At 42.5% G+C, this 144,179-nt stretch overlaps 5 protein-coding genes across 8 annotated transcripts; 2 read left to right on the top strand and 3 right to left on the bottom strand.

Annotated features, from left to right (window-relative positions):
- Positions 1–39,032: 39,032 nt before the first annotated feature.
- znf710a (zinc finger protein 710a) lies at positions 39,033–58,392 on the top strand. Of its 4 annotated transcripts, none has more exons than XM_088920402.1 (5): positions 39,033–39,626; positions 51,675–53,222; positions 54,128–54,319; positions 54,513–54,687; positions 55,138–58,392. In XM_088920402.1, exons 2-5 carry the CDS (start codon positions 51,717–51,719, stop codon positions 55,311–55,313), a joined length of 2,049 nt encoding a protein of 682 aa, XP_088776528.1. In that variant the 5' UTR covers positions 39,033–39,626; positions 51,675–51,716; the 3' UTR covers positions 55,314–58,392. The 4 variants fall into 4 exon arrangements, with proteins under 4 accessions (XP_088776528.1, XP_088776526.1, XP_088776529.1 ...); XM_088920400.1 differs by having other exon boundaries at positions 39,498–39,626; positions 51,675–53,252; XM_088920403.1 differs by having other exon boundaries at positions 39,498–39,626; positions 51,675–53,252; positions 54,513–54,725; positions 55,138–55,198.
- Positions 58,393–58,755: 363 nt separating this feature from the next.
- On the bottom strand, positions 58,756–78,347 carry idh2 (isocitrate dehydrogenase (NADP(+)) 2). The gene is made up of 11 exons (XM_088920404.1): positions 78,071–78,347; positions 68,120–68,211; positions 66,183–66,348; positions 65,414–65,574; positions 64,972–65,115; positions 62,923–63,059; positions 62,087–62,238; positions 61,598–61,710; positions 61,022–61,119; positions 59,903–59,995; positions 58,756–59,171 (listed from the first exon to the last, which is right to left on the bottom strand). Exons 1-11 carry the CDS (start codon positions 78,180–78,182, stop codon positions 59,087–59,089), a joined length of 1,353 nt encoding a protein of 450 aa, XP_088776530.1. The 5' UTR covers positions 78,183–78,347; the 3' UTR covers positions 58,756–59,086.
- Positions 78,348–85,267: 6,920 nt separating this feature from the next.
- tmed3 (transmembrane p24 trafficking protein 3) lies at positions 85,268–88,647 on the bottom strand. The gene is made up of 3 exons (XM_088920406.1): positions 88,298–88,647; positions 87,120–87,365; positions 85,268–86,191 (listed from the first exon to the last, which is right to left on the bottom strand). Exons 1-3 carry the CDS (start codon positions 88,439–88,441, stop codon positions 85,958–85,960), a joined length of 624 nt encoding a protein of 207 aa, XP_088776532.1. The 5' UTR covers positions 88,442–88,647; the 3' UTR covers positions 85,268–85,957.
- Positions 88,648–89,491: 844 nt separating this feature from the next.
- On the top strand, positions 89,492–95,580 carry LOC148831441 (retinol dehydrogenase 12). The gene is made up of 7 exons (XM_088920405.1): positions 89,492–89,767; positions 90,204–90,344; positions 91,800–91,991; positions 92,367–92,528; positions 93,026–93,142; positions 93,447–93,654; positions 94,789–95,580. The coding sequence occupies exons 1-7, from the start codon at positions 89,686–89,688 to the stop codon at positions 94,883–94,885; spliced, it is 999 nt and encodes a 332-aa protein (XP_088776531.1). The 5' UTR covers positions 89,492–89,685; the 3' UTR covers positions 94,886–95,580.
- A 344-nt stretch (positions 95,581–95,924) lies between these two features.
- On the bottom strand, positions 95,925–100,609 carry ankrd34c (ankyrin repeat domain 34C). Its single transcript, XM_088921184.1, has one exon. The coding sequence runs from the start codon at positions 100,607–100,609 to the stop codon at positions 98,999–99,001; it is 1,611 nt and encodes a 536-aa protein (XP_088777310.1). The 3' UTR covers positions 95,925–98,998.
- Positions 100,610–144,179: the final 43,570 nt, after the last annotated feature.

Below are 144,179 nucleotides of genomic sequence, written 5' to 3'. Positions count from 1 at the left end.
CATGACCTTGCATTATCTAATGACAGAGTGCCTAATTGTAGCTGAAGAGTGGAGACGACTAGACTTGCTTGAAATTCAAAACATGGAAAAAACACGCAAACAAAACAACCTCTTAAGTCATGAGGCAGATTCCCCAAAAAAGAACCATCCATGTTCTTACGTTAACCTGGGAGTAGTTAGCCACAGTGATCTAATCTATTCTGGAGTTTGCTTTTGTAGCAGTTATCTCTGGAGCCACTAATGTAGGTGGGGAGGGGTGGTTTAAGCCCCCAAGGCTAATGGCAGAATTACCCCTTACATCTATATAGTTGGCTGTACAACAGACAGTTCATAAGACTCTGCACTTTGTTTTTCTCTCTAAAATTCTCTGCTTTAGAAGTGTCGCAACCTTGCAGCCGGCTTCTTCAGAAGACTGGTTCCCTTCTGCAGGGCAAAGTCCCACAGCAGTCAAATGTAATGACTCTATAGGAGATTCGAGCAGAATCTCTCAATTTGATCGAGGCCACTATAAAAGCACAAGGATGACAAACAAACCCAGCAGCAGCGCATGGCTGACAGCAAAATGAAAATTGACCTTTCATCATTTAGAGATAGTTTAGGGAATCTATTTGGAGTGAGAAAATGCCAGACAATTATTGCACTGGAGCAAAGTACTTTGAACGTTCCCTAAGTTAGTGTGACTCCGCGCTGAACAAGCTTTTTAAAACCAATTAAAAATATACTTGAATTCTCAAGTAATTACTGATAAATGATTATGTGTTTCAGTGAGCTGAACGTAAATAAACCCTAGCAATTAAATATGGCTCTCAATGTACCAGCTATGACTAAGTCAGTGACTTGCTAAGACATAAAAGAAAGTGCTCTTGATATCAGGTACTTAATGCCACAACAAATTTAAATTCGAACCAGGACACGAGTAAGTGTTTTGTTTTCATCTTTGTGAAAGAAATTAAGTGATCTGAGTTATAAATGACATCTCCTGCGGTGCACAAATTAACTTAAACACAGGTTTTCTCTTTGCTTCACGGGGGAATGACGCCTTGGTAATTGTGGACTGCTCTGGATGCTGTCTGTGGAGGACTGTACACAGAGCAGCCTAAATACACTTATCAGGGAGGAAGATTGAAGTGCAGCAGAAACAGAGACAACAGGGGGTGACATCACCCCAGACCACAAGGGAACACTGATTCATCTTCCATTAAAATGTTTATATACTGATTCACAAAACAAATGCAACACTGAGGTCTAATAGGTTAAATTAAATTTTACATTGATAACATGAGAAATCAGAGAAAATGTGAACAAAAATGCAGACCTGAGATTTATGACAAGTTTTCATTAGGAAACAGGACACACTGGGGTAAACAGCCACAAACCCAGTAACAGGTATAACCTCCCTCCACAGTCTCTCTGGCCAGACTGATGCACAGACTCGATCAGTCTTGGGATAGACTGCTGTGGGAGGCTCTGCCACTTTTCTTGTGCTTCTGCAGCCAGCAGGTGGAGATATGCCAATCTCAGATTCTCCTGTCAATGACATGAAGTTAATTCTACAGATATTATGTTGGACACAGATTAGGCTAGAAATCTGGCTATGGGAAGACCTCAAAACTGTCTTCTTGAAGTTGTGTCATTGTCATGCTAGAAACTCACCACTTTCCGGACCGGATAAATAATAATAATAATAATTTATTATTATAATAATAATTGCTTACACTTATATAGCGCTTTTCTGGACACTCCACTCAAAGCGCTTTACAGGTAATGGGGACTCCCCTCCACCACCACCAATGTGCAGCATCCACCTGGATGATGCGATGGCAGCCACAGTGCGCCAGGATGCTCACCACACATCAGCTATCAGTGGGAAAGAGAGCAGAGAGTAATGAAACCAATTCATAGATGGGGATTATTAGGAGGCCATGATTGGTAAGGGCCAATGGGAAATTTGGCCAGGATGCCAGGCTTGCACCCCTACTCTTTACGAGAAACGCCCTGGCATTTTTAATGACCACAGAGAGTCAGGACCTCGGTTTTACGGCCCATCCGAAGGAAAGCGCCTGTTTACAGTATAGTGTCCCCATCACTATACTGGGGCATTAGGACCCACATGGACCGCAGGGTGAGCGCCCCCTGCTGGCCCCACTAACACCTCTTCCAGCAGCAACCTTAGTTTTTTCCAGGAGGTCTCCCATCCAGGTACTGACCAGGCTCACACCTGCTTAGCTTCAGTGGGGTGCCAGTTGTGAGTTGCAGAGTGATATGGCTGCTGGATAAACTAATATAGAAAAAGTGTTGACTCTGTCTATGTATCTCTGAGTAGGAGGCTTGTTCACAGTCTGCACCAAAGAGATTCTTGTGTTACAGGATATCCAGCCCCACACTACATTGCATTTTCCCTTTTCCACCAGCTAGCTTGCACAACACAACATTCACCATGACACTCACCATCTCCACTCAGGTTGTCTTTCACTGGGTCTGTCAAGGGCAAATGTCATTAATCGCTGAATAAAACCCTTCATCACTCTTCCACCACCTCAGTTATTCTCTGATGGGCCTTGTAGAGTCATCAGGACCACTGTAACCATTACCCTTGGACTGCCTCTGAATAAGCTTTTTAATGGAGACAATGAGCTACAGTTATTCTGCTGATACGGGGGTTATTTCTTCCAAAAACGTATTGTATTGTAGCCACTGCATTCTTACAACACTCAAGCAATATACCTCTTATGTAAATGTAATTAACATAATGTAGAGTACGTGTGCAATGAGATACTGTTGTAAAACCTAGACACTTACATTTTCATTATGCACTGCCAAAGGAGAATAAAACATTATTTTCAGAGCACATTCGAGAAGCTGTTAATTCTAAATAACAGATGCTTATATAAAGTCTGTCTGTGTGGTGATCAAACCGATGGCACAATCGCGGCTGGTGGGGTCCAACTGAACAGTGGCCCAGTTCAAGTACCTAGGCTCATGTGTCAACTCCAACTGCACTACCCTCCAAGACGCCAAGACGCAAATCAGCGCCGTTTGGATGAAATGGCGGCGGGTCACTGGAGTACTGTGCGACAAGAAGATCCCTTTGCACCAAAAATCCAAAGCCTACTGCTCAGTGGTGAGAACAGTGGCCCTATACGGAACTGAATGCTGGCCAACGACAAAGAAACATGAACAGGCACTCCATACGATAGAAATGAAGATGCTGCGATGGACCCTCGGCTTGAAAAGACTAGACCATGTCATGAATGATGGGGTGCGAAAAACATTCAAAGTCGCCCCAGCCACTTAGAAAATGAGGGGATCGCGCCTGCGATGGTATGGACACGTGCTCCGCAGCAATGACACATCGATGGCAAAGACCGCCCTCGAATTGAATGTGGATGCCCGCCGGCCCTGTGGACGACCTGTTACGCACTGGCTGGATCGGCTGAAAGACGACGTGCGCCGCGCAAAAGTCACCTGCCGAGACGCCGCAGACCGTAGGAAGTGGAAAAATTGGTGCAAACAAGCAGACCCCACATAAGTGGGAAAATGCGAAGAAGAAGAAGATATAAAGTCTGTCTGTCAGTGAACCACAAATCACAGGCAATCCTACTAGTTCAGCATTTCAATCCTTAAATGCACCGACACAGAACACAGCACACTGGAAAACTCAGGTGCTGCAGCTATTCACTATAACAAACCTTAAATAAAAATGTAAATTATTTTCAGTCCCAATATACTATCTTTACAAACCAGAAAAACAGGTCTGCTTGGTCAATGAAGTTCAACAAGCATATTGCTCACATGCTAGCCTGTAAGGTTAGCACTTTGTCAGCTACCATTTCAAAGTAGAATATTCCATTAAACGTGGACACTTGTTGAATTAACAACACTGCAGATAATTCCTGGTGCAGGGAATGTTTGGTGGATTAAAAAAAGTCTTTACACAGTTCCGACGGTCCTTTTGGTTTCATGATGACATTACTCAACCACCACAAGTGTCTACATTACAAACAACAGCAAAACAAATTGTACTTTAAATCACAGTTGTGGATGTCAATGAGCTTTATAAAAATGTCCCAGCTGATTCAATTATCTTTAATCAAATAATAATAATAATAATATAATCAAAAGGCGTTTCTGTCAAAAATACACATGGCACCCCACTCACAAATCTTAAGTCCTGCTTTACAGATAAGTATGAATACTGGAAAATGGAATTCTCTGGACCCCCTGCTGCCGTAACGGGATGATATACAGTACATTGTTCCATTTATAACCCATATTGGCCAGTTTTCCTTTCAGTAATTGCTTTGACTCCTGTTACCTCTGAACCCTGTGGTTAAATGCCTCATATACAAGCACAACATACAGCACAGACTGCACAAACTACTCTCCCTCAAAACAAAAAATGTTGTTCGCATTGCAGTCTGGCTTGATTTCAGCACAGTGTGACGGACACCTCTTGATCTGAAGCAGGATTATCGTTACCCAGCTGTCTGTTGGTCAGGATCTGGCTGGGAGCCAGGAAAGGTGTTCACAACATGATCTGCTTCTGTGCAGCATGTATCGAATTCTGAAATATATGCGTGCCGCACGAACAGTTACCCTTTTCAGGGAAATTGTGGGTGCACCTTTCCTGTAAATTTCAGCAATGTGGGAGTTTTCTTCACCTACCCTCTGAGCCGTGTGTCGGCAGGAAAAAAGGGCGCTCATGGAACTGAACCTGTGCTTGCCTGACTGCATCTAAAACCCGCCCGATGAGGTCTGCCAGTTGCTTTTGTGTTCTCATCGCAGTTCCCGGAACATTTGAAATAAAACAAGGGCGTAGGCATCACAATGAGAAATCAGAGATGTGGTATTAGATGGCAAGGATACAATATCAGCAGCAGGGTGACAGCTTCCTCTGTAGTGCCAGTGTGTTTGCAGATGGAGTGCCGCCACTCTACCAGCTTTACCCACCTGCTCAACACACGTTTATGCTGTGCTTTCTGCCACCTACTGGTCAGGTTAGATCAATGCTACTGTATGTAGTGGTGTATAGTACCACAGTTCTGTATTGCTGTATTACACTTTGTAATGAACACTATTCAACAAACTCAAAACACTGTAAATATATATATATATTACTCAACGGATACAAAAAATAATGAGGAAACAAATCTCAACAAATTGGCGTTGTAAAAAACGAGAAGTAAAATGAAATTACACGTTCAAAGATTTGGTGAAAAGACAGGTCTTTAGTGATTTTAAAAATGTCGCCATTAGTAGAGTGTGCAATGGCTCCCACGGGTTCTAGGAGATTCAGATTTCCCACAGATTCAGTCAGCCACTGCATCGAGCCTGGCCTTCGGCAGAGAGAGAAGGCTTTAAACAGATTGCCGATTAACTTCTCGATAACACTCATGCAACACCTCCTTAAAAAACATTACTGCTCAACAATGTTCTCAGCTAAGAGATCTGAATTATCCTTTTTGACTTTGCAAACAGGTAGTTCCAAAACCTGTGGAATAATTCAGAAAAGGTGGTTATTTTTTATCATAGTGTTGCTTGAAGTATATACTGCTGGGCAAAAGTTCTAGACATCCTGCACTGTTTTGCTCTTCTTACTCAGTGTTTTTTTTTCTTTACGCAGTAACATGATTCTATGTTTATCTACTGAGATTTTTAAGCCATTTTATTCTAATGTAATATTAAAAGACCTGTATTTTGTAGTATCATAAATAGCCTTTTAGCTTTATATATTTATGTAGACAGGAAGGCTTGATGTTAATGGTGATTAACACTCGACAAGGAATCAGTTAAGTGCATACTGGCAGCAATTATACTGTATTTGTTTTTTAGTACCATCAAACATTTTCCATAAGCTGCTCAACTATGGTTTACCTTGAGTTGTTGCATCCACATTTTAAAGATTCAGTTCTGTTTGAATTAAAGGTTTCCTAAGTGACAAGATTGTTTTTCCCCACACAAAGCTGTATTAAAAACAGGCAAAGCTGTGATATAAGTACAAATCAACAGTGGAGGCTTTAAGTAAATTGTTGATGCTCATAATATACAGCACAGATTGTGATTGTGTCAGTTTTACACACCTCTTAAGTCACTCATGGTTTTTACCTTCCCTGAAAACTTTTTTCTTCATCCATTTTTCTGCTCAGTATTTGTCACTGATTTAATCACGTTTTCTGGCTGCCCTCTCAGTTTCATATTTCAGAGGCAGTCAGGCCTCGTATCCATAATATCTGCACAGCTGCCCAATGCATGAGAATGCTGGTCAGTTTTCAAGAATTGCCCCTCCCAGTCCTGCTTTGTCTCTGCAGGCTCTGTCGTAGTGCTATTCTTGAACATTCCTGCAAGTCTGAAACACACCAAGAGCGTGGTAGATAACTTTGAATGAGTGAGCTGCTCTACTGAACACACTTGTTCTGTCCATCACACAGGCACAGGATAAGAATGCTTCCCTGAGTTGATGGGGATGTGTCCTATATTTAGGACAATCATTTAGTGCCATTCTGTTTTTGGCAGCTATTTATTTGCGTAAGGTGTAAAGTGAGCTGCCTCCTGGTCAAAATGTAAGAAGGGCTACAAAAATGTGGAGACCTGTAGCGATGCGTGATCCAGGACCCGCATCCGGTAGAATCCGGAAGAAAGTGAAACGTTCACGGGGAGGAGACAACAAGGAACTGGGCAGGTTGACAAACTGGGGGGCGTGACGACAGTGAACTGGTGCTCGGAGGTTTGTGGCCATGGCGAACAAGTCCAGAGATGTCCAGGGGGTAATCCAGGGAGAAGTCCAAAAGTCCAGTAGCGGGTGATCCATCCAAGACAAAACAAGACGAGGTTAAAAACCGAAACGGCATCCGGTCCAGGGACGGGGAATAAAGAATGGGGATGAAGGAGCCAGGCGCTCTGAGCCCCGGACTCAGCTGGGTCAGGACGCCTAGAGGAGACCTATGCCCTCGAGCTGGGGATGTAGGGCGGCTTGATGGTAGGCGGGCCTCCGGGCATCCGTCTTCCAATGCAGAGCCACGAATTGCGACAGTGCCAGGCTTAAATAAGGAGGGGTTGGACAGGAGGCAGGTGTACACAATCAACTAAAATGTGGAAGAGCCAGAGCGCTCGAGACAGAGACCATTTAGCTCAATCTACTTGTTTGATTGCTAACTGCAAAAATCTCAACCAGCTACTTCTTGAGGGTTCCTACAGTATCGGCTTCAGCACACTGGCTGGAAATCTGTTCCAGACCCCACCGCTCCTTGTCGAAAGAGGCACCTCCTTGTTTCAGGTCTCAATGCATTACGTGTGAAGAAGACACTGACATCAGGGTTTCTGTCTTGACATCCATGCAGATCTTGGATAGATAGTACAATATAATGTTTCCTTGGTCAAGGGCTTCTGCTAAGCAGATAACAATGATCACAGTAATCATAATTAGGCAAGGCCAAGGTGGTAATAGAGAGGTGATGGGGTCATGAATTATGCTGAGATAAAAGCATTAGATACATTCCTTTTTATTTCCCTTTTCTTTTTAAAGATATTCTGCCCATGGAGGGCTGTCATGACCTGGTTTTGCATTGCACTGTGGAATCTTAATGATTTTAATTGAATGGATCTTCTGCTTAATTAGTCTTTATTACCACCGTTTCCAGGTCTTTTATTCATTTAGGTCTATAAGCTCATAAATCCTGGTGGACTGCAGTCCTTCAGGGCCAGGAGTGGATATCATTGGCTTAGACAGTGAAGATCATATCACTGACTGTGAGCTGGACGCAGGTAGCTGGTCTCGAGTGTTATTGTTACCTTACATGATCTATGAACTCTGTGGTCTTTAGTGCTACTCCAACTTATTTGTTCCACCAATGGGGTTTATTATGTCCCTGTACTTCAACATAGTTGGTAAAATAAATACAATAACAATCCAAAAACTGTGCTTCCTCTAACCAGATTGTCAGTAACGTAACTGTACTGTGCAAACTGGACGCCCTGGAACAGTGGAATTTGGTCCAAACAAGATCAATGGGGAAGATGTTCCAATGGAAAATGACAGAACAATTGAGAGTGTAATTGATCTGGTGACACCTTTGATGTTAAAGCCCTCTGGAGTATATCACCTTTGGCACGGGGATGGGTTTCCAGTGGTACCATTTGTGTGAGCAAACGCTGGACTTTTAATGTGTGCAGTACAATGACGACCTTATTCTCAAGAACTTTCACTGAATCTGTTTTAGCATGAATACATGCAATAGAAACAGACAGCTTAGTGACGCAGGATAGTGAAGTCAGCCAGCGAAGTTATCAGCCCACCACAGCTACAGTTGGCAGACAGCTATACCTAATAGTGTGGAAGGCCTATAGTATGTAATCTTTGACTGTCATTACCACCCTGTGAGCAGTGCCTGAGTAAGGTATATTTTATTCCCATGGCTATTAACCTGCTCAATCTGCACAAGTAATTGATTAACTGTTATATTTTATTTTGATCATACAGTATATGTATCTTAGCTATCTATTGCACTCACTTACAACCCAACTTTTTATTTATTTTGGATGGTGATGATCATTTAAAGCTTTTGATTTGTTTTCAGTCTTTTAGATGTTTGTTTTTTATTTGTCAATAGATTCATGTTGTGTTAAATGTATTATGTATTGTGTATGTCTTAAAATCTACCATCTGTGACAATAAAGAAAACAAGTACACGGTAAGAAAGCAAGTGAATTACTGAATTTCAAAACTTCCTGTTTGGAGTTTAAGGTGGCATGCAGAAATACGATACACAAGTCCATAACAACAGCACGTTTGCAACTTCAAGTCATGTCATAATTAATGCTAGTTGTTAACAGATATTCACATTTCTGTCCATAGAAGATGCAATGAAACTGCAAGCTTGAACACAACAGGCTGATTATTAATCAGATGGTTTTAAGTAAATTAACGGTCATGTATTTGTGCAGTATAAATCATTTGATAATATTGTGACTAGAAAAACAGACCAGAGCGAGTAGACAGTGAGATCATTAGCAGACAAGACTACATCATCAGGGTCTCGTCAACAAAGTCACTGGGTCACTCCTTGGAGACAATTAAAATTGAAGTAAACAGATTTCTAGTGCATGAACACAAGAAAAATCAAAAACATTTTGAAAATAAATAACTGTACAAATGTAAAACTGTAAAAATCAGTATAAATGACAAAAAAGATATGCAATTTGGGCTTTTATAAAAAATAATATCAACTAATTAGCTGAGGCCTTCTGTTTCCTTAAAGATCAACAAAAGCTTATTAGAGTAACTTCATTTGAAATATCTCATTTTTCAAAAACAAAACATTGCAGTCGGGTTGCTTTTCTTTTTTTTCTGTTTACAGATTAATAGAGGTCTTTCAGGACCACTTTTTATTTCCTCTTTTTCAATTTTGATTCACTCTCATGACAAAATCAGTTGTCCACCTATTTGTAAACAATACATTTGACAGTACAAGAAAGCAACAGGGAGGGTCACAGTGTCGAACAGGCCAGTTCTGAAGTTGCAGTGGCATACCGATTCACCACATTGTTAAACATTCTTCAGAAGAATACTTTGAGGATGTTTTTTTTGGGGTTTCCAAAATGGTACCAACAATTTACCCTGACTAAATATGATGTAGCTGGCCTTCTAATTTTCCCTCATCCAACTTCAAAACATCAGAAGAGTGGGCCTCTCCATCCCAATCTAGACAGCGGTGCTCATGGATTTAGTCCCAGAGCTGAGCTGTTTTGTAGGGATATAACGCAGAGCACAGCAGTCGGCTCAAAGTGCACGTCTTTGTCTGCGACCCCCATTCTGAGCACGCGTGAGGCAGCCATCACGCCATGTTGGTAAAGATAAAAAATAAACCGCAGCTTCACACTCATTCTCCCTTCACATGGCCTGCAGACAGACTGTTGGAGTGGAGACATAGGAGCCCCTGCCAGAAAACCTCATGCTACAGTGTCTGAACCAATGCTCAGACCTCACCAGAGCCGAGGCCCTGGCCTTTGAACGCCTCTTCACCTGATTCCCCAAGACCTGCCTGAGTGGTATGAGGGACAAGTCACCGAACTTTAAAATAAGATCACTTTATCGGCCATATACAATTTCTTGCATTAGGAATTTGTCTTTTTGCATACCCCAGCTTGCTCTCCATGAGACACACAGACAGGGAGAGAAGCTTGGGGTCAGAGCACAGGGTCAGCCATTGTACAGCTGGGGTTAAGGGCCTTGCTCAGGGGCCCAACAGAGTAGGATTCCTCTGCCGGCCACAGGATTTAAACTGGCAACCTTCCAGCCACAGCCACAGGCGCAGATCCTAGGCCACAGTGCCACCACTACGCCCCCCTTTATTTTCTGACCAGCCTGCTGCTGAAAAACCCAGCTTTTTAAATGACCTTAATGGTGAGATATGTGTTTGTTTACAACAAACAAATGTACAAAAAGAAACCAATCGGTGACTGATAAAAAACAAACACTGAAATGTCTCCCCCATTAATTTGAATACTATTGTTTAGTGATGAGGAAATGAAATAAATTAAGGTCGCAGTGATTGCTGTATATGCTTTCCTTTCTTCGATGCAAGCACATGCCTCAACCTGGCCTCTGCAGTCCCACTACCTTACACGCTCTGCAGGGAGCTGAGGAGGAGGAATTCCTGGGATATGTTTTTGTATAGTAAATGCTATCAGACGCGTCCCAGAATGTATCCTCTTCTTATCTTCTTGGAAATCAAGGTCATGTTGCAGCACAACTGGAATATTTGCTAAACACACTGAGGAAATTCCAAGTGGGTAGCACAACCCAACTACGAACCTATCCCAAAAATAATTTTCTTATTATTATACTATATGACACACAGTATATTGTACTATCATAATGCTAATATTATTAGCATTATTATAGTGCTGTGTCACATTCGTAAACCCCTCCTCTTAAGGACGCTCCAGCCCTTCCTTGTCATCTCCCGCATCTGCTCCCTGTTCCAGCCCCCTTTTCAGTTCCCCTTATAAGCTAGACGCCTACTCTGTTCCGGGCTGTGTATTGGTTTCCGTACCAGGCCTGGAAGCGCCTGGTCCCGTCAAGCTTTTAAGTTCCTGTTCCTGCCGGTTCCGACCCGGTTCCCGTTTTTATTCTGTTCATCTTGGATGGACCGCCCGGTTTTGGATTTTTACCTTCTCTTGGATTCCCCCTTGGACTTATTTCTGGACTGTTTGCCTCGGCCACACCTTCCCTGAACACCAGCGCACCACGGACACGCCCCCTGTTTTCATTCCCGACTCCCGCATGCTTTTTCCCCATGTTTTCCTCTACCCCGGATCCTGTCGTCTGCATAGGGTCCTGAAGAACGATTCCGTTATATGCCGAATGCTACAAAAGTTATTCTCAAATCCTAAGGAAAAGATTTTTTTTTACCACAACATAAACTTGTCTTCCAATTGCGCTAGCATCAGTGCTGCTTTTTTTAAATTCCTTGTCTTCCAGTGTTTTATCTGATTGAATGAGAGGTTTTAATAAATAGCCAGTTTAGAGATCTGTCTGCCAGCTTGCTGGGATCCCTGAGTCACAGTATCAAACCTCTGTCACAATATAAAGAAATCCTGGAACTGTCTTACAATCAAGCCTCTGTCACAATATTAAGAAATCCTGGAACTGTCTTACAATCAAGCTTCTGTCACAATATTAAGAAATGCAGGAACTGTCTTACATTCTGCAAGTCACCAAGGTCATCTTGTTAATATTTGAACATCATATATTATTTTTTTCTTTTTAATATAAGGCACTTGTACAATTCCTTTCTTTTTTAATATCAAGTTTCTGAATGACAGGTCCTCTTTGAATCCTCACTGAACCACTGAATGTGTTTGTAGCTTCACTGTTCTGGATTATAAACCCAAGCTATAAAGAGCAAACTTAATTACAAAAATGTCATTCTTCCTCTGCTCTTTGTCATCAGATATTTACACTGTGCAGTGGAATAGGATCCGCCTATCGTATTTTCCATGATGACTAATTGTTTCTCTTACTGTATGTCATGGTTATTCTTTATTGTCATTTTCCATACTGGGATAGTAACAACGTTTTTCCAATCTAATAGTAAATCATATCAGACTGTATTTTAAAAACAGCCATCACTATTATCAGTTATAATTATATGAACAATAATAACGATAATTTAAAAAAGAGACTTAAAAGAGGATTTTTGACAACTGGTTGTTAAATATCATGTAATTATATATAGAAGCTACTCTTTGCAAATTATTAAAAAGGCTAACCCATTAAAACAAACTTGGAAGAAAATCCTATTTGAAAGTATATCTGGCTGCTTGCCTGAAATTTCACTGTAATGCTCCTTGGGCATAACTCTGTAAGCTCTGTAAATGTACTTTTAACTGTGTTTCAAAAGCCAGCCATGGATTTAAAAAGGTAATACCTGTAGACCATATTATTTCAGCACATTTTTTTAATTCACTCATTTGGCTCTTTTTTCATTCAGTGCATAGCTGTTCATAGTGATGCTGTCAGACTGTTTCCGTAATGGGAGTCAGAAATACTAAGAGTTCTTTGCACACGCTGAAAACCTGGAAAGCGATTTTAACAAAACGTTATTTAACCAAAGCAACCATGATCCATAAATTGAACCTGGTGTTTATTGCAGACACAGACTGCTGAAAACTGGGTATGTAAGGTGGCCTTTCAGAGCTGTCATGGCCGTCACATCTCCATGGAAACAGGCTCAGGAATTCTACCTCCAACATTTTGATTTATGGTCTCCTGTTCTGTTCTGGGTCTCTCTTGAGCCTGAAGTGCTGTGTTTTTTTCATATTATTTAATCAGAGCATCTCTAAGAGGCTGGGTTTTGGTAGGAATCTTGTCTTTCTACATGGCTATAAACAGGGGAGCACTGTCACAAATTATATGTTTTTCCATTACCACACAAGTACGATATTTCCTTTCTGTTCACTCAAACCAGATCAGCCACGTGATGCATACCAACCTCAGTCAATTTTGGTTTGATCTTTTTTGTCTCTAGGATTCTACGTGAGTTACGTATTTTAAATTTGATCATTTTTAGCAAATGAAAACACTGTGGGAGTCCGTCTATCAGCAATACAGATTAGACAATTGGGTATCTAATGCCGGATGGTGCATGTTTGAACGGAGAGAGGATTAAAACACTACCCTTCGCATCAGACAGTCAGAGAATTTTGGAGGCTTTTGGTGAAGAAACAGGTGCAAGATTAGCCGAGAGACAAGTGAGGTAAAATAGCTGTTGGGGGGAGGGGGAAATGGAAAGATTTCTGAGATTTTGTACTTTAGATTAAATCCAGTCCACTCCAGTCAGCAATGCAGCAGCTGCACAGGCTTAAACATCTATAAATTAAATAATATTGTAACCAGCAAGTCCTCAGAAGATTTCCATATTGTTGATAGCACAAAGATTCTTTCATTTAAAGTTTAAAAGAAGATCACACATATTAATCAGAGCATTCTGTGTGTTTTCTGATATAAGGATTTAGGGTGCCATGAAGCAGATGATACTGTAGAAGAAATGTTTCATTTTCTAGATAAATGACTCTCACTGGAAAAGAAAAGCATGTGGAAGTACTCTTAACATCTTTTAATACAAGAATATCAGAACTGTATGCTACTATCAGATCACCAATGGAGTCTCCATGGATCTGAAAGTTTCCTGGCTCAGGGCCATCTTTAAAGACATTGCTTCAATTTCCTCATTAAATAAACCGAGATGGCATTGTGAACATGTCTTAGAAGTCTGTTGCACTCAGCTTGACAACATTCTGCGTGAAACCGTGTATTCCCAAGAGGTCAAAACAGCTTCTTCAGGTTATCCATGAAGATACAGCTCCTGAATATAAACTGCTTATGCTGCTTTCAGGAAAAAGCAACTCATCAGTGTCGGGAGAGCCTGTTAGCTATCACAAGACCACCTCATCTTAATTTACAGCGCCAATTGCGTAAATACGAAAAGAGCTGAAAGGCAGTTCATCCAAACCGGTGTATTTCTTAAGGGCCAGAAAAACAACAGGTACAAATCAGTATAAATCACTGAGGTGTGTTTAGAGTCAGTGTGGGTGGACTTGCCCTTAACTGTCCACACACGCCCTTGACTCACAAGTAAGACGGGGAATGAAAGAACATCTTAGTGGAATAAGAAGGCAACAAGGTTACACCACAGAAAAAACTTTCTTTAAAAGTGTTATTATGGCCACTATACCAAGTTACTTATGGATTGAAACTTATCCAGTGTAGTGAATCAACATAAGTCACATAATTTTGAACACATTGTTGGGGCCTTTTTATATGGATGGGGAACTCAACACACACAGAAATTCCCAATACTTTTGCCTGTGCTGAACAGCTGTTAGTGGATATAAGTCGACAGGAGTTGACAGCAGAATGAAATAAGAGCTCAGATTAAAAATAAGATCCAGTTTATAAGAAGGTTGTAAAGAGATCAGGAAATTAAATGAAATCAGTTTCTGACTGCCCCCTGCATGTTTTATTTGCAAATGGGAGCTCAATCGGAGATTCTGAGAGAGGCATTTAAAGATGCATTTGTCTTTACAGTTAACATATAATTAGCCTGTATTATAATGAGCACTCAAGACAAAGCTGATGCTATAATTTCTTCCTCCATAATTGTACCTGCTGTTTATTCTCCTTTTACATGAACAGTTAAGTGTCTTTTAGCTTCGTGAAACAAGATTGTTTTTACATGATTGTTTGGTCCATTTAAGTAATTTAAATGGACATTGGCAGCAGCATTTTGTGCAGGGAAATGACCTGAGGGGGAGGTTATAATGTGCCATTAGTGTGCCTGCTGTCTTCAGCCCAGACCTGGAGAACATTCACCTCTAATCTGCTTCCCCATTCGAAGGATTAGATTAAGAGGGAAAGGAATACTTCTAAATGAAACACTCAGCAAGCAGAAATCTACATCCCATCCACTTCAAATTCAGCAAAAAATCAGAGAATTTTTGCTTTTTGACATTTATTTACGTTACCAACGCCTCACATCAGCACTTCAAGATGTTTGTAAAATGCAAAACATATTTCCATCTGGCAAACACAACACTCCAGAGGAATAACCCTTCAAGTATAGGAATTGATCAAATAATTGGCTGTGTTTGGTGCTTTTCCCTGGACTGTGCCAAACTGAAATTGGACTCTGCAGCTGTAGCACAAATGCCATACTGTATGTGGTAGGAGGCCCACTGACAGTGATTAAAACGCATGCAATAACCATCTGATTCCTGAAATATATAGAAAAGTCTAAAAATAAACAACATTGAAAGGCCTGCTCTGATTTGCATGGGGAGTGGGATTTGAAGTTCAGTTTAAAATGGAATCAATCCAGGGTGCGATGTGCTGCCCTTATTGTTTCCCTCATTTTTAAATAACCTCCTTCAGCGCAGCTCGTCTGCATGAAAACATAATCGATTTTATTTCAACACCATGGTGGAGCCAAGTGACCATCCAGACACAAGGGGAATGCATTCACAGCTTGAGGACTGTTGTCCCTGGCTGAAAGGCAGCCTACGAGGATTAACAGAACGTGCAAAGAGAATAAGGATTCACAAACTTTTGACTTGAAACCAGCAGGGAAAAGCAGCTGAAAAAGTCAGGTTTGAGGACAGGTGCTGTTCCGTCCAGTTAGTCCTGGTGCTGGTTCTGAAGCTCACGTGTATACTTAGGCGGCCCGACTTCTAATTTGTGTCTCACTGCACACTCTCCATGAAGACATGACTCCTTTGTCCTATGAGTCAGGTAAGAGAAAAAGGCGGACCTGCAACTAAAATCAATCAAAATCAATCAATCAACATCATCAACCAACTCTTACTAGATTGTGTCTTTATTTTTCTTTCTTAACTAAACACCATAAAGTGCACTGTGACACCCTACTAAGAAAATAAGATGATCATTTTTTGAGCTATGTTCCATTTCTACAGCTTTGATTTCTTCTACACGACTGAGTACTTGGAGATACCAACAGGTATCCTGCTCTGCTACTCTGTCAGTCAATTTTCTCTATTTCGTGTTACCTTTGCCTCTGGGTGTACACACATGCATTTACCTCTATCCACACCGTGAGTGTATACATGTTAAGAAATATTTTTTATTGTGTATATTGCATACTAATACTAGAATAATAGCTTCCAGAATAATCATAAATAATTAAGGTATCTGGTTGAGCCGATAAAACTTGAAGGCAAATCAATCTTTCTTCCACAGTGCAAGCTTACAGAGCAGTAAATCCCACAGCGCTTCAGATACACAAACAGCACAGGCACATCTGTACAGGTTATCTTCTGAGCTGCGAGCCCAGACAGCAAACAGCACTTGTTTAGTTTGCCCCAAGGCTCTTTAATACAAGGCTTACTCACAGGTTCATTAACCACTCTGAAAAATTAATACACAGCAAAATAATTATTTATTAAATAAAATGGTTACGTTAATTGATAACTGATTCTTTAATTATAATAGTAGCACGCCCCCACACACAAATACTCATCTACAATTACAATAAGTGCTGGGCTTCTTTTACTTTTCTATTAAAGCTTGCCAGTGTTAGGAAATGTGACTACAAGGTCGGATTAATGCAAAAGTCAAAGGTGGAATAGTGTAATAGCGCGCAGTACACACAGAATCTTCAGCTGGAAACTACACGTTCATACATGATTAAAGCAAACCTGTGCTATTCCACACTAAGCAGAAGAGTCTGGCAAATATTGAAAGGTGAGCTATGGTGCCTCAAAGGGAGCACCTACAGATGACTCCCAGCAGTCCTGCAGCTCCAGCAGTCAGTGTAAACACCCTCCACTGGCCTGCCAGGGGCAGACAGAGCTCTCGGTGCAGTGCTCAGATGCAGCCCTTGCTGAACAGTGCGCGCTGTTAACAAACACTTCTCTCGTCCAGCTGTCATGCAGGCTGATGACAGCGCTCTGTCCTCGGGCCAGCAGCGTCTCACCTGTGCCTGGACGGACATGGTTTAAACTCCTGCCAGAGCCTCCGTGCTTACTCATGTGGATTTCATTTCCATCTCTCCCATTAATCCCCACCTCCACTTTGAAGATACAGTCTCACCCGGTGTTATTTCCAAAATGGCAGTCAGATGAAACAGTTCATTACTTTCTTGTGCGCCTTGCCTGTTCAAAAACAAACTGCACACTGTAGTGCTTTGAACTGACAAAAAGACACATTAGGGGAGCACTGACAGATGACCCATTGTATTAACTGTTTGATGTGGCAGGAGCTTTGGCAGAGTAGCTAAAGCATCGGGCTTTAATGTATTGTGTTTCATTTATTTAGACATTCCTGGATTGCAAAGGAGAACAGATGGGTGAGGGTTTTCTCCCTGATAATTTTGCATGCCCCGAGCCGGGAGATCCTTTGAATTCTGTAGAAGTAAAACAGATCCTTGTCCTCTGATATGTGTAAACAGAAGACACCATTTAATCCTTCTCAGTTTTCCTCTTTATGAAATCTTAAATTGGCATAATAGCTTTGTGACAATGTTTGTGCAAAGAGAATTGAGGCATTGGGAACAGTAAAGAATTGTTTGTTGCTGCACAGGCCCTGTTTTCTGTAATACAGACCGAATACCTCTGCACTAGGGCCAACCTGCTGATGGAGAAGCTGGTGATGGAGCAATAGACTTTTAGATTTGACTCCACCTGTCACGTTATTGATGGCCTTGAGAGTCAATAAGATAAAGGCAGTTCTGAGCCTGAATAGACTGAGACCCTAACAGTTGACAGAAGGACACTTTTAAAATGTAAAGCTCTTCATTTTGAAAGGGGAGCCAACTAGACAATATTGCTAGGATGATTCCCAGCATCTACAATACAAGAAAAAGGAAATTAAAGGTAACGTATTATTGATAGTGGGCATGCCTGACTTGAAATAGACATACTGTCAACAGCAATAAACAGTAGAATCAGAAAAGTTCAGAGTTCAGAGATGAGCCTGACCAAGACGAAATTTTAAGGGGTTAAAATTATGGAAATAAATGTCTTGAGTCTTTTATGTTTCCTTTGCTGCCACATAAACAACATGGTAAAGACTCTGAGTGGAATTAGCTGGTTGCAGCTGTGGGTCCATAAAGAATCCTATTACAAATATCAGTAAAAGCAATATCTCCATCGGGCTGAACTGCTGTTGTAAGAGGACTTAACTCTCTCTACTTCCGGCAAGTGTGCTAAAGGCATGTCAGCCTTCCTCGACACAACAAAGCTCAGCAAAATGACATCTGCTATTACCAGGTAGCTTACCCCTGTGGTGTAAGGGGTCAAACTTTCTAAACTGACTGGCATACATACAATTGGATGACATTTCCGAATAGGAACATCTTTTTCCTGCAGTAATTTACAGTGGGATCTTCTGCACAGTGAACTTACAGAAGAAATAAACACCTCAAATTAAAGTCACACATACTGTAATAACACTATTATATATCACATTATAAACCAGTATTAAGCATTAATAATAAACTTATTGAATGTCAGTGAGGCATTCCAACTAAAACTACATTTATTTTGCAGACATGACACTGAAAGTTTCCAAACACCTTATATTTTCATACAGTATATTCGGGGTACTGCATACAGTATGTCCTTTTACCATTTGTTTAGGGAGCTGTTAGCAAGCTTTTAGGTGAAAACCCAAATGAAGTTTTACTGAAGGGCACCCCTGGGAGTGTGCCGGTTAATTCATTCAGTCAGACTAAGGGCCCTATTTCTCAGGCCTTAAGCCTTCCCATTTTAATTGTTGTCCTGTAAAATAGACCTCTGTTTTTCATAATAGCCTCTCATTTCAATAACAAGTGAACTTCTCTGTAAGCATTTCCGCACAGAGGAATGAAGGAACAGCCCATTCTGTGCCGATCAGGCTGGGAGATTTGAGTTTTCCTCTTTATTACTTCATGACATCTGCCCAACTCTTCCGTCCTGCGGGTGAAGTTTGAATCCCTCCGAGCTCTCGAAGGGGTCCTGAAAGTCACAAGCGTGCTGTCAGAGCAAACTCTGCCCCCATCCTCTTAGAAGAAATAATGCTCAATGCTACTGAGCAGAATGGAATTTCCTGCTTGGCACAGTCACGACCATAAACAACAGCTTTCCATCATTTTGTAATGTGACAGCTGACTGAACAAGTCCACTACAAGCGAAACCCCTGACCTCTAAATCATACTGACAGAGACAAAGATAATTAATGAACCAAAAGACCCTTTTGGAAGTAGCACACCCAACAAAAACTCCTACAAAACCCATTGTTTCAAAAACACTAGGAAACATCATATGACTTGGTATTGCACACTATGGCAATATTTTGGTGCTAAGTTAGGGGTTTCTGGAGTGGCTCAATCAGTTAAGGGTTGTGGCTGGAACCTTATTTTCCTATGATGACTGGTTTGAAATTGAGCAACACCACCAGCTGACTGTGTGTGGACTCTCTTGTGGGAATGTTTCTGACTGTTTGAACATGGACAGTGCTGGCTAGGCTTGAAATAAGCAAAGCCTGCCCTTCAGCTCACAGGTCTGCAGTGGTCTCTGTGGTCGGCCTGCTATCGATGGGCTCGCAGAAGTTATAATCATACAAGAGCTCCGTCCACAGCCCCAATGCGCTTGTGTGAGGGCTATGGCAGTAAGCTGATTCGAAAATGATAAATACAGAAACAAAACACAAATAAAGAAAAGATTTTCCATTCCATTTTATTGAACAAAAATATTCACGTGGACTTTTTTAAGCAAAGAGCATAATTCACTACTTCACGTTTATGCTTCATGTTGGATCCAGAAGAATATGAGCTATTTCTTCTTCATATCAAGAGTCTCTAATATTTGTAAGTATAGACACCACGTGGTTTAGCATACCAAGTGCCTAAGGCTTGAATTGTGGGTGAATTGAGGAATTCGCCCACATTGTAAAATGAGAACCCTTGATCATTAAACCTGCAGATTCCCACTAAACAGAAATTATCAATCAAATATTTTACCATATGTTAATGACTGGATAAATCAGTATCTTTACCTTATCTTGTTTACTTTGGGATTTGAGATCACAGATTATACGCTTTTATAAATAAAATCCTATAAAATACTGTAAATCCTGGAAAACTTCCAAATAAACAAACAACAACAGGGAAAACTGCCACAATATCCAGCTGCTCTCTGAAAAGGCGAATGCCCTGGAGAGAGATCTCCAGTTTAGAAGCTCAAGACAGAGGTTCCCAGGACACCACCATCATGGGCCATGGAGTTTCGACACCAGACACAAATTGGCAGACATGTTAGTGTAACAGGGCAGCCAAACTGGGAGTGGAAAAACGGGACAGAGCCGCCACAGGGCGATGAGCATGACGAGACACTCCCAGGGGAGGAGAATCTTACATTCTCACAAGGAAATCAAGGCACTGGCTGCACCTGTGAACAACTCAGGGCCACTGCTTCTCTCAATTTATATTGATTTTCCAGCCAATGAGTCAGGTTTGCAACTGAAGAATCAAACTTCCACAACAAGCAGCGGAAACAAAGTGGCAGGGAAAGTCGATAAGATTGGGCAAAAACCAGACAAGCTACTACTAAATTTAGGAATAAGCAAAGGTTTATTCCATGCTGTAAAGAGAAAAGGAAGCACAACGTTTCAGCTGTGTCACACCTGAAGAAGGCTCCACAGCCGAACCACACAGAAAGGTTCCACAGCTGAGTGGTGTGACACCTGAATAAGGTTCCACTGCCCAAACGTTGTGTTTCTTTTCTTTCTCTTTTCAGCATGGAATGAACCTTTACTTGTTCCTTTGCAGCCTATGTATGCTGACGCAGCTCCCTGCTCAAACGACATTTTCTTTAGTCCAGTACAGTTACAGTAGTAGTGGCAGAAACTACAGTACAGAACTATCCAAACTACAAAATGTAAGATGGTAACGGCTAAGCTTGAAAAATATTTTTTTTCATATGTTGACACAGCTGCTCATCTTGACAACGTTGGGAAGAAGAGAATCTTAGGACACATATTTAAAAGTGTAAAATTTAAAACAAAGTATGTCATATTAAAAGAGTAAATTCACTAGTAAGACCTAATTTTGAATACTGTGTCGATTTTGGTCTGCTCATTACAAAAATATATTACTGCTTTGAAAACAGTCCAGAGAAGTGTGATCAGATTTATTCCGAGGACTTTAATGTCCTATGATGACAGACTAAAGGAACTGAATGTTTTCAGCTTTGAACATACAAGACTAATTCACTATTGTCAAAAGTATTGTGAAACTCAACCCAATTCACATTTTGAGAACAGTGAAAAATATATTGGTAATAGAAATGGAAACTAAGGGTTAGTGCTTTTGAAATTGAATGTTGAGGATGTCTGGAGCACTCTACCCATCCATTCTGTTAAAGATGATACCCCAGCATCTTTCAATAAATGGTTGAATGAGATCATAGGATCAGTTAGCTACCTACCAACCTGTTTATATGGGCTGAATAGCCTCCTCTTTTTCATAGACTGTTCCACTGTCTTAACCCAGAAGGTAGGAACAAGCTTGTAATTATTTAAAGAGCCCCAACAATAGGTCTGAGGTCACAGGGATGAGAAAAGCCTGAATCAATTAAATTTAACTCATCTCAGGAGTGAACACAGCTGGAGAGAACAGAACAGTTATCGTCATCTCCAATCTCTTAACCACGACTCCGATTCAAGGCCAATAATTAAATTAAAAGAGAACAAGACACAGATTAATTTCCTCTGCTCTTCCCCTAAAACAGCTTCCACATTATGATTTGGGGAAGCTCTTTGAAAGCAGTCACCACCTGTGATCACGGGAAAGGAACCAAAGAAAATATCAACACCCTCCCAAGTGGGCTCAGAATTCCAGACTGTTTGATTCTAGATTACCAACCATGTTGCCATTCTTTCAGTTCCCAGAAATCCCTGGGCATTGCAAAGACTTCCGCACCTAGCATTTCAACATGACAGTCCATCATTGTGATACCCCATTCAGTTCCCAAACTCAAATGATCCTTTCCCTCTGCAGTACCTGAATCTGATTCAAGATTCCCATCTGAAGCCTCAATATCACAACCTTTGCAATTTTGCCTAGCTGCTTTCAGACAGCAGATTCGCTATCCCCATCTGCACATTACCTTTATGTCTGCAAGAAAAAAAAAGCAGTCGGGAATCACGAAAGATAGCAGCTTACAACAACCACCCATGCTGTATATTTACAATTCTGAATATAGTTTTGGGGCTTTTCTGCTTTGTCGGCTGGCCTGCCAAATACTGTGTATTTTATAATGGAAATGTCTGTGCTTCACAAGCTATCATTATAGCAAAACATAGTTCTATACTAATAAAATGCACAATTTATTCCCCACTGAAACTACAGTGAAGTGTCTAGAAAGAAATGCCGGAGACTAGAAAGTACAGACATTACACGGTTGGTCTCCAGAAGCAGAGCAATTCTGCAAATTCTCAAAATTGCTCTGGAGAGAGCAGTGCGTTGAGCTCATAATTCCACACAGGTTCTGATAATGTTCTTTGCAACATGAACCAGGAATCAAATGTGGATTTCCAGCATAGATTCTCTTTCCATTAGTACAATATGTTGTGGACTCCATTCCTGCTTTGGAGCTAAATTCCCAATGTAGAATGAAACACTTTGTTGTGGTGTTAGCAGGTTCACCAATGGGCCACAACAGAGAAGCAGAAAAAAGGTTTTCTTTGCATTCTTCCAAAGCCCACTGCATATCCTCGGCTATTCACTGACTTCGACGATTACAGGATTCCCAATTGTGGCTCTAAACACAGGCTCAGTATTGAACATGGTTTTGAAAGATTTTGCACACTGCTCTTGGAACAGTCTTTTCTTCCTGTTGTCTTGAACTCACAAAGAGTGTCCATTGACAGAAGCAGTCGGAGAAATGGCTTATGCCACAGTAAGCAGAAAATCTATAAAATAAAACGTTACTGTTAGAAAAAACTATAACACTGGCAGTGAGCTTCAAGATACTGAGTGGCTAAGGCTGACTGAATAGCAGAGGTGCAGTGAAGAAAGCACTGTGTCAAGGTACAGCGTTACCTCATAAATGTATTAACTGTGTATAATGCATGGTGACCAACTGTAAACTTCTGAGTTCCATTCAGACCCCAAAGCCTGCAGATTTAATACACAGGAAAGCCGTTGCAGGGTCAGTGGAAAACCTCTATGGCTGGTATTTAATACACAGTGTCCAAAATCCTTGTCGTCATGGCAACTGGAATCTCCAATTGCTGCTGATGGCACAGCTTACACTCACTGGGAGCAATTGCTGTAGATGTATCTGCACCTGCATGTGCAGAATTCTGACATCTGTTCCTCTGCTTCCTCATTACCTTCTGCCACATACTGTATCTGTATCCCAGGCACTCAAAGACTATTGATAACTCTAATTACGATCTGCTCTCCAGGGTTCAGCAGGCTCTTCTAACAGGAAATGTATATCCGGTTAATGGTGAAAACAGCAGCACACACACATACTGTATATATTCAAGAAGCACAGGACCCCTGCTGATACACAGGGAGAAATGTCCTGCCATGCAGCAATCCAAATGCTCGATACTCCTCTTAGAAACCAAACAGGACCAGACGAGTACAGTACACACCAGAACATGTTATTCTGCTTTGCCAGGATTTTGAGAACAAACAACTTGATTTATCTTTATCTATACACACAAAAAAAACTAAAGGCAGCTAGGGAAGATTTGGCAGTTGTGAAATCACAGACCAGTCTAGAGCTTCGCTTCACATGTTTAACCCCATATGCCAGCCCTGTAATCAAAATATGAGAACTGGGCTGCGAAGCGAGTGTGGCACTGCCTTCCCTTTTATGAGATCTGCACTAAAGAAAGAATATCACTTGCAAGACTAAGGTTCTTTTAAAAAGTCTTTAGAAATTACACACTTGAAACTACAAAAACCTCTAACATATGTTGCTTGCAGTTAATTATGAGGTTGACTTTAAATGTTATATTCTCACAGCCATTGAGTTCTAAAGTATTCTCCAAACTCCAGAGCTGTGGGACAATAAATAAAGGAAAAACAAGTTTTTGCTTTCAATGCCAAAAGCAAGACTACAGATTGAACCCATTTCCCAAATCTGAAAGAGTTTTTTTTTTTTCTGCAGAAATTCAATCAAACTTTTGGTGATTGAATTTCTGGAGCTTTGCAATAATCAGCAATCTGCCTTTTCATGGGGGGAGTAAGGGAGGGTCTGTAAGTACAGCCCACAGTGTCCATGAGCACAGCACAGTGTGCTATTCTTACAGAGACTGAGTGTCTTCAATCTGTTCCCATCAGAACAAGCTGCTCCTCCTCGCTTTAACACAGAGTGACCCCAGATTAAGACCGCTCAACGTGTCTTCTGCTTCCAGTAAAGTGCAAATGAAGCCGAACTTGGAAACAGGATCATTTTTCAGCTGTAGGGCTGCACTGAAATGATGTTTCTTGGCAGCCACACTGTGAGTGCGGGGCTTTGGCAGGGATTTCATCAGTCAGTATTGTGAAAGCTACAAGCACAGCAGCTTCTTTGATACAAGGCTCTGGATTTACAAAATGAACAGAGCTTGACACTATCCCAGAAGTCAAAACAACACACACAGCAACGTTTTTAACAATCATCTTTTAGTTATAAAAATTCACCTTAAAGGATTCATATTCTTACCCTTGTTTTGAGTCCTCTTTAAGGTACTTACTTACAGTACCTTAAGATCCCTGATAGTTTCTTTCTGTTGTTGTTGTTGTTTTCTGCATGGTTTTAAGAAAATGACTGTACAAAAGACAACCAAGCTAATAACACCGCGTTCTTCTAAAAAGTCAAAGAATGGGAGATTACCTCTCTCTCCAATGATCAGTTGAGGATGTTTAAACATACCAATTTTCCTAAGAATTACAAAGGCATAAGACAGCCTTGTGGGCACAGAAGTCAGCAAAACGGTTTCATGCTGCAGCAGAGCTGTGATTAGCCAAGACGCGCGCATCAAGCAACACCACTCCTGCCAACAGCAGTTATCCAGTAGATGTGGACTTTGCCCAGGCCAAGACCTTTGGATTACAGGTTACGGTCGGGTGAATGGGTACTTCAGCCTTGGTAATGACATTGACTGAACATCTGGAATGGAAACAGAACTGACTGCTCTGGCACAGCCTAGGCAAACTCTCTGTCACCCTGACAGTAAACAGTCTCTAACCTGGCTCTTCTTGCATGATGGGAGCAATTCCATCTATCCTTTCAACCACCTGTCAGGGAATGTGGGGGCAGGGCACTAGAATGGAGAGCAGGAATCGAACTCTTGGGAAACAAATTTTGCTTTTCACTATTTTTGGCCATGTGTTTTTGGTCACTTCTGTACCATTACAATATCGCAGCTGTAATCAACTGTAATTCTTAAGCAAACTGGTTAATTTAAACATCTTCAGCTGGTCGCTTGATATAGATATTTAACCCCCTTTCTTTGAGCCTTTAAAAACCTATACCGTTAAATACTTAGTTATCTTTTGTACCACGTTTTGAACAGTCCAACACATGATAAAAAGGCATTTCAGTTCTGGATCTTTTCATGCGATTTTTATCTCACATGTGAACGTGTACACACTCGCTACTGCTACAACGCAATCGCACTTCATACAAACAGAAACACAATGCAAAGCAGAGTCAGTAAGAAGGTGGGAATTTAAAGCATAAAGTAATTGATAAAAAGACTTTCTTTAAAGGGCTCAGTACAATTTCTTATTCTAACACAAATACCACAGAAAGGTCAAGCTAGAAAAAGGGTGGGATTGAAGAGAAACTTTCAAGCAATAACAACCCTTTTAAGGACCAGAGATTTAATAAGACATTAAAAAACCAAGCTGCTGTCCACAACCATGCCCTAAATATTGTGAAAAGGTCAGTGAGTAGAGAATATGCGCAGGAACAAACTGAGCCATCAATTTTAAATTCAAATCTTTACCAATCCTTGGTGGATTTGACATTTTAATAAGATAGTCCACTCTGTTCCTGGAAATGCACTGTTTAGTAAAGCAAAAAAGACTTCCTGAGACGTACTTCCCAGCCACAAGGGGTTCAAAGTGAAGTCTGAAGATCATGGGAGAAGACAAAGAGAAAATGGGCTGTTTCCTGTGGGGGGTCACACTGTGACGACTCACATGGAATTTGTTGTTTACGATAAAATGTAAAAGAAAATAAAATGTAACTGAAAGCTTTTAGCAGGTAGCCTACAGCAAGTGCACCTTCAATCAATGGTGCCTCTGCACATTTCCAAATGGTGATGTAATATAATGCTAAATGTCAAGAAAAGCCTGTGGGTCTGAAATCAGAATTTGCATTTGAAACAGGCTCTTTGGCACAAAGACTGTCAAGGCCAACCAAACCACACAGTTAAAAAATAAAGAAAGAAACCAACAATTCCTTCTGCTAGATACTCAACATATGGAGCTAAATATGCTGAATAAGAAAGACTCAGAGATGAATGCAATTTCAACTCCAGCCAGCAATCAGACCCACAAACAAACGTGTGTGTGGGATTTGGGAAAATAGTTTATCCCACACACACACGCCCCCCCCACCCCAGCCAGGGAACAGTCAGTCAGTAATGACGAAACGAAATAATATTTATTTGTAACCCTTCTAACAGATGTCCACCGTGTGTTAAAGAAAAGAGAACCATGTGAAACATACCATAACCAGAAAACATACATCCGGCATAAGCAGCCTAATTAAAAAACAAATTAAAAAAAAAAGCCCAGCTGATCGAAAACCATTTAAATGGTATTGCTCACATTTGTAAATGAGCTGCACTTTAAAATTAGCATCTAGACACCCCCATTTTCACCTCCGTTTCCAAAAAAAAAATGTTGTATTGAACATTTAAAATGAAAGACTACCGTCCTTTAACAAGCTGTAAATTAGGCTAGTAAGTCTACCTTAACTTTAAATATGTTCAAATTTGTAAGTGTCTAAACTTTTGGTTGCCAAGAACTGAGGTAATTACACCCATTGTGAACTGAATAGGGATAGCTCACCTATTCCTGAGGCAGACTTTAAACACAGTCTAGACAACAGCAGTCTACAGCCCTTGACTGGAGCTGACACACTGACCAGGAATATCAGTGGTCCACAATTACACACCTACAGGCACTGCACTTGTCTACCATTTATTTTTATTACTGTAGAAAAAGCAGACTGTATTAAGCAGAAAAGCTACTTGAAAAGGGCTCTAATGCTATAAATAATACAGAGTGGAGAAGAAATAGAATAAGAGGCACATAATTTACTAGTAATGTCTTAGTTTCTTAGTTTTGTATTTTTTTGTTGGGTGATTTTATTGTTTCAGTAAACAGAACACATGCACAATACAAAGCTAAAGTTAAAAAGCTACAGGAAAAATGAAAAATATGGTATGTCACATACTCTTGGCTTCAAATAATACATGCAATTATTTGTTAGGAGTTAGTGATGAGAAAATAGTGTGTGGCTTATCCAGTTTTAACTAACAATATGGGTTTAATTAAACCAAATTAAAACAATTTCTACATCCTAAATTCCCTGTTAATCCGCAATGATCTAGTAATGACATTTTTTGCAATACTCTCACTTTACTATTGACAAAAAGACTGATATACTGTAATTTCAAAAACAAAAGATATAAGATTTGTTTTGGCTACAGGCTGTTCTTGAGATACTTGCATTGAAGATGAGGAGAATGAATCTGGTGAAAAGTTATTCACCTGCACTTAAATAAACCTCCAAAGTTTATTCTGGTAGCAAAATATAATTATTTACAAATTGATTTTATACGTCCAATCTGAAGATTTACTCTGCAAAAACTGCCTTTAAAACTGACACTACACTGACAAATAAGGACCAACTGGCTAAACCAAAAAAAGCATAAACCTTCCAGGACTTCCATGCAAATCAACCTAAGACTCAGCTCAGTACCCTGCGTGTATGTTTCAAAATTTAACACCTGCTCTTGATCCGCATAAAAATCAAAACCATGTAAGCATAAATCACCGTTTGCCAAAAAGCCTCATGAATATCTGGGCCCAGGCAGTGCAAATAAGCATTGGTCTTCACATCTGTTTCACTCCAGGAGATAAATGAAGCCTTCCCCTTGAAACTTAACTTTGGACTGCCATCAGAGTTCAATTCATTGCCAATCCGGCGGCAGTAGTGGTTGGTTTGGACTCAGAGCTCACCCATAAAAACAGCAAAGACTCTGCTCCCGATGGAAGCTGATTTACAGCCTTCTAAAGTGACTGAGTGTTGTACAAGCCTATCGATTACTCTGAAGAAGCCACAGAGCCAGTCCCTGCAATCACCTAAAAAAAGAACAAGTCTCTAAATTGTGAAAATCAGGTTTTCTTTGGCAGTGTAAGACTGAACACACACCATGTATTAATAACAAGAAAAGACTAAACTAATGCTGCTCACCAACAAGTTCTGGTAACCTAAAATAAATCTCAAGTCATCTAGAGAGACATTTTAGTCGTTCTTCCAGTACTTCTTCCATACAGTATACCTACAGTATTACTGGTATCAGTAGCACCGCTGTTGCCTTTAGCAAGCACCAGATGCAAGTGCCTCTCTGTGAGGTCATAAACATCAGCATGGTACATTCAAGTAAAAGGCCTGATCTGCTGCTACTTTAGTCACCAGACCACAGGACAAAACACATGCTGGATTATTCTCACTATTGTGGACAGGATGAGTCTCTCCTATGGGACATATGATCCTCTATTATTTTTGGAAGGCACAATAATTAAATAATACAAAAGCTTAATTTTTCCTGACAAACTTTGTAGTTATCAATTAAATACTCCTCCATCATTGTTGACTGCTCTCATTCCAGCAGAATCTGCCTGTCCCCAGCACTCTCTGTGTTAACTCCTGCCTGTATGTTTGGAGGAGTGGAAGGTCAGCTTCAATAGACTTCTCAGATGCTCCCTTTTCTCCCAGGACAGCAATGTTTATGTGCTGACGTCTCTTCATAATTAATGTTCTCCACAGTCACCCTGACAGCACAGTGACTCCCAAGGGGAACAGACTGCGACCCCATCTCAATTAAAACACAATTCTGCTGAGTAGGCTGTCAATTACTCTTAATTAGTCCTTAAGCTCACTTCAGTGCCTTGACGCTTTTCATGAAGCTATTGATTTTCTGACACCCCTTCCTCTCCCCCACCAGATTCAAGAGATCAGCCTCTTCTTCATGGGGTATGTTGTACTTTCAGTCTGCAGGTAAAAACTGGGAATTTGATTTTGACGTGAAAAGGCAACACAGTTAAAAACAAAAGCTTGAACTGAGGGCTGGCAAAATAAATTACAACCAAAGATACGCAGTGTGTCTGCGCAGCCTGAATTCCCTTGAAGATATCCTTCTGTCAAAAGGCGCCCCAGGAACTCCAAGCAGCACTTTAAATTCACTGAACAGGTTTGTGCAGATCTTAAAATATTTCTTACAAAAAATATGGCTTGCCCTGCCTGGGTTAACAATCACAACACCATCTGTGCTTTGCCTGATTAAGGGTAATATGGCCAAAAAATCAAAAAGAGTGGATGTTCTTCCCCTGCAAGCAGTTTTCGATTGAGCTTCTCAATCTTTGTTTCATTCGCAATAGGTTCACTGTTTTTAAATCAAGAGGAATCCCATGACTTCAGATATAACAGGAGACGGCTCTCCTACTAGCTATAAAAGAGTCTCCGCACCTTCATGCTCACACACTAAAAAAGGCGTAATCTCTTCTCCTGCCTGCCCCCGGCACTCCGTACACCACCTAATCAACACCCTGACTGACTGGCACACCGCAGTGTGAGCTCCACTGTGCTAATTGCAAGAAACTCCAATGTGCCAAACCCATCAGGAGATGAAGTCAGTCCTGATGGAGGAAGATTTTCTACCTGAATGAGGAGGCAAAAAACAGCAGGAAAATGATAGGTACTCAAAGGCAATGAGGCATGTGCACTAGCAATCCCACTTTCATGAGCCTCCTCTGTCTGTATAAATGTATAATTTATATAATTTCCAGGATAAAAATAATAACTCATTATTATGGACAATTAACCTCAAATAACCTGGTTGTCACAGAACAGGCTGGATTAGATAGATGAGTTACCTTGTAGTGGTTTGGTTTTTAAAACAGCTCTATGTGAGCAAGAAACTGCAAGACGGGCATAGAAAACACATCAAAAGGCTGGTGAGACTTGAAAAGGAACTTCTATAAAGCTGCCACGCCTCAGATGGCATGGGGCTCCTGCTGTATGTGATAACCAGATGTCAGTCAGGCTGATGGCTGCTGCACAGGGCCGTGAGAGAGACCACACAGCCCATGACGTGTCAGTGTTTTCATGTTGGCGTGTCCAATCCAGACCTGCTTCTGAAACCATGACCAGGAGCGCCACAATAAAGGAAACTTCCCACGGTAACGCCGGACAGACAGTGCACCAGGGAGGCCCCTTGCTCTGAGCCAGAGAGCCGGGCTGCTGGAGAATTCCTCACATTGCCGCCATACCAGCAGCTCGGCAGGCCGAGGCCATGGGGGGCCAACTGCTGACGACAGTCAAGACTTCCTGTCCACAGCTGCCCTTCCCATCAGGCCTGTCCACCCCCTGGCCACAGCGCAGACTACTAACAACCCCAGGAGCCCCTTCCAGGCCGCTGTCAGGGCATTTCAAAGAGCAGGAGCTGGGAATGCAAAGCACTGGAAGGAAGTGAGCATCACCAAAATGAAACCTCAAACTAATTAAAAGGCCATTACTGTGACTGATCATCACTGGAGCAACAACCTATAAAGTCTACTCTTGGGCCACAAGCAAGCATTTAAGAGAAATGTGTTTGATGCTTCTGTATAAATTTATAGAGCAATAAAAGTAGCTCTGATTGACTTCTACTCATCCTAAATGCTTAGCTTCTCTGGAGATTAGTTAAGATGATTAAAATTATAGAAAGAATGTTGTTCTCCAATGTACTAATTGACACACAGGTAAGACGCATTATAATTCATAACACACAAACCATATAAAAGCTGATTTTCAGGCAGAGACAGTTCTTCTGATCCCCAATTCCATATTGCAAAGCCAAGAGACACCTGTTACAGCAAATCTGGTATTATTTCAGATGCAGCTCAGGAACAATCAAAGGAACTGCATAAGACCACATTTTAGGAAGACATACCATTGACTTTTCAAAGTCCATTAGAAACTCTTGACAGTCTTACGAGCATTATTGATCACATCTGAGGAACTGGGATTTAACACCATGGCTACAAGAGGAGAGAAGACCATGATGTAAGTCACTGAGTCACATAAACCTTCCTTAATGAATTCCTAAGAAAATGTAAGCCTAGAAGCAAGAGATTCAACAGCTGTCTTAGTAAAAGGATTAGTAATTAAACAATGATTAGGCTGAATCAATTCTCTCCAGACTGCTTTCAGGCAATATAAAGGGTCAGGTGTGGCTCAGCATAGCATCAGCAACAGATTCATGGTCTTCTGTCTACACCCTTTGAGGCAAAAACGGGATTTTATTGTAATGAACTTCTTTTCTCTGATTCTGCCTGCTTCGTTGGAAACGTTTTCCTTAATCCATCTTTTCTAATCCATGCTTTACAGTTTTTTCATCATAAACCTTCAATAAGATTTCATATTTCTGAAATAAATAGACACTAGTCCATCTGAATGACAATGAAATGACTCCTCAGTACAGTGTGCCATATTAGTGCACTGTCCCCTCTCTTCTATTAAACTGAAACTTCAATTAATCTTCATTATGGGAGAACTACGTAAAAATCACAGAAGTCAAGATCTGAAGTGCTGTCTTTATTAAGCACCTTGGATGCCTTTTTGTTTTTGTCTTACCTGCACAAGGCAGCTCCAGTTCCTGCCACCTTCCATTTCTGTCGAGTTTTGTCCCTGTTCTCTGTGCAGAGCAGACACAGGGGTCACTCCCAATTCCACAACCTGCATCACACAAGACATGTAAAGTAGGCACAGAAATCTGGAACGCAGGGAAATACAACTGCTGTATGTCTCTCACTCACGTTAATTTTGGAACTTGTATTGTAGCACTGAACATCCAAACTAAAGCAATATGTTCTAATTTTATGAACACAAATATGTGCAATATGTACAAAAATCATGCTTAAGGATGTGGCTTTGGAAAATGTTTTTTTGTGAAAGTTTCATTCCACCAATCCAGATGATGAGGTCAAGCTCTGAAGAAGGTCAACAAAAGGTAAGAGCACAATGGTGGTAAAGTGTAGGACTTGCAGTATGTCATAATAGAATTACACCATGTACTTGTAGAACCTCATTCAGAATGCTGAGTACAATTTTGCCACATTAAACAATTGACTGACAGCAATCAGTCCAAAGAAGGGCAACATGGTTAATTCCATAAGAAAGCCCTTGTACTGACAACAACACACTGAAGTGGCTGGAGTTTGCCAAACGACATTTGGACTTGGATTGGAACAGGTGGTCAGTTGTGACAAAAATGGAACTCTTTGTCCACTCATACCATCAGTACATGTGGCGTCAGAAGAGGGATGTGTTCAAAGAAAAGAAACTCATACCTGCTGTGAAATATGGCCTAGATCGTTGATGTAGGGCTGTTTTGCTGCCCCTGGCTCTGGGGCTCTTGTTGAGATCAATGGCATCATGAACTCTACAAAGTATCGGGATATTCTGTCCAAAAAGCTGCGGCTTGGCTGCAGGTGAACCTTTCAGTATGACAATGACCCTAAACACACCTAAAAATCAACACAGAAGAGGTCTACTGAAAACAAAATCTATATTTTACAATAGCCATCGCAGTCTCCATACTTAAACCCAATTGAAAACCTGTGGTCTGTGGTCTGCGTAGAGTTAAGAACATCAAGGATCTGCAAAAGATTCTGCATAGACAAATGCTCCAAGATTATCCCAGTGTGTTCTCCAACCTTACTAGACTGTACAGGCAAAGGCTTTGTGCTGTTACCCGTCCAAGGGGGGGTTGCACCAAGTACTAGAAACAAGGTATCCAAAAATTGTGACACCTATGTTCTTGAGAAAAAATATAGTATTACTCATTTGAAAACATTTGTTTTGGAATAATTGTATGACAACAAAATCCTGTCGTTTTCCCAATTTGGGGGCATGCAATAGAGCTCATTATCTGTGCCGTTTATTTTACACAGCTTTTTTGTTCATCTTTATCAAGGGTGCCAATAGTTCCTGAGCCCACTGTATATGGAACGTGTCTTATGAAACAGAACCCCGCTACGTGGTCCAGTTCTCCTGCAGTGTATGCTCGATTACTGGATGGACACGCACCCCTGCAAGCTACCCTTCAGTCCATCACCCTTCCTTCTCCTGCTTTACATACTGCTCGTCCAGGACAGTCTGCACCACATGCTTTCCTCTGGCCTTCCCAGATGTTTATAAGGCAGGCGTGCTCCGTGTGATGCCGGCCAGCATGGAGAAGCCGTGAGCTCCGATGTGCACGTGGAGGGGGTAGCTGTGGGGCCCCTGGCCAAAAGAGCGGAGAAACAGGAGTTTGCTTATCATCTGGCTCGAGCGCAGGGACCCTAACCTTCCATGAGAACATAAACGAGCAGCAGATGAAGATCTCTGTCTCTGGCAGCAGAGCAGGGTTACTGTGGACTAGCAAAACCTTTCGTCACCTTATTCCACTCTAGGTAGTGAAGTCAGTTTCTGCACTAATTTTACACTTCCTATAGCTCACTGAGTGATTACTGAGCATTGTTTCTCCTCTTCTGCCACAGGATTGGGACTGTTACCCTCTTCGCCCTGTGTGCTCTGTGGAGAAATGGGGCAAGCGTTCGGCCCACTAGAAACTTTGACTTAAATCACCGCGACCTCCAAGATCTTGAAAACTGCTGCATGACAGGGATACAAACAGCTGCTGAGCAGCCAAATTAGGAAACTGACTCCCCTCACTCTAGGCCAGCTGTCCCCCTCGTTACCTAGCATGAAGGAGACAGCACTGCCCTTTCTATACAGCGCCAAAACTCACCAGGTCTCGCTAAGTCTCGCTGCAGAGTTCCTGCTCTATAGAACAGCAGTGAGCTGCTGCTGACAGACAAGCCACTGTGCTCTGAATGCCAAAGGATTGAATAGCTGGGAGGAAAAAAAAGTCCCTCTTTGTGACTCTCTGCACAGCTCTCATTAATTGATTTATTCTTTTTCTCAGTCTGCCTGTTGCCTGTTTCACATCACACATTCCTGAGCGAACTAGAACTGGAAAGGGAACTCTAACCGGGCACTGTAATGTCACCGCTGCATTACGAAGTTCATTCAAGCAATCTTCTGCAGCGCGGAGTGTGCTGTGCGATGGGCTCCCTCTGCAGTCCTGCAGAAGCCTCGTTAATTGTGTTGATTACTCTGTAAACAGGAGTGCTGTAGTTCTCCCATACAAGGTTCAGCCCAACACAGGATCTATAGACTGTTGGAAACACGCCACTCAAGGGGAAAGACCTTTAGACTGAAGACTACGAAAACAAACCCTGGGAGTAACAGTAAACATTACAGCACCATCAGCTGCAGTGTTGTGTTCTGCTTACTACCAATGAAATGAGAAAGCAACATAATGTAGTATTTGTTCTGTGTGTGGTGATTAATTCATGGTCCAAGGTATACTATAATAAACTGTAGCATAGTGATATATATACCCTGCATCTCACAACTGGAAGCCCACTGAAGCTAAGCAAGTGTGAACCAGTACCTGTGGCAGCCTGTACCTGGCTCAGAGGCCTCCTGGGAAAGCTAAGGTAGCTGCTGAGAGAGAAATGTTAAAGTACAAGAATAAGGCATCACACAAGGAGCCTTCATCAACATCAACATCAGAGCTTTGCAAGCAAGCTTCAGACAGGCATATACGGGCCCGGCAGGCAATTAACGAATTAGTGTCAGAGCTACTCACATGTCTTGGCACCCACTGGAATACAAGACCCTAGCTGACAGAATTCTGAATCTGCTTCTCAGATTTTCAGTTAACGAGGGTTTGCGTTTTTAAAGAGGCGATCCATTTTCGGGTGGCAATGCAGTCTAACAACTTTCCACGATTCCAGCGCTGTATTGTTCAGACACAAAAGTCACCGACCCGAATTAAAAAGACTTCGAGCGCCCCCTGGTGAACAATGCAGCCATTGCACAAAGCAAAGTTATTTCATTTCGCCCATTCATTTTATATTTTAACAAAATATATTTTCAGTCTGCGACATTTTTTTGTATGTGTTCAGTACTTCATATATGATTTACTCAAAGGTGTGACCTTTTCTGTAATTTTTCACTTTGTAATTTATTTTATTCAACGCATTATTCCGTTATTTTGGTACAACCGGTTGCTGGTACAATGCACGTAGATCCACATATAGATTTTTTTTAATTAAGTTTATTATTTTTATTTATCCCTTATGCAGTTGTCTGCATTTTAAGCGTGGCGGCAATAGACTGTGATTTACTCATTTAAAATTTAGATGTATCTTCTGAAAAACTGATGTTTGCAGAACATTTGTAGATGGTATTGACTACAAGCACTCGGAGTAATAACAATAGCTGCATTACTGTTCTAGTTGTGCCACAAGATGTCGCTTAGTATGCTTTTACTAATGTTGGTTGCCGCTGAGGAACAATGTACTATTTCGATTTTGTATCTATTTGTATGAGAATAATTTATTTTGTCTTCACGGAAAACAAAGCTTTAATTTTTTTTTATTTTGTCCAATATTATCAATAGACATATCACCTTGTAGGCTATACATTTTTTAGTTGAAACCATGTGTTATGCATGAGTAGTGTCATTTCTAATTTTCATTCTCAATTCATGCATAAACAGAAATGATCTCCTAACACATTGTTGATTTTAAATATATACAATGCTTTGCTCCCGGAAGAGGTCTCAGTTGCAGTACCAGTTCTGGGCTCTAGAGGGGGTGACACCGTGGACAAGTGCGACTGGTGACTTCCCGCTCACCGGAAAGAGGTTAAAAAAATCTGATTGGTCTTTTCACTGAAACTGCTTGTTCGTGACTTATCAGTTTAAATATTATGATTCCAAACTAAAGGGAGTTATAATGTCATTCTCTGTCAGTAAGGATTGCAAAAAATATACATGGGTTTCCTCTGGGTGCTCCACAGTCCAAAGACATACTGGCAGGTTAATTGGCTTCTGGGAAAACTGGCCCTGGCATACGTGAGTGTGTGTGATGGACTGGTGTCTCATGCAGGGTGTACCCGGCCTTGTGTCCACTGCCTGCTGGGATAGGATCCGACTCACCCCCCCGACCCCGTACTGGATAAAGCAGTTAGAAGACAGATGGATGTAGTACTGTATATTATGGTACGTGTTATTTTCCAGCAGTCACTCTCAGCCAGGGATGTCAACAGTCCTGAGTTCACTTCATATCTTTAATCTAATATACAGTTAGATATATTGTATATATATATTGTATATATACAATATATTGTATATATATATTGTATATAGCCTTTTAAACAGAGGCTATTTAAAAGTGGTATATTGTTGGGCAACAACTTGAGCAGAGCTTCCACACTGCTTACATTAAGGGTGTGTTGAGACTAGCTGTTAGAATCTCCTCTGACCCCGTACATGTTCTGCATGAAGAATACCAGCTGATGCCTTCAAAGAGATGTTTCAGCGTCCCTCAATACAGATGCAGCAAAATGTGGAATTCCTTTATCCCACGATCAACAAAACTTCTAAACAAAGGAGTTCACGTCAAAGCAGCACTGGCTTATGGGCAAGTGCAATCAGTGGTTGTGTGCTAAAATGAAGGGGTGTTGTGCAATTATAGGGGCTAAGAGTTACTGTAGGAAAGTAAATTTACAGGTTTGGTAACCTGTATGGATTCCTGTAGGAGTGGTGTGTAATGACTTTGTATGGGTGTTATGTTATTTTAATGTAATGCACTTACAGTATGTACTGTTGGTAAGGTTTTGTGTAAAACATAGTAGCTGCTTGGAGGAAGAACATTTCGAAAAATCAGACAATTAACTATTATTGGAATGTATGGTATTGTATGTTGACTTCAAAGTGATTTTGTTGTTTAGAATCAAGGGTTCTTACTGATAGGTTTAATCACTGAGCCGTACCCCTTAATGAAAGACATAAGCTGGAGCACTGAATGTACCCCCTTACTGAAACAGAGAAACTTGACCTCCGAGTTGTACCCCCTTACTAAGAGAGAGAAGATCAACTACTGAGCTGTACTCCCTTACTGAGAGAGAAACCTGAACTCCGAGTTGTACCCTCTTACCGAGAGAGGACCTCTGAGCTGTACCCCCTTACTGAGAGAGAAACCTGACCTCTGAGCTGTACCCCCTTACTGAGAGAGAAGTTCTAAATGAGGTAGTCTAGCTCTTGGTTTGACAGCAGACCACGAGGTTCCAGCTTCAAGTTCATGTGCCCCCTTTAAAAACAGTGTTTTTTTATTATAATGTGCTTGCAAGGAGCTATGGCATGCAAAACACTATATTGTACAAATGCAATTAAAAGGGAAAAGGATCAACCAACAAAGGTTTGGAAATCCCTGTTCTGTGGGTAGGGATTGCCAGAAACCCACAGTGATGCGTCCTGGCATTAAGGAATTCCAGTCTTTCCTGCAGCCTGTCTGGGGCTGTCTCTCTGTTTTCATTTCTGTACAGTTCACCCCCGGAGACCTCCTGCTTTGTCAGAACACAGGCCCTGTCTACACCTCTCAACTTGTCACAGTCACAGTCAGATGGAGGTCTCCTGAGAGCTCCAGCTAGCAGACAAGCATGATGGGTGAAGTGGCCCCTTCTATCACTTGTAACTTCTCTAGTTAACTTGTCCCTTGAATCCCAGTACAGTAGGTCTGTGCACCGAGTCACTAGAGATTAACTGTTGCTTACAAGTTCTTGCGTGTCCTAAAGCGTATCACGAAATTCTGTCATTGGATTGACGAATTTGTGTGGTAACTATACAGTTCGGCACTGGTGTTGACTTTAATGGACTTCTCTTTCCCACGATTTGTTTCCCATGCTTGCGTATGAAATACGAACGAGTGCCTCGCATATTTTGAGAACACCGGTCGAACACTGACTTTCCTCATAATAGTCCAGCCGCCGGGAGGCTCCGGGATGACGTTTATGTTGGGTCAGAAGTGAAAACAGGTACCGCAAACTGGGTAAATAATGAACTACAAAGAGAATATAACGAAACGTCCCCCCTGACGGCAGCCCTGAGACATTGTGTCCTAACCCGCAGATCCCGTTTTTACGCCCGAAGGGGGCCGTCTGGTTGAAAAGAAGGACATAAGGTCAGACGGGGACTGATTATTTAAAAGAGTCTACATTCGCAACACAAAGTTTTGTATGTTTTTTTTTCTTTTTATTTTACCGACGCAGCGTTGTCTTCCCCGTGTGTAGAGTTAACCGGTCCGCGGCACTGTGACCCCATGTATCTTGGGGGTGCTCTTGGGGTGGGAAAGGTAACCGGCCCAGTACAGGAGTGTCCCCGGATTACGTTCACCACACGGCATCTTGAACTTTTCTTATACATAAACCATTTTATCGCATTTGTTCTGTGTTTGTTGACTGAAAGGTAAAAAACAAACCAACTCAAACCACATCTGTGAAACTTACACTAGTTTACGCAGTGTGGTTGAAATTATATATTTGAGAGGGCATGTTGACACGAATGTGCACGTTATTTTGAAGTTTTTTTTCCTTTTAGTGAATCATTTTTATTAGAAACTTTTTTTTGTTCACTCCCCTCCAGCTGTGGGATACCTCCTTATTTCTCCACACAACATTACCCCTGCAAGCACTCTATTGTGTGAAAAACTAAAGCGCGCACACACACACAGGGACAGGACATGCCAATAAAGCTGTCTGAATTTGAATTTGATAGGAGTAACAATAACATTTCGAAGAAAGTTGTGGGTTGCGATTGAAGAAGTGTCGCTTGACGGGAACTGAGAGGGGCCGGACTGCACACCTGACGCGACGTTTACAACGAGACGAAAAGCAAACCCTGACTTGACAAGACGTTTCCTATAAAGCCAGCTTTTCTCTCTGTTCATTTTTTTCCCTGCTGGCGATGAGGAGGAGCTGTTGTTTACTCGTTCACGTCACCCTCTATCTCGTTCCCTTCTTCCTTCCTGCAACAGACGAGAGAGGGGGGACCCAGCGCTGAAGTACGAACAGTTTTCCCTCCCGCGACCGGCCGCTGAGGGGGGAACCTGCCTCACGAACCCCAGGTCTGGGGGAGCGGGGGAGCCCGAGCACCGTGGGCGATTGCCGACTTGCACGGCCAAAAACAACAACAACAACAACAAGATAAAAGATAAAAGATAAAAGATGAACAGACGGAAACAATGAAACGACACAAGCGGGCTGCTCGGATTTATTTTCGGGGCGAAACCGCTTCGGATTCCGTTCATCCCTTCTTCTCCTCTCCAGCGTTTTGAAAAAAAAAGGGGGAGAGCGACCGTTAACGGGCGGCGGAGGTTCCGTCCAGAGTTCGGGGGTCCGTCCGGACTCTGACCTGCGCCTTCCCGTTCCCCTCCACGGCAACGACAAAGACGAATTAGGTCAGTACCTCCGGCCAACATGTCCGTCTCTCTCTTTTTTTTCTTTCTTTCACTTCCACATTCCCTCATGCCACAAACAGATGGCGTCTGAGGTGAGGTGGGGGGGAAAGGAGAGAAACAGCCGCAGAGGCGAGTGCAGCCCCGCAGTCGCCCGGCTCCAGCCACCCGTCAGCGGACTGAGCCCTGAGCCGGCGACCGGTGATCCGAGTCCCAGGCCCGGGCAGAACAGCTCCAGCCGACTGGGGGGACAGGGCGGTAGTTGAGTAGCTCGAAGTTGGCCGCCTTTCACCCCTCCCAAGTTTCGTGCGTGTGCGGCAGGGAAGTACTGAAGAGTCCGGGAGAGTGTGAGAATACATGCTGGCAGCGTGGTGGTACGGCCCTGCATCCGATGTTGCGCTGGGAGAAATGGTCAGGGTTGGAAAAATGGCAGATATGGGCTCATCGGACACCAGCTATCTCACAGGAAGGCGCGGAGTTTCTGCTTGTTCGCCTGCATGTTTAGAGTGATCTAATGGTTCACGTTTACTGTAGTACTATACCAGGGGTTGTCAGTTATTACTTGGGAAGTTAAAAATTTACTTACCCAACAAATTTATCCAAGACTTTCTACTTTAGAAACAATTGCTCATTATTTGGATTCAGTATCATTGCATTGATCTGTCTTGTAGGCACTGAATAAATCCATCATCCTGCCCCTAGCTTAGGTAATCATTGAATTCCCTTTTAAGCATAATTTACCAAGTGTAGAATTAATGAACTCCTTCCTGTTAATAAATAACTACCTTGTCCAGTCTCCCTTACTCCCAGGGTTCAGTTTTTGCGACTGTCCTTGATGTTACTCGATGCAGGGTTTTTTTTCTATAGAATATAATTCAGAAGATGTGATTTAAGGAAGAACTGAAGCAGTGTTGACAATAGCCTGGCTTTGATAGACATGATTCATTCCAAAACCCAAGTCAAATAATACAAACAAAAGGGAAAGGGATCGGTTAAGATACTGTATGTCCATCCACCCATTTCCTAAAGCTTAATCCAACACAGGCTTGCGGGGGAGCCGGAGCTCCCGGTCCGAAACTGCGCTGCGAGGCGGCAGTGCTAACCTGTGTGCCCCTGTGCTGGCCTTGCTTGAGAGGTGGACCTGAGGTAGTTTAAGTCCTACAGTGCTGTGTTGCTTCTTATAGTCCTGAGAGAGAAACACCTTTGGTCTTGACAGAGCCCAGAAGTCACTCTAGGATGCCTCCCACCACAGAGCGCTTTGAGTTCAGTACTATCCTCTTCAGTGATTTAATTTATTTATGGCCTTTTTAAAAAATAAAATACGTCATTGAAGCTCTTATGGTGTAATGAATGTGATTGAATTGTTGAGCGTCCTGTGTTGTTTAACTTCCTGTGAGGCTCTGGGGGACTTCGTCAGTCAGCAGTGTGTGAAACCGCAGGCTCGGTTATCTAGAGGGGTGAAACAGCACAAAAAGGGCCCAAGGGGGTATTCCCAGAGCCGGCCCCACTGCTCCATGCAGGGTAAGCTGGTACCTTTTCCCTGATGCTTAAAGAAATTATACACCTGAAGGTCTGTGAGACTGTGGCGTGTGCATCACTAAGGTTTGGGGTCTGATGCTCTACATTATATATGAGGTTTGCTATTTCTCAAGTGGTAATGTAAAAAAACAAAACAAAAGGTGGGAGATGGTGTGCCAAAAAACCACAGGCCTTTGGAACCGACTTGCTGAGTTGACATCTGTGTTGTCCGACAGACTCCAGTGGTACTTTCTTGCTTCTCACACGCCTACTGTAGTAGGAAGCAGGGGTCCGAGGTTTGGGAGCTGCCGGTTTTGGATGCTGCATGAATTTGAGTGCCACAGTGTCATCAGTCTTTCCAGGGAGCCTGGCTGACCGTCCCTGTGCCCCAGCACTCCGGGGAGGCCTGGCTGAGAGCAGTGGCTCTGACCTACTTCCCTGTGGGTGTTCTGTGGTTTGGAAGCCAGCAGCGATTGAGGTCACTGAGCAGAAGGCAGATCTGTGAGATCAGAGCACTTTTACTGATGGCTCCTGCCCTTCGCTGATCTGACACAGTATTGAAGTCAGGATTGATTTGTTCTCCTTAGATGGGGGAGAAAGATGAGGCTGGGAATGATTAATGCACCAAATTAGGAGCGGCACAGTACTCTTCACTATTTCAGGGTACAGTGGGAAAATTAGGCTTGCATCCTTAGAGTTTTTTAAGTCAAATAAGCGTGACAAAAAGCAGACTGGGACTGGAATCTGATTTTTGATCACTAAAATAAAGATGGGGTCAGACGGAGACTAATTTTGGAAGATTACCAGGCATAAGCTGTAAACTGAGGAGGCTGTTCTTGATGTTTCCAGGCTTTGCCTAGTGATTCCAGCAGTTATTTCCATTATGATCTTGGTCACAAGTGAAACAAGTGGCCTATTCCTTATTGCCTTCCTTCTTGTATAGGAAATCCTGATGTTCACCATTGTTTGCAATGACAGGTGCACAGTAGTTCATCTCCAACAGTTGTGACCAGATTCCTTACTGTGATGTTATTTTTGCCAGCGGGTAAAGCTAGCCTTATTGTGACAGAGACAGTTTGTAGTGTTGTTGCTGCTGCTGTTAGAGATCTGGTGGGGAGTGGTTCTTGGTTTTTTTATAATGCTCTGTGCACTGTGAGAAAAATCATAACAACCAGCAAACATGCAAAACTTACTGCTCCTCTGAAATGACTTGTTTTGAGCAACAGGCGAAAGTCTGTGAGAAAAGCATAATAAATAAAACTGAGGTGTGTGTGTGTCTGGCACAGGCCATGAGATTTACATCTACACCTTTTCTGGTTTAATTCTAAAAAATAATTTTTGCTAGCATGGAAACCCATATCTAATTGGGCATAGTAGTTTTTACTAATTATACGCATTTTCTCCCTTACAGTAGGTAAAATAATTCACACAAAAACAAACTAATGGGCTTATTCTTGCTTTTTCCTGCCTAGTTTTCAGGTATAATGTTCTAAGCTGTCAGCCTCTGGTCTTTAAACACCTCACTATTTCCTTTAAAAGTTATCCTGTAAAAATCTAAAGCATTCAGTTTCTACAGGATCTCAGTCATGCTTATTTTCAGTCTGATTGATGTTACACATCTGTTCTTGACCTCCCTTTTTCACTGCTCTGTCTGGTTTTCTAGATGAGAAATCTCTTTTGTGACCAGAGCTTTTTTAAAAATATTTAGATGAGAAAAACTGAATATTTTCATCACGACTCCCTGGCCAATGTTGTGGGCTTTAATGCAGTAAGGAAACCGAAGAAGTTTGGTATTTGACGGTGGAGAATGTCTCAGGAACCTTGGTCTAGTTAGTCTAGTTAGCTTTCCTCTAGTGTTCTGCAAGTATAAACTGGCTTTTCTTCAGTTTTTTTGTAAAAATGTCTCCCATTCAGAATGCTGTTTTCAAGCTCTGTATTCAAAAGGTGTACTTTTCAGTGCCTCAGTCTTTCTTAGCTGCTCTTTGCTCTCTCTGTGTCTCCTTCTCTCCCTCCTGCGTTTTCTCCCTCCTTTCCTTTCTCTTCAGCTGCTTTTCGGTGCCCCCTTCTCGTCATTGTTTATCATTTTTCTCTTGCTCGAGACTCCCATTTTCTCCTCTTTCCCTATTCAGTGTTTTCTTTCTACTCTATCCTGAATAGTCCTGATACTTCAAGCGCGGAGGGCAAAGGAGGGGGTTAGTTTCAGTCCCAGCTGTGGCAGAAAGTTTCTCTCCTCTTCAAGCAGAGAAACCCCCAGGCATTTCGCCACTGCACCCCTCTCTGGAAGAGCTGGAGCTGCTCTTTCACAGACATACAGATGGTGCCTGATTTTCTTCGGGAAGCGCTGCAGAGTGAATGGATGTTCTACTAGGTGCAGGTTGTATTAGGTCTTCTGCTTTATGAAAGTATTGTTAAAGCAAAGCCCGTTATCTAGTGTGACCGGTACTAGGGGTCCGAGTTTGGCCTCCCGGCTGGGAGCTGTCTTGCAGCAGGATGCCTTTTGAGTTTAAAAGAAGGCACGGATTGTACCCAAGTCTGAAAAAGACTTCAAGAACCTTGTGTTCGGAGTTTGTCGATCAGTGGTGCTAACATTGGGCCATTCCAGTCAGCTCTGTGGCACGGTGTTGCTGTAACCATCAGCTTAATCATTCAGTTGAAAATTAGCAGGACCAATATAGCAGTGAAAGAGCTGGTTGCGTCAAAGTAGTGCAGTGCGATTGGGGGAAAGTTACAAGTCCTGTCAGTGCTGGTTGGGTTCGAGTCCAACGACTCTCTGCAGCAGGCTTGTCCTGGAAATGTCTAGAACGCTTCCGGTCCTCTTTTCTGATCCAGGAACCCAGCCAGCCCTTGAAAGCTTTGACCCTCTCGTTCTCCAGAAGAAGGCTTCTGCTCGCCTGTAGATGGGTTCATCGCAGAAGGCCGTGCAACGGTATATAAAAATGAACAACGAGATTGCAGTAGAGTTTCTGGAGTTCGTGGAGGAAATGGGGGATCGAGCACTTAAAGGGCGACAGACAAAACTTTTTTTTTTATTATTCTCAAGAGCAAGAACCAAAACAATATGATGGAATGGCAGGTTTGAAGGGGGAGAGAAAGGTGAAAGGCAGATGAAAGAGAGGAGAGATAAAAGCGGGAGTGAGGGAGGGTGTGGGACAGTGGAGGAGGAAGGGAGGCAGAGATGAAAGAGAACCCAGAAAGATAAGAATGGAGAGAGAGAGGGAGATGGAAGGAGAGATAGTGTACAGAGCAGAGAGAGACGTAACCATGGAAACAAGAGGCCAGTACAAAGAAGGAGGAGATAAAGGATTCTGATGAAAAAGAATGAAACTTAGGGGAAAGAGAGAGAATCGGGATGAGTGTAGCTGAAATGTGGATGACTGGAGAAAAAATACAAAGAGGGAGAACAATCTGAAGGGACTCCCTTTGCTTCTGCTGTGCCTGCTCATGAGTCAGTGTGAAGCAGATTGCCACAGTGCTGCAGGGTGTTCAGGTGACACCTAGTGGCAACAGGCTGTATTACTCAGGAGGTGGGGGTCCTATTTTCAAAAAGTTGCTTCTACCACAGTGATGTATGGTAACACCTCCTTTGTAAAGAAAAACAGTGTAATAAACCAAAATGAAAATAATTCTGTCTATCAGAGCTCTGGTTTGTAACGGATTTGCATAACCACACCACTCATTCTGTTGTCTCTTTGTGGCACAGCCACACAACCCCAGTACTTCCATCCTTAGTCATATTTGGAGTTTACTGTACAAGTCAGATTAATTACAAGGAAATGCCTTTTAGCTATGAGGAAGCTTTAACTTTGTAAAAACAATTAGTACTTCTGTGTTGGGTGAGAGAGCATAGCATGTACCGAGGGGTGCAGTTAGTGAATGATTTTGCATGCTGGGGGCTTTAGAGGTTAGGAGGATTAGAAACGGTGCTCTCTTGTGGATGCTAGCCTGTCTGTTAATACATACGTGTGTGTGTGTATATATATATGTGTGTTGTAGAGAACGAGTGACAGACAAGTATTTTAGATTTTGTGGTTTAAAATCATTTATGGGCCTCGGTCTCTCCCTTCCCCTTACACTCTGTCTTGTTCTTTCTTGCTACCCTCCATCACTCTCTGTCCCCCTGTCTCTTCTCGTATTCAAAATTAGCGAGCTTCATTGGCATGAATAATGAATTACAGTGTCGCCTAAGCAATTAATAAAAACATTTACAAACGCTTAGAACAGCAGCATGATATTATTTGAGAGACTCAGTTCTCCATTCCTCAGGCTGTGACAAGAGATCACAGAGTGGTAGCTCCTGATTTGTTATTTTAGGGAAGACTGTCTAATCCCAGAGTATTTATCACCGTGCAGCAGAAGGTAAAAGCTCTCTCTTTGCTTCTCCCTATTGGCAGTGGGAGCACAGCCTGTCCTCTCTGGGTTGTCAGGTCTGCGTGAGTCTATGTCCAGTTTTCCCTCTCCTCTCTTCCCCTCCTTGACTCTTCCCTGCTTTCCTCCCTGACTCTCTCCCTGTCTCTTCTCTTCTCTCTCTTCCCCTCCCTGACTCTTCTCTGCTTTCCTCCCTGACTCTCTCCCTGTCTCTTCTCTCTCCCCAGTGTCTCCTCTCTCCCCCCCCCCTTCCACCCTCCCTCTCTCTCTCTGTTCCTTTTTTCTCCTTTTTGCTGAACGCTCTTCTGCTTTCCTACCTCTTCTGTCTTTATATTCTCTCCCCCCTCTTACTTTGTACACTGCAGGCACTTCTTTCCCTGTTTTCTTTCTGTCAGTTTGGGCTTCCTTTCATCTCTCTCTGTCTGTCTGTAACACAAGTATAAAGAAGTCACATACATGGGATTTACTGCACAACACTCCTTTTTTTTTTCTCATGCCTTCACATCTTTGGAAAGTGAATGATTTCTTATTTCTGACCCTTAATTCATCGCATGTCATTAGTCTGTAGATGACCACAGTGAAGTCTCCTTCATAAGCCTTCTGGCTCCTGCTCACACTTATAGTTAAGCTCTCACAGTCTTTGTGGACACTGGCTCCTTGCACACACATACACACACTGACTGTCAGGAGCTGTCTCTCTGAATTCTGATAGAAATGAGAAGTTGCAGTGAGATCTTCCCAAAACCATAAGAAAAGCTCCGGAAGTGCATTTTGGATAGCCCATGTGCTTTCCAGAAACCCCCCAAAAAAGATATCCCAAGTTGAACATTTTTGCTCTGTGCCGTCTTCAGCCTTTTAATTCAAGCTATGCACTTTCTCCGAGTTAACGACCATTTCCTGTTGTGTTTTTTGGCTTAATTAGTCTTCTTACGGTAGCTAATTATCCTGGAGGCAAATTCACATTTCCATTCTCCAGGTCTGGCCAAGGGGCACCCTTGCTTGTTATTATACGCTTCACACTGTCGATGTAAAACGATTGCCTGGCCAGTGAATGGCTCATCTGGCAATATTTTGAAATGTATGATTCAGGTTTGGAGAACTGAAGGAACGCAAATGGGCAATACAAGCATATTGACTGCATTTTCCAAATGTCAAAAAAAGTCCAAAACTGACTTGATATCATGATGCAAATTCCTCTGTTTTTTTTGCTCTAATATTATAAAGTAGTATATAATTCCATATATATATACAGTGCCCTCAGAAAGTATTCACCCCCTTGAATTTTTTCACATTTTGTTCCTGTTACACCTCCAAATTTTAACACTTTTTTTTCTCCCTTCAATAACACAAATTCAACACGTTTCTGAATCAAAGAATATTTTGTATTCATGAACATTCGTTTCTCCTGAATGAAAGACTTACATTTCTCATTTACAAATGTTAACGTATCTGGTGTGATCTCGCAAGATAATTGAATACCTCACCCAATTTAGGTTGTTAAAACAAAGGGGGTGAATACTTGTCAATTAATTTTTCAGATTTTTTTTTAAATATAATTCTGAAGACATCTAAACATTATGGATAATTACTTCTACAGGAGTGGAAAAAACCCATTTAAATATGCTTTAATTTGAATTTGCAACACAACAGAATGAAAAGTAATCAATGCGGAGTGAATACTTTCTGAAGCCACTGTAAATATAAGTACAAGTATATTGGTATATAATTTCAAGAGGTGTTATTTTGCCTTCAGAATAGGTTATTCTGGGGTGATTTAGTAAGTGACTCAGTCCCCCCAGATTATTTGTAGTTTTCTTGAAATGTATATGTCCTGTACTCTTAACATTTTCATGGGTTTTTTACATCCATTAACATATTCAGAATAACGTGGAACTTGATACATATATTATTTCCCAACTAATGTGGCAGCAGAATTACCACCTTGTAGCCTGACTTCATCAGATCTTTAGAGTTAAGCAAGTTTGGCCTGGTCATTACTGGGAGACCTCTTAGGAACACCAGGTTATGTGTGGTGTTGGCAGACCAGTAGGTGGCACTTTTCTGTTTGTGCCACAGTTTCCAAACCAATGCCCAGTATGTTGACCAGTGGGCATTGTGCTGGAGGAGGTGATCCTTCGGGTGAGATCTTAAACCCTTGTCCTGATAACTTAGCCATTAAATATCCCATAACACTTTCTTAAAGAATCAGGGTTTTACCCTCAGTCCTGGCAGAGTTCCCGTTAACTGGCACAATCGGGCCTCCCTGAAGTTTCTCTTTAATCGTGCAGCTGCAGAAGGGCTACATTTCAGTGGTGGATGAAGTGGGTTCCCCTCTATTTGTGAAGCCCTTTGGGATCAAAAGGGCTATGTAGGTAGTTACTATAAATTATCTAGAGAATTTGCTATGCACTCATGTGAATTGAGGCACTTTTCAGCAAATAACATGTATTTTTTGTCAACCTTCAAAGCAAGGTGACCGTGTGTGGTAGGAGAGAAGACACAAGGAGTCTGAGTGGCCTGAGCCTCATTACATCAGTATCTAGGGAGGCTTACTGGGCGACGGGAGAGATTGTTTTGAAGAAGGGAATGTGAGCGCAACCTACTTACAGAAACCACCATTTGGATTAGGAATACACATGCGGGAAATGCTGTTTTTTTTTGTTGCCGTAACGATTACAATCATGTCATCCCATTATCTAAGGATTGACTTTCCTCACCGTTTCCACATCCGCACCCCACTGGCCTGCGGGTGTCCTGGGAGTGGGCACAGACATGCAGGAGTCTGTGGGAGTCTGTGGGGTCGGGCAGCTCCCTGCCTCTCCCTGGGTTCCCCACGGGCACCTGCAGGAGCTGCCAAGCTCCTGTCCCTCTTCCCCACTGCTTCTGCCTTCTGAGTGTCCAGGAGCTCTTTTGGGAGGGTTTTCGGTGTGGAACCGCGCCTGAGTTTGTTTTTTCTTTCCCATTTTCCCAGAGGCAGGTTCTGAGTGTTGTTTTATGTCCATGGCCCTTGTCGTTTCTTCTCTGTTCTTCCTGTGTTTTTGTGTCTCTTTTATCTTTCTCGGTCTTCCTTCACTCCCTCTCCCAGCTGCCGGCTGTCTTTCTTCACCCTGTGATATCCTGTACTTTTCCCAAGGTTCTGTTCTCTCTATCACTTTGCTTTTGAATGTTTTCTCCTCAGTGTCTTTGCAATTGCCCTTTTGTGAGGCCGGTCGGGAGTCTATATAAGAGCCTGAACTGGTTCTTCACTGGCGATTACAAATGGCCCATCTGCCTGTGGGCTGGGCGTTTAGGGGTCGTGTTCCTCCCACACAAGCAACCGGCTTCCCAGTGTCGTCCACGCTTCCTCTTGCAGCGACAACATGGGCAAATCAAAACTAGCCAACACAGCTGTTTCACGACTTGGGAGACTTAAGGAAGATCGGAGGTTAAATAGTTAATTCTTCCCTTACTGTTTGCCGTCTCTCTCTCTCCCCCCCTCCTCTTTCTTGCTCATGGACTCCTCTGTTTCTCTCCCCCCTCTATCCCCCTCTTCCTCTTCCCTCTTTCTCCTCTTTTCTCATTCTCTCTCTCCTCCCTCCCCCTCTGCTCTCTCTCGCCCTCCCTCCCTTCCTTCCATCTCTTCCCATCCCCCTCTCTAGCTCTCTCTCTCGCTCTTTCTATCCCCTCTCTCCCTCCCTCTCTCTCTGACCCCCTCCCTGTTTGTGCTCTCTTGCTCTCCCTCCCCCTTCTCTCCCTCCCTCTCTTCCTTCTTTTTTTTGCTGCATTCTCTCTTCATCCCTCCCCCTCTCCTCTGTCTCTCTCTCTCTCTGTCCTCCTGCTTGGGCTTCTATTTCCCCTCTCTCTCTCCCATGTCCGTCTCACTCCCTCTTCCTCTTTCCAAACTGCCCTCTCTGCCTCCCCCATTCCTTCTACTGGGTATTACGTGTGGGGCTCTTCTAGTTTTTCACATCTTTGTAATTGGAGGAAATTCTTCTTCTTTTCCCGCACTTGGAGGCCGAGGTGAGTGTTTTGAGTGTCACATGCTGAGAGGAGGTAGAGTGCGGCTGTAGGTGCCAGACAGGTTGTCCCCCATTCCAAAGCACGTCAGTCGCCTCACACTTGTGTTGCGCTGTCGGTGTCCCTGTGAGCGCGAGGGGACAGAGTGAGTTTGTCTCGGTGTGCGCAAGAGTTTATTCCCATGTCTGTTCTTTGTGTGTGTGTGTAAGTGTTGGAGAGAGAGTGAGAGAGACTGTGTGCGTGTGTGTGCAGAGGCACAGTCAGCCCTGATAACACCAACAGTAGGAGGAGGATGAACCTCTAGGGCCACCTCCTCTCTCAACAGATATAAATAGGAGCAGGATTTTTTTTCTCCTCATTTGTCTGGAAGGATGAGATCCTTAAAACATCATGCAAGAGACAGCGTGGTAGGTTCCTGTTTTGGCTGAACTGCACAGTATTTACAGTGCTCTTTTGCTGGTAAGATTGGATGGCTACTAATTTTAAAGGGCCAGCACACATGCAGAAATCAGCATGAGGGGTGTAACTGATGAGGACAGCTTCACTCTCGCTCTTCTCCTTCTCCCACCCTGTGTTGTCTTTCACTCCCTCTTTCATTTAGCTTACCTCTGTCCCTCATTTTGCTTGTCTTTCATTTTGTCTGCTTCTTTCATTTTGTCGCTGTTTCTCTCTGCCTCTCCCCCGCCCTCTCCCTCTCTCTTTCTCTCTGTCTGTCCCCCCTCCCTCTTCTCCCTGCTCTCTCACTCACTGTCTCTCTCTCCTACTCCTGCTCTCTCCCTCACTGACTGCTGTAAAACCAGTAATTATAAATGACGTGGAGTACCGGGGCATCCAGGTTTCTTGCCTTCCTTTCTCCAGCAGGCTGCTGAGAGGAGACCGAAGCAGGGAAGGTGGCGGAGCTGTCAGTGTGCCATGTTTTTCATTTTCTGTCCCCTCTGGGCTTGATCAGTTAAAACGGGCGGTGGTGTGGCTTGATCACGGGCTTCCCATCCAATTTGGAGCTGGGCAGCGACCTGGAAGCAGCTGAGCACACTGCTGACCTGTCAGAGTGAGTGAAGGGAGTCAGAAATGAGGACTTGCACCAAGCTTGAATCCGAAGTTTTCTTATCCTGCACAGCATTGTCATATTAAAGTTTAGAAACTGGTAATTTTGTAGTTGGAGGTGGGTGTTAATGTGCAAGATTAAGACGAGCAGCTGCTCTGTGTCTATGCAAGGGGTCTCGCTCTGGGTCTGGAGTGGTGGTACAGCAGGTCATGGCATGAATTACTGAGCTGGGCTTCACGATGTATCTCAAACTGTGGAAATGTACTGGGATGTTGTGCAGATTATGAATGGGATGAACAGCAACAGTGTTAAACTTAAGGGATAACCTTCATGTGTTTTAAAAGCAAAAAGAAAACCTTGCTAGATGTGTTCCTGCTGGTATAGAGTCTGATACTTGCCCTGTGTTTCACTGTGGCATTCCCACCTCACCAGTAGAGGTAATCATTGCCTCTTAAATGACACGGTAGGGAGGCTGTGTGCCTCAGTCTGGCTTGGCTGCCCCTTGCAGTGCAGGAAACTGTAGATTGCCTGAGGAAGTGGGTTTCCTGGTTGGACTCCAGTCCTGTTTGTATTTTTTATGTTCGTAAAGGAAGGAAGCTTGAGCACTAGCTGGGATCTGCCTTATCTCCTCTATCACATTTTCTCTGTTGGTCTCTGAGCAAGAGGCTGGAGTCTTGCAGACTTTGCAGCTTAAAGCTACTGCAGAGCCCTGCTTTATATTGTGGAATCATTTTGATATCTTTGAATTTTGTTTTCTGTGTGCTTTGGATTTTCAGGGTTTTCTCTGAAAGAATGACTAATTAGAACAAGCCCTCAAGAGGGGCCGGGTACGTATCTAATGTCTGAAGAACTGTGAGATGTATAAAAATTGAAAATTGACATTCAGCAGCTTGTGGATATTTAATGACCTGAGACCGTTTTGTTTACAAGACCTGAAACACAGGTGGACAATATATGAACTTCATAACTTTTTGCATTGCAGCTGTCCAACTCTGACTTCCGTTTGAGATGTCTGAGCAGAATTGCTCCTGCAATAATAGATCTGGTTTTACTTAAGCCACTGCAAAGCTGCTGCTCAAATTTAGCTGTGGGATCTGCTCATTCAGTTTCTTTCTGTGGTTTTCCAGGAGGAGGAGAGTGGCAGACTGATTCGATGTTATTCTAAAGTCATGGAGCAGCTGGTGGACGCTGGAACGCAGACCGACCCTGTTGTGGTTCTGTCGCTGGCACAGGCGGCCGTGCTGGGCCTCATCTCGCAGAACGAGGTGTTCGGGGCCACCATCGCGCCCAATGGCTTCTACACTGGCGAGCCCAAGGACGCCCTTCAGCCTGCGCCCGAGGAGGTGGACTACGAGTACGCTGACCAGCTCATCGGGGCCAACGGGGACTACCTCCCTGAGCCCCTGGAGGAGGGAGCGCCCCAGAGCCCCGAGTCGCGGCGGCCCGGCCCGCGGGGCAAGGGGAAGAGAGCCAGGGCAGAGCTGGAGGCAGAGGAGCCCGCCGACGGGACGGCAGAGGCGCAGGTCAGGGGGGAAGCAGGGGCTCTGCCCTTGCCCGCCTGTGCCCACGGGCTGACCTGCCCAGGGGTGAGGCCGGGGGTGCAGCTCGTCGATCCCAGCATGTACCGGGTGACGGGCGTCCAGCGCAAGGAGGAGCACCCCAGCAACTGCTGCCCTGACTGTGAGAGGGAGGTGAAGAGCCAGCAGAGGGAGAAGGAGAAGGCGAACGAAGAGGCAGAGACGGCTCAGAAAGGAGACGAGGCAGGGGAGGGGGAAGAGGAGGATGAGGGGCAGGAAGACGAGGAAGGGGAGAATGGAGAGAATGGGGAGAGCCGTGGCAGGGCTGGTGGGGAAGCAGCCGGAAACAGCCCTGAGCTGAGCCGCTACTTTGAGTCCAGCGAGGTGGGCTATGAGTCAGGGGAAACCGGCGGGCAGGACGGGGTGGACTTCGACGAGAACAGCCAGAACCTTAGCTGGCCCGAACAGGCAGACAGCGAGGGCAGCGGCCAGCAGGGGCGGCGCGTGCAGATCGACCGGCTGGACATCAACGTGCAGATCGACGAATCCTACTGCGTGGACATGGGCGACGGGCTGAAGCGCTGGAAGTGCCGCATGTGCGAGAAGTCCTACACCTCCAAGTACAATCTGGTGACCCACATCCTGGGCCACAACGGCATCAAGCCCCACGAGTGCCCGCACTGTGGCAAGCTCTTCAAGCAGCCCAGCCACCTGCAGACGCACCTCCTCACCCATCAGGGCACGCGGCCGCACAAGTGCGACGTCTGCAAAAAAGCCTTCACCCAGACCAGCCACCTGAAGAGGCACATGCTGCAGCACACGGATGTCAAGCCCTACAGCTGCCGCTTCTGCGGCCGGGGCTTCGCCTACCCCAGCGAGCTCAAAGCCCACGAGACGAAGCACGAGAACGGGCGCTGCCACGTGTGCGTGGAGTGTGGCCTGGAGTTCCCCGCCCTCGGCCAGCTCAAGAGGCACCTGGCCTCCCACCAGGGCCCCACCACGTACCAGTGCTCCGAGTGCAACAAGTCCTTCCACTACCGCAGCCAGCTGCAGAACCACCTCATGAAGCACCAGAACATCCGGCCCTTTGTGTGCTCCGAGTGCGGCATGGAGTTCGCCCAGATCCACCACCTCAAGCAGCACTCGCTCACACACAAGGTACTGACACAGCAGACCCATGCTCACAAGGTACTGAAACCCCATTGCCCGATATTAAATCGGTACCCCCACACCTTCCCTGAGCGGTGTTTCTTTCTCGTAGATCAGCTAGCATTTCATAGACTCACAACTAAGGAGGCCAGGGCATTAGGCTTCTTTAACAGAGGTACCTCAGTCTACTTGAAAAAGGCTGAAATGCTATATAAAGAGCTCTTCTGCCTCCTCCCTCACTAGCCAAATAGTCAAAACTGTGTCCTGTTGTTTGTATATTGTAGGTTTTGCTTTTCTGTGGCATATAGAACAGCTCTGTGCACAAACCTGCAACCAGGATGCCCTGTTGCATTCAGTGTTTTAGTTCTGTTTGCAGTTTCTCTCGTCCTGCTGCAGCAGATTCACATCATCTTACAACCTCCCGTTTTAATTATCGAACCAAAGAAAAGAAATCATAGGAAACTGTGTAGAAAAAGGGAACAGCTCCACTGGGACTTGTTGTAGAAATTTCTCTCTTGGGAACGTTCGTCTTCTGTGGCTGGTTATTCAGCTTTACTCCCCCTGGTGTCTTTCAAGCTCAGTGTAGCTGTTAAACTCTGCTGGAGCCACACCTGCTGTTGGTCAGCACTGGGGTTTCCCATGCTGTCTAGCTGAAGGGCTGGGAATTTCTTGGCTGAAGATTTCATACAGTAAATGATTATGTAGTGGACATTGTTGCTTGTCCTTGTGCTTGCAGCTTGCTAACCATAGACCAGACATTTTACACGTCTGTGAGAAGAAACAATGACATTGCCCTAAGTTAAGAGGTCCAACAGAAAAATGATTGAAACCACTCTTAAACCTTCATAGCTAAGGCTGCACAAAGTAACGCCTGTTGTGCTTTTGTTTGGTTTCTTGCCGACTTTTCTTTGCAGGGAGTGAAAGAATTCAAGTGCGACGTGTGCTCGCGTGAATTCACGCTGTCTGCCAACCTGAAGAGACACATGCTGATCCACGCCAGCATTCGTCCGTACCAGTGCCACGTGTGCTTCAAAACCTTCGTCCAGAAACAGACTCTCAAGACGCACATGATTGTCCACCTGCCTGTCAAGCCCTTCAAGTGCAAGGTGAGCAAGGGGGCGGGGCGCTCCACTTGTCAGTGTAAGAGCACGCTACGACTTTACCTGCAATGTTAAAAATCGATTTAAAGTGTTAAGGCAAAAGAATAAAAGCGGTGGCCAATCCAGTGACTCTACTCTCAGAAGTCCCTATGTCCGTTGGCGCATTTATGAGCTGCCTGTGTGCTGGATGGTTTAACAGGTGTGTGGGAAGTCTTTCAACCGAATGTACAACCTGCTTGGACACATGCACCTGCACGCGGGGAGCAAGCCCTTCAAGTGCCCTTACTGCTCCAGCAAGTTCAACCTGAAGGGAAACCTGAGCAGACACATGAAGGTCAAGCACGGCATCATGGACGTCTCTCTGGACGGTCAAGGTGAGGACAGCGGTCCCCTGCAGCGGTGCTGAAGAGAGGTGGGGTCTGCACACTGTGTCTGAAGAACAGCGTGTCTAGTTTTTATAATTGAATAAAACAAATTGCAGTTTTACAGAAGTAAAGCTCTCTGAAATATGGGTTAATTTCCTGTTTTCCCTTGGGAGTAATTCCAGTACCCCTACCTGCTGTCAATCTTTGCATGATACACAACTAATTCTCCATAACTCGTTGGCTATATACTGCAATGTGTCGATTTTTAATACAGAACTTAAAAGTAGAACTTCAGCTGCGTCTCTGATAGTGCTCTTTCTTGCCGTTTCTAGAAATGCTTATTGGGAAAGGGTTGCAGAGTAATGCGGGCATCAGGCGCTGCTGTATCTGTCAGGAATGCAGGGGGGTGAGGAACGCACGGGGCTAAACGATGCCTTCTGTCCCCCTTCCCTTGTTTAGATGCCCTTCCTGATGTGGAGAGCCAGGAGGACTACGAGGAGGAAAACTTTGACTTCCCGGTCCGAGAAAACCACGAGAACAGCAACGCCACTGCGCAGGACGTTGGTAAACTGTCCGACGAGTCCATGGGCTTTTACAGCTTTGGGAAGGAGGCGGACCGCTATCCTTTGGCTTGAATGAGAGAAAAATTGAAATGATGGAAAGAACGCCAAACAGTGTTTACCACTTTGAAAGCTACAGTGCCCTTTACAGTCATGGGCTGCTACAGCCCCGTCCCAGAGCTGGAGTTCCTCTGTGCTGAAGAGTGGCTATGCTGGAAGAGGGAGCCATTCCAGCTCCTTTTCCTGCTTCTCATACTGGGAGCAGGAAGCCAGTGATTTGGGAAAGCTGACCTTTGACCTATTCCACTCATGTTTGGAAGAAGCTGAATCAAACGCAGATTCTGAAGAGTTCTGTGAATTAAGTCAAGAAAAGGCTGGCTCTTTAGATATGTTTAATCTCATTTAATTGCAGTGATGAAATTGACAAGTTCCAGTTAGATGTGAAAAACAATCAGGATAGTGAATCGGGAGGACAAACCGAATTTACCTGATCCAATCCTGGAATGTTGTAGAAAACACCTGCTGAAGATAACGAGTGGTACAGGTCGTGGTGTACTCCTGTATAGAAGCTCACATTAAACTGATGTACTGTTTTCATAAATCATTAGCATCGCGTTAGATAGGACTGCGTTGCACTACGAGAATGCTAATGGTTCCTGACACAAGATGTTCTTGGAGCAGGCAGTGTAGCCCCAGTGTATCAGCATACCAAAGCTGTTGAAGTTTCTCCAGTTTGGACTGATGTTTGAATGTCTGAAATCTAATTGGAAAATGTGATGGCTGGTGATTTATATCAGTCATGTCTCAAGCAAGGGGTGGCCAACAATACAGAAAGTATTTAACCTGTCAATGTTTTTTCTATATATATATATTTGTATGGTGCCTAGTTTATATAAAATGTATTTTTTTTAAACAAGTTCAGTTGGAAAAAATGCTGCTTCAAATGGCCAAATTTACTGACAGGAAATATTGATCCTTTTTTCCTGCATTTGAATGTGATTGATACCTAGCAAAGATGTTTTGCTTTACTAAAGTGGCGATTGTTTATTTAGCAGTGCAGTTTAAAAGCTGTTCTTTCTGTGTGCAATTCCTGATGCACCAAGCATGTGGACAGAACTTTGTAAGGGGCCAGTAATTAAAGCAGGACTCCCCAAAGCTGTTTCTCAGAGGTGTGAAGTACCAGTAACTAAGTGGCACTAGTTCATCGCTGTATTTTTTATTTGCATTTACATGCATTACACAATCTTCATGGAGTGAGACTGAGAAACCAGTTCGAAGATGTATACAGGAGCCTATAAAAAAAAATTGTAGATCTTTCTAAAAAATTTTTTTGAAAATCATAGTTGACTAGTTCAAAAGGCCCTAAATAGTGTGACACCTGAGAGGTCTCTTAATGCTTCATAATTGAAAAATCGTTCTCTGTGGGTAGTACATACAGTATATCTCACAAGTTCATATTAAAATGGAAGATTAACACTTTGAACTTAGTGTAGTTACTGTGTGCTCTTAAGTATATGTTGCCTCGAGGGAGTAATTCCCAAGGTATCTGAGCAGCGATTCAGCACAGACACTAAGATGTTCTGACAGACCCCACTCTCAGACAAGGTGGTTGCAGGCGTCTGAACACAAGGAATCTCAAGAGGACTGGAGAGAAAAGTGCAGGACCCTTTATAGCAGTTTTTTGTAACGCAGAAAGCACCAGGCTACTATGAAACGCAACCCTGCCTAACGCAGTGAAACCCTTTATATGCTCCAAACATGACTAATATCCGTGTGAGAGTGTGGAATCTAACTCCCACACCAATAATTTAATTACCTAATAAACACCTAATGAGCCTATTTACATCAGAGGCCTTTGGCGGCCTTCCGTTGAAGGGCCACAGCCAGTACAGTCCCTCCAAAGACTGGCCTGCCTGGGTTGTTTAAAAAGTGAGTTCTGGATAGCAGTGATTTAACACTGTACTGTATGTTATTTGTTCATTTTTTGTATCCTAGTATACCTCTGTACCCACCCTCAGGGCCTAACTGACTGTATTGCTCTTTCCTGGGGCCTCCATGGACCAAAGAATCCAACTACTACTGAAAAAACCAAAAACCTGTACAAGCTGAAGTTTGAGCACTACTGACGAGAGACATGCTTCCTGAGCCATGTCTTCCCAGGGAGGTTCCAGTCTATATTATTACTCAGCCAACACATTAACATGTCACTAACTAGCTGTATTGAAAGGGTAGCAGTTATCACAGGGCACTGGCCCTCACTGTCTCGCACTTTTTATTTGTTAGCAAAGTCTGAAATTAGTTTGTTAAAAAATACCCGTTTAATATCTCCAACCAATACATAACCACTGTAGAATTAAGTAAAGGACCCCCTGGCACCACCTACTGTATATCAGTGGTATGACGGGAGCAGAGCAGTGTCTTGTAGTTGATGTTCTTGAGCTCTGACTGCTGTGCAGTCTGGTCAACTGCAGTCAAGGACTTGGAGATGCTTCCAACCTCAGCAGATGCAAGTATATGGCATCTCATGCTTTACAGGCAAAACCCTTTGAAAAGATGCTTTTTCTTCAACACAACTTTGCTGTCTGGTTCCATTTTGAATACTTCCAAATTCTGTGTAATCATTGTAGGTGCATTTATTTTCTTTTTTGGAGGGTTTGAGTTTGAAATGCCCAGGAAATGGACTGACACCAAAGTGTAACAGATCGTCTTCACATCTGCCCCTCACTCGTGGTAGCATGGCAGCTACTTTCTGAGGAGATAGCAGGGCCACAGCTCCCAGTGAACACAGAGACAGGAAGACGATGCACCAATTATTTTACTGCAAAAGTTTGATCTGCTAACAATTAAGATGATGCACCTGTTTAAATCTTTCATTTACAGATCTGATATTTTGGCTTTGGGATTTTTATTCTGTTTTTAAAATGAAAAAGTATATTTAGAAAACATGATTGGGAAGTTAGGTGCTTTGTGAACTCAACCCCTCTCTCTCTTTCCTAGCTGTCACAGCTTTAGTGATGGATTAAAACATTGAAATGGAACTGACCTGTGTTCAGGTGTATTGCATTGGTGTGACTATACTGTGGATAGAATATACTACTTGTAAAATGTTGTGTATCTGACAATATTGTAAATAATAAATTTATTTACCTTTAAATAACAGTGCCTCATAAGATGATTTACTTCATTTCATATAGCAACTCTTGATCATGGGTGGGGAAAGTTTTTCTGTATGAAGACAAACATGGTTCTTGGTTCATCTTCTTTCATGTGTAGAAAAGACAGACCTAGTAAGAACATGGGATCAAATCTTTTTTTCCCCACAGCCAATGAGTCGGAAGGCAAGAAAATAATCCAAGTTTTCCTACAACTGGAAGATGTACAGTTTCCTTCCTAATCTTTTATGTCTTTAAAAATCAGCTGACATATTTCTGCAAAGCTAGTGCTTGGGTTAATTTATATGGTGCTACAGAGTACCAAAAATATTAAGACACTGAACAATACAATTCAAAACCACAAATTTACAACAAGGAGGTTTTATTAGTGATGTCTATTGCTTAAGATGGCCCTATGTCAAGTTCAATCGTTCCACATTATATAAGTTAATTACAGTATCTGAAGTGTACTTCACATTACAGAAACAGGCCCTTGGAGGAGGGGAACGAAGAAAACTGACAACAGCATACTGAGCAGCTGTACGCTTACTGTACAGCTTGTAGACACCTCTATATTGAAAACTACTCTTTTCCCTTCGGGCAAAATGTGTATGGCAATATTCTGATATTTAAGTTAAAAATGAGGTAAAAAAAATAACTTCATTGTCCAGCATGTAGTCCTCTCCTTGCTGTTTCTCACTTGCCCAGGGCCTTGTCCAGGTTTTTCTTGATGGCGTCGAGGAAGTCTGTAGTGTTGACGTAGTGCTCGTTCAGCTTGCAGCTGGGGGACAGAGATGAGCTTGTGTCAGAACACCAGGGAGCACTGCAGATATCCTAACCCACAGGGCAACCTGTCCGCGCTGCCACTGCACAACTGCCAGGCAAGGGTTTGATATAGACGCTAACGTCAGACTAGGGCGACTGAGGACGGAAGCCAGGGAGCGGATGTAGAGAGGAACCTAAACCCTACATGGCAACTGCAACACTATTTTTATATTTTGGGGTTAGAAACTTACTCGTTACCTCTGATTGCAGATCATGTTGGAACATTCCTGCAGAGAAATGTCTGCTGCACAACCTGTACTTATTCGCTCGTACAGCAGTCTTTACAGTGACTAGTGAGCAGGAAGGGCCACATCACGTCACAATTCGTGGGAACTCTCACTCACTCCCATGGCGAGACCAGGGGTTTGTGACAACACGGCGACTTGCAGTACTTACACAAAATTCATGATTTTGTGTTTAATTTTGGAATTTGTACCATTTTTCTATAACATCACTGAATTTATTTTGTTACCGAGATGTAATAACCAGTCTGAGAAATTGGGACTGCAGTTCCCCTTTAAAATAAAAATAAGAAGCATTTTTATTATTGTGCACTTATACCTTCTGCACAACTTCAAGCCACCTCAGAGAGAAATAGTTCTTATTCTGCAGACGAAAGAATTCTTTCTTTAACAGACTGCACTGGAAAGGTGACATTTTGTACAGCAGTGGGTTAGAGAAACTCACTTTGCAAGGCCGTGGATACATCCTGCGAGGTCCTTGGTCATGACTCCGCTCTCCACCGTCTCGACACACACCCTCTCCAGTGTCTGGGAAAACCTGCACATGGGCCGAGAAACACAGAGGGCTTAGCACAACACGCCTCCAAGCCCACGTGAAGCCACGCTGTGTCCGCAGGACAGACAGAGGGCGTGTGCAAGTTCTTGTCGTGCTAATGAAACCAGTGTTCACAGTTCTACCACTCAAACAAGAATGCATGCCCTCCCATGATAACGGAAATCATCCACGTCTATGACAATACAGCTCCCTGATAGCAAGTGAGAGGCATAAAACTGCACGTTTCGAAGAAACATTTAATTGATTCAACACGTTTGGCTGCGAATATAAAATTAAAAGCACTACACCAGAAATGGTCAACTGCATGGCAATAAGCTTGGTGTTACTCACCTTCAATAATCAGATGTAAACTCACAGATTAATAAAGAACTGCAGCATTTTAGTTTATTGTGCCGCTCACTGTGAAAGGATTTCACATTCTAGGACAATAACAGCACATTCCCAAAAATGTACAAATATTTTCTTTGCTTTGATATTTGTATAAAATGAATTTGAGAGGTTTATGTTGTCTAACTGACACACCAAACTAACTGGTATCTAGGCTGGAGATCTAAAATTATTCTCAGAAAGATGCTAATTAACCTGTTCTTTATTTCTCTCATGGGCATCTGAAGCTTCTGACTGGCCATCCAAGCAGTGAAACATCGGTTATCGACACAAGAGGCTGACTTTGATAGATGAAGCTTGACTCTATTAAACAAACCTAACAGTGACATCACATGCTCTGGAACGCAGACGTAGCAGACAGAAGCTCCTGCACTGCTTGGGCAAGAGTATGTGTTGTCCCTTGACGTTTCATCGCAGTGGCTATCAGGCACAAGTGACTACCAGTTTGTTTAATTGTAAAGCGCCTCAGGATAATGTATCGAGAAAGGCAATATATAAAAAATGATCATTAGTAGTATTAGTTGTAGCGTAAATCGTTCGTCCTAGAAGTTAGGCTTCAACCCGATACTACCCCTATCCCTGAGCCCTCTCTGGATCGCAGGCACGGACCCTGGCGCTTACCTAATCAGGTCCTGGTTGCCATCGAGCTTGCCGCGGTGTTCCAGCCCCCTGGTCCAGGCGAAGATGCTGGCAATGGGGTTGGTGCTGGTTGGCCGGCCCTTGGGAGGAAAGGAAAGGAAGAATGAGCTTCAGAGGAGACTGTGGTCTGGTTCACATCACTGGGCAACATGCTACTCCTCTCGCACTGCGTCATGTCTAGTGTTATTTAACAACGGAAAGATCCTCAACTGCACATTATCAGGTGAAACATTAAATCAGTAGAAACAGTAGAAAGGAAAAGAGTCAAATCTCGCCTGTTTTTATAAGCATTTTTCATTCAGCTTTTATTGCTACAGATCGTTTTTAATCAGCTGGAGCTGTACTGCAACTGCACAACTCCCTCACTAGAGGGCAGTGCCTCACAACTACTGCTCAGAGGGTTAGTGTTTTTTTTTCCCCCAGTTTCACCAGAATTTTACAATACAACTGACAAAAGGGAGTTCTTTTTCCCCAATAGAAGACCGTTCCGAGAAGGGTGGCACCCTGGATCCCGATCAGGCAACTTTAGTCATCAACAGAGGCCTGCGTCAGTCTCACCTTCTGGTGCTCGCGGTAGTGCCGGGTGACGGTGCCGTGGGCCGCCTCGGCCTCGATGGTCTTGCCGTCGGGACACACAAGCACCGAGGTCATCAGCCCCAGTGAGCCGAATCCTGTGGGAGAGAGTGTGCGGTCAGCAAAGACAGCCTCCTTCCCGAGCCCAACGCCAGGAATCTCCAGTCACACTCAGGCTGTTAATGCCGCACATGGCGCCCGTTTCTGTTGCGCTGATGTTTTGGGGTGTTACTGAGTCACGGCACTTAGGTGCCCTGGCAGGTTTCTGCCATTCTCCGTCAGTTCTAAGACATGCACGATCAAGCGCAGGCGTCTGCAAAACCCGTCCATCTCAGTCCCTGGTTTTCCGCAGTGTAACGCAGACCTCCTTAAGCCGACTGTCCAAGCCCATTTTTCCTGCATTTTTGCTTGGAGCAGGAGGACACGGGCGAAGAGCAGCCACTACGCAGACCCCCCACCCCCCCCGTCACTCACCCTGCGCCAGGATGTCGGACTGAACGTCCCCGTCGTAGTTCTTGCAGGCCCAGACAAAGCCGCCTGAGGACTTCAGCACCTGGGCCACCATGTCGTCGATGAGCCGGTGCTCGTACCAGATCTTCAGCTTGTCAAACTCCGGCTTGTAGTTCCTGCAGAGTGGAGACACACAGCGCAGCTGAGAGCGCAGCCCGGGCTCGGCGCCCGGAGTGGAACAGTGCTCCGTATCAACTGAGCCAACACGAAATGCTTGGAATGGATCATGGAAGAAAGAAACGAATACATGCTGTGTGCTAATTAAAAACTTGTATACACAAGATATAGCCATTCTTATCTGTTTTTTTATTTACCTAGCAGATTTTCACTCTTAATAGCTGGGCTCTTCTAAAGCACTGTTTAGATACCTCTTTTCTCTCATCTTCACAGTCGAGGAATTAACGTCTCATTTTCATGTTTGTGTGTGTTAAGTGCACATAGTACAGGATAGTACCTAATTTTCAAGCATTTGCTAACAACTGTAACTACTGTACCATAGTTAGGAGTGTTATTGTTTTCCTGCCTGTTGTTTATGCATCAGCTAATGACTTTAAGCACGTTACACCAATAATTAACCAGGAATGTTACTGCTTTCAAACTTAGGTACTGTTCTGTGTTGTATTAAGGTGAGGTTTGGGTGTCTGAGGGAACATCTTTGAGTTGGGGGATTTAATTTCCAGGCTTTTTCACCTCACGAGCAGTTTCCGAAGAACGAATTGAGCTCGTATAAGGAAGGGTTACTGTACACAAAGGCAGACGAGGTGCTGAAGAGCAGAGAGGCAGCCCGCGGGGACTCTTACTTCTCGAAGATGTCCTGGAAGATGTCCTTGAATCTGCCGTCGTATGCCTTCAGGATGGTGTTCTTGGTGCTCATGTACAGGGGCCACTTCTTCTGGATGGCGTACTGGAAGCAGCTGTGGGCGAACCCGGTGATGGACTGCAGGGCGACAGGGGACACAGACGGATCGCGAGGTGAGCGCAGGGCGGAGGGGGCTCCTGCCCGCCGCGCTGCCTTACGGGTCGAGTCGCAGGCGCTGCCCGGGAGGGCGCCACCTCAGCGGGGAGACTGAACCGAAACGGCCGCTCGGAGCAGCTCTCTGGCGCACTCGAGGTGCCCAGTCCCACCAGTGCTTCCTTCAAAACGGGCCTGCTGCTCGTCTCAAAGGAAAAAAAAACCTTTCAAAGTGGAGCTCAGAGCAAATGGCAGGGGAAAGGGTTAACGCCCCCGCGCCAGTGGACCTGCTCGATTCTTCCCTGTGTTTACACGTGCATTTCCTTTCGTCCAAAGTTCAACAGTGTCATCATCTCGCAAAACCACCTCCGATCACTCCGCCCCACAACCCCTGTGATTGACCTCAATTCAGCTGGCGCCTGTGCTGAAGTCTCAAGGTGTCTGCCGTCATTATCTGTGCCAATTACTACGCCCCAGCGGATGCCAAGATGAGGAGGCGCTTGCGTCTGACTGGGAACGAGCTCCTACAGACACCTAGGGATTGTGTGTTACAAGCCCTTAATCTCATTATGCTTCGGAGGCCGGCTGCACTAAGATTCTGACACGTTGTGTAAAGTCCACATTCAAGCCTAGAAGCCCATTAGGCCATCAGGGCTGATCTCACTTTCTGGACAGTAAAGAAGACTGAGAGCATGTGGCTCTTCCCCTGGCAGGCTGGCACGCTACACTACTCCACTGCAGGGTTTACTTATATATGGGTGGCCTAGGTCAGTGTCTCTCAACCCTTCCCATCCCACAGCATACTTACATAAAGACAGGCATTTTGCAGGATTCCTCCTTCAAACAAATACATCACTGGCCTGAGCAAATTATTGTTCATAAGTGTTTAATGTGAGCTGGCCTGAAAATGTACAGTCAACCTTATCCTGGCAGGGACTGAGGACGGTGAAACACAGATCTCTGGCCCAACGGCCCTCAGACATTCTGTTTTTGTGTTCTATGGCCTTCAGACCCTAACTCACGCCACACACGATTCCCATGTGACCAGTCTGAGCGCAGCCCCCCGTCTCCAGGGCGCACACCAAATGTGCAGTGCGACATCTCAGTAACTCCACAAAACCAGTGCAAATGTGATTTTTAATTAGGCAGCACACCAGCTGAGAAATGCTTGCCTGGAGCCACAGAGCAAAGTAACTCGCTCCAGTCCAGAGTCCTGACCACCATACCACACAGCCCCTCAGGTGGCACACAGCACTGTGCCAATGTTTCAGTGAGTGCCGGTACAGATCAGGGATCTCCAACCCAGGTCCTGCACAGTCCCAGTCCCGTTAGTGTTACAGGTCACTGTATCAGTGACAGTATCAGGAATATCTGTAGGTTATTGATCAATTAAGCAAGCAATTTGTTTAAGCAAGGGAGCTGTGCTCCATGATATCTTGATATCAAAGGTCAGATCAGGATTTGTTCCACATGTTATCAGAATGGCTTAATCAAACCAACCCCCAGCTTAAGCGATCAGTTCAGATTACTTCAAATACTCACAAATCGATTTATTGGCGACCTTAAAAAAAAAAAACTGTAGCCACTTCATCTATGTTTTTTTGCTAAAGCTATGAAAGCTTTAAGAAAGGAAGATTCCACCAAAAAATATTGCTTCTTATTACTTATGTAAGAGACAGCATGGTGTGGTCCGTGTGTAGACATATTGGTCTTATAAGGAAGACCTTTCAGGGTAACGGGAATGTGAATATGGATTGGCTCTGGCTGTTTTGCAATGCCAGAAATCAGAAGCATCTAAACAAACTAATAATTCCACTCTGGCGTCGATGCCAAACCCCCTCCTCGGTGTTCTGCCAGCTCCTGGGCAGCCCTGGCTGAGCAGAGGACATGAGCTCACCTCATCCGTGTTGTACATGCCCATCCCACAGCCCCCGCCAGGGAAGTCGAACACCTCCCACTCTTTGGCTGTGCTCCCATCCGTAGGGGTGAACACCATCTTGAACTTCCCAGGTTTGTCCACCACGAAGTCTGTCGCTTTGTACTGGGCAGAGACACGGAACAGACCCAGCTCAGCACAGAAAACATATAGCTTTACTTGTTTTAAAAGTCTAGGGTACCAAAAGTACTAACTTAACTGATGCAGTCTGCCTTGGTTTTACATGTGCAATGGGAGATACACTTTATCCTTTTGGGAAAACTACGTTAGGACTTCAGCAGGGTCTCACACTTCTTTCTTCAGCTGAAAGGTCGAGCTCTTGTGTAAAGCGTGTTTATCAGAAGAACAGGCCTTTTCTCTGTTGTTTCCTTTGCCTGCTGGGATCAGGCACTGCAGAGCCTACCTGGTCACCGTGGGCGTGTCTGCCGATCGTGATGGCCTGTGTCCAACCAGGAACGAGACGGGGAATGTTCTTGCAGATGATTGGCTCACGGAAGACTGTCCCGCCCAAAATGTTCCTGATTGTCCCATTGGGGCTCTTCCACATCTTCTTCAGATTGAACTCTGGAGAGGAATGAACAGCCAACACCGTCAGGAAAGCCTGCAGATGAGGGAGACCCCTCGGGCTCATCACGGACATCTGACTGTTAAGAGTCTTCACAGCACAGTAACAGCAGCTGTCTACAGGTGAGTGGGCTACATGCATTGGACTGTGGTTACATGTGAACAAATGGTTACATGTGGTTACAAGTAGATCTGACATTTAATGTAAAAAGCCAAGAGAAGAGATTAATAAAGAGTGTGTGGTATAGCCTAAGAAGATGCTTGGAACACTTTAATTCTGAAGCTCAATTCAGTTGTTAAGGAAGGAGAAAGGGGAGAAACCAGGCCTAGTTTTCACGTGGCTCTGGATTCTTACCACACACATGCTGGTCTCCAATCACTTTCAATAAAGGGTCTTGATGAAGGGATCAGCAGCTCAAAGAAACACATCTGGGGGACTTACAAACCAATCAAAAAGAGCAGCAAGAGAAGTGGAGACATCCTGCTCCACCCCCACCCGACTAGTCGCGCATTTGAAGCTCCTGCTTGACTGCTACCAGGGCTGGTCTGATCGGGGCACCTTTGTCTCTCCCCCCCCCCCACCCCCGCAGGATCCCACCAGAGCCCACCTTCTACCCGGGCCTCATCGGGAGTGATGGTGGCACACTTCACAGCGACACTGTACTTCTTGGTGGCGAGCGCAGAGTCGATGGTGACCTGGTCGTTGGTCTGGTCCCGGTACGGGAGACCCAGGTCGAAATACTTCAGCTCCACATCCACATTGGTCAGAATGAGCTTTTGAAACGAAAGCAAAAGGAGAGGATCAGCGAGTTTAACCCGCAGCACAGAGGACCGTCGCTGCAAATGGCCAAGAGAGGAACCGAGCTGCAGTCGCTGGACTAATGCGCAGCCTTCTCCAGGAACAACCCAGTGCAAGCGAGACTGGGACAGGGTGTCTACAAATATGACATTGACATTTATTTGGCAGACGCTTTTATCCAAAGCAACTGATATTCACACCCAGTTTATACAGCTGGGTATTTTCCTGGAGCCATGTGGGTGAAGCACAGCAGCTGTGTCCCACCTGGGACTTGATCCCATGATCCTCCATTATCCCACTGCTACAACCAACAGGCAGTGTACCCACTTCTGATTGCGTTTTCTACTGGGAAACTTCAGGAGAGCTGCACACAAATGCCAGATGACTGTAAATGTTAGCTTGTAGTGCCCTTTGCCTATTTAGGGAACAAGAACAGTTACGGATGTGACTCTCCTTTCGTTTCATTCAGTTGGCACCTGTCTCTTGGCAACCTGAACAGTAGCCTTAATGATAATTAACCCACAAAGCCCACAGGCACTAGAAGATATTCAGTAACTCTAGAAGTGCCTTTACAGAAATGTATTTTATCAAGCAATACAATAATCAGAGAGGGGGGAAAAGCTTCTGCTTACCAATGTCAAACAGTAATTATACTTCAGACCTGACATACGTAATTGTGTAGTGAAGTTCGTTTTAGAGTTAGACTCTAGGACTCCTGCAGTGGTTGATAAGGTTGCCAAGAAACAGTCTCCAGCTCTACCGGACATAGGGGTGGCTATGGAGCTAATCTTATTCACTCCTGTGAAACTGAATTCATTTCCGCACACCTCCCCCCTCTGGCTATATGTTCATTTAGCTTGTTACCACTTCACTTGTTACCCGGGGGCAGATTACACCTGACCCAACCATGAGAACTGTAGCTGCCATTAGCACACTCAGGATCCAAGGGCCCAGCACTGTGGGGCAATATTGCTAACCACTGCACCGACATACCACTAGAATCCCATACTTAAACCTGCTAAACACCCAAACAAAGTTTCTTCAAAGGAAAGGGTTACTCCTGCTGGGTATCTCCTTCTCCACAGGTTAGCACCAAGAAGCACACTGACCTATTAATCTTTCCTGTCCTATATCATAAAGTCAGACTCTTGCCTCTCCCGAAAGGTCAGTTTGTTTCGAATAGCTTGTGTTGTGCATCCCCAGCAGAGATACTCATCAGTCACCAGTCCATACTTGCCAGACAGCTTCTGTCAGCCAGGAAGATGTAATTAGGTAAACTGTGCTCGAGTCCAAGACCACACACACAATGGTTTAGAAAAGCTCGTGCATATAAAGAGAAAAGCGCTTAAGAGACTGCACTGCAATCTTGTTAAATTGGTTTTATTTTCCGAGTTACTGGGCTTAAGGCAATCAGTTCTAAGGGCTCAATTCCCCTGTGTTTCTCCCGTCCAAATGTAATTCTACAAAATAGATAGATTATACAACTGGAGTGCAAGGCAGAGGATAATCAACTGCTTGGCAAGACTTGCCGGATTTTAAATGCAGAGTAACTACCTCTTAAGAATTTGAATAAAAGGAGATGGGGCTGTTCGCAGTAGCTCTAGTTGGGTTTCCCTTATATTGCCAGCTCTTGTCCTGGAGAGTCTGGCTAGCCTTACAGGGTACCCAACCTACCTATTACTTCAGACTGGGATCACCCGTAGGTTACAGATCACGTCAGCTAGCAATCTCCTAATGAAGCAATACCTTCTCCTTGATGAACTCCCAGATGATTCGGGTCATTTCGTCACCGTCCATCTCCACCACGGGCTGGGCCACCTTGATACGCTTGTCGGCATCTGCGTGAGAAAGACCAAGCGCAAAGTGGTCAGCTCCAGGCTGCCCCAATGCTGCCCAGAGCCCAGCTCAGAATGGGTCAGAACACACTAAGGCTGTGGCTCCCTTTGCCCTCGGAATGCCCCCAGCAGGACACCTGGCAGGCAGTAAACTGAAAAGCTCTCTCTCCTCAAATGAACTACGTGCAGTGGTCAGGATGAGAAAACATGAAACACGATGGGCAGTGATATCGAGTGTTATCCCATCAGTGAATTGGCCTCATCACTGTGTTCTCCTCCCCACTGATCGCCGATGTGTGAAAGGGTACTGGCTGCTGTTGCATCACGCAGGTGGGGAGGGGATCCCCATTACCTGTAAAGCCCTTTGAAAGGAGTGTCCAGAAAAGCACTATATATATATAGGTGGTTGAAAAACAAACATTTTCATTGTATGACCAACTTTAAAAGTGGGTCATTCATCTAATGCAAAAGCATTGTCTGAACTAAAGGCAGTGAATTAAGACGGCTCTTTCGCTTGATTTCTATTGAAAGTCGAAAAGGAAATTTAGGTCGGGCACCATGTTTCCAGGAAAGACAGAGGCATTTAAAAGGGACTTAAGAAATCAACTTCACAGCACGCATATGTAATTAACTTTCAACAATGCTGAGCCAAGTCAGCTGATTTTAATTTGTGTTTCACTGTCTAAAACAAAACTGCTGTTACAGCGAAGTGAAGAAGGAGAGGCACAGCTCTTGATGCTTATGCTGGGCTTCACAGCAGTTATACGGGATAAAAAAAGAAAATCTTTTTTTCGTTTCAAAAAATGCACAGGAATGTACAGCTCCACGACACTGAATGGAGGAACCAGATCAAGTTGCAGTGAGGACTGCATGTGGTCTGTCCTGGAACAGCAGACAAGCTGAATGAGCAGATAGTGAGAGGGTGGGATAGGAGGCCTCACCTATCATCCCCATCTCTAACTGTAAACCGCAACACAGTGATGTCTCTACTCTGTATCTGGTTACAGATACGGCAGACTCTATGTTATTCATGTATGAACGTGTGCACATGGGGGAGAGGAGGCTGGGTCTGGCTGAAAAGGTGCACTCTGTGTTATTTGCAAGGCTCCTTAAAGTCAGGCCCCCTCATTCACGTACTGCAGCAGCCCAAGGAACTGTGAAGGCTGCAGGGGTCAGAGGGATGATGCACTCTTGTGCAGGGCCGAATCTGTGCACACTTGTGCAGTCACCACCTCTGCCTGTAAAGCACTCACAACAACCTCAGCTTCCGCTACGTAGCTTCAGCTACGACATCACACTCAGCGCTCGTCTTCGAGTATCTGGTTTCCTTTTCCGTCATTGAAACAAAGTTTGTTTCTGCCTTGTTCCCCCCTCACCCAAGTCAACTGTTGACAGACTCCACACTAAACACTAAAGTTGCCTTTCTTCTAAACCTGTTCCAATTCTACCAACCTGTTTACTGACAAGTATCAGGTAACAACAGAACGGGACACTGACAACATCCTCCGTGCACTGAAAGGTTCTGCTGTGTCCTGGTCAATTGTAACTCCAGCGATCATTTCTTGCTCAGCAGACGTGACTTCTTGATTAGGGAAGTTCATTATCTTTACCAGACTTCAGTAGAGTCTGTGAAATATCCACTTCTGCCCAGAGTGGAGCCTCGTGACACAGAGAGTGGATTTGCATTCTGAGAGCAGTCAGCTCACATGGCAGCCCTCCAATAAAACTCCCTCTCTCTTCCTCGGACTCTCAGGCCGTCCTCTTTCCCTCTCTCGGCAGGGAAGGGAAGGAGGGGGAGGGGAGGAAGAGAGTCCAGGGACTTGGACACCTGCTTGCTTAGGAGGCTAAATGAAACTCTGTATGTCAGCTGCTGCAGAAAACGGAAAGAACTTTTGAAGATCCGAAACACACTGACACAACGAGCCATTTCACAACGCAAACCTCCCGGAGGACCATGCCTTAAGGTTAAGCGGCTGACAAAACAACAAAGAGGTCGATTAAAGATCCATTTGTTCTTCACACAAAATCAGCCTGAGCTCTAAGTGGGAAACCTTAAAGGAAGGAGAAAAGTTTCAATTGTATACTCAAAGTCCTCTGCACTGTCCTTCCTCTAAAAAAAAATATGTAAAGGGACTTTTCTGCTTTTCCTGCCCTGTGATGCAATCTGATTTTACAACCTCTTCAATCTTCACCCATACGGCTAATCACACAAAACAACCTGCCCAGACTCATTTGAAAGTGAAATCAGCCTGTTTAAAATGTCTATTATAGATAACCCACAGTGGGAAAGAAAAAGGTCATAAGTTCTGAAAATTATCTGCCAGATGATTTCTTAATTACTAAGAACAACTGCAATCAAAGCTCCTGAACTCTCCTCCACAGCCTGACCGCTGCTGACGGCCTCCGAGGGTGACAACATGGTGCACAGACTGCTCTGGGACATGTTCCGTTTAACACTCTCTCAGCTGAGCCGGCTGCACGTAAACCAAGACCCCTCTCGGGGTGGGCCTGTGAGAGGCAAGAGGCGATGAGCCCGTACGTTTGGAGTGCATCTATATAAAAAATAGAAACAATATGACTCAACCCTGCATAAGCCTCTTGTGCAATAGTTTTCAGGCCTAGCCCTGATCAGCGAGAGCGAACCTCCGCCACACAGTGTCATGGGGAGCGTCCTGCCTAAGCTCAGCCCCAAGTACGTCCAGCAGGACAGTCTCAACTTGAAAAGTATTCATCCATCTATACATTCATCAGCAGAAACCTGTGGCAAGCCAGAACACAAGCCCTGAAAGCAGAGGGCTCCAGGTGGGACCGAGGGCAGGCCACCGCTGCACCTCTTGTGTTGCCAGGGGGTGGAAGAGATCCTTTAGAATGGACAACCAAGCCCACCAACACATTCTGGGTAACTGGAACACATCCAGAATAAGCACAGGCAGAGCAAGCTAATGCAAACATCAGGCAGCCAAGTCTGGAAGTGAACTCAGGACCCTGGAGCCTGGTGCTACTATCAGGGAGCCAGGCACCCTGGGAAGGCTCCCACTATCACAGTCACGGCCAAGGGCACCCTGGGAAGGCTCCCACTATCACGGTCACGGCCAAGGGCAACCTGGGAAGGCTCCCACTATCACGGTCACGGCCAAGGGCACCCTGGGAAGGCTCCCACTATCACGGTCACGGCCAAGGGCATCCTGGGAAGGCATTCCCAAAACATTTTAAACAAAGTAGAAAATATACACAATTATGTACACTTTTAAAGGTATTACATATTTACTAATTTTATTAGACAATATACTCATATGTACCCAAAATCTACGTATATAACAATGACAATAGCGATACACATACACATATATACCTATATCACAACATAGTTACATGTGTTTAGCAAACACTGAATAGTATCTTAAAAATAAACAGTATATAATTGACATTCTTGTCTAAAATACAAAGATATAGTATTTAATATATTTCTCCTATGACAAAAATAGGCCAATTTCACAATATTGAAAATAATTCAATATCATGCGGTATACACAATACAAACATGTTTTATCAATCTCAAATACTAAACTTTAAATAACATTAGGCTGCCACACAGGAAACATCAATAAGTAAGGCTGTGAAACATTGTATACACAGTATATAACTGTGCACATGTGCACACAAATGTATGTGTCTGCCTGGGCTATTTTAAGTGCACACTCAATCTGAAACAGTCTGCAGGACTATTTTTTTAAAGATCGGCACCTGAATCAGGAAGTGTGAAGCACTTACCGTGCACGTATACACTGTACACACTCAAATTTGTCAGCCCAGGCTTGCTCCCTGCCCACAAAGGGCAGTGCCATCCCAGTTAAACCCACTGCAGAGTAAGAAGCAGACAAGCGCCAGTAGGACTGTGCTGTGTGCGGCTGCTAGCAATGATCAGACAGCACTGCAGACACAGAAGATTTGCATGAACTCTCCTTGAGTCACTCCTGTTCAAACGCGCCCTGCCGCTGGAATAACGTGTTGGTCTGCCAACTTTACAGCCTCCTCCCCACAGCACATGTAGTTCAGGAATAATTACCTTAAGTGGGAGGCTCTTTCTGCATTCACATAAACCTACTACCCAAAGAGGCTCACCTCATGTTTTATAAACTAAATTAAGGCAATTAACTTCATTTTTCAATGTTTGACGATGCATAATCCGGGACTCATTACAGCTGCTCACAACAGCATTGTTAAAGCAGTGAGCAATCTGTCACTGAACATTTACACACAGAAACACCACATTAACATGGGCCTGTTAGAAGAGAAGCACTAGAAATAAAGGCAAACACTGGAGAGACCAGCCGAGCCACAGCAATTAAAATCAAAGATGAGGCGAAAGATTAACAAAATGAAATGACCCTCAAGACTAACAATTCACTCTTACAATAGGTGCCTCAGATTTATCCTTGTCTTGTCTTTCTGAGAAAGTTAACAGAATGACAAGTTAAAATCCAGTAAGGGATTTACAAAAATCCATTATTTACCCATTCCAAAAATCAAACGTATAAGGAACAAACCTGGTTGCCACTAGGCTGGTTTTCCGGGAAGCTGTGCTGGTGTAATCTTTCCAATGTCAGCAGCTATATCACCCTGCAACTCACAACTGGCAGCCCACTGAAGCTCAGCAGGTGTGAGCCTGGTCAGTACCTGGACGGGAGACCTCCTGGGAAAAACTAAGGTTGCTGCTGGAAGAGGTGTTAGTGGGGCCAGCAGGGGGCGCTCAGCCTGCGGTCTATTTGGGTTCTAATGCCTCAGTATAGTGACGGGGACACTATACTGTAAAAAGGCCTCTGGATGAGACGTAAAACCTAGATTCATATTCTAGGTTGAATCTAGGATGAATTGAATCTCAGTTGAATCTCATCCTCTGGATGAGATGTAAAACCTAGATTCATATTCTAGGTTGAATCTAGGATGAATTGAATCTCAGTTGAATCTCATCCTCTGGATGAGACGTAAAACCTAGATTCATATTCATCTATGAACTGGCTTCATCACTCTGCTCTCCTCCCCACTGATAGCTGATGTGTGGGGAGTGTTCTGGCGCACTATGGCTGCTGGCGCATCAGCCAGGTGGGGCTGCACATTTGTGGTGGTGGAGGGGATCCTCATTACCTGTAAAGTACTTTGAGTGGAGTGTCCAGAAAAGCGCTATATAAGTGTAAGCAATTATTATTATTAATTTTGGTCATCAAATCAAAATGCACTTTGACGCAGGGCTCCACCTTGGCATGACACAGTAAACTGGAGTCACCGGGCTACACTGGCACTGCAGCACTCTGAGAACTTGTTCCCTGTGGCTACAGGCTTAACAGGTAGGCAGCATTTTAAGGTATTGTGCTGTGATATATAAAAAACATTACATTTTTAAGGAGTTTAGAAAACAGAATGATTTAAAGTGCCCTTTTATTAAGGTACAATTCAACAGCAACCAAGAGAAATTTGTCCTAAGCGACCACAATGGAATAAACTGACAAACACTAATCCTTTCAATACAGTCATTCAATAATTAGTGTTTTGGTCACAAAGAGCTACAATCACTACTGGGAAAGGTATGTGCTGAACATATTCTTCACTTTCTCAAGTTAGGATTCTCAGTGGCAGCCTGTAGTAAACTTACTATTAATTTGAGGAAAAAAAAGGCAAGCAAGAACACAAAACACAAAAGAATTACGCTTAACAATAAGATACAGTACAATGGGCTTGTGCTACAGTGTAATCGTGGTCATGGGACAGCTGATTCCTCTGAAGCTGTCAAGGGCAATACGAGCTAAAGGAGCAGTTTTCCTTTCAAGGTCAACTGTTAAAGGACAGCAGCTGGGGAACTTGCTGGTGTTACAGTCAGTCTTACAACATCCAGCCTGACAGCGTTTTGGAACATCTTCGACTCAGAATGCTCTGTTCCCTTCCTCATACAGGCAAAACAAGACGATGAAATACACAGAGAGCTTTCGCACAAGCATGAACAAACCCCAACAGCAACAGGTGTTTCAGAAAAGCAGCTGAAGTGCGAAATGGGCAGATTTAATTAAGGCCGACATTAACCGGACACGTCTCTGTGCTAAATCTGCCAACTAATATATAACCAGGTTGAGGTTCCAGTGAAGTTCTTCCAACATTCATGAATGCAAAACCTAACATATGGCCAATCATTAAATTTCACAAAGCCAACGCTTCGTTTACTGATGTTTCGGGAAAATAACACGTACCATCTTTGAAGCAAAAAAGAATTCAGCAATTGTACTTTTAAACTACAACGATAACCGGCAGGGATAACTTTAAATTTTCTCTTTAACACAAACATCGAGGCCTAGTACTTACAACATAATGACCACTACTACATGGCGACATGATTCATTGAGAAGTAGCAGACGAGCAGCTCTGTTACAGTTGTGTACAATCATTTTAAACCAAGCAGCCATCATCCAATCTGAAGGTAAATTTAAATACTAAGTGGGCACAACGTAATGTTGGAACTCTGTGATACAGAAAACACAATTGCAAGAATTTCACTCACCATTTTAACCCTGTAAAAATCCTGAAAGCATCTGGTGATTCACTCTAAAGTTGGCCAGCACTACTGTATATTCAAATGCTGCAGGGGAAACTTGCACATATCTTAAGACATTAAACTACTACAACAGGCACAGATCTCAACATTTTCAGGGCCTGAGTTGTATTCGAAGTTAAAGGGGCCATACAAAATTGTCAGCAGTAACAGCTTCTCCCTTGTGACTGTAAGAAGACAGAAACCGTGTTCTTCGGTGAAACGGTGTCAGTTTGTAAACTGGCACACTGGACATTTCACTTGACCTCTGCAGACTGTTTCATAGGACTAAAGCCATATCTCTGTGCAAAAAAATCTGTAAACAGCACTTAGAACTGCCTTTTCTTTCTCTGACAGTGGTCAAAATCTCTTCTGAGAGCTGGACAAGAATTCAAATCAAAGGTAAACACAGTCACACCTACAGGCCATTCTTATGCAAGAAAGCCTTTCAAGAAAAGGCAGACATGAAATATTAGTGTCTCTTGTGCAATGCAGAGAGAAACAGCTCATTAGGGCCTTGATAAGATTACACTGTTCTAGAGTAAACTGTGGACTGGAAATTAAGATATTTCTTGTTCTAAGGCTATGAAAAGCAGATGGGGGTGAAGGAACTGTCCATAAATTACTACACTTTCATGTTTTTTTTCTTAGCTGTGCGAGTTCTGCGGAACGGGCCTGTTCTCCACTGCCCTGAGCTGAAACCACTTTCCTTCAACCTGCTGCTCCTGGCCTCAGTCAGCCAAGCATCTTCCACCCTCTCCCTTCTCCTCGTGCCCTTCGGCTTTGCCCTAGTGATCCTTTCCACCCCTTCTCTAAAAATGGCAGCCAGCATGACCAGACCCTCACGCCTCACTGAGTTAAGGCCTGTCTAAGCCACTCCAAGCTTTTAATCCTCACAAAGCACAGTGCTGAAGGAAGCCTTCACCCAGGACCCAGGGCACAACACGACACCCTTCTGCAGGCCCACGCCACCTCTCACAGTGCCCTTTAATCCAAGCCAGCACGGCCTTCCCCTTGCTTTCAGACAGAAAGCACGACGAATGAGCTTCAGACAGAGAAATTACGTAACAGTGGCCGAGAGGGGAAAAAAAAAAGACCCTTCTTCTCTAGCAAGTCCTTCATCTGACCTCCTTACTCACACAGCGATCCAGAAAGCACACGCAGGAATACTGTTCGAGCTGGCCTGTCGCTACATCACATGTCTGAGGCCAGATACGATTTCCACAACACAAATGCACATGCCTTTAAATCTGGGACAAGTGTCTCCCCGCCAAGAAAACTGTTTGACCTTGAAGGAGGAAACATGGGGGATTTTGTATAATCAGACAGGCAAAGGAACAAAAGCAGATACCACACTTCTCTTTCTCTGCCTAAAGGTTTAAAAAAAACTTTAAATCAATAAGAGTGCCTCACAAGAGACAGTAAGAAATTTCCCCATTGATTAGACATTGGTTAGTTTCATTTTCATCGTCTGGGATTCCTCCTTACTCAAACAGGTTGGTGGGGTTTAAAATAGATTTTACGGTTTTGGATTTTTCATACAGTGGAAAAAAAACCCACAAATTTGAACACTACCTAAGCCTGCGTTAAAACCCCCAAACAACAGCACTCATATCTGTGCAGTACGGCTTCTCGGGCCTCGCTGGCGACGCTCAGCTGATGAAAACGTTTCTATATGAGTCGCACATGACTTGGCACAGCAAGCCGAGACGTACTCAACAGCAACAACAAAAAAAGCACCAGCGGATGTCAGACCGAAAAAGTTTGCGTTTATATACTCTTGTTGTTCTACACTGCTAGCGATATTAAATAAAATGTAGAAGTGCTAAGAGTTGCAACAAGGCAAAGACGGCGTCAGTGCGTTCATGCAAACTCCTTGAAGACCTAGTCCTTCTTATGAAGCATCTGACCTTAACAGTATATAGGCGGAAATAACGGAAGCTGAAACCCACACGCTGCTTGTTTACATTTCTGTCAGATTTCAAGGTGGCTGAAGATACTCCTCGGTTGTCAAACACGACCCGAGGCCAGGTGAAATACCTGCTACGGGGTAAGACTTCGGGGGGGAAAGCAGCGCAAAACCCTCGACATTTCTTAAATTACTCAACTACCGCAAAACGATACGAACATCTAGGTGCACTATATGGGGTTTTTTAATGCAAGATTTTAAACGCTGCACACGATGCACAAGCCCGAGAACTTTTTTTTTTTAATTCACCTGCAACCACCCAACACTTGATTAGAGATGAGAAGGCTGAAACTGGGCTAGCAGAGGCAAAGTTGCAAAAATTAAGTATTAGGACGGGGCCGGCATCAGCTGAGCTGCCTTAGTCGTCCTCTGCCCACGTCAGAGCTGAAATGTGAGCCCCCCCCACCACCTCCAGCGTGAGGGTCTGACTAAACGACCGGTTAAAAGGTAAACGCCTACACAACTTGTCCACGGTCGAAAACTAAAGTCTGGCGTCCGTAACAAAGGTCACGTCGCCTCGATCCGCTTTTGCAGCGTCTGTAATTAACAGCAGGCTGCCCTCAGGCAATGTCCTCCTCTCATTCATACCGGAGCTCATTCAGCGCCGCGCCGTTCGCCGGCTTTTCGGCAAGATGGTCGCCGGCTGCGCGCCGGGGGAGCGTTTCTGTTTTTGCCCTTGACCGCTCTGCCCTGCTGTTTTTCTTGCTCGGCTCAATAACTTGTTTTTTTTGTTGTTTGCTTTGTTCTGTTCTTTAACAACAACAACTGTTGAAGAATAATGCCTCGGCGGCGTTTAGTTTCATTTTCAACCCGGGTCCTTTCAAATCAAAGACGAACCGCGAAAGTCAACGAACGGGACAACAAAGGATGTGCTGATCTGGAAGAAAATAACAGAACCCAGTCTCCTTCTCGCCGGGTTTGTTTGTTTGTGTTTTAGGTCAGCTGCCTTGCTTGCTTGCCTAAATCAATGAACGGACAGATCCCTGTCCAGAAAAAAAAAAGGCTTACAGTTCCCGAAACCCTATTCGGTCTCTTCTATTAATTAACAGGATTGGTACCGATCAACGTGATTTGCAGTTAAACGGCGGAACACTGGGCTCTGTTTTAATAAAATAAACCACTGTGTGTGTAGTGGGGGGGGAACAAAATAACAAACCCGCTAAGTTAAGACATGTATCAATCTTAAATTGCACACGTCTGCAGTCGGCTATATGTCCCGGATACGGTGTAGGGCTAACGCATCTTTGCTATAAATAGCCGGGCGCCGCTGCTCGCCGCTGCCCGAGGACGGAGCGGGTCCCGCCGGTCAGACTCACAGTTGCGCTGCTGGAGGTGCTGGCAGGCGGCGGGGGCCAGCGCGGCGGGGCTCCTGGACACCGCGGCGGCGGACCTGGAGAGGGAGCTGAGCACCTTCAGGTATCCTGCCATGTTTCGGCTGCTGCTGCTGCTGTTGGCGGGTTGCACTCCGGACGAAGAAAAGGCCGGGTGGGAAAGGAGCGCAGTACAATATACCGGGGCAGAGCGCCTCCCCAAGCCTGCGATCCCACACGTACAGCCCCACGTCAGCGGCTGTCATGAGGACGGGGGGGCCCTGGCGGTGGGCAGCGATGCCGCCGTGCGGTGGGTTGCGGTACTGCAACCTGTCCGTGGTGCTGCCGGCCGTGTCGACCAGGAAAGCACAGAGAAAAGCTAATTTTCTACGCTCCACGGGGCTGGGAAACTGTCCTTTTACGTTTGTGTTACCTTTTTGTCAGTTTACGCAATATTCCTGTCTGATTGTTTTGGCACCGAGCGTTTTGGGAGCTCATACGCGCTCTCAGTTTCACTCCATATGACTCTCCGGTTTACTATGATTTCACTGTGCTCCCACAGTTATTATTACATTATTAAGTAATAATACTTTCTTGTAGGTAGCGCCTTAAAAAGCATCTTATCAAAACGCATTATAGGAAACGTAAAAAATAAGTTAAAACAAGCGAAAACAGTAATACGGACTAAATCCAGTAAAATTGATTAAATTTCCACAAAGAAACACAAGGGATTAGAACTGTAGGAGAATAAGCAAGGAGCAGACACAGTCCTCTACCCCTTCCTCTCCAATTCACACAATGCCACATTCGCAAGTGAATTAGTCCTCACCCCCTTCAAAAAGCAGGGTTTTCTCAGTGGTGTGACGATGCTTTAAAATAGGTTTGTTGACTTGCATGTGAACCTATTGTGAGCTGACCCACTTTCAGGGTGAAAATGTACTGGCAATTAGCACTTCTATGCTAACAGTGCTGTTTTGGGTCTTTCTGGTGCAACTGAGGAACAGAGATTGACTTCAGTCACAGTAGTGGGTTTATTACCAACATATGCTGGTGTTTGACAGCATAGGTTACTTTATTGAAATAATCAGCAGTGTTTACTTTGAACCCCTCTATCTGTACCTTATTTGTATCATCTACAGCCTTAGTGCATTCATTAACAGATTAGGGTGTATTTGTTGAAACAAGTTCTCAGAGTGCTGCAGTGCCTGTGTAGCCCGGTGACTCCAGTTTTCTGTGTCATGACAAGGTGGAGCCCTGCGTCAAAGTGCATTTTAATTTGATGACCAAAATCAAAAATAATAACTGCTTACACTTATATAGCACTTTTCTGGACACTCCACTCAAAGTGCTTTACAGGTAATGAGGATCCCCTCCACCACCACCAGTGTGCAGCCCCACCTGGATGATGCGCCGGCAGCCATAGTGCGCCAGAACACTCACCACACACCAGCTATCAGTGGGGAGGAGAGCAGAGTGATGAAGCCAGTTCAGAGATGGGGATAATTAGGAGGCCCTGATTAGTAAGGGCCAATGGGAAATCTGATCAGGATGCCAGGGTTACACCCCTACTCTTTTCAAGAAACACCCTGGGATTTTTAATGACCGCAGAGAGTCAGGAACTCGGTTTCACATCTCATCCAAAGGACAGCGCCATTTTACAGTATAGTGTCCCCGTCACTATACTGGGGCATTAGGACCCACATGGACCGCAGGGTGAGCGCCCCCTGCTGGCCCCACTAACACCTCTTCCAGCAGCAACCTTAGTTTTTCCCAGGTCGTCTCCCATCCAGGTACTATCGAGGCTCACACCTGCTGAGCTTTGGTGGGCTGCCAGTTCTGAGTTGCAGGGTGATAAGGCTGTTGCTGAGCTTAAAAAAACTTCTTAGCAGAAAAAAAAACTAATGCAGTGTTGCAGCGCAGTACTTCCTATGTTGCTATACAGGTGCTCTATTCCCAGTACAGTAAGAGAATACTAGGATCTTTATTTTTTCCAGAGGCCCTAGCCTACCACGCTAATACCCTGAATGTTCAACAGTTTATGCGTTTGTATTTAAATGTTTGATCCACTGTTCTCCCCAGCACCTCTGTATAAATAATACAGTCCAGGGGCTCTGTAGCAGTAAGAGACTAGGAGACTTCAGATGGCCACAGTGTTCCCTGTAGAATCCGTGGTTATTTAGTTTTTTCTGGTGACTGGTGGAAACTCTCCAGCTTTCTCTAAACAGAGACTAAGGTGGAATTCTATTTTGAGATCCAGATCTGTTTTTGTTACTGTGTGGGAGTCAGCCTTGCACAGAATGAGAAGTGAAAGTAATGGTTGAATTTAATTGGACAATTCCAAGTATACTTTTTTGGACTGTAATGGCCTTCTCGTTTAATGTCAAAGCAACAAGACATGGGATCGTTTATTAGTTATGAGCTGTGGTATTTTTTTTTCCAAATCCCCTGTGCATAGTACTTTACATAGTTGGACTTTTTACAAAGGACATTCGATGATCTTCACTGTTAATGCACATTGAACTAGTGTTCCTCTGGAACTGAATTTTATGGTAGAAAAAAATGACAAAAGGTCTTGATAGGAGATATTTCTGAATGTGGTGATATACAATAACTAAGTTAAACATAACTGAGTTACTGCTGTACTGATCCAACCTCCTTTGTAAATGTTTATCACAATAGCTACATGTTCCATGCTCTTAATACTGTAAGTAGAAAGGAGTCAAACAGTTGTACAGTAATATTTGGAAAGTTGTATCATACTTTACTTTGTAGAAAACTGGATGTTTGAGATTGCTAGTTTTTAATTTATCAGTAAATGGTTTGTGCAGACTGAGCAAATTTAACAGATCTTAAGATCTATGACACTGCCTGTGAACGGACTCATAAGCTGACACTCATTTAGAAAATCATTAACCAGATTTCTTCCAAATAAACCTCCTGTTAAAATTTTTTTTCTACTTGTCCCTTTTTTGTTGTTTTTAACAGTGGTGTAATATTTGGTGACCAGGATACCCACCCTGCGATTGATTTTTATGATTATAATATGCAGGCCCTCCGAGAGCTCAGATGAAATCCAGGTCATTTCACACTGTGAGGCCCCCTCATTGTCTGAGAAGAGGGGTAAAAAATATTTTAATGTCAAGAATGGCATGATGGGAAGATTAAGGCGGGCATCTTGAAACTCCTAAAAAATGGTAGATTCAGCACTGAAATGGCGGCGTTTTTTCTCAGCCGTGGACTTGTCGAGAATCACAGTATATGGTTCCACATTTGAATCGAGTCGAGAAACACAGCCAAAGGGTTAAAGGGGAGGACCATGCACCCTGGACTTAGTAATGGAAAAAATGCACCTGAATAAATGCACCTAACAATATTGTTTTGTAATTGTCACCTTGTCTAAACTTAATGAGATGTGTTCATATATACTGTTTTAAATATATATATATTAATGTAAAACTTTCTGTTTTGTGATTATCTGTATTTATTTGTGAAAAGAAAATAAAATTCTTAAAAATTGAAATCACATTGGAGTTCAATGTGCTGAACTGGGGGAGAAGCACAGTCTGCTCGCTTTCATCGGCCTCATGTAAAGTGTCGAGGCCATCGTGGCCTGTAGCCACGGTCGGACCAGGCTTTGTGAAAGGCACACAGGACCTAGTGAAGGGAGCTCAAGGGCAGCTTTCCAGTTCCTGAAATAATCCCGTCACATTCTGTCCTGCCTGGAGCTGCGCAGGGTTCTAATTTTAGCTGCTGGTGGTGGCCATACTGGGAGAAGGAATTGGAAGTGTTCAGTCATGTGGATCTGTGCTATCTTGGAGGGACGCCAGTAAGAAACTCCTGGCGATTGCCTCCCATCCAGTAACCACACAGCTGGGGTACAGCATGGGTATAGAGGTTCAGGACAGGCAAGGTCAATGCAGAAGGGATTTTTAATTAAGGGCAGCCTGCAATCCAGTATATTGTCATGGCTTCACATTGCTCAAACATGGCACTGCTGTTGTGTTCTGTCTTGTTTTCTGAGTTCTGCTGGTTTTTAAATCCTGGAGTGTATCTGAATGCTGTTCTCTGGAGTGATTCTAGAGCAGCAGTTTTTTTTTTATAATTTGGTGACCAAAAGTGAGTGCAGTATTGTAAGGTCTCACTAGTGTGTTGTATGATTTTATGATTTTAATCTGCAAAGCTGCTGCCTGTTAGTTAGTTATCCTCCTGGTTCTGTGTGAGACAAATGGTTGTAGCTGGTAGGTGTAATCTTTATTCATGGCATAATAACATTGGACCGATGTAACACCCAGGTACCTTTTGACTACATACACACAGGAACAAATGATACTGCATACTATTGGCAGAATCAGAAGGGATTGTTCCGATAGCAGAAGTTGTTCAAGTAGGGAGCTGCGTCAGCATATGTAGGCTGCAAAGGAGCAAGTAAAGATTCCTTTACACTCGAAGAGCATGGAAAAAATCTTTTTACTTGTTAATTTAAAGCGTGCTTCAGAAAGATATTGCCAAAACAAAACCCAAATGAAATGGGTTGCTTTTCAAAGACCTAATATTAATATGATTTTTAATTAGCAGCATTGAGAGTACTGACATGCAGTCCTACTTTCCTGCGGAAATCTGATTTTACTTCAGTACAAGATTCTTTGACCTCTCCATTCGGGCAGATCTCAGTTGACATGCCGGATCTCAGTTCAGATGGTGCAGATAACTGCCTCTGTGCAAGAAAAGCAGCACCTTTTCTCTTCCTGGCTTCTGAATTATTTTTAGAACAATGATACAGTAGTGACAGTTTTAACAGCGTAATAGTGTGACATCAGAGGAATTTTGTACACAACTGCAATGAAATGCTTTATGTACTAATAAAACATTGAATTTACATCCATGTCTTGCTAACAGGTGCATAATTAAGAGTAGGATGTTGCAGCAATCTAAATATATAAGCAGCCCTTCAAAACTCTTGTTCAGCACCAGGAGATATCTGTGAAGAGGATCCCTCTCATGGTAAACAAGTGAACTGCACCTTTAATAATCCAGAGACAGCAGGTAACTAAATCAGTTACAGTATAGAACCAAAGTATAGAACCAAAGAATAAAATCTATTGCATAAGTAATTAACACGATGCAAGCAGAAGTGATGGCATACTTAATTTATTTTTGGCCATAAAAAAGAATGGAAAAATGAATACACAGAACATTAAAAATATATTTGGTATATGTTTTTAAAAAAATCTCCCTTCACCCTTGAGCCAAACATGCATGTACAAGGCAGTGTGAAATCAGGCAGGTAATGCCAACACCCTGGTACAGTACGTCATTTGTTGTTTGAACAATGTTAATCTTTCCTGGGGATTAAAACTCTCTGAAAGCTGCCCTGCAACTCCCCAACAGCACAGAAAGATGAGCCTGCACTGCAACAAACAGGCACAGATGCAGACAAAATAACCTGAATGTACAGACAGGACTTTTTAACAGAGGAATTCTCCTAGTTCCTTAGATTTAAGGTCACTCAATGGCAAACAGAAGGAAACCGGTTACAACTCAACCTAAGTGGATTCATTTTGCTTGTCTGATGTTTGGATTGTGCTGTATAAACTAACACCAGACAGATGGTGGCGGTTTTTCCACTAGAAGTATCCAAGCATGAAATACACCACCTGTCTTTTATGGTGGAGCACTAAAACAACCTTCTTTTCCAGTTTTATCTGGTACTCTGATCAGTGCGATTCACCTAGGATTCCATGCATGTAATGGGAACACTTTGTTTTCATATTAGTCGGGAAACAATCCTTAAATCCAGAATTTGACAGCATTAAGCTATAGTTAATCTAACTGTTTTTCCCTCTTGATTCTAGAAAAAGCTATTAAACTAATTGTTACAAACTAACAAATCCAGGAACATCTGTGTGAGAGGGCATATTGTAAAAGTTCTTGAGCAGCTTCCAAAGGTTAGGAACAATAGTGCACTCAACTGTAGGCTTTTACATTTTGTCACAGAAGAGAGGTTCTGGGGAGGCCAGTGGTATAATACTGTCTGAAGTGCACATCCATAACTAGCTAAGTCTCAGCTAAAAGGTGCGTTTTTAAAATGCACAAATTTCTTGTAATGCAAAACTGCAAAGAGTTCAATTTTGATTCAGTTTGCTGTTTTTGAACATTTTTCTCCACGTATGTCAAGTTTGTGATTTGTACACATACTGTACCATATAAACTAATGTGGAAACTTTTTTTTTAAGCTGCATAACCAGTGGCGTAAAAGAGGTTCTTACCCACCATTCTCCTGCCCAGTCATGATGAGATGCTCCGATTAAGATGTGCATTGACACGTTTCATCTTTCAGATCGCCAAATTTCACAAGATACATCGGCTACCACAAAAAAGATAAGGAAAGAGAGAAAGCCCGACTCAATGCATTGAGTAATGGAAGGGCGCAGGACTTACTTGTGGTGTGTAAAAAAACGCTTTTCACAAAACTGCAAAGGCACAGTTGTACAAACCAGATGAGAGATCACTTTTAAAGTTGGGAGGAATTGGGAGATAAAACCAGTTTATTTGCATGACCTGAGGAGTGAAAAGAAAATAGAAACCTATAATTCTAGCAGTGTAAGTAAAAGCTGAGGGCAGCCAAGCTTGACCCTACTCTTCTCAAGGAGAACTAAAAAGAGATAAGAAACAGGACACTTGTTACAGCAAGTGAAAGCTGTAATTACACAAGACTGCCTATTACCTACAATATCAAATCTGCTCACCATCTGGGAGAAGAGCAGACATCACCTGCTTACACTGCAGGGAAATGCAAACATATTTTTAAAGAATACTAAACAGAAGGAAGTTGTACTTGTCACTTTTCTGTTGACCTGGGACACGCTCCAGCTGTAATTTCTAAAATTTAAATACTAAAGCTCACAAGGTGTGTTTGTAATTTTACTTATCTTATTAATGTAGCCACCATTTTATTTCATTTTTAAGATTTTTGACTAGATTTAATACTTTTTGCTCTATTAAGTTTCTTTCCAGAAGAAGTCAGACTGTTTTACTCTGAGAAAAGATGTTAACCCAGTGATTTCTTATGAAAGTGGTGAAAGCCTTCATGAGAGACTTTAAAAGTGTGCATCAAATGTCTTCAGTAAAAACAAAATGCATGAAGTTGGAGTGGGATTACACGTACGGAGTAAAAATAAAACTCACTTTTTATGCAACACATCAGAGAGAGACTTTTTTTTTACTGGTACATATTCACTATGTAATGACACAGAAGAAACTATTTATGTAGCTGTACAGCTGAAGGGGTGTCCTGTGAGAAAACAATAATTATTAAAAAAAAACAAAAACAAATGCCAAAATCCCCTTAAAAAGGAATGCAATCTTCAGGTAAGTTACAGTTTCATTTTAACGATGATGCATCGTTCCAATCTTAAAATGCCTGATGGGCTCATAAGCTTCGTTTTGGTGGTACAGAACTCCAGTCACTCAGGGCTTCAGTGCTGTCTTAACTGAGTACAGAAAGGATCTAGCATCAGTCAGGCTTGGACTGTGAGCTCTCAGGGGGTCTTGGTGTTTAGGTAGCGCAAACTGTGTGCGTCTTGTGAGCTAAGCAGCAGGTCTACTCAGACTCATTGCTCGTCTGCTGGGCTGCTCCTTACAAAGCAAACTGAGCAGCCACTTGGAAATATTTTTACTCAGTCACCAGGCCGTTCATTATTAGATTATTCTTCATCTGCTGGGCTATTCATTACGATTGAAACTGGCCAGTTGATGAAATATTAACAGGCAGGACTGGGGCCCAGGGTGATGGGAGGGAGTAGAGTACCACCTGCTTTCCTCCGTTTCTCGAAACCTTCCCCTCCCGCCAGGACTCCAAGGCAGCCAAGAGGGCCGGCGCTCTGGGAGCTGCAGCTATGTGCTGGCCGCCACGCCGCTTTTCTTGTCCGTGAAGAAGCTCTTGAGCATGGCCACTTGGCCGATGCTCACCACGAAGAGGATGAAGGTCTCGCCGATGGACCAGTAGGTCACGCGGTCGTGGATCTCTTCCGCCCGGATCCGGTCCTGGGCCTCCCTCAGCCGGTACCAGGTCTGTGAGTCGGTCACCGTCTTCAGGATCTCGTGCAGCGAAAGGCAGGCCGACTCCATCTGAAAGGAAGAGGTCCTCGGTGAGGGACGGCGACAGAGCGGGGCTCTGCCCAGACTCTAATCCTGTGCATCTGCTGGGTCAACTTGCAGAAGAAAACAAGGATAAGAGATGCACAGACATCCTTCAGGGAAAGCCCAATGGTTATACTGCAAGCGAGGACCTTTTGTTACTTCCCATTTAAAAACTTTTTAATCTTTTATTCCCTTTTAAATGTGAACCACACTGACAGGCTGGAGGCTTTCCTCTGACCCTCTGCCTGCGTCTGTTATGCAGCTGTTCTGAAGAGGATCTATTCCCTGCTGAGATACGCCTGAACTGTTTAGGACACTTTTTTTTAACTCGCAATGATTTGTCCTCATTAGATTTATTTCTGAAAAGGTTAAGGAAACCATGAAGTGCAGCAGTGAACGTGCCTGAAAACATTAAAACAACAACCATTTCCACTGCCGGTACACATTCTCTGAAAGAGGAAATCGGCAAAACAGCCTTTTTTCTTCTACCTCAGGACTTCTGTACTGAGGTTTTTTGTTAACTGGTGAACCAAAGAATCTCTCAGCTGCGTAGGGCCTTAGGAATGTAATACGCGGGTTCGACAGAACAGCGTTGCCTGGCCTTGCAGTGTTTAGGATCCTGGACTCCAGACCAGAGAGTTGCAAGTACAGCCCCTAGTAGAGTATGGGACAAAACTACTTTAGCACATACCTTGCTCTAGAAACTGATATTCGACATTGCAAATGACACTTTTTTCTTAATTTACTTATCTGTTTAAAGACATTTTTTTGAAAAATGAAGCCCAAGCTGCTTCTCAGTGGGTTAAGCTTCAGGTTCAGTGTACATTGATCCTTTAAGCATTACTTTTAAGAAGCTGAACAGACAAATGTTTTGTGGTTCTGTACTTTTAGGAGTAAAGATAACAGGAAGACAGACCTGAGTGAGTGCAGTGGCTCTGCTCATTTCAGGAATGAGAGGCTTCTCTTCCCCGGCCCGGAAATCAAGGTAGATGGTTTTGTGAGAGAAGGTGGAGAATTCATTGCTGAAACAGACTTTGTAAACACCTTTCTCTTCTGTGGTGTGTGAGAAGCTGTCGTACTGCTTCTTTTTCTCCTGATACAAGACTTTGTCTATTGGATCAGCTACAAAGCAGTCAACATCATAATTCCCGCCAGCAATGACCTGTTTTTTTAGAGAGGAGAAAACAGTTTGGTGCCAAAACAGATGGGACATAAACACACAAGACAAATATGCAAACATTGTGCAGGGAGATGAAAATCCAGTCGATCAGGTTTAAGAAATAAAATAGCATCGCAGTTGTTTCAAACCGCCTGGACAAGGGCTTGTTCAAGCAGCCACCGGTATTACTGGGCTCAGATAAATTGTAAAAGTCTTGCACTTCTCGTGCATATAATGGACTACACTGACACCTGCAGGTGGCTAGCGGTATTACCACATCGACTGTACAGTAGCACCTGAAACACTCCGCACTTGCCTGACGTTTGTGCGATCTGAAAATAATTCTTTAAATTCCTACAAAACACGGTAGCCTCACTAAAATCGTATCTTCATAATGTTTGTTTCAGGAATAATTTCACTAAAACAAGTTTATCATCTGAGGGCTAACTGTGAGTCAACAAATAGTATCCGTGTAAGAGACAGAACAACTAAAGCGGTTATTTGGTTTGATTAATTAAGGGTTTAATTAACTTGGTAATTGGTTAAACAACGTATGTTAAACGAATAAAAACGAATTTCGCTCAGTTGAAGGAACATACCAAACATGGATTTGACTTTCCAATTATCACAATACACATTGAGCATTAAACCACTGAGCTTACAGTATATGATGCATTTACCCACGCAGGATATAATCACTTTAGGCAGATCATTCTATTTTACACGTTGACATTTCAGTTCAGTGGAATTTCAAAATTTATTGGAACGAGTGCTATACCCTGTATACAAAACACGATTCTGCTGCGCTTAAAACTGACTATTTGAATATGCCTACATGCACTACATGTTCAAATATCTAGCAGTGATATTTTTAAAATGCTGATTTGCAAAAAAAAGAAACGAAATAGAAAAAATATTTGCATGATTGAACTTACTTGATAATCTATATCAAACTTAACTCCTTTTTCAAGTTCCTCGTAGAAGCACTGTTTGTCGTTATCTGGTAATTCAAACGTCAGCTCAGTACTGGAAACGAGAACAGCGTTCACCATCAGGCAGAACAGCAAAAGAAATCGCATGTTTGCGCAGTAAAAAAAAAAGTTTGTAAATATGGAAAACTGTAAAGAAACAAAAGATAAGGCTTACAACCTCTATCGGTGCAGTAAAGATTGCTCTCTGCTAGCAGTTTTATCACCGTGCCTACTTGCAGTAAGACTGTTCTGTAAACTGATGACGACGTTTTGTGCCGGCGAATCCCTTTTTGCAAAACGTGACGTGGCAGGACAGAATAGCGCTTCCGGAGTGAAGGACTGTGGGAAGAGAGGCGAAGTGTTCGTGTAGCATCTTCTGCCGTTGAAAAATGTGAGGGAATCGCTACGCGATTGGCAGTGTTTTTTCTTTCATGGGTAAACGTTACAATGCGCCATGCGGTACATGTACATTTAAATTCAACAGGCAGTATTTACAAAAGGAAAAAAGGATGCACGAGTTCTAGGCCGTGTACCAGGACGCTCCACTCCTTAATTGCAGCGCTGATCTCTGCAGAGCTGCAGCTGCATGACGTCATGGACAGCCCTGCAAAACCCGGCTGCTCTTCTGTCTTCACAGCTATCGATGCAGACGTTATGCAAAAGTGCTTTGATCCACACCTCAAACGATGCGGAAACTCATATGTAAAATATGATCTCGCAAAGATAAAATAAACGTGTTTACCAAGTCCCCAGAAATAAACAGAGGAGCTTCCGCGGGTTAATTCCACGCTGAAAAGTAGAATTGAGGGGAAAAAAACAACTTTTCGGCTGTTAATGCTTTGTTTTTTTCCCCTCTTTCTACGGTTCAATGTGTAATAAAACTGTCGGAGCTCCATTAATAGCGTCGAGAGACGAAGTGTGGTGTATTAAGGTGGACAGCGTGTTTTAAACAATATTGCACATCGAACTGATTTATTCTTTTCGGTCCCCTGCCACCTGCGTGAGTGCTGGTGTAGGGCGTTCAGCTGCCCAATAAAACTTTTGCATACAGGAAACAAAGGAACGTCCATATAGGGATGTCTGTATAATGTCTGTAGAGGTGTTTGCAATACATCCAGCATTTTCACTATAAAACATGCAGAAACGCTCGGCTGCTTTTGCCTGAACAGGATGTAGCCGACAGGGGGCACAGACATCGCAAAGTTCCCTCAAGGTTACGCAAGCTAGGAGGAAGTACTGTACTGTAATTGTTACTGTACGCACTACGATACAGTCATCCTCGAGGTTAGACTGGAGGCGACTTTATAGACCTGTAAGCTGGTGCAGCCCAGTGTTCTGGTCAGACAGGCGCTATGGAGCTCTCTGGGTGCGCTAAAGGAATAAGGGACTTTGTGCAAGAACACTCATCGGGCATCACTGTTGCTGTCGTCGCAGGTACTTGTTTACAGTGTTACAGGATATACTGTATTATTAAATATCGCGGAAAAATCAAAATGTACATTTGCCGCGAGCACTATATCGCCCTATACCAAGACCACTTGTTTGCACTTTTAGATCGGAAATCAAAGATTAAAATTTAAAAACGTAAAAACACATGACACACACAAACTTTTTTTTGCACGGATCGGTTGCTTGTAAACAACAGTTTCGCGTAATAGTATTTGGGCAAAACGAGGTAAAGCGAACATTGTGGTAATTAATATGAAGTCTGGAGAACAGGAAACGAAGATGGGATGGGAAGGCATTGTTACGCTTCGAAGAGCATTGAATTATTTTTATGTCAAGTTTATGTTTCAGATAGAATTTGTCAGCTCCGCCGTTCTGGGCTTTTTTGGGGGTCAAAAGTCACAGCTCTTGTTTCCTGCCCGAGGTGTGGGGCTTGTGGTTCTCCGGAGGTGGTTCGCCGGAGGCAAGTGCAAGAGCCGAGCTCGCCTGGATGGGAAAACTGTCCTCATCACCGGAGCCAACACCGGTATCGGCAAGGCCACAGCTGAAGAGCTAGCTTGCAGGGGTGAGCGCCGAATCCCGCTCTTCGTTACCGTTACCGTCTGCATGATTTTATTCTTACATAAAAACACACTCTTTAGTCTTAAGTGCTTTTAATTGGAGCTTGTACCTACGACGTGCCCGTTGTGGAGAAGCACAGCAGTAAAGCCTTTAGTTTCATCCAGATAGATCATCAGACAGAAATACGCTCCGAGTACAAGAACATCCGATTTGAAAAGTGACAAAACACAGATCTGATGTCAGTTATAAGGGCCACGTTATTCACACGGAGTCTGAGCTTTAAAGATGTGACCATAAGTAGAGGGTGCTGGCGGCAGTGTCTTCAGGTTTTCATATACGCAGTTTAACTAATCGAAGTGATTAGCTGCTGATAAGAAATCGTTAAAGCTTGCAGGATTTCCGCCCCACCCGCAGAGCCCGGTTTTGGCTGTTCCACCCTGTTTAAAGAAGAGTGGTGATGGTGTCACGGATAGGTAACTCCTAAAACAAAGTCTTATTCTTGTTTGGTGCATGACTATGCCACCTAGAAATTATAACAGGTGCAAGGCCCCTCATTAATTTTCCACAGGTTCTTTTAATCTCCCAGAATCCCCTGTGCATCCATATACTACACAATTATCATGTATAATTTTCCATTTATCATTCTACCCAGGAATGGGAATGGTAATCCTCACTGTGTAATCCTCAGTGGCTCTTAGGCAGCTTCTCCAGTCCTGGTCGTCCTGGGTAACGTGGCTCCCTCAAGACCTCCCACCTTGATTTCTCCCCAGTTGTCTGGTAGTGGGGGAGGAAGGTGATGCCGGAGCCTTCCTCAGCTGCTCCCTGTAGAGTCCATGGCACCCTCATCCTCTCCCGAGTCCAACTGCCCACGAGCAGTCGCACAAAACTCTTCTTCCAAGCGATCCTCTTTCTGTCCTTGGCGTTTCCTCCAGGGAAGAGGCTGCCTAAATAAGGCCGAGCGTGCCAGTGCTCCTGTTCCCAGGCCTCACTCTCAATCACAGGCCAGTCAAACCAGTTTGGCAGCCCCACACATTGCCTACTGCATGGTGTGGTCATTTTCTGGTGTCTTTGTCAAAGAGGGCCTATGAACGAGGCAGGAACTCCAGGAGCAGGGCATCAAACTGAATCAACACAGCGGTGCCACTGGCCCAGCAAATCCAGCAGCCCAGCTTTCCAACCTGTGCCAAAAGGTTCTCTTGTGGTGCTGTATAGTTGACTGGAGGAGGCTTTTAACTTAGGCTTACATTTCACCAGAGAAGTCGTGTCAAACCCCCATCACGCCGCTCGATCCGAACACAACATTGTGTGTACTCTACGACTGACGACTCCGTCGTTTTGAAAGCAGGGGGTGCGTTCTCTCAGCATCAGTTAAATTTGTGCTGAACGCACTGCCGCCATGTTTCACAGTTCGTGTCCGAAAGTGTTCAGGTGGACAGCTAAGGGCCGCGTGTGTTCGCAGGGGCGAGGGTCATCTTGGCGTGCAGGGACTTGACCAGAGCCCACAAGGCCGCGGAGGAGATCCGCCAGAACAGTGGCAATGGAAACGTGGTGGTGAAGCAGCTGGACCTTGCCTTGCTGGAGTCGGTGCGCCAGCTGGCTAAGGACATCCTGGAGAGCGAGGACAGACTGGACATCCTCATTAACAATGCAGGTCCGGCACGTGTCCAGACGGGTCTGGGCTGTCTGTCTGGGTTGGCAGGGGCTGTCATTCCGGTACAAGCTTGGCTCCAGAAAAAATGGACGTTTAAGAGGTGATCCAAATGCTGACTAGTGGAATCCCTATAACATACTGAGGCTGAGGGCAGGCATATCATGCAGCTTAGTTTATCCTTGTCGCGTGGTTTGTTTAACATAGATTTAAGACCTGTGTGTCCTAGGGGTTAGACAACTATATATAGAAAAAGAAATAGTTGGGTAGACAGACCCCCTTCTAAGAAATAATTTCTGGTGTGGAGCCTCTGATAAGAACAGGTAATGCAATGGGGTGGATGGATGGACTATCTTAAAGATGGCTGAATGGTTTCAGGCATCATGATGTGCCCTCAGTGGAAGACAAGGGATGGGTTTGAAATGCAGCTGGCTGTGAACCACCTGGGCCACTTCCTGCTCACAAACAGCCTGCTGGACCTGCTCAAGAAGTCTTCCCCGAGCCGCATCATCAACGTCTCCAGCCTCGCTCATGAGAAAGGTAAGGCGGAAAGTATCTTCCTTCACCACGGAAGACCTTTGAGACAGTCCCGGTAGCTTTTTCTAAATCCATGTGTCATTTTTCTCTTTGGAAGCAGCTCTGTGAAAATGCTGTTGCAGGATGGTGTGCAAGACATAGTTAAGAAGGAGGCAGGAGTTGCAATCTTGGTTTTCGTTGTTGCCAATTGTTAACATTATGTCTGGGTTTATCTGAATGAAGCGCGAGCAAGCTTTTCTCGTGCTGGCAGATTTCCTTTCTGCACGTACAGGGGTATCCGTTCCTGAGGAAAGGTGGAGCGACTTGGGTCTCAGAAACATCAGATGCTGCATTTGCATTCCTCCATCTTTGTGGTGTATTCAAAAAAGCATGTTAAGGACTCGCAAACCAGTGTCTTAAAAGGTTCCTTGCGTCTTTATTCCCAAAGTTGCGGGGGTTTGATTTAAAGCATGTCCGGACAGATCTGAGCAAACCCACAGCTTCCTGCCTTCCTGCTGCAGGTCAGATCAACTTTGACGACATCAACCTGGAAGCAAGCTACAATCCCGTGACGAGCTACAGACAGAGCAAGCTGGCCAACGTTCTGTTCACACGGGAACTGGCCGCGCGGCTGAAAGGTGAGGGGTGATGGGGTGAGGCCCTGAAGGTGGAGCCTGAAAGAGGGTACCAGGGTGGTAGGAGTCTGGAGCAAGCCGTGTGGTTGAAGAAGATACCCCAGCTTCTTTCCAGAAACAGCTAGATGAGATCCTTAGATCAGTGGTGGGCTGAACGGCCTCCTCTTGTTTGTAACCTTTTTTCGGTTCTTAGGACTTTGCCCGTGGGGGTCTGGAGAGAGGAATCCAAAGGCTTTAACGTCATTTTTACCTTTCGTTGTATTTGGTACACTCTTGCCTGGGATTGATCAGTGACTCTTTGCTGTAGGTACGGGAGTGACAGCAAACTGCCTGCACCCTGGAGTCATCCGCACTGAACTGGGGCGGCACTTGATGCCCACTATTCCACTGTGGAAGAAGGTTGTCTTCTTCCCATTTTTTCTCCTGGTCTTCAAGACTCCAAGACAGGGAGCTCAGACCACCATCCACTGCGCGGTGGATGAGGATCTGGAGAGCGTCACCGGTGTCTATTTCACGTAAGAGGCACTATAAAGACTCCCCACAGTTTAAGGCTTGGCTCACTTGGCATTTTGTGTTCCCATAGGGACGCACAGTGGTACAGTGGTTAGCATTGCTGCCTTGTAGCACTGGGCCCCTGGGTTCAATTCTCATCCTGGGGTGCTGTCTGTGTGGAGTTTGCATGTTCTCTCCTGGTTAATGTGGGTTTCCTTCAGGTGCTCTGGATTGCTCCCACAGTCCAAAAACGTACTGGGAGGTTAGTTGGCCTCTGGGAAGACTGGCCCTGGTGTGAATGCATGCATGTTTGTGCCTCTGGGAAGACTGGTCCTGGTGTGAATGCGTGCATGTTTGTGCCTCTGGGAAGACTGGTCCTGGTGTGAATGCGTGTATGTTTGTGCCTCTGGGAAGACTGGTCCTGGTGTGAATGCGTGCATGTTTGTGCCTCTGTCTGTGTGTGCCTGGCGATGGACTGGCATCCTGTCTGGGCTGTAACCTTTCTCGTGCGTGTTACTTGCAAGGACAGTCTCTGGCTCCCCCGAGACCCTGAATAGGAAGAGGGGGTTAGAAAATGGATGGATCTATTCTCATATTCATGTGCCAATTTAAGTTGTTGAGAGTACTGTTTGTATAATTACTGTGTTATTAATATACAGTAAATGCCCTAAATGAACTTCTATTACAAAAATTATAAAATGAAGCCAAGTTTAGTTTCTTAGTTTAGGTTGGTGAAATAAACATCAAAAGAATGCAATTCTATTAGAGGATGGAAATATTATTAATTATTATGAAAATAACACTCTCATTTATGTATGAGTTCTATACGTCGGTATTGAGTGCTGAATATTTCATGCTTGTCATCTGGGCTTCAGTAAACTTGTGTAGACAGCCAAGCTGAGCCCAGATTGGAAAAGACACATTTCCTTTCCTTCTTAATGAATAGAATTTGTACAAGAGCCTGTTCTGAGTTTGCGAGCCCTGAGCTGGATGCAAACGAACCTGTCTCCTCTTTGTCCCTGGGATTACAGACTGGGCCATGTGTATGACAAACCAGTTTGTTCATTTCCCCCTGCAAGTGAATTGGGGATTCCTGTTTGCAGCACCTAACTGTGTGGTATGTTGTGCCAAGTGGAGGGACTGTGTTCTCGTTTCAGTGACTGCGCTCCTAAGGAAACGGCTCCCCAGGGTCAGGATGATGAGGCTGCCAAGAGACTATGGGATCTCAGTGCCCAGATGGTTGGTCTATCCTGATGGAGCCCTGATGGACTCACTCCCCAAATCTGTTTGTTAAAAGCGTGGTAGTAAGCAGTCCTCTGCTGTTTTTCAGGAGGATCTGCAAGTATTTTACACATTTTCTCCTCATATTCTGTTCAGCAGTTCTGCGGTGTTGCCTTTGCCTTTATGGTTCTGATTAAACTGTTGATTTAATTGATGACCAGTTAAATAGGTGCAGCCCAGGGAGTTTAGAACATACAGTATAACACCACCAGCTTCTTCTCCAGCAGGACAGATCAGAACTCCTCCATGCACAGCTGGACTTTATATTCTTCATGCTGAGAACAAGCTTTGAGTGTCTCGATGTTTCCCAATGTGCATTTGGTGTATAGCAGTTCTCTGATTGGCTGGCTGGAGAACTGGATTATGCCGAAACAAGAATGGGATGGGAAACTTTATGGCCACGTCGAACAAACAATCTTGTGTTGTGTCATCTGGTGTGCCTTGTGCCTGGGAAATATACATAGACATTGTAGCCAAATAATTCTACTTTATTATTTACTTTAAAAATAATTTGTAGCTCAATTAATGAGCTTTGATTGCCTCTTTTTCAACTTTGATGAAACCTTCTGTCTCTTCTCTGTATCTCTTTTTGACTTTTAGATGTGTGTGCCAGTGAACACTAATGGGATGTGTAAATTCAAACTTGAATAAATTTTTCCAGAATGCAAGTGTCAAGGCTTTACTTTGGTTTATGTGTGCTAAGGTTGATTTCTTCAAGGTTATGAAAATTGTATTTTAGCCTTGACTGTGTGGGGCAAACTGCCAGCTCTGGAAGACTGTTTTGCTCTAGCTGTGAGAAGGTGACAGGGTTAGTCAATTATTTGTAGAAGAGCCTAGCTGAGTATGTTGCTGAAAGCAGTAATGGATAGCTACAATCCTCAAGGGACTAGGTTTCTGCAGGTTTAACAGGTGCTTTTGCCATTCTGGCACAAACGTTTGAATGGGGGTACCTTCTCAAGAACTTAAACATGCAGAGATCTGTTGTGGAACAAAACCTACGAGCCTACGATCCTCAAGTCCACGTAGACAGGATTGTACCTGCTTTATTAAAACAAAGAGATGCACCAAACAAGCTGTAAGAGCAGATGCAGTCAACGAGAGGGTTGTTTTTTTACACTGCTGTACTAGACTTGAGGGGAAAGTGTACCTCTTGTTTTGGTAGTGCCCTGGACAGCATCTGGGGTCAAACATCACAAAAATATAGTTTTGGATTATTTTGTTTTTTTGTCTTCTGCTTACACACAAATTCATTTTCTCACTGGCTCTCCTTACTTTAATTCTATTTTGTATACGTTACCTGGCTTAAATCACAGATTTAAAACCGAGAAGTGTGCATTTTTAATCAAAAGCAGTCCAGCTCATTTTAAAGTACACCCTCTTATTGGATTATGACAAATCACAACATACTATAAATCATTAGTGGTTAGCTGGTAATAATTAACTGGTATTGTAATTAATCTACAATAAAACTAAGCACCTTGCTTTCCAAAGCAGTGATTGTTAGCTGACACCTCACACAAAGTTTTATAGAACATTTATTCAAAATATACAGTATAATATATGAAGATAGAGTACACCAAACTCTCTAAGGGTTTACCTTCAAATACTGAATGGGTGTCTTACAGATACAGTATGTCTCACAAAAGCAGTAAAAGTGCGTATATTTACACCAGTGATCTAACCGATTCCAGTGTGTTTTTGTAAAGAACAGTAGGAGAGATATAGTGCAACAGTTCTATGCATGAATATTATGCAATATTGAATAAGTAACAATACTGTATGATCTTTTGACTAGTAACAATAGTGAAGTCTAGATTTCACTCTGGATTTCTTTTTTTTGTTCAGAACATATACCTGTCTAATAGGTACTCTAAATGTTCTCCTCCTACTAGACCTTTCTAACACTGTTTAAAGTTGGGGATCACAATTATAAGCCCTACATAGATAAGATAAGTAATATACGGAACCCTGTTGGTTTAATCCATTTTGTTTTCTTCTGTTTTAACTACCTCAGCTTATCATTTAATCTAGCATTTGAATAAAAAGCTTACTAACGCCCAATAATGTCATCACAGAAATAGAACAAACTGCAAATAAAGCCACTGTGATTTGAAAGTGAAAAGTCTGCTTTGTTGCATATTTTTAAGAACTGAAACAAAAAATTAAAAAGACAACAGCTTCATCAGTTCCAGTATATTTGTTTTACCAGAAGGCACTACATATACATTGGTAACAAAGGCTTCAAGCCTTGTTTTCAACAGAGCTACAGTGTTAAAGAAGATCAAACAAGAATATTTGCTTCCAACTAGTTTCTTTAAGTTTTGCAAACTACACAAAACACCATGGGAATTTGTTAGCCACACAAAAAACTAATTGGATTTTCAAGAATTGTCCTCCAATGATACATTTCTGTGCTGTGTTGAATGAATTATTGCAAATCTAAGTGGCCTTTTTTGGGTAAATGTGAAATAAAGTAATACTGTATTACAAAAAAGGCAGTACAATGCTGTAAGAGGACTGGCCATGTGGGTTTCTTACCCACAGTGATTTCTCTTTTACTGCCCTGGTAACATCCCTGCATATCACAAGGAAGACAAGACAGTGGGTAACAAAATGACCTCATGAGCGGCCATATTTCTTAGGTGAGCAACAGAAAAACTTGAAAACTAAAAGGAAATGTCAATGAAGTAAAACAAATTCTTTCAATCTTTTTGTTGATGTACATTAAATACAGTTACAGCTTCATCATTGATACCCAGGACTGGAAGATAAAAATATTCCTACATACCTTTAAAAAAATTAAAGACTAAAAACAACTTTTCTGGCCTCGCCACTTTTACCCAGTTCAAAACTGACCTGATTTTGCATCTTTTCAAACAGAAGGCATGTGTGTTTGTGAGGAAGTTAAAGCTTTAAATATTAACAGATTTTTCTTCAGAAAAATCAGACAGAAAGAGAAATCCATTCATTTATGATGTTTGGGTAATTGTGAAACAAATACCTCAGTGATCTGGTGCCTTTGTGTCATTTTCTTTTGCAATGAATTCACTCCTTTTGTTTACTCTAATTTTGTTGTCAGTACGAAGAAACAATGTATTATCCACACTGTTGGGAGTGGAACTAGTCAAAGCAAGCTAGGGTGTAATTTTTAAGTACTACAACACTTCAACAGCAACTAGGAATGACCACTTTATCAATCCTAATGACACGATGAAACAAGTGAAAACATCTCAAACTCAATGCACTCCTATACATTTAAAAACTGTCATATTCCAGTTCATGATCAATATTTGGAGATTTTTTAAATTACCCTTTGTAGGTTATAACCTCTGTGAAACAGCTTGCCTCCTTAGGGTTCGCATCAGATTTCTTAATGACAAAATATTACCAGAACTGGTTCATCTGTCTTATTTATTTTACATTTCTTAGTTTCCTTTGGATGAAGCCAATTTCTGCCCACATTAAGCTTCACAGCACATGAAGGCTTGCTTCTTGCTGATGTTTTTCCTTATCTGGGACCTGAGTCTGTTAGCTTCAACCACTGGCTGTATGATGTACAGGACCCAGTTGGTAATACACAGTCCTGTTCTGGTAGTTGTTGATGGAGTTTGCATTGATTCAGACTGATGGACCATTGGGTTTTCATCAAACAAGGCCTCAAAAGATCATTCAAATTTCCCCCACCCATCTGGCCTTCCATATATGTTTTAAAACAAAATGATAAAGCTCAGTACTTCAAAGAGTGTGTTCTACACACTTCTGAGCATTCCCAGGTGAGCACTGTACTCAAGGGTCCTTCTGTCACCTCACAAATCCACAATTACATTCAGAAACATTTTCTAATATTTGATAAGGCTTGGGGTTTAATACTGGACACAAGAACACATCACTAAGGAGTGAATCCTGCACTCTTGACACATTGTCTTTATTCCTTCCAGTTGTTTGAGCCAGGCTGCTTTTGAAGCACAGGGCTCAATGGAAAGAACATGATCTGAAAGGACAAAGTAGCAGGTGGGAGGTTTCACACCAGGCAGATGTGCTTTTCATGTGTCCAAAACAAGGAGAACGAAGAACCGTGGCGTCCCTTCATTGATTGCCTACTTCTTCGAAATCGGAAAGCTGTTTCATTTGCTCAACTTGCATAGAATGCCTTCTTATGAGCTTCTTTTTGGCCTTCAGATCATTTCTCTTTGGTGAGCTAGGTGCTACAGGAACCATTGACCTGACGCAGGTTGCGAGAGGCGAGGAGGGCTTGCTGCTTGCCCCGATGTCAGGGATGGGGGGGTTGGGGTTGACGTTCAGAGGCGGTAGGTACCCCGGGCGGGTGTGGGATATGTGGTCCATCAGCAAAGTCCCAGATCCTCGTCTCTCCAGGAGTGCCGGGGCCCTGCGGCGGGCCGTGCTCGGAGACGTGCTGGGAATGCTGTCCAGGGACTCCCGGGAGCTCGTCAGCAGTGTTAGCGGAGATGTATTGTGTTTACGCCTCTCTGGGGGAACCTTGGCTGAATCAAGTGAGCCGGAGGCTGAATCTGAGTACAGCTGGGAGTCTGAGTCATAATGGTCATTGCCCAGGCGTCTCCTGTACACGGTATCCCTCAAGCTTGGTGGGCCGCTGGTGGGAAGACCGCCGTTGTCTTGATCTGTGGGCACAGTGCTACGCCGTGCCAAGGGCTGATGCTTCTCGTAAGAGGTCTTCCGAGAGGCCGGCGCCGACGACGTGGACGTCATCTTTGCGGGCTGCTCCGCCACCGAGGGAAAAGCGGGGGCCCCCTCTTTGCTCTCCACGCTGCTGTGCCGTGACAGGGGCGCCCTCTTCGGAAGAGACAGCCCGTTCATGGCCGCAACGACGTCCTCGTCGGAGGCGGCCCGCCTCGCGTCCTCGTACGCCGCGGCGGCCAGAACGGAGGGGGCGATCAGCCCCCAGGGCTCGGACTGCAGCCGCTTCAGCTGGGGCAGCCGCGCGCGCTTGGGGTTACAGGGCTTCTTTGTAGGGGAGAGGGGCTCGGCGGGCAGCTTGGCGGCGGCTGTGGAGCCTGCAGTCCCGCCCCCCGGGGACCTTTTCGCCTGGAAGCTGAAGACGGTTTCGTGCGGCTTCTCGCTGCCGGGGGCCGGTGACGTTTTGAGGTCGATATCGGAGGGGGAGGCGCACAGGGCCGGGGAGTAGCGCTCCTCCAGTTCCGGGGACGGGGGCACGTTCAGATACTGCTTGGTGGTTTTGGTCCCGGACGGTGACTTATCGGTGGTTATAATAATGACCTCCTTGCCCTTGGCCTTGCAGGCGTCCAGAAGGAGCCTGAGCGTCTCTTTGTCATCAGCGTTGATGCCGTAGACCAGCGCCGAGGATCCAGAGCGGTCCTCCAGGCTGGGGTCGGCGCCGTTCGCCAGCAGTAGGGCCACAACCTCGTGGCCCGCCCTCTCGCTGCAGGCGTGCATCAGGGCCGTCTTCCCTGTCTTGTCCTGGATGTTGGGGTCGGCTTTGTTCTCCAGCAGGTATTTGACCATCTTGGCCTTGCTGACGCTCTGCTGGTCCGCGTGTCTGGACATGCAGGCGATCATCAGCGGGGTCTCCCCCCGCTCGTTGCTCTCGTTGATGTAGGCGCCCCCCTCCAGCAGCAGGCGGGTCAGCCTCAGCCTGCGGAGCCACACGGCCTTCAGCAGCGAGTTCCCGTCCGTCCGCACCTCCATCACGTCCTCCATGGTGCAGGCGAGCGCTGGGCGCTCCTCTTCAGCCCGAGGAGGAAATCGCAGACCTGCAGACAGTAAAACACAGCGTGGATTGGAAAACAGTGGCACGGACGGGAAAAAAAAGCCATGCATTTAAAAATAGTACATGAATGTAAAGATCTGCATTGAATTTTCTTACTTCCTTGCTTGTTTCAATGCTGTGTGATCCTTGTGCATCTGTGTCTAACTCCATTGAAATGAACTCCAGCAGCCATATCACCCTGCAACTCACAACTGGCAGCCCACTGGAGCTCAGCAGGTGTGAGCCTGTCAGTACCTGGATGGGAGACCTCCTGGGAAAAACTAAGGTTGCTGCTGGAAGAGGTGTTAGTGGGGCCAGCAGGGGGCACTCACCCTGCAGTCTGTGTGGGTCCTAATGCCCCAGTGTAATGACAGGAACACTATACTATATAAAAACTATACTATATATAAAACACTATATAAAAAGGCTCTGTTCTTCAGATCAGACATAAAACCGAGGCTCTGACTCTCTGTGGTGTCTCTCGAAAAGAGTAGGGGTGTAACCCCAGTCTTCGCCAAATTTCCCATTGGCCTTTACCAGTCATGGCCTCCTAATAATTCCCATACATGTATTGGATCATCACTCTGTTCTCATCCCTGCTGATAGCTGGTGTGTGTGAGAGTACTGTGTGCACTATGGCTGCCGTCACATCATCCAGGTGGAGCTACACATTGCTAGTGGTGGAGGGGATCTCCATTACCTGTATAGCGCTTTGAGGGGAGTGTCCAGAAAAGAGCCATATAAGTTTTTTTTTATTGTTTTTCTGTTCCAGTCTCAGAACTTGTACACAGGACATGTTTGCATTTGATTATACCCACCAGAGGGCGCTACATGTACGGAAGACAATCGGTAAAACAGAAGAAATTGCACTTTTTTTTTTCTACACATTCAAATTCTGTGCTTGGCTATTCCTGCCGAGCCAAACTTTTTTCACAGATTACGGAAAGTAAGAATAGTGTATACAGTGTCACCGGGAAAGAGACGAGTGTTGTCAGGATTCTCGATTGTGAAGCCAAGAGCCTTTTATCTCTCGCCGCTGCCTTTTATCATTTTAAAGACCTTTTCTTGTTTGTCTGTTTATATAAAAAAGGTTTATTATCACGGTTTCCCAAAAATGTGCATGAAGGTTCGTTTTAGCCGTTTGATTTAAATCTATGATTATATACATTGCTTAATAGTGTTCTGTAATTTAGAGTGTAGAGAGGAGAGATTGAATTTTGTCGGCTCCTGTATTTTGGGCATGTAATGTGTGCATTTTAGGACATTAAACGCAACGTTTCCAAACATTATTTAAATATAATACCTTAGGTTTTTTAAATAAATGGGGTAACATTATTATTGCATCGGTCATGTGTCACCTACGCGTTTCCAAGTCTAATTGCTCTTAACTAATACTAATTGCGGTTATCGAAAGATCTGGTTGATTAAAATAAAAGCATTTTAGTTCGCCACTATAGAAATGTAAACTTTTAAAAATATTCTTTTTTGGAAACCCAGCATTAGACCGTGTTTCGAAGATACACCTGTTGACTTCGTGTTTCTGTATCTTTTATTGAAATCAGCAGAATAAAATCAACATCTCAGATGCACATTTTAAACTGCGCGTCTCTTGCGACACCATTAGAAACGACACAGCACCATTTTAAAGTTAGGTTTCCTAAATCAATTAAAGCAAATATTTTTAGAGCAGTGCTTGATTGATTACGATATTAAATTTGAAATATTAACCTAGTCTGCTCTTTCAAAAAAAATGCTAATTCATAATGTAGTAGTTGGCTCTTAAATCGGATTTGAAAAAGAGAATCACACGCTCAGCCCAAACGAAGTCGTATTACAGATTGTAATAAAATCTGAAACACACCTCCACTACCTCGACGACTACGTATCTTATTGCTGTGTTCCGAGTACATGTATCGCTTACATATGCATACATTTTCGAAGCCCGGCTGAATATCACAATGTACCTATTTATAGGTGTGAGAGCTGCTTTGCCGCTCAGCTCTCTTGAAGAGAAAGGCGCCGCTGTCCATGGTTCTCAAGTGCAATCGTATACGTTTTCGCAGAGAATGTGACGGTGTTTGGTCCTACAGCACAACTTCATTCAGGCACACCTGCTTATTTCCTTCAAGGTTCAATAACTATTCATCCCCTACCATAAACTGTTGTATACTATGAAAAATAATACTATGCAGATACATTTGCTCGATTCCATTTAATTACATTTGAGATATAGATTGTACGATCCTTACAATACCTGATGTGGTTCTTTTTCTTCTTATTACTTTCGTGTATGGATACTCACGTTTAAAACTTTCTAAATACGCTTAAATTTGAAAAGAATGTTTATCAGACCCAGTTCTTACAAATGACACTATAGGTCTTGAGTTTAAGACATCCTGTAGCACGTAAATTCTAAAGCCATAGATGAGACAGGCAAATCACATGTAGCCGATATAAAGAAAATGGCATACGTCCTAATTATAATTTTGGAAGTCCTTTATTTCTGTATATTTAACAGATCTATTACCATCATCCTACACTGGAGCACATTCCCTGAATTATTTAAGTGTGTAAATTACAAGAGAAGAATACAGGGTAACTGATATTAAGAAAAGGAGAACAAAACGGTTTCATGTGAATGAACCATCAGATAATCAATTCTTCGAACTTTGCTACAGCGATTAGCCGATAAGCCAGAATCCAAAGGCTGACACATACGGGCTAGTTAAATGTATATTCAATACATCACTCGTGAATTTGCGGTCATTTAAACTCGATCGCGTCCAGCATGATCTTACCTTTCACAAATCAGTGTTCTGAAAGTCCAGGTGCCCGTGAAGACCAACATTGTTCCATGCTGGACAAAGATAGTGTGATCCGTTCAAGGTGCAAGACGATTGTTTGAAAAGAAAAAAGCCTCCAATGCAAGTCGGTGCCATTTAATTCCTTTCTGAGTTTCTTCTTCAACAGCCGGGCGCCAATAAAAAGCCCGAGAAATCCTATTTTTGGTAAAACTCTAACGTGCTGGCACTTTGAGCGCTTAAGATCAGCAGCTTCGCTTTCGTTATGGCAACGCAATTGATCAAGCCAATAGCTGCATTCCCTTTTACACACACTGGAAATAACACACACACACACACATAACCCCAAGATGCCGGGTTTATAAATAACATTTTAACTTGGTGAATGAAACGTGCATGTCATTGACGTCATTATTTTTAAAAATAACCTCTATGTCCGGTATTTCTTCATTATTTGTCATGAACGGAAAACAGGAACACAATTTCAACTTGTCATTCCTATAGTCCAGAGATGACCAACCCAGGTCCCAGAGAGACACATTTCAGCACGTAAATGTATACAGTGAGTTTTGATATAATTTGCATGTTAACTGGTTCGATAATGTCTGGAATGGCCAGCTGTGGTTTCTCGAGAGTTGTGGTTCAAATGATCTCTGATCTCCTTAATTGTACAAGTCATCTTCCCCAGTAGTCTTAGGAAATTGATGATTTAAGGGTTACTGAGTGATCTGTAAATCCTGGCGGATTGTAGATCTTCAGGACCACGGACAGCAAACTCTGTTAGATAAACTGTAGATAATGATTTTACAAACGAACTGCAAAAGACTTTATACAACGTAGAAAATATAAAACAGGTGGAGCACATATATTAATGTGACCATACTTGACCTTAAAGAAGACGCATTTGAGTCTGATAGTTGATTTAATTGTATTATTATATGATGATATAAAGGCAAATGAGACACTCACCACCATTTTATTTATTTATTTGTATGACTTCTACAATTTACATCATATTACTGATGTCAATTGCAATTCAGTTAGGGAAATATTTTATTTGTAGGGAAATTTCAACAATTACTACACCCGAGTGAAAAAAAATATCCTGCGCAATTTTATGCCCTAATAACAACCTGCATCTTACGTCTTTATATTTCATATGTTGTGCGTGTGTATGGTAATAATCAAAAATGAAATAAATACATAATTTTGCCGACACCATCAACTACAAACTTGAAAACATCTTAGAGTGAACTAGAGCAGAACAGCAAAAAGAGCATAATCTTCAGCAGTGAAATGGCAAACATTACTGTGGTCCTACTTGACTGCCTACTTGCCTTTCATTGGGCCTGAACTGTACGTTTTAGCTCCTGCGTGTCTAATAATGCTGAACTCAGAGCCGTTGAGGAGTAATGCTTTGCGTCAGATATGCTTCTCCAGCAGGAGGTAAGGTACGAAACGCAAGCTTCTGACGTCATGTTTCCGCTAGCTTGGCGCGCTCTCGGGGAGTTGACCTATTGCGTGACGCCTTTCCTTCAAAGCAAAATCACGGTCAGAGTACAACCTTGGGGTCAGGGGAGTATTTTCCATCTCAAGGTTAAATTAAAAAATTTGCGCTACATTTTAGTAAGATTGGTAGGTTTCTTAGTAGGTACTTTTATTGCTTATGCTTTAAATTGCTGAATTATCCTAGATTAAATTCTGGCAGGATCGCATTGTCTCATTTGTCCGAGGAGTTTCTATGCAGTTTCTTGCCTCGGAATTACCGAATTGAAAGTATTTGAATAATTTAACTAATGGCATCAACCTCAGTCTAGGACTAGTTTTCAACACCTTTCATCTCCCTCACCTGGCATCTGTTTTTTTGGGTTAAGAAACCGCAGTTTTACACATTGAAACGTGTAGCGGACCATTTGGTATCGCGCGTCCACGTGATCCATCATATCCTATAGAGTGAGCGGAGACACTAAACCAAGGTCCTGACTGCTATCTCATTATCATTTTCGAAAGTGTAACAATATTACTTCACTACAGTGTGTTGACTCTGGCCTCTAAAACCCTTCCTTAAGTGATATAGCAGTTTCTCAATAACGCACTCGAGCTGAAGGGGGCTGCCGGCTCAGAATGGTTGGTGCGCTTTTGGGGACTTCTGGGATGCAAATTGCATGTCTACAGAGGAGCATTTTATGATTGTAGTTACAGTGTCTTGATCCAAGTGACAGCAACTTCTTTGTTTTTTCCCCCAAGTTTTACAGCACGTTCATAGTATCTTGTAGCGTGTGAAATGCTTCCTTGTCGTAGTTTTAAAAGCACTTCTCTATAATTTCCACTTATCTTCTCTGACGCTCTTGGTAATTTTTGTGGAGTTTTAGAACTCAAAACACGCAGTCGTCTCCGCTGAAGACTAATAAGATTCAGTTGTTTTCAACGGACGTAAGTGACGAGAAAATTAGAACTCACTGAAATCCGTTGTGTTGCTTCGAGAGAAATTAATCGTTTTTACCACCATGAACCACTATGAATTACTGTGAAAGTTAAATGAGAACGACTCTCTGCTTTTACCACCTTTTAATAAATAGTCAATAATTATCACCTCGAGGCGCCATGGCAACCATGTCAACACATTGGGCTGTCTTTTTTGAATATTTATTAGCGTCGAGCTGTCAAAAATTAAGCTATGGCTACCTTCTTAACATTTATATTGAAAAATGCAAGTATAACCTATCAATAAAATACATGTTTTCAGTATAAAACCCATTATTCTAATGGTGGAAATCATTAGTGCTTTTCACCCAGTAAGTCTGAGTCTCGAATTATCTGGAATTTTTTTTTATATTCCAGTGATTTCCTTTTCTTTTATTTTGTCAAGTTAACAAAACCTTAAGTACTGTAGATACCTTCAGAAATTTAATTTCTCATTTACTTTGCTTCTGTTTTGTACAAAAAAAATGATGGGTCACAAAAAAATTGCAAATATAGCTCACCCAGGTGTCTTATACGAAGGAAATCTTTTTTCTGTCATTCTGGAAAATAAAACTGGTTCGTAAACTGTACAGTTGTTTTGAAGGGGTCAAATATATGGTCATTTTTTACTGGGAAAAAGCTGTAATAGTGCATATGATTAAGATATAAAAATGTATTTAACCAGATACGACAGTTGAGATCAAACTTTCATTTCCAGCGATGAAACCATTATTGCACTGAAAACAGGGCAGTGAAAGAAATAATCAATACAATGTACATAAAATAATAGGATGAGGCATTATTCACAAGTTACTCAGATGGGAGAACTTCACGTTATGTATTAATTATAAGAATAAGCTTGTGAGTAAGTAATATGGAAGACTATTTATCTATTCTTCTGTTTCTTTCCTGTGGCTGTCTGACTGTCACTTGGTTATCGTAGGTTTTGCTAAATGGTTATCAAATTTATATACAAGGATCATCACATTTTTCTTCCCACTTAAACATCAAATCAAGTTTTGTACATGGAAAAACTATCCATGCTCATCCAGCACGGAGCAGAAACACCCAAACCACATGTGATGGATGCATGTTTCTTCCCTTTAATAATGGCATCTTGATTTATCGCTTTCTGCTTCGGCAATTTTCAAAAATGTCATTCCTTTGTGCGTTATGGGTCCCGACGGCTGACTAAGTGTGCCCTGATGTGCTATATCAATCGCAGAGGGAATGTGCAGAATAATCTCGCCACATGGGGATTGCTACATGAGTCACACTCTGTAAAATGATTTGCCATGCACAGAACTCATGCTGCATCTCCTGCGGAAAGTAACTTGTGAGTAATATGGTGAGGAAGCTTTCTATCTCCCATATCTTTTTTGTGTTTTCTTCCTTTTCAGGGCAAAGCTACAGAACAGACTACAGTCTGCTCCACCTTTGCCAGAAATCCAGTCTCCATCATCAGGTATGAATACAGCATGCGGTTACCAGCATCAGTTGGAAGGAATTCTAGTGTGTTTCCAGTTTCCAGTTTTGCTCTTGAGCAGAGAATTAGGCGCATATTAAATACAAATTGAGGTCTGCCAAACAACATGTAAATTCACAGTTCTGCTGCTTGATGGCAGGTTACCATTAAGAAGGAGTAAGAGGCTTCTAAAAGTCTGCCATCAATGACTAGATTTGTAAGTTCCGGTTATATGACGAGTCAAAACTTTGATTTCAGTCGTGCTTTAGTGAGTAAGTGCCAATTAGGGTTTTATCAGGAACATCTTCTCAAAGCAAAGAGTCAACAAAATCATTACCAAAATCTTTCTGACTGTTTTAGAGGTAGGATGTGGATTTCTGCACCTAGTTTCAGCCTACCTTTATCTTTGTCCCTGTATATATGGACTAAGAAATGTACTGTAGGTACTACAGTCCAAACTGTAACATAGCATTTTCACAGATCTCTGGGCGATACTGTGTATACAAGGATTCTGCATGATATGTCACAAAGGAATATTGTAGCCCACCCTTCAGGGGAAATGTACTGTGCCAGCCTGGTGAATCTGCCAAGACAAAACATACAGTACAGTACCACATTCCCTCTGGATATTTAAAGGGAATGAACTGAACAGTGCAAGAGATATACATGTAATGTCTTTCACCAGTTTCTAACAGAGTGTTCTCTTAGGATGACATGGTTGTCTGCTTTAACTATTCATTCTTGAAATTCTTATGTGTCCAAGAGAAAATATTGCAGGTGATCCCGGGGATTGCCAAAATAAAATTATAACTGTAGAAAACAAAGAGCCAATCTGACAACTATGGTGATTCATTATATAGCCCGTAAATTCTGAAGCACCAATCTATAGACGTACCTTACATCTAAAAGTGCTGCAGATTAGACATGGCTGGCAAGGTCCTTTAGTACTGTATTTTTATTTATTAGATTGATTTTCTGAAGATGATCTCTCCACTTTAATAGATCAACAACATTTTATAGATTTCAGGGAATCAAAGATTCCCACTGCATAGTAAATGAATCTCTCTTTTCGTCAATGAGCTGTGAGCCATTGTACAAATTCTGCTAATTACAATTAACAAATAATATGTTTTGTACTGCTTGATTTTTAAGAACACCTAAAGATATAATAAGTCCACGAGAGCAGGCAGATTGAGAAACCTTAAAAAGGATCCAACGAGCAGTACAGCTGTTGAGAGAAAAGATGAGGATTTATAATTATTGAGAATATTATTATCAACTTCTGTTCACATTGTTGCAATTGTGGCTGTTGTGCAAAAGGCACCGGGAAATATCAGGCAAATTAGACTTCAAGAAAGAGTAATAAAGAAACTAGGGGTCTTAGTGTTAGATCTTAACACTTAGTGTGTGTTTTTGTTTTTCCAGGGGAAAAAAGGGTCTGGGATACTTTTTTTGCAATGGATATTTGCAATAATCAAAGCCAACCTTTTCTTATCACTTTTTGCATTGTGTATATTTATGCTGAGATGCAATTAGACCTAAATATATAGGTGTGTAGATTTTCCCTGCACTGTTTTGACTAGAAATGCTTATCTTCATTTGACGTTCAAAATGTCCTAGCCTTCCAAAAATTGGAAATCTGTCTTTTCAACACAAAAGAAATAAAACGTCGTCTTGGCATAATAGCAACAGAGACTAGAAAGAACTGAACCATGGCACTTTTTTATTTTTAGGTTGCTATGGAACAGCAGTGAAGAAAGCACTGACAGTAGCAGAAGAGCTCTAGGTTTTGTGAAGTACAGGTAATTAAAACCCTATCCTAGCCTTTTTGAAATTTCCTCACAGGTCAAATGCACAGATTTTACTGGGTCATGAACGTGAGCAGAGGTTCAATACTGTGTCCACGTAACAGCATTGTAAATTTGTCCGTCTCTATTATTCCAGGGCCACATTCCTTTAAGTACCTGCTGTTGTAATTAGATGACAGGATTATTGTTTTCAAACAGCGTTGAGCAGAGCCTGTCTCATCTGTGCCAGGCAGCTCTGGCATTTGGAGCAGGTAGATATCTCCTGTATTGAAAATCCAAGAGTATAATCAGCCTCTGTTTACATACAGCAAGTGGGTTGAGCTGCAGATTAATATTGCAAGCCATGCTTGTTTCGCTATGCGGAAGAATGTAAGACGTCCTTCTGTGATGCTCGCACATCTTGGGAGAAATTAAACACAGGAGCAAAGATACCCTTGTGAAAAGGTACAAGATAGACTTGTGAGAAATGGCTCTTGAGGATGAACCAAACAATGGTGGATGTGTTGTAATCTACCCAAACTACTAAGTAGTTGCATAAAGAACTGACGTGCAGAGCTTTAGTGCACGTAAAGCAGGAAAGAATAGGGAAGGCATGCCAGACAGAATAGCAAATGACAAAGTATGATAAAACTGGCATTACAGAGAACATATCCCATTGGCAAAAACAAAAAATAATACATTTAATGAAATCAGAGTAAATGCCAAGCTTAAAGAAGGTAAAGACAAGGATGACTGAAAAATATCAAATCTGACTTACTTCAGTTCATGAGGGAGTCTAGCTCAGATTGGTACCTGATGACCCAGGTTCAAGTGAATGGTAATCTTGCAGTTTGCTCAAGGCCTTTGCCAGATCTTATTCCACCTGCCTTATTGTCCGTGTCCTGTGCTTATTTTCATTTCCTGCCGTGCTCCAGCTCCGTGCCTGGCTGTGGGTGAGGGAGGACAGCAGCAAGGAGGAAAATGTGAGGACGTCTGTGTGCATAGTTCGTGATTGTCAGGGTGTTTTTAGGTTCTGAGCTCTGAATTTATTTTACCAGCCCCGTACCTTCATTAGTGAGAGGTATTCATCGAGCAGACCCTGTGTTTGAACCAACGTTAGTAAAGTTAGTAAAGGTCAAATCAAGTTAGTTCAGACCAAATTATACTTTATTTCAGAGTACTGACAAAAGAGGTGCATTTGTCAAGAGGAAAGGGGGTAGGCAGTGGCCATTAGACAGTGTCTGCTGCTGTGAGTGTGCATCTTGTGTATTTTTATAACACTAGTTAAGATTCAGGCCAGTTCACAGGAACAATTGCTGCAGATTGTCCGACGGACTGTATTGTGAAAAGCAGTGCTGTGTTTCTGCATAATTTTGGGAGAGTAGTGTACTGTTAAACCAAAAGGGATGCAGCTAACTCACAAAGCAAGTAATGCACGTATCTTACACAGTTGTCAGAGCATTGGTGTAGTAGGATGTTCTATTACATGGTGTCGCCTGTTTCTTTCTTAGAGGGACAGCCTTGGGCAATTATAAAATTAGCTCTTGAATATGGACATGATGCCAGATTCATATTACATTAGTAATGTGCCAAGATGGCTATTACTGAAACAAGCCATACAATAGTAGCATTACCAGATACGTTATGTGTGTCTGGCTTGAACAAAAATTCCTATAAAGCTTGTTAGCAATTAATTTGTACTTAATTATCATTCTCTAACTGACATGAGGTCTTGAGCTTTAAAATTATCTTCCGGTGATAATGCCTATAATTTTATGTGCTGTGCTGCGGTTTTTTTGTCCCTGGTGTCAATGCTCGTCTGTTGCATAATTGGAAAGGGAGCTTGCAATTCATATGGATAAAATAGGCTTTGGCTTCATTAGTATGGAGGGTCATTCATTTGGTGCATTAATTTCACTCCGATGCAACGGGTGGTGAAGATGCTTTTGTATCGATGTTTAGAAGAAAATGTCCTTATAAAATCCTTCAAAGGGGTGCTTCTGAGGATAGAACAGAGATCAGGTTACACAAGGTTTCTCTTTTGTTGGAATGAGACTTTCTGGTCTTCTTTAAAAGCAGGGCAGACTGAGATATTGTGTAGCAGACTGTGCACCCATTACGTGACAGACTGCAAGTAGTTGATTTGTCTTCTTTCATTGGTACTGCTTGTTTTCCAGAGACTTTAAAGAAAAAAACAAGAAGAAAAGTTTCAGCAAAACAGAGCAAAAGTACACAGTACTTTTTCTATAATTTTCAGAAATAAATGTCTTTACGTATATATAGGTTTACATCCATGTCCTGCGAGCAATCAATTTCTGCATGTACTCTGCTGTTTAAAAGTATTAGACACAATCAGGAATGGCAATCTATGTACAGTACTTTATGAGTATCATTAATTTACTTAAAGCCTCTACTAGTGTTTTCTGCTAATACATCAGTGTTGACTGTTATTAATGCAGCCTAGTTTAAGTGAAAATAAACCAATCTTGTCATTTAGCAATTCTTCATTCATATTGATTAAAACACCTCAAGGTAACCGATCCTAGAAGAGCCAATATGAAGTGTTGCAGTTGCTAATCCATCATTTACCAATCAAATCTCATTGACTCAGTGTCAGACGGTCCATATCATTAACATCATTTGTTTCTCTCTATACATTCATAATGCATCCTTCTTTTTGTGCTGCAAAGTACAGATCTTTACTACCGATAGTTATTGTCAACATACAACTAAAATAGCTAAAACTTCAGTATTAAATCAAATAATTATTTCTGCATAAAAACGGAAAACTGAGTAAGAAAAGTAGAACAATACAGAATGTCTAAAGCAGTGTAGATACATTATATACGGTACACAGTGCTATTTAAATGAGCATCTCCCAGAACAGTAAAAATAGAGGTAATGGACAGTTTCCCCACTATAATTTCAAGTCCCATGCTATTGTTATATTTCTGCTATATGATTCTTTTGCAAAACGTCCTGACTGAACTACAAAGCTGAAAAATGTACAGAATATGTTTTATATTTGGTGTTTTGTGGCATTGGTATTGTTGATTGTATGGCATACACAATCACAGTTAAGAGGCAGGTCTATTAAAAGTGGATTATAAATGATGGACATTGAGTAAGAACATGAGACAGAATTAATGGGCGAAGAGAAAATTAAAATGATGTTTGGTGTTTGTTTTGAATCACTGTCTAAATATGAGAATTGGCCCTTTTGGAAATCAACACTGACCCCATGTGATGTATGAGTGACACCGTGCTGGTAATGTCATAGGTAGGATTTCAGACTGCAGTTCATAAAAGAGACTCACCAGAGCTGCAGAGCCCTGCTTCTATAACACTCAACAACAGACACATTCATTAGCAGAACTCCAAAACAGCTTTGGCTGTGTGGCAGCTTTGCATAATAATACTGTCATCTGCAGTGCATAAATACATCCAAAAAATAAGCTTTCTCACTCTTGGGAACTGTTTCCCATATTTTCATTTTCTGAAATCTTTTATTGCACCTGCTGTACTTCTTATTTCTAAATATAACCTTTTCCTCCTCACCTCTGACAAATTCGGTGTGAGTATTCTTGATGGACTGAAGTGACATGTCGCTATAATTAGATATTTTTCAAAGCAGTGGCAAAACAATTTTTCATAATTCAAAAGGCTTAATTTGAAAATATTTTTTTTCCCAAAGAGTTCTGGAGCTTTTTGTGCATAGGACAACACTCTTACCATGACAGAAAGCATGAGCCTGAAGTTCCCCAGTTACTAAAATGTGCAGATAAGTCCAATTAAATGTGAATAGTTTCTGATTGCAACATTTGTAGAAAAGGTGTTTGATGTTGAACATTTATTTTAGTGAGTATGTATATGAATATCAGTGCTTGATTTTCACTCCTGGGTGGGTGACAGAGGTGTTCATTTATGGAGAAATGTTCTTGTCCCCAAGTTCGGTTAGGGTCTTTGAATCCATTAAAATACAGCTGTGTTATTATTTAGCTCAGTTTATTTAATCTACTTCCACAAGTGAAAAAAGGATTTTAAACTTAAATAAATCTTGCAGTAGCTTGCGAGTCATGGAAGGGTTGTGATGACTGTCACAGCCAATGTGGAAATAAGCTTGGGAGGCCAGCCAGTATGTGCAAGAAAAGGTACTGCATGCCGGTCGTGGGATAGAAGATGTCCTGGAGGTTGGATGCAAAGTGTTTGAATGAGATGTCCTTTGCAATCGAGGGTGAATATCGTTCATGAGCTGGGATCCACACACACTCTGGCAGGAAGTGCCGGTGTTGTCTCAGTAGACACCTGGCCATGCACTCTGTACTATGATCATGGTTGTCACGATCGTCATCCCTCCTCTAGAGGGCGCTCTGGCCCTTTTTGTATTTTAGTTTCATTATCACTTTCACCTGCTCCTTGTCCCGTGTGTATTATTTAAACCTGTGCCTCCGAAGCTCTGTGCTCAGTATTGGAAGATGGATGCCACAAGGCCTGCCTATTCCCCAGGCTCGCGGGTAGCCCGAGGGCAGGTCTTATTCCCCGGCAACCTGACCATCTGGGTCTGGGGCTCGAAGCACCTGGCTCCGTTATTATTTTAACTTCCTTGTTCCTGATTCCTCATCCCCGTTTCTGTGTCTGTTTGGATGGATCTCCCAGTAATGGACTTTGGACTGCTTATAGGTTTCCCCTTCAGGATTGTTTTGGACTTGTTCGCCTACACCACGACCCCCGAGCACCAGAACACTGCTGTCATGCCCCCCAGTCAGTCATCCCATCCTGATCCTGCCATGTTTCCCTGTTGCCCTTCTCTAGTCTCTTACCGTCTGCATAGGGTCCTAAATAGGCACTACACGGGAGTGTGAACTGGCTCCCGTTACAATGGTGAGCTCTTTTCAGCTCTCTCACTTTGCTTCCTCATTCTTTGATTTCATGGATTAAAGCGTTGTGCTTCTTTCCGTTCAGTTGAAGAGTTCAGGAGCCATCATGTTCCAGAAGCTGCTCTTCTGGCTTCCTCTGGTCTGATTGCCTAGGCCAAGCTGGACGAAGAGCACGGCCACCGAGCTTGTTGTGCTGCTTGAGAAAGAACATGATCCTTTGCAGCCAACAGTACTTAAAGAGGAACTGCAGACCCAGTTTCTCAGACCAGTTATTAAATCTTGGTAAAAAAATAAATTCATTAAATTATATAGAAAAAAATGTACAAATTTTGAATTAAACACAAAATTGTGAACTTTGTGAAAGTACTGTGAGTTGCCATGTTGCCACAAACTTGCATTTCAGACCCCATGAATTGGGAAATTATGAGGCCCTTCCTGCTCACTTAGTAATTGACTAATGTAATGTGATGTACGAGCGTATAAATAGAGGCTGTGCAGCAGACATTTCTCCACAGAAATGTTCCAACATCATTTGCATGTAGAGTTAACAAGTAAGTAGTATTTGTCGGCAAAACCATCTTGAAATCCAAAGCAATATCTCTATTGGATTAAAAGAGATCAAGCCTGCTTGTTCACAATGTCATAGGGCTGCATACGTGACCAGATGTTTTTTTGCCTCATTCTGAATCGCAGAACATGGTGCTGTGCACACCTGGAAATTTTGTCCATCTTGTGGTGTAAATAGGAGGTTTTATAAGTTACTGTGTACATTTTGCTTTCATTGTGGTGTGAAATGCACTCATCAATGCTGATTCTTTCTAACCCCGAAATATAAAAATGGCATTGCAGCTCCCCTTTAATAGCTAGTCTTTAGAGGTTTTGGAGAGTTTTAAATATCTGCAAACACATATTGACCAGAGGCTGAGTTACACTGAGAATATAGACAATATTTTTAAGAAAGCAAATCAGAGGCTGTTTTTAATTCAAAGACTCAAGAACTTTAATGTTAGTTAAAATGACCTAGAGATGGTACTGTAGTGCTCTTGGGTTCATGTGGGTATGCGCCCTCGCCGCTGCCGCCTCAGGTCAGCCCCCCACCGTCAGGGACTTGAACCCTAGCTTCCGGCATCACTCAACAGGGACCCAGCCAGTTGAGCTAAAGGGAAATCTCCCATCAGCCCGACGGCTGCGGTCCCTGCTATTCAAAGGGAAGGGCGGTGACATCATCACGCTTGTAAGCCAGCTCACACAACCTGCAATGGTGGCCGTATGCATTACACTATATAAAAGCCTTGTTGAGCATCCTGGGAATTTAATAATGACAGTTTGGTATGGAAACTGGGGTTGAAAAGTAAAAGCAAACTGTCCAGGATTGTAAAAGTAAAGCCCTTTACAGTAAGAAAAAAGGGCACAATGAGAGGATACAGCTGAATTACAAAATTACAATAAGGGTTTGGATAGGAATGCATAAGAAACAAATGAAAGACCTTCAAAAGAAGAAAGTTTTGAGTGTTGATTTGAAAGTGCTCAGGGAAGGTGACTGTTTGATATCCTTGGGGACAGAGTTCCAGAGCTCTGGGGCATAACAGGATAAGTCCTGTCTTCCATAGAATGTAAACCAGCTTGGAGGACAAACAGTAGACCACAATTGGACAAATGAAGGTTGTGAAATGGGGAGTAGGGAGAATATAAGTCAGACAGATACTGAGAAGTCAAGTCATATAGAGCTTTATAGGTTATCTTGAGGACTTTGATGTCTGCATGGAACCTGATAGGAAGCCAGTGTAAGGACTCCAGGACAGGAGTAATGCGGTCTCTTGCACATGATCTCATGAGGATTCTGGCTGCAGAATTCTCGACCTGCTGAAGTTTTAGTGTGGATTTTGATTCCATGGTGACTAGGGCATTACATCAATTCGAGAGTAGACAAAGGTGTTAACCAATTTTCATCAATAGTTAGAGATAACATAGGACATAGTCTAGAGATATTTCTGAGGTGGAAAAAAGATGTTTTACAATATGTTGCACATATGTGTCACACGTCAAGCCTGGATAAAAAATCAACCCCAAGTTCTTCAATTTAGATTGAAGTTCAAGTACTGTGTCATCCATAGATAGGGTTACAGCTGGCTTCTCAAAGTTGATGGGAGGTGCCAAGAAGTATGACTTTAGTTTTGACGCAGTTTGAATGAAGGAAATTTTGAGTAATTCAAGTTTTTACATCAGGGACGCGATTGGAGAGAGTATCGGGTTTAGTATAAATGTAGATCTGAGTATCATCAGTGTAGAAATGATCATTTAGCCCTTGTGATCTTAATAACTGATCAAGTGGGAACATGTAAATGCTGAATAGTATGGGTACCAGTATAGTACCCTGAGGAACACCAGACTTAAGCGTCCCACTTCAGTATTTGAAATCCCCAAGATAGACATCTACATTGGAGAAACAGGAAGGAGACTCGGAGACCGCTTCAGAGAACATGTCAGGGCTGTGAAGATTAAAGATCTCTCCAAGCCCATTGTTTCTCATTTCACCTCTGACGGCCACGACCACTCTAATCTCTCCGTCTGTGTTCTCAAAGACGGTTTTCCAAACTCATACATCAGAAAGACCACCGAAACTAAAATTATTCTGCAGCTAGGATCACACCTTCTCCCTTCCCTTAACGACAGACTAGTGTTCTTTTAAATTTTCTCCATTCATTGGAAGTTTCATTTCACACCTCTCTGCACCCATTCTGACTTCACACCTCTTGATTGGCCTCTCTTTCTGTCCCCTGCTCCCGCCTCTCACTCCTCCTCCCTCCCAACCTTTGTTCTCCCGCTACTTTACCTTTGCCTACTGCCCTGTCTCTCTCACACCTGAAGAAGGCTCCACGGCCGAAACGTTGTGTTCTCTTTCTTCTTTTTTTCAGCATGGAATAAACCTATTACTTGTTCCTTTGCAGCCTACGCATGCTGATGCAGCTACCCACATGAACTACTATAGATGCATATAGACATATTTTAAAAAAGGAGGGAAAAAGGTCTTTGATTTCTGTATTCTGAAGCTCTCAGTTATGATAAGACAAAGCAAACAAAATAAGCAGAGGAAGGAAAACTTCCTTGAATCAGCCTAACAGCAATTGGAAGATGCAGTGGAGGACAGAGGAGAATTCCCCAGTTAGATCTTAAAGAGTGAAGAGAGCAATACACTGATAAGGAACAGGATCAGAGCAAACCAAACAGGAAGACCAGCTGATCTTACAGGCAGAAAAGTGATTCAGTGACATGGGAATTTAATTAAGGATTAATTATCATTCATCTATGTGTAAGCTCCTGGAAGATCCTCTAGGATGTACTCCAAACTTCATCAGCATCTTTCTCCTGCTTCATGATGATGAGGACGTGCGGTAATCTTCACTAATCGATCAATTACAGAAAACCTTTGAGGTCCCAACAGCAGAAAAAGGAGTATGCCATCACTCTTGCATTGTATGCATTGTATCCATTACAGTACCCAGTGCTCACTGGAGAAAAGTTGGTGTGATGCCTTTCTCACGTAATTAGTTGTGTGTCATTAGGGCAGGACACTTTACAGTTCTGAAATGCATTTTTACACCATGCTGCAAACTGAATGAATGGACTTCTCTGCTTCAATCTCTTACTAGTCAAATGCTTGCAGCACTTTAAATAGCTATTATTATTAAAGAAAAAATGTGTCAGTTTATTCCTTGTTGCCTTTTAACATTGTAGTGTATATTATTACTTTATGTCAATAAATGAAAGAATTGGAAATGTACTATTTTAAGAAACATGTGGAAGCTGTTGTCAAAAGCACCAGCATTTAATATATTCATTGGCAGTACCATCAACAGGGGCTGGAAACAAGCTATTGGCCTGAACGAAGGTATTGTTAAATAATGGACAAAAATGACTGTGTTTTAACAACTTTTTATCACGGCAACACAAAGCTAAAATAATGTGGGCTTACAAGAAAAGGTCAAAAGTTTTTAAGTGTCATTCCATGGTTTCTATGTATTAATACAAACAGCTGTATTCCTAAAGAATTTAAAATCAGAGATATTTTGAGGCACAGTGCAACAGAATCATAACAAACCAATCTCAAACAATGATACATTACAGATAAATTCTACTATATTTACAAGTAAAAGATTTACTGTTTTATAATTTTTAATTTTGAATGTTGTTATTGTAAAATGTAATGTGTCTCATCCACAAATATACATACAGCAATATTTGTTACTTCTATTTAAGATCAGCTTATCAACTTTGCCTCTAATCCTGTGCTTTGCTGTCTATAATATAACTGAACTGCCTGGCCCAGAGTACGAGACATACTGTTCAGATGTCATCAGAAATTAAATGAAGCAGGAGTTTGGTCTTTTAAACCAAAGATGATCTTGAACGGGGTCTAGGTCTATAAATAGCAATAGAAGTCATTCTGACTTTCGGAGTTGGGGGGTGGTGGTGCGAAATTTGACGTAGGATTTACAGTGGCTGACAAATGTCGTTAAAAATAATGAAAATCAATTGTTCGGCTATGGCAAAAATAATTACACTCACTATATCACACATACAACTGTAGTTTTATTAAGCCTTTATGGGGATTTCCCACAAAGAACAATACAGAAAGGGGACTTTTTAAATTACAAACAGATCAAATTTGATATGAAAATTATTAATTAACATATTAGATTTATGCATGAACTAAGAGTCTCTTTAATTAGTAATTTTTGCAGTGCCTAGCTGGTAAAGAAACACATAGGGATGCTTCAGGAATTAAGGTAACATAAACTCCCATGAGATTTCAGGCATGGTTACATGTGTGACCCATTACTTAGGTACATGTCCCACTGTGACATCGGCTCAACAATATCGAGTGCAGCAGAAATCCATGTCAAGTCTTGGGACTGAGATATAGCTGTCTGCAGCACTTTGGTGTTTGCTACAAATCATCTTCTGGACAGGTGCTTCTGAAGAAACTTTCCCATATGGAAAAATCTACATTGTTGCAAGATGCTTAAATGTATGGAGGTGAACTCTGTTCACTTTGTTTAAGGAGCCAGGACCATGACCTGGTGTTATACGACACAGTTAATTTCCTTCAACAATTTGCAGAAATTGACCCCTTTCTGTATTGCCCCGAGAATCTGAAGTCTCCCACCTTCTACAATGCTCCGATTCCAAAGGCCCATGATTCAGAAGTTATCAGCAAATGTTTAATACATTAACTGCATAAAATTAAATAGTTAATAGTATTTACAAATACAAAGACATATGATAATATGGTAGTATTAAATGCCACTAAAAACCATATGGATCAACATTTTCACAGCAGTTAAAACACAATTTTTCTTAGATCAGATCTTGGGGTGTATGTGTGCACCTAATCAAAGTATTTGAGAGCCCAGTATCTTTAATAAATGAGGCCAATAACTCTAGTAGTATAAATGCATCACAGCAGTTTTCTTTGATCAGCGATCAATTACAACAGTCTTTTTTTTAAAAAGACAGAAGCAGCAGTGAAACATTGTCAGCTCAGTGTGTGGGCTGTAACAAAAACGAACTTGTATGAACCCGATCGCTCTTCAGAATATAACAGCTGCTTCACACAGGGATTTGTAAAGGTCCTTAGTATGTTTTAACATGGATATGTGACAGTTTTCATTTTTCGATATACCTTTGTGATGTGTTTATGTTTTTAATATGTTTCTTTGGGAACAGCCAAACAATAGATGTAAATGGGTCATTACAAAAATTGGATCTCTAACCTCCTGCTTAATTGGCTGGTCTGATCAGTCAGGCAAACACTGTGTTTTGCTGTTTTTATTGAAGGTTCTGAGAGATCATGATTCCTTGCAGGTTTGTGTAGGTATTGATATCACCCTAAAAAGGCTGTGGCGTCTCATTTTATTCTGCTCATGCTGTTCAGATCCCAGAAGCAAAGACCCACACCTGCTCCACTCCCAGGGATGTGTAATTGTCTTTTTGCAAGGCTTTCATATTAAATACAGCAATCTATGCTGGGATTACTGTATGTAGCTGCTGTATCCTAGGAGATAGGTGAATATCTAATAAGGAACTGATAGCTCATTTTGCAGTGTAGGTGCTTTGATGTCTTTTCCATGGCAGATTTGCAAAGTTGCTTCAATTTCCACCCTAATGAAGCAGCAAGCCTGGAGGCTCAGTGCAGTTTCCTACAGACAATAAACACTCTTACTGCAGACCCTTATTAGGTGTTCTGCACATCTTAATTGAACACTTAAATTGGGCACTGTCTCCAACAACGCTGCCCTCTAAGTCACTGACAGCATTGCTGCAGAATCTTATTTTTGCAATGTGCTTTGTACAAACACCCCTGACAGCCCTTTCACATTTGCCCTCTTTTTCACAGTACAGGCTTAGACTGGCACCTATCAAATCAGATAAGACTCCCATTGTACAGCAATTTGATTCATTTGAGGTTTTATGTGCTACAGGCTCTTATATGTCCCCACTAGGTGTTGCAAGCTTGTACATTGCAATTTTTATTAAATCTGCAGCATTTAGATGGTGGCAGTTCTTTATGATAACGGTTATGGGAAAAAGGGAAAAGCTACCTAGCTATGTTGATGAAGCCAAAACCCTGGTTTATTTCAAGAAACGGCTGGATTAATCCTCAGATCAATTAACTACTAACTACCAAGCAAGCTAGGCCAAATGGCTTCTTCTCATTTGTAAGTGTTCTAATGAGAAGCTATTCCCTTTTTGCATTAGTTTTTGAGAAGCAACATATAAAAATTGATATGTTGATACACACCCTTATTTTAATTTTGATGTGGCTGCTCATACTGTATGTTCCTGATTTTTTTTCCTTTTTAAGCCACACTGTAGAGTTATGTGCTTTTTGAATTGCAGTACTCTCATAGTCGTGTGCTTTTCCTGTTGTACACGAAAGCAACTTTCAGTTCAGCTCTTGCAGATTTTGTTTTATATTTATTGCTCCATTATTTCTTAGGTAAACATGCAGAATTGTAGACCCTGTGTGAACTCTTCCCAAAATTTCTTGCAGATGTCATTGTTCTCTGCTTACTCCATCAAGGGGTTTGCAATTGTCAGATCCAGATCTTAAAAAGACCACATCGGTCAGAATTAACAAGAGGGAAGAGAAGTAATCGCTTGATGTATCCAAAGTGAAAAAAGAATCCTAAATATTATTAATGCTTATTATGCTTTATGTCATGAATTATGTACTGTACCTCTATAAATTATATTTACTGCTCAGTTAGATTTAATTCTTTGATGTTCAAAAGACAAACCACTTGATATAACTCTAGATCTGTATGTAGCTGACGAGGGCTCCTATAGATTGTTTGAGAGCTGGACAAGCAATTTGTGGACTTTGCACTCTGTGTTAAGGTTTAAATATATTCATGCCAAGTATGTTATTTTCCTAACATATATGCTAACACCGAAGGCGGTGCATGCTGTGTCTAAGGTATAAAAAGGACTTTGAACGTAGTATAGTATAAAAAGGACTATGCTTAAGAATGGAGGAATGATGGTGTCTCTCTGCTCATCTCTCTGCAGGGTCTTTCATACTGTAATAAACGTATTTCAAAATAACATTAATCTGTATGGTGACTTCTTGCAACCAACATCTTAGAAAAAGAAAAATAGAAAACTATAGTGCAACTTGAGAATAAGAAGAGGCAGTGGGTGTTGGAGCACATACAGTAACAATCTGAGGTACTTTATTAAACTTGAGAAAGTGTGAAGCTAATTAGAATGGCATACTGAAAGTTGATCAGAATTTTGTAAATATCTTTCTGTTAAAACTGAAAACGCTTCTGTAAATATCTTTCTGTTATAGCACTGGACACAGGAGGACACAGGAGAAACCTTGAAGTTCTTATTTACCATAGATAACACTTCCATAGACTCAGAGAGTGCACAAGATCAGCTCTTCCTTTAGAAGAATAGTTCTGGCACATAATGAATGAACCAGAAACGGTTTGTCAATCGCAGGTGTCAGGAGGAACATGTTTCTCTGACAGCCCAGTCCAAGGAAGACAACCTTCCTGTGGTTATGTGGTCCTGCAATGGCTACTTTTGTGAGAGGCAATGGAACACAGCTGGAAAAATACATTCTGTTGAGATGGAAAATAAAAAAATGAGATCTCATGTCACCATGGGCAGGTCATTTCACTTATTACAAAGACATGTGTGTGAGACGTGGCCAAATTCAAAACTTTTCTTCTGGACAGAGGGTTTCAATTTGTTTTCTGGCTGAAACATTTAAAGCAAGGACACCTACTGTAGTTTCAACTCAAAATCAGAATGTATGATTACTGTAAATGAAACTTTTGTCTTAATACACAAAACTAGTCTCGGTTTGAAAAAAAAGATAGTTGTTGCTGGTGACCACTGGCACAAATTCTTTTTACAAAGAACTATAGGATCTGAAGCAAATAATCCAGCTTCATAAATGAGACAGATACACCAGGGATCCTTCAAGAAACAGACAGGTGAAATCTTTGGATCCATTATTGTATTTTCAGATTGGTTTTCCTGGGTTACCTGAAAAATCTTAATGTTTCACTGCCCTTTATCATTCAGTTTTAGACAGCCATTATCAAGAGCATTCTCACAGATTTTAGAACTGTTTGGTTTGGCGATGTGTCTGCCCATTCTAGAGGCAAATGGCAATGCATTGTCCACTGTGCATAGAGTCATTGGCTACCATATGCCACCTATTGAAGACTGGCATCAACCAAGACGAAAGATACAAGCAGAAAAGATCATCAATGACTCTTCTCATCCATTTCATGATCTGTTCCAAACTGTTTTGATCAAAACCAAAACCGCCCAGCATCTGAGCTCCATGGCCATCACCCTGCTTAACCAGAACACATGAAGTCGGGATGGAATGTGTATATAATTGTGGACTGGTGCATGTTCTTTGTGTGAAGTGCACATATTGTTGATTGTTTTTTGATCAAATTATTACTATTGATCAAATTACTTGTACGTGTAAAGCACTTGGCACATAAAATGATCCTGATTCTGATGCCAGTAACCACATGGTCCTCTTGCATTTGTGACCTTTCTTGTACTGTATTATGATGCGTATTGTTAGAGCCTCCAAGGGTCCTGGGACTCCTGGATGAAAACTGCTGCTCAAGAATAAGTCTTTTGTTTTAACCACCACAGAGGCCAGCTATACTTGGAATGCATTTCCACATGGAAAGCCTATAACAGTACATGAAGTTAAAAGTGATATCATATTCATTTGTACTGTCTAAAAAGCAGGTGTTAAAATTCAGTGTGCATTTAAATACTGAACTCGCCTGAGTAAAAAGTAAAGAGGATACAAGTAAACCAAATGACTTAATCCTGAGTAAGCTGTTGTGTAATAACTCCAATGTATCCCCCACCTTAAAATGTAAGCTTCTTCTTATGCAACGTGTTATATTTCAGGATTTTTATGCGAAGTGTTTCTAATTATATGTAATACTTCAGCATAGGTGATTCTGAGTTTGCAAAATTCTGTATAATTGTGATCCCAACACCTGAGAAGAAGATTGGGAAGGGTAAACTTTTGCACAGCGCAGACATTGCAAGACAGCTGTGGTGATGATGGGGACTAGGGGGTGGCAGGTAGCACCAGAGAATAAAAAGGCTATAATTATTGCACTGCAGTCTACTAGACATCCCTGGAGCAAGGTAATAAAAGAGCCATCACTTCTCACTGTTCCACTGCAGTGTTCAACACTTTCTCATCAAACAAGAAAGACTAAGAACAGGAGAGTGGAGTCGGAAGAAATGAGAGCTTGAAGACCACCTTTTGGTTTTCTGCTGGGGTGACTGTACGTGATTATTAATCTGAGCAGGTCTTAAATTACATTACAAAGAAACTCCCCCACCAACCTGGAGTGGTTTGTGGTGTCTCCTTCAGTAGTATAAAATGGTCCATTTTCCACTGTCTGTTTTTCTAATCAGATCATATGGTGTTTTACTATGTTAGCCATGCGATGTGATATCATCTGTTGTGCAGATACGGTGGACATTGTGCAAACTTTCCTCTTTAAATAAGATGATGTTGCAGCCTTTTGCAATGAAATGCAGACACAGTAAGAGCACGAGAATGACCTAATTTTGTAGCACTAGAGAGCTCTGCAGTTGCCATAATAATAATTGTTGTAGTCTCTAGATAATCCCTGGAGCTAGAATCAAATGAAGATACAGCTCTTTCTCACTTGTGAGTTGTTACAATGGGCAAAGGCGATCTGTTTGGTTTAGTAGTGGCCAGCAGTCCGGTGTTGGGAACCACCAGGGCGTAGAGGGTAGAGGAGGAGAATCACCAGCACTCTTCAGACTCATTATCCAGCACTGGTATTCTATGCAAAATGAATTCTTAAGTGAGTTTGTTTGCAACCAAGCAAAGCAGGCATTGCATTGCATGTAGCTCTGACAGAAATATCGAGTCTTTTGTCCTTACACACCTTGTTATTGGAAATATTTTTTAGGATTTGGTATGTTCAGAAAAGCAGGGCAAGTTTAAAACCAGAGAGTGAAACTGATGCTTTGTGTTGCCAGCTTTACTTATTTAAAGGAAATGGGGAACCAAAACATTCATAACAAATTCATAACAATACAAGGCATTGCTCACGCTTGTACTAGTTAAAGAAAAGAACACAAGAGAAAATGACAGGCCAATGCCAAGCAAAGGTCAGGCTCTGTTTTTCTTCTGGCCTTTTTTCTGTCATTGCCAATGATGCATAAAAAACAAAAATCAAGCATAAATTCTTCCTCACTGCAACCCAGAAAGTATTAGGTGGTTTTGCAATCACAGTGTGTACCAAACATCTCCATAATGCTGGACTGCTGATCAGTTTTCTCAGTGTCACCCCTGGAGACAAGAAAAGATGCCCATGTAAAAACATGTGTACTGACAGTGCCTGTGGATGAAGGAAAGGATCACCGTTGAAGCCTCGATTAGTCTCTGAATGATAAATATTCATAAATCTCCGCGTTCATAAACTCCATGTTCATAAATCTAAATTCATGCACTCTCATGATTGTTAAATATTTAAAGGTACTTTTAACAAGGGTGGTAGGTGTGTATAAATGATTATAGTTAATCAAAAGACAGATTTTTAAGTAACTGGTGGCTAATTAAAACAGCAGTGCAGCCAGCAGTGGTTACTTCCCTCTGTACAATACTGCTTTTGGCCCTCAAAAACTCAGCATTGGTATGATATTGGTATGATACTAAGTGTTGAGCCAATACTATGCCAATGAGCAAAATTATCTTGGCCCACCAAAGCTACTAGTGTTTGGCCAATGTTGGCCCAGTGCTTGCTGGTTACCTGTGTTGTGAGTTTTTGAATGTATAACCATGTATACATGCTTAGCAGCCCCCCACGGTAAAACCTGAATTGGCATGTGTAGCTATTTTGCCTGGCACACCAAGCCCTTTTCAGAGTAATTTCTCAACACTCTTGTTCTCCTGTGTGGTGGAGCTCCTGGTGCACAGTTGCTGCCATGTGCCATCTTTTTATTGCCTGGGAAGATGAGCGCCATACAATGTCAAGGCATTATTGTTGCAGACTATTATAGATAAGAACAATTTTGAGGTGCCCTGTGTAGCAAGAGAAATTACTTGGCACAAATTGTTTTAAAAAAATCAGCTTCAGTACAGGTCAGCACCAGCATGGATGATCTAGTGGCTGTTCATCAAGCTGTGACCTGCAAGGAGCATGTAGGGTAGCAATATAATTTGTGCCCATGAAATTATTCTGTATTGCTGTTTAAACGTCCTGTATTTCTTCTGAGGGGACAGAGCAGTCATTGAGGATAAAAAATGCCAAAGCACAGAGTAATGCATGACAAACAATTTTTATATCCTATTATTGTGATTGTTTTAGTACTGAAGCTGCAAATAAATTGACTTGGTTCTGCAAAGAAAGGGAAAAAAGAAAGCTTTTATGTTGCAGCAGTTAAATAGTACTGATGTGCACAAGCTTTTTTTTACTCATGTTTAGCCAGCAAGCTCACATTCTGATTAATTTAGGAAACAGCTAAATGGCAGCATGACTCACTCCCTGCGGTAAGGAACTGCTAAGCTGAGGATCTGTGTTTGGAGATAAGAGCTGGAGATCCTCACGGTGACCTGAATCCCAAAGGGTTTCAGTCTGTGTGAGAGCAGGGGAATGCAGGAATGGGTACAGTGGGAGGGAGGAGGGGAGACAGCGAGAGGCACAAGGTAGCAAAAAATAGGAGGACTTACAACAGGGCTTCTCAAATCCTGTCCTCAAGCGTCTCCATCCAGCAGGTTCTGTAGGGTTTATAGGCAAGGAATAAAACTGTCAATTAAGTCTTAGAGTTGATTTAGCCCCCTGCTTGAGGTCTTGAGAATTGTGCTGCTTTGTAGGCCTTTCGGAATGTTGCCCTTGAGGATAAGATTTGGGGAGTCCTTCTCTAGGAAGTGGCAAAATTGAGCAGGTGATCTAGGTGGTCCATTATGAGGAAAAGTGTAAAACATGGAATGCTGGGAAGGGAAAAGTGGGGAATTCTGGGAGGTTTAAAACAAAATATTGCTCTAGTGCTGGGAAGTAGGCAAGAGGGTGGGTGGTAGGGGGGAGAGGAATTAAAAGGTAGAGGATGACATAGTAGAGGGGACAGAGTGATAAACAGTAAAAGCAGAAGTTGGAGAGAGGTAGTTTGAGGGGAAGGGATGGGTGGAGAAGCATTGAATGAAGTCTAAGAGCTGATGTGGTGCAGGCATAGGAATAAAGTTCACAATCTATCTAGTATTTCCTCCTCATCCTTTCTGGAGCTGTTTTAATACTTGGTGGAGTGCAGGAGCTTATATGCTTGAGATATATGTGTGTGAAGCAGTGAAAAGGAAGTAGTTGTCATCTCTGCTCTCAGTGAAGGAGCAACAAGCATCACTACGCGCTCCCCCCAGCTTACACCAGCTGCGAATGCAATCACAGAGCCACATGCTCTGCCACACCTCATGAGCACATGATGGGATGCTGCCTCAAATGTATAGTGGCAAGCGATTGAAAAGGTGCTTGTTGAACCTCATCAGTGAGAAGAAATTTTATGAAATTATATTTCTTTATAATGAAATGTACTACATGATTTGATCATATATCCAACTCAATTACTACCTGGCAACCTGTTGAGAAATATATGGGTATCAAATATAAATGGTTTTGTTACAGTCTGCCATCCAATCTACCATCTTTTATTTCTTTTCCATTTGATCAGTCGCAGGCTTTTTAGATGCACATGGCCTAGTTGGGTTCTAGAAGCTAAACTCTAAATTCTGATTTACAGGATTCTTTTATTTCTTAAATATAAGATTATAATCTGCTTTCTGTGCATGCAAAGCACCATGAGATCATATCTCCACTACACAACCTTGGAAAAAGTGCCTCGCAGATATTGTTTTCTCAAATATTTGATATCTCCCATTTATAATTGCATATGTTGAAAATCTTACAAGACGGTGGACTCAGCAACAGCTTATACTATAAGTGTATTTGTACACTGTATTGTACACATACACATTCACTGATATGTATAAAGTATTTTCTTTCTGGGAGCAAGTTGCTATCAGACTTTAAGGACACTCAGCAGGAATCTACCTGGGAGCCCTCTTTATTTACTCCCAATAATGACTCTTCAATTAAATTGGGCTTATCAAAAATACGTTTTGTTGCCTGGGCTCCATTCTTCCTCGGTACTCTGCACTGGAAGCTACTAAAACAAGGATATGATTATGCTAGAGCTCTCAGGTTCCAGAGATACCCACTCCACTGCTTCTGTACACAGATCACGAGAGGAAAAGGAATAGGAATGAAGGAATGTCGGTGATACGAAGGGCTGTTCTTTTTAATTCAATCATGTTGCTTTGCATTAACACTTAAATAACATTAATTAATATATTGTGAATACTGTATGTCCTGCACTGAACTGGCATCCCATCCAGGGTGTATCCTGCCTTGCATCCGCTGCTTGCTGGGATAGGCTCCGGCTCCCTCGTGACCCTGAACTGGATGAAGCAGTTAGAAGATGGATGGATGGTTACTGGAAGTGATGTACGTTCATCTTTTTAGCCTATTAATGAGGATTTCTGCATTTTCCTTAGGAAAAGGAAGTAAGAGTTTGTTTTTCTGTAAGAACATTGAAAGCCGAAAACATAACTTAAAGCTTCTCTAATTCACAAGTTTGGATTTTGCTAATACTAATAATATTTTCTATAAATTTTCCATTCAAAATGGATGAAATACTCAAGTGAAAATTTATTTTTATTAGCACTAAGAAATGTGTGCATCTTTTCACAAGCTAAGGTGTGTAAATGATCTTTAAATTTAGTACCGCTCATGATCCCACAGAAATTCCTCCTTTCATTAGACTTAGCAAAACAGCTGTGTTCTGAACATTGTTCCAAACATAACACCTTGTTGTTAGGCTGAAAGATGACAAGTTCCTCTATCTGATAACCTCTCTTCACTTCTTTTCAAAACAAACAGGGCTTCATTTTCCAGGACTGTTTCTGGTGGGTCTGCGCTGTTTTGTGGTTTCCTGCTGAACACCACCTTTTAATACATTACACAGTTTTGTGTGCAGTTCTTATTGCTAATGAAATGCTTCTGAAGAAATAAAAGAGGTTGAATAAATATAGTATAGGCAGAGTTAGTGTGGCACAATCGTGTCAGCCAGACAAAGAACTGACTCATCAACACTGTCATCCCTTGTGCTTCTTCAGCTAAATATGGGCTTTGAAACGATTTTTTTATCCCAAGCCTTTCAGATTCATATTGCAGTCTTTTTTTGTGGATTACAGGGTTGGCTTTGACATAGAACTGGGAGGAATAAATAGCATGGAAATGATCCTCTTGAAAATTGATTATATTAATGCTAATTCATGGGAGACAATAAAATAAGGATTTCTTACAAGCAATACATTTTCACAGTGTGTTTGTATATGCCAAATGCACAGTGATGTAACGTTTGTGACATAGTATGTTAACATAGATTGAATAGATATTTTATTTAAAATGAGCAAGTCTAATTTCTGCTTATAAAGGCACAAAAGAGAATGTTTTGAATTTTAGAAAAGAATATGAGCTTCTAGAGAAGCATCAAGGCTGGTAAGTATTAAATACTGGCTGATAGGAAATCAACCGAAATCTCCGTATTCTTGTAGTCTCACCTCAGTGCACAACTTTAGTACTTCTAACAGTTTGTCATTTTACTTCTTCCTTTGAAGATTTTGCCTGCATCCTGTTGGTTGTTTCAAAAAAGTAATGGGACAAACTGTGGTAGTTTCATTTCAGCCTCGTACGTATCGATCTTCCTGTCTGTCTCTCCCTCCGTTTATCTATAGCTCTTCATGTCTGCTTCCACAGCAGGAATGACCCAATCACTTGTGCTCCTGTCAAAGTACAACTGCAGACACAGAGACAGGAGAAGAGAAAAGAAAAGCATTGTACAACATCAGGACAACGTGAATGGTTGTGACTGCTTGTGTTTGCAGTTTTTGGCGGCAAGAGTGTAGTGAGTTACTGTTTGCAGATCATTATCCCGCTCGAGTCCCTTTGAAAGGCATTTCCTATTTCTCATCTGTTTTTCCTTCTTTTCTTAAGCCAAACCCGCAAGTGACAGCAGTTGTTTCTGTAAGGTTCCGCGACTGTCTAATGCCCAGGTGACACCCTCTAACTTCCACTGCATCTCCATTGCTTACCATGGAGATGGGGGGCTTGATAAATATTCATGCTTCTCAGATGAATGCATAATTACTCCATGTGAAAGGTTTTTCCACATTTGAAAGGTTTTAACTGAAAGTACTTGTGCTTACAGTTTTTCCTTTTACTTTCCTTCTTCCTTTTACTCATGCTTACAGTTTTCATGCTTTGAGTTTTTCCTTTCATGGAGGATTAAAAAGGGAATTACTGAGACATTTTCATTGTTGCATTTTGCCAAGGGTTTAGTTCTGGGTAAAACCAAGAAAATCCTCTCTCTTGCAGGTGTGATAGAGTGGCAGTAAGGTTGTGAACAGTATCTACAGATCTGATTTCTCCAGAGCAGCAGTGCTCTTTTATCTATGGGAAGCCATGCTCCTGAGATAAGTGGGTGAACACCTTCTAAGATATCATTTTTGAGCTTTTCATACAGTATCTTACAAGTAAAGCATAGCTAGACCTGGTCACTACTGGGGACTGGCGATCTCTAAGGAAAAGTAGGCTGCTTCTGTAGTGGTTTTGGTGAACCCTTAGGTGGCAAGCTTTCCTCTGGATCAGAATTTCTGATCTCTGACCAAGGGTATCTGTGCTGTAGTTGTCATGGTTGTCATCCCTCCTCTAGAGGGCGCTCCTACCTTTTTTCGTTGTGTTCCCAGGTTTATTTGTCCCAGCTGTGTCTTATTCCCTTTTCCCTATTCAAGCCAGGTGTCTCCGTAGTTCTGGGCTCAGCTTTGGAAGATGGACGTCTGAAGGCCTGCCTATCCACCAGGCTCAGGAGCAGTCCGAGGGCAGGGCCTTTTCCCCAGACGTCCTGACCTACTGAGTCCGGGGCTCTGAGCGCCTTGTCCTGTCAAGGTTTTAACTATTCCTATTCCTAGTTCCCTGTTCCCTGTGTTCGTCTCGGATGGATCTCCCGGCACCTGGACCTTGGACCGCGCCCTTATTCCCCCCACTGGACTTCCTGTTGGACTCGTTGGCCTGCGCTCCCCCCATGCACTGGATCACCGCCGTCATCACCCCCTTTGTTTCTACCCAACCTGATCCTGCTGTGTCTTCCCTGATGTACTACTCCAGTCACTTCTGAATTATACCATCTCGGATAGGGTCTTTAACAATGCATTTCACGGGAGTCTGACCCGGCTACTGTGACACTAGGATGCTCCATAAAATAAAATGACAATTAAAGGAGGTCCTAATGAATTGATCATGAAACATCAAAAGAACCTTTTGTAAGAACAGATGTGTTAATCCTGATGCCCTGGCTAATTTCCACTCCAATGGATTTGTAATATCTTATTATCTTGCCTTCTGAACATTGCCCCTTAATTCAATTGGAGAAGCAGGTTCTCAGTTCTTCTCTGATCTGCTGTGCAGTGAGAATGCTGGTGTTAAACTAATCCTGTCTGTCACCCAGGTAGGTGTTGCACTTCTGTGGTGGATGGAGAGGGTCCTCCCAAAATATGAAAGAGGTTGTTTTGGGAAAGTGCTACAGAAGATGAATTATGGTCATGATTATCACCACTTAAAGCAAAGCAATTCGTGACTTTGACCCTATAGGATTTGGAAATACCTTGGTGTATCACAGAATTTAATTTTGGTACACTCATTTGTAGTTGGAGTAATCAGTAAAGAAACGAATGGTGCTCCCCATTTATGTGTATTACAAAGAAAAAGGCTGTACATCCTGCGGAAAAAAAAAAAAACTATATCCACAGTTATTCTCATCTGTGCAGCGTGTCATAATTGAATCTAGCTCATTCAGTGCCCCTATTAACATGCTCTGGCTATTTTTCTAGGTGTATAACCTGATCAACATTTAGTTATAATGGTGTGCTGCAGTTCATACCATTACATACAGCACCACACCACAGATGCATTATATATATGAGATTTAGGCTGTGGTTGTAATAAGCAGTACAGTATGTATATAAGATCAGGTATGAACTGTGTCTCAGTGGTGTCCTTTGCTGCAGCTCCAGTTGGAAGAGAGGTTACTTGAATTAATAATTGAATCCTTGTTGGGTTCCTGACCTCCCTGCTGTTTTTACTGATGCTGGGTATTAAAGTGCTCTTTCAAGTTCAGATTTCTCCAGGAAAAAAAACGCCTCAGATTCAATTTTTGCCAGGGAAAAAAAGTGTCAGCCAAGCACATTGTCAACGACACCTGTGGACTGTTGAGGACCCCATTTCTAGCTGTTTCAGAGCTCAGAGAGGAAGAAGGCTCCATGGCCGAAATGTTGTATTTTCTGTAGATTTTATCCATGTGAATATGATATGTAAGGGTAGGGGCAACTGCCTGTAAAACCTCTGGAATACTGTATGGGGATATGCATCTGTACCAAATAATATGATTCCCACTCAAACTTTTGTGTGGATTTAAAGGAAAATATTTTCAAGGAATGAAAATCAACAAACTTGCCATGATAGGCAACCTCGTACTAGATGAAGCAGTTAGAAAATGGATGTGTGGAAAATCAACAAAATGATTTACAGATTTTAAAATTACAAACATGGATTGTTGATTGGTATTTGAAGGCTATACATGTACTGTATGTAAAGGGTCATATACAGTATATAATGTTCCAGTTCTCCTTCTATATTTTTTTGAGAAGTACTTTAATAATAATACTTATTATTTTTAAATATTCCACATTTTTCTACTTAGTTCAGTATGTATTGCTTTTCTACTCTTATGCATTGTTATTGGACTGACATTTGATCACACTTTCGGCACAGCCAGAAAAGGCAATGCAAGACAATGTGAATCTGGAAAAACACCTTTACAATTGTGTGGGTTTGCTGACAAACCTTTGTGAAAATACCTAATCAAAAGTCTTCCTTCAGTCAGAATTGTGATCTTAGCAAGCCGTGCTGGTTCTCTGGTTCCTGAACCATGGTTCTCTGCCTTTTTCATATAACTTTTACAGGTTAACATGACTAAATCATAGTTCTTGTGCACAGTACATCTCTCAGATGTTTTTGATAATTCAGTGAAAAGTTTTTTTATGCTAGTTGTGCTAGTTGGATTGTAATTTATTTATTGATGTTTTCCATTTTCTTTAAGAAAGTGTTGTTCTGGCTCTGTCGAACTCTTTCTAATGCAAAGGAGTCAAGTTTATGTGAATTTCATTTGGAGAAATTTTCCATTTTCTTTTGAAAACTTTGACAAGACAATTAAGCAGAATTATGAATTCCATGAAGGGAAATTATTAGAAAAAGCTGTGTATGAAGCACTGTAATTTGTTTGAGGGTACTGTGGCTGGTTTGGCAGAGGCACTCCTGTGGTGTTTATAGATAGGGATGCTATCAGTGAGACAATCCTGCAGAGATGCACAGTGGCTGTGCACTACTAATCAAGATCTCTGTGTTTGGAAAGTTTCTGTTAATTTTTATAAAAAATCAGCCTGTCAGTCAGGTGCCACTCTTTCACAGAATGAATATTACTTTTTGACTGAATTTTCGAATGGATAATGTGTCAAGATTGTAGTCCCTCCTCCTTAAGGGTGCTCCGGCTCTTCTCACTTTGGATATAATTCTATGCACCTGCCCCTTGTTCCAGCCTCCTTCCCGCCCCCTTAAAAGCCAGACACTCAGTCAGTTCCGGGCTCTGCATCTGATTTCCATATCGTGCAAGCCCGGGTCCTGATGAGTCTGGCTCCGTCATGTTTTTAAGTCTCTCTTCCTGTTCCTGTTCCCCCTGCCAGTTCCGACCCGGTTCCTGGTTTTAATCTCCTGGATGGATCATCTGGCCATGGATTTTTGCTCGTGTTTTTGGATTCCCCGTCTGGATTACTTTTGGATTGTTTGCCTCGGCCACACCTCCCCGTGCACCCCGTCTCCTGCATTACTTTTTCCCCAGTGTTTCCTCACTTTTCCCCGGATTGTGTCGTCCACATAGGGTCCGGAAAGAACTGTTCCATTACATAATGGAACCAACGTCTTTGGATCAATTTGGATTCCAAAAGCCTGGATGCATTTTCATCTGTCTTGCACTTGTAGCGTGTAACAGTGGGTTGAATTTGCAGAAGACTAGAGAAAGCCTGAACACAGAGAGCCCTGCTTTTATTCTCAAGAATGTGGAGGAGGTACACATTAAAACAATGATACTGTTGCAGAATAAAAAAGCAGTATAATAATTGAGTGGAAGGTTACAATTATAAAGTGAGAAATATCTCTCAAATCAATATCACATCAGGTCCTGACACCACCTTGTATAACAGGGTTCAGGGTTCAGGGTTACAATTTGGGAGTCTAGGGAGTAGATAATAAGATATAACTTTATTATCCATCCAACGGGGTGCTAACTTGTCATTGGCATCACCATACAACATTACAAAAAACTAATAACTCACAACATAACATAAATACACATTAAAACAAACAATAGTCCTAGAAATGCAACAATACACGTACTGTATGCACATCTCTCTCTGCCCATATTACACTACCATTACAATACACATACTGTATGGACATACAGTATGCAAGTAAAGTACAAAAAGTAACAATTACACATATGTGACTTTGTTATACAGAGCGTCACGCTTCTCTGGCACAGTGTGGTAAAAAAAGTGATAACCAGGTGGCAATCTTAGAAACATTAAGAGCAAGTGACAAAAACACAGCACACATCATCTACTGCTACAATGTACAGATATTTACCAACCTGTGAAAAATAGTCCTGACCTTTGCAGACCAAAAAAGAACATGATTTAACCTTTAATTGAGACAAAAATAATAAAAAGAGAACAGAGAGAACCTGTGTATTTTTGAATTAACGTTCCCATTGAGAACAAAAGTACTTCCTAAACAGATAGGCACCTTTTCCCTTTCCCAAATAGTACACCACTAAACAAAATACGAAATTATATTTTAGTGTGGTAGATAGCTCAAGTAGCAAATGTGTATTTCCACAAATATAAATCAACAGTCTCTTACTTAGGGCCGAGGTATTGGCATTATAGTGCTCAAATTGCTTACAGTACATTGTACATGTTCTGCTGTGTGAGAATGACAAATGTGATAACTCTTACTCTTCTTCTCACTATAATTGTGCAGTTGCCACTGAATTAAATTTTGAAATGTTCATATAAACCATGAATAAACAAGTCCCTGTTGTTCATCTGTAAAATGCAGCAATGTACAGTATATTATTAAAGTGTAAAGCAGTTTTTGTTGTGTGGCAATATTTAACTAATGCTGCAAAGAAAATACAAATAAAACCTGGAAGCCTCTCATTATTGGAAACAGTGCTGATTTATGTTTGACGGGAGAAATGATGATAGTTCACTTTTTTTGGTTTAAAAATGGTTTAAACTTGATTGGCAAAGGTACTTTGAGCTTTTAAACCTGCCCTTGAATGCCCTTGAAGATTATTTTCCGAACTGAGGTAGCCTTAGCCCCACACATGCAAGGAAGATGTCATTTTTAAAAAGATTGAATAAGGAAGGTACAAGATGTGATCCCCCTGAGATGCCACTGCAGGAGGAGGCAATAATAAGTTTATCGGGAGTAGAAACTAATCAAGGCCTGTCAGTCAGGCAGGAGGTGGATGTGTTAGTGGACGGTGGTCTAATGTTTTTAAAGGGACAAAGAAATCAGATCATGCAAAACTGTAGGAAATCCAGTCTGTATTTATAGCCTGTTAATTTCAGTAAGAAAAACTGGAACAGAAGAGTCATACAATTCAGCCTCTTTTCAGAAATGTTGTGTGATTTTGATCTGTGATTTGAAAATTGACCACACAATTAATGGATTTTTCCCTTTCTTCTCTTGAGCACAATGAAAAAGCTCTGTCCTCAAGTCCGGGAGACATCTGAAGGAACATCATCACAGATATCTTCTTGTAACACTTGGTGATGTGGGTATATTTCCACACATCAATAGGCAGTTGCACAAAGGAAGCTCTCAGACACAGTTCTGGGATCTCAGATAAACTTTTAGCTGCTTTAACACTTTCTTAAAAACCCATTTCTGACAATCAGTTTCACAAAGTAGTCTGGGTGATGGTTAAAACATGAATTGTGCTCATATTACACTTTTATTTTTGATTTAGTGTTGAATGCTACTCAAGATATTACCATGTTTCTCTAATGAAAATAAAAGATTGGGTTATGACACTCTACTTCAGACCTCACAATAGGCCGCTATACGAGCATTGACAATTAACTTTCATTTTCAGGTATGGTCTTTTGGGACTTTATGAGACCCCACCACAAAAATGATGTGAATAGATCCACTATAGATCCAGAGTTGCTTCTACCCAGGAGGTGTTCAGGGAAAAACATGTAAAGTGTTTTGATCGAGAGAGTGATGTATGAGATAACAGTGAAACGGAGGAAGATGATAAGGACACAGTGTAAAAGCAGTGGTGAAGTAAGTATGGATTCCAAACACAATATGTCGCACAGACTAAGCATAAAATGGTTTATTAGAATTGTCTTAAGATTGTATTGACCTTCCTAACAAAAAATACACCTACTGTACTTAAGTTAATGTCCTTAAGTATTAGTCTTACATTGGAAGCTTAAAAAGACTCCTGTCTTGTGCAACTTAGGTTTTCTTGTCCAAAGGAAGCTCACAATGTTCACAAGGTTGACCCTTGTATGGATCAGTGTCCTCTCTGGCTTGTCGCTGTCAACATTGCTATCAAAAGTGCTATCTCTGGGACTCTGGATGGGCTGAGGGATTTTGAGTTTCTGTGAACAGAATGCACAGTTATTTTTTAATGAAAACTCATGTTTATGTTGGTGTGGCTGTCTGAAGTGTCGATGCCTTGCTATTTTCCTTCCATCCGCGTTGAATGCCAGCAGTGTTGCCAGGAGACTGACTTCTTGTGTTCCCTGCATGCATTGCCCAGATGGGAACACAGTATAGTGGGTATCCCAGTGTGGTCAGAGTGAGTGCTGTGTGATTTTCAGAGCAGTAGAATCTTTGCAATGCTCCGCACATTTTGAAAACAGCTAGTGGGGACAGTTAATTTCATTGTAAATGCTGCACAAATCAAAGAGGATGAATCGAGATGAATTTCATTCAAAAGCATGAGCTATATTTTGTACAGAAAATTGAATCCAACATAAAGTGTAAATATGTATTGTTGCATAGATTACATGCTTATCAACAACATTATGCTGATGAAAGTATGGCATTTAGCAGAATAGACAGTACACTTAACCTGTTGCAGCATCAGACCCAATTAACCATAAATGATTAATTATAGACAAAGACGTGTGCAGTAAAAAAAAAATTATGTTGCTGTTTGTACAGACATCAGCACATTTTAATATAAAGGAAACATTGATCCTGTGTATTTTGGTGTTGCTCTGATCTTGTCTTCCTCAACACAACAGAAATCTGGAGAAGCCTTATTGGAAAAATGAGTGAGGATGCAGTTTGACATTTAGTCAATATGTGTTTGTGTGTGGAGAGCTGATGGTTTTCTCTTCTTTCCTAAGATATATTGATTACATACTGTGCCCACCAAACATGGAATGAACTCTGGTGAAGTGGTGTTTCGTATGTATTGGCTGATAGTTTGGTAAAACACAAAATGGCGGTGACTTAATTTACTAATCGTTTGAACTCTTTTATCATCAATTAACAAGATCAGCCACAGCTGTAACACACAGGTAAGCCTCTCTCCTTCCTTCTTTTTAAAACCAGAAATATTCGTCTAGCAGAAATTACATTTAGATTTTTTTAAAATAAATGGGATGTTTAATTGCGTTTCCATCATGCTGAGATGGTGTGAGCTATAGGTGACCCATGTGTGAACACTAATTTAATCCAATAATTAATTTAAATATTCTTCAGACTTTTATAAAATTGAAATGACCTCATATCTTCTTAATGTGGTTAGACAAAATATTTGTCTATATAATAGTGCTCTAAAAATAAATCCTTATGTAACGATTCACTAAACAATCTTGCTTTTACAGAGCTGGGCATCTTTAAAAGTGCTGTCCCCAGTCTCTGAAGACAGAGTATTTGATTAGAGTGGTAAATGTTAGAACCTAAAAGCAAATGACGTTTGGGGAAGAAGCATTAAAAACTGACTTTGGCACACTAATAAGAATAACAAAGCCAATGAAATCTTAAAGTATTCAAAGTAAGGGAACATTTAGATTGAATTTACAAGGGCATTTCTTTTATAGTTCAACATGTGGGAGCTGCCTGCACAACAAGAACAAATGATGCAGGAGTTTTTCAAAGAGCAATGGGTAGGTCTTCCTGACATAGAACAGAGTATCTTCTCTTGTAAACTATTGCTTCAAAAGCCTTGGTAGTTTCCAGCGTTCTTGTGCTTTGCTGCTCGTGACCATTAACGTCAAAGACTGTAGTTTATATCTAGAAATAAGACTTAAAGGTTTATTGAGAAGTGTGTTTTAAATTGATATTTTTAAGCCTATGTTTTTGCACCTGCCACACTCAGTGTAAGGTACTTAAAAGAGCATTAGACAAAGGTAACTTCTGTACCTGAGCACAGTGGATCATTAGGCCACAGCTCATCCTCTGGTTGCTGTAGTAATAAGTGGACTGAGAACATGTGACCACCCCCTGACAGGAACACTGGCCTGCCACAGGGGTGACCCCAATGATGTTGGTTCCCACTAATACAGCTGGGTGAACTGAAGCAACTGGAGTGAAGAACCTCTCTCAAGGTACAACAGCAGTGTCTGCAGCAGGGACTCAAATTCATAGCCTGTCTGCTATGCTAAGTGGAAACTAGGCAAAGTTCAAGGATCTGAAGAATATATTTCAGCTGGGGAGTTTGTCCATACAAAGATGAACCAGGAGTGAAACACTTAATCTTTTTTTAATACATAAGCATTTATTCTTCACAAACTGCTATATCCAATCTGGGGTGTTGTCAGAATTAAAAGTAAGCTAAATATAAGTCGCAATGTTATGTATTTGTGGCTGTGTATGCGTTTAACTTCCTTCTTAATGGTGCTTAAGAGGCACAGAAAATAATTAGTGCAAGACTGCAACAGAAATCAGAAATAGAAAGGTCATGAACAAGGACGTTAATCATCGGATTATTAATTATTGAGAAAGTAACCATCCCTGTACTCCTAAATTACACTAACCAAGTGAAGGAGAGAAAATTCTAGTTTTCCCTTCATACATGAAAGAATAGAGCTGTTGTCTGGGATTTATTATATCCAAGCTTCTTGCCTGGTGTTCTGTCCAGCATCAAACCCTGATGGGTACCTGGCCTATCAGATTCATTTTCTCTTGTCTGCCTGTCACAGAGTTGGTCTGTTACATCTGGGCCCGTGCATGTTGTGTCTGATGACTGGTGTATGCTGTTGCTGCTTGTGTTTCCTGCACAAGCAGGGGTTAATTATCTCGCACTTGAGAGGAGGGCAGATTCAAGAAGACAGCCGGTAATTGCCACTTTTGCTTTTCCTGCTCCAAGTGTCAAAGGAGCACACTCTTCTGTGCCTGCACTGATTCAACACAGTGTGATGGGGAAGGAGTGCATTTCAGTACAGACATGGACTCTTGTCAGCCATGTTTCCACTGAGCAAGTTGGGCATGCAGCTCTCACTTTCAATCACTGCCGTTACTCTCTCTCTAGGTCATGTTTAGCACCGGAGAGCAATGTAACATGAGGGCTGGGTAAAGAGAGAAAAAAAGAAGAAAATGCTATTTACAGTGCCTTGCGAAAGTATGCAGGCCCTTTTCACAGTGTTCAGATTTTATTGCTTTAAAGCCTGTGGCCGTGCTACTTTGGGAAAGCAAATAATACATATACATAGGAACAAGTAATAGGTTTATTCCATGCTGAAAAAAAGAAGAAAGAGAACACAACGTTTCGGCCGTGGAGCCTTCTTCAGGTGTGAGAGAGACAAGGCAGTAGGTAAAGGTAATGTAGCGGGAGAACAAAGGCTGGGAGGGAGGAGTGAGAGGCGGGAGCAGGAGACAGAAAGAGAGACCAATCAGGAGGTGTGAAGTCAGAATGGGTGCAGAGAGGTGTGAAATGAAACTTCCATTGAATGGAGAAAATTTAAAAGAACAGTAGTCTGTCGTTAAGAGAAGGGAGAATGTGTGATCCTAGCTGCAGAATAATTTTGGTTTCGGAAATTGTTCCTTTGCAGCCTACGCATGCTGACGCAGCTACCCACCTGAACTACCCTGTCTCTCTCACACCTGAAGAAGGCTCCACGGCCAAAACGTTGTGTTCTCTTTCTTCTTTTTTTCAGCATGGAATAAACCTATTACTTGTTCCTTTGCAACCTACGCATGCTGACACAGCTACCCACCTGAACTACTACCGTATACATATACATAGGTAAGAATGGGCAAAAGTTGCACAAAGTCGGTGGGCAGTGTTCGTAGAGACTTGCCAAAATTCTTGGGATTGTAATTGCTGCAAAAGAAGCTTTCTCCAAATATTGAGTTCATGGGTCTAAATCATATGCAATCAACAGATTTCAATTTTTTTCACCTTAGTTTTTGCTTAAATTTACTGTTACTCATCTTACTCTCAGAAGCCTTCTGTCTGAGCATTCAGCTTTAGAATTAAATACAAAGTTTAAGGAAATACACATGCATCATTTTGTAATTTCACAAAATGGGATACCATTGGAAGAATAGATCTGAAAAGATTTACAAGGAACTGTATTTCCCAACTTTCATATCTTTACAACGTTTTCTTATAATAATGCTATATTGGGCAGATAGTGGCTTGCTGCACACAGATGAATTTTGATAAGAAATAATTTTTTTCTGGTTCATTTCATTTAGAGAAAAAAGATTCTGCCCCAGTTCATGATGGACTGAACTTGGGGTTTTATGCCTTCCTCTTGTGTGTGTGGCTAAGGTTATTTCAGGGTAAGATACGTGTGTGAACTGACCCACGTTCTCTGAAATGATTGTCGCAAAACACCCTTCACTGCCATTTCTTCCAGCCTTGTTGGTTGCTTTCACCCAAGCTAGAGAGGCTCCTGTACTGTACCTCATGCAGGCAAAATAAAGCAATACCATAGTGCACAGGCATCCTATAACAGGGCCAATGCAACTTTTTGAAGTTTAGACAAGCACAGCAACATTTAAAGTGGAGGCTTCATAGCTTAGGGGTTAGAGCACAGGTTGTATTAACCCAGGGATGTAAGGTCTGGTCTCACTGGAGCCTGATTGTCATGGTGAAAACACAGGTGAAGACCTCCAGTTTTTCGCTCCACAGTAGGATTCTGAAGGTGGAACTGGAAGGTTTGGGGTTCATATTCCAGGTAAGACTCTGCTGTTATACCCTTGAGCAAGGTACTTCACTCAGATTGCTCCAGTAGAATACCCCACTGTATAAATGGGAGCAAATATAAGTTGCTGTGGATAAAAGTGTCAACCAGACAAATTAATAGTAATGGTGCAGTGCCTTCAAATGCCATCTTATGTGGTTGCTGTTCTGTATGGTGATTTGAGGGCTTTAACAGTTAAGTGTAAGGTCTGTAAGACTTCTCAGGGGTAGTATAGTAAGTATAGTACTTACTGTATATCTTGTCCAGGAGTGATTGACTCTTCTTACAGAGTTCTGAGCCTCTGTAAAGAAGGGTGCTCAGTTGCAGGCTTCTGTAACCTCCTTTTCCTGTGATAACCTACAGTATCATTTTGTCAGATGTCACTCTGCATTTTAAATCCAAGAATGGAGCTGCTTCCCACATTGAACATTCATGAGAGTGGTCGTGCATAGCCTTTACAAGGATTTACAAGCATCCGAATCCTTATTAACCGATTTATTAGTCTTAGATCAGTTTGAAAGCACAGCAAAAAACCTAGAGATCTTCAGTGAAAGGCAGGACAGTGGGTTTAGAGGAAAGCCACTGAGGCAGTGCTAAACTACTACGAATATACAGCAGGGCATTCTTATGGGAGAGCTGAGCCTGAGTGAATAAAGAAACGAGCGAGGAAAAGGGTTAAGTGGGCTGCAGTCTTAGTAATGCGTAGAAGGAGTTGCAGCCTGCAGTGATCTCCTTGTGATCAGGCGTCACACAGGAACAGATGGCTGGGGGCAGTGCTGGTTCCCGTGGGAGGTCTGTCATTAGCGAGTGTGTGTAGATACCAGGTGTCCTCACCTACTCAGTTTGAAGTGCATTTAAACCTGCACTGGTGCAACTCTGGGAAGGCGTCAAATATTCATGAATGGTAAATATCAATCTGTAAATCCAGGGCCCCAAACCCCTGGTGCTATAGCTATTTGTCCCTGGATTAGAAAATTGTTAATAAGTAATGACTTAGTTATTAAAAATAAATTTGCTTGATCAATATTCAGCAAGACTGACAGCCACAGGCAGTGTGTTTACCCTAGTATGTGAGGGACTTGGGTGTCATTGAGGATGTTAATGTCCTGCAACATCATGGCAACGCAAAGTGAGGAGCCGGTGCTCGTGAACTAGTGACTGTGTGTGGACGGGGTGGTGAAGCTTAACTTTTAACAGACACCACTGCACATGTTTCTTTTACACGAATACGGCATTTAGTAAGGAGTCATCAAGGCTCTTGAACTAATGCATCATCCTAGACTGAAGAAATCTATGATCATTCATTGCTGAAGTTGAAACATTTGCATTTATTTTATCCTTAGTTAGAAGTTAAAGTGCTTTATAATCAAGCCCATTAGTAAGAAGAAATGAAGGTTCATTTTAAAAGAAGAACCAACTCTTTATTTCTTAAAATACAGTTAGAATCAGTAACCTGCTTTGCTTTAAGATTTTGTTTAGCATTTTGTTGTCATGGTGACCGCTTTCTGCACTTGTGTCTTTAATTAAGTGCGTGTTGGACAGCCCAGCCCAGCAGGACACCCCCCCTGCCCCCCCCACACACACACCATGGGAAGGATCCCATCAGCCCCTGGGAGTGTGTCTCTCGGTCAGCTCCTTGTTTAGAAAGAGCATAAAATATCGTGCATCAAAGGCAGCAATTTGATAAACCATTTGTTAGTGTTTGTTGTTAAAAAATAAAGGAGTATGCACTACAAATGGGATGAGACTATTATTTTCTCACACTAGGACTCTTTATAGTGTATATTAGTCTTTTCCATAGGGACATGCAAGGATTATTAGAAAAAGAGCAAAAAGGTTCTGATTTTATCTGTGCTCCTTAGATAACAACGGTGTTACATTAGCATCAGTTGTTTAGTGTGCCAATTAAGTTCATTTATTAAAGAGAGAAAATCTTATAGCAGATGGAGAAATTTCAAATGTACACCCTATATAAGTCATAATAACAACATCATCTTTGATATTAAAGGAAAATTAGATTCAATAGGAAGTGAAAGCATGACTACTGTATTTATCAGTTAATCAGTCATATAACTGATTTTTAAGCCAAAACTGGACTGAGACTGGTCTGGGACGAGCAGACAGAATTGAAATTGAGCCCTCTCTCTTGTTTCTCATTCCTGCAGAATCTGCAAACACTACTATTTCTGCTACACACTCTTGTGCGAGTAACACAGATGGAGGAAGTGGTTTGCAATGTGAGGCAGGCCAAAACTAAAACTTAACAATTACAAGACAGTTGCTTGGTAATATAGTTTCTATGGTAACTGGGTGCAAGGAAAAGTTGCAGGATTTGATAGCTTCCAATTTAGGCCTGCTTATTTCACAGCCTCTCACGTCTTTGTGTCTGTAAAAGGTGTTCCAAAAAAAGACGAGGAGAGAAAAACCGGCAGAGAAACTGGCCAGACAGGAAATGAAGGAGTTGTTGCACAATGTTTTTGCGGGATCACTGTGACCCCTACCAGGAAAAGCAGCTTGGACAGACGAACCAGCCGCATCTAGATTTTTTACCAGCTGAAACTGAAACAATGACCACATACCAGGAGGGGTTTGAATTTCCGACATAATTTGCCTGCTATAGTTATAGAATTGAGATCTGAGATCACCCTCCACAGATGACTTAAAGCAGATTTGCGCGTATAAAAACAATATTCTGCCCTTCTGCCTGAGACTGGCCCCTGAGGAGAAGCAGCTCGACGAAACAGAAGAAAAGTTGCAGTGCAGAAGGCTGTTTGCCTGCTCGACGATCCTTAGAGAAACTGATGGATTTGGAGAAATTGATGGCCAATAGCAACAGGATGAGCAAGATGAGGCCAATTGCCTCTCCTCCTTCGCAACCTTGTTATGGTCTTGTAAAGAGTTCTTACAAGACCTGCCAGTGCAACATCATGCTGGCAGTTAGTTCTATGCTCTCACCATCACCCTGCATTCAGACCTGAATCTGAGTGCACTTCATTTCCGTTGATGAGTGCAGTCCGGGTGTGTGGTTTCTAGAGAGCTGGAGCAATGCTAGCCTAATCACCACTGAACTGCTCTGATGGCCTCCGTTCGACCCTACAAGGATCATAAAGCATGAACCTGTAGCATGCTCTGTAATCTAGAA

Source organism: Atractosteus spatula, chromosome 7 (assembly GCF_055471065.1).
Source record: "Atractosteus spatula isolate fAtrSpa1 chromosome 7, fAtrSpa1.hap1, whole genome shotgun sequence".
NCBI lineage: Eukaryota > Metazoa > Chordata > Actinopteri > Semionotiformes > Lepisosteidae > Atractosteus > Atractosteus spatula.
The sequence above is the reverse complement of the archived record's forward strand: the minus strand, read 5'-3'. Positions and strand labels throughout refer to the sequence as shown.

Excerpts from the sequence above, each read along its gene's own strand:
- znf710a (XM_088920400.1), top strand. The coding sequence starts at position 51,717 with ATGGAGCAGCTGGTGGACGCTGGAACGCAGACCGACCCTGTTGTGGTT. Across the intron at positions 53,253-54,127 it reads AGCAGACCCATGCTCACAAG|GGAGTGAAAGAATTCAAGTG; the intron begins GTACTGAAACCC and ends TTTTCTTTGCAG. Across the intron at positions 54,320-54,512 it reads TCAAGCCCTTCAAGTGCAAG|GTGTGTGGGAAGTCTTTCAA; the intron begins GTGAGCAAGGGG and ends ATGGTTTAACAG.
- ankrd34c (XM_088921184.1), bottom strand. The coding sequence starts at position 100,609 with ATGGAGGACGTGATGGAGGTGCGGACGGACGGGAACTCGCTGCTGAAG.
- LOC148831441 (XM_088920405.1), top strand. The coding sequence starts at position 89,686 with ATGGAGCTCTCTGGGTGCGCTAAAGGAATAAGGGACTTTGTGCAAGAA. Across the intron at positions 89,768-90,203 it reads CACTGTTGCTGTCGTCGCAG|GTGTGGGGCTTGTGGTTCTC; the intron begins GTACTTGTTTAC and ends TTCCTGCCCGAG. Across the intron at positions 92,529-93,025 it reads CAGCCTCGCTCATGAGAAAG|GTCAGATCAACTTTGACGAC; the intron begins GTAAGGCGGAAA and ends TTCCTGCTGCAG.
- idh2 (XM_088920404.1), bottom strand. The coding sequence starts at position 78,182 with ATGGCAGGATACCTGAAGGTGCTCAGCTCCCTCTCCAGGTCCGCCGCC. Across the intron at positions 66,349-68,119 it reads GGGAGTTCATCAAGGAGAAG|CTCATTCTGACCAATGTGGA; the intron begins GTATTGCTTCAT and ends TCGTTTCAAAAG. Across the intron at positions 59,172-59,902 it reads TGTATCCACGGCCTTGCAAA|CTGCAAGCTGAACGAGCACT; the intron begins GTGAGTTTCTCT and ends TCTGTCCCCCAG.
- tmed3 (XM_088920406.1), bottom strand. The coding sequence starts at position 88,441 with ATGCGATTTCTTTTGCTGTTCTGCCTGATGGTGAACGCTGTTCTCGTT. Across the intron at positions 87,366-88,297 it reads AGTTTGATATAGATTATCAA|GTCATTGCTGGCGGGAATTA; the intron begins GTAAGTTCAATC and ends CTAAAAAAACAG. Across the intron at positions 86,192-87,119 it reads GAGCCACTGCACTCACTCAG|ATGGAGTCGGCCTGCCTTTC; the intron begins GTCTGTCTTCCT and ends TCTTCCTTTCAG.